The sequence below is a fragment of the Gymnodraco acuticeps genome, unplaced genomic scaffold, assembly GCF_902827175.1.
Source record: "Gymnodraco acuticeps unplaced genomic scaffold, fGymAcu1.1, whole genome shotgun sequence".
Classification (NCBI taxonomy): domain Eukaryota; kingdom Metazoa; phylum Chordata; class Actinopteri; order Perciformes; family Bathydraconidae; genus Gymnodraco; species Gymnodraco acuticeps.
In genome coordinates this window covers 1-119,594 of record NW_022991339.1, presented here as the reverse complement: position 1 = coordinate 119,594, position 119,594 = coordinate 1, and the positions used below count along the sequence as shown (strand labels likewise).

Sequence of the window (119,594 nt, the reverse complement as noted above, 5' to 3'; positions counted from 1 at the left end):
TCAAAGATGTAATCGACTGTGATCATTATTTCTTCTGACTTCAAGTATAAAGTATATAATAGTATAACTTTAAATGAGCTGTTGATTAAGTGATGGAATAAAGACATGAGCACAAGCTCTGTGATAAAACTGAATATGAAATATTTCATCTTTGATATCCTACAGGGAAGTTTATGGTCAAAACACTTCTGTTAGAATTATTGTTATTATTTTTACTTTAGGAAACAGTTGAAATCAACATCTGTGTGTTCGTCAGGAAACACATGGAAAACTAGCTGACCTGCGGAGGAGGGAGGATAGAGGCGAAGGATGAAAAAGAGGCGAAGTGGGAGAGAAAGAGAGCAGGAGGAACAGAAATGAGAGGAGACAGAGGGACACAACTATCCACCACACCAAACCACAACAACACACAAACATAGACACACATCACAGCACACACACACACACATCACAACATATGCACAAAAACATACAAACACACATACACACCACCACATACGCACACCACACGCCACACACATATGCACACCACACACAACATTACAACACACACATACGCAAACACACAAAACACACACATATGACACACAACACATTACACACACACACACAGACACACACACGAACACACACACACGCACACACACACACACACCCGTACAAAAGACACACGCAGCACACACACAGGCACACACAACATAACAACACCACACGCACACCAAACACACACGCACACACACCACCACACACACACTCACACACACACGCACAACAGACCAACACAAAGGAGCACACACGAGAGATCACGCAACAGACACACACCCACGCACATTCACACACTCACACACACATACCCACACACACATATACACACATACACACACCAATATATACACTCACATACACACACACACTCACCTACACAACACACACACACACACACACACCCACACACACCCATACATACACACACACATACACCCGCACACACACACACATACACATACACACATACACACACCTCCTGTGATTTAAACTGTGTGTGAGATGGTTATGTACATTTACTTACATGACATTTCCTTTGGCGAATGAGTTTATCTTAAATAAATCAAACGTCACCTCCTCCCAGTTAAACGATCAACTCCTCGCTGAGAAGAAGAGGGAAGAGGAAGCTAGGAAACATCTTTTCTTTTCACACAAACATATATTTGTATTTTTATGCAAGACATTGAACGACTGAAACTGGACTTGAGTTCCACTGTGAGGAAGAAAAGCATGTATTGTTCCTGTGACAGAAAATATGATGCAGACCAGGAACTAGTTTGAATCCGGACCAGGATGTTCTGTTCATTCAAATCAAGTTAAAATGTCTTCATCTCTCTTTACATCTCAGGCTGAGAAGAAGCTCCAGGAGGAGAAGAGAGGAAGAGAGGAAGCTGAGAAAGAACTGAAGGATCTAAAGGAAGAGGTGGAGAGCAAGGTAAGTGTTTCTGAGACTATCAAGACCACAACATGCCACGCACACACATACACACACACACACACACACACACACACACACACACACACACACACACACACACACACACACACACACACACACAAACACAGGGATTGAGTATGTGTGTATATTGTATCCCTGTCAGGCGCAAGCTGTTAGATATGAGGAGCAGCAGCAGGGCGTCAGCTCGGAGAATCAGACCTCAGACTCAGGATTTAATATTGATGTCGACCAACGCTGCAAATATATCTGGCTCAGAAACAAATCCACTAAGGTAATGTTGTTTGTGTGGAAAAACTCATGCATGAGTGTTTAATGAGTGTGAATAATGTAACTTATCCATATCTGAAATGAGCTGTTCAAACCATCAAGATGACGAGATGCCTAGAATCCACTTGTTTTCATGTCATCTATAATCATCAAACACATTCATTTATTAGTTTCTCTATCTCCCATTATTAAACTTCCTGCAGTACAAAAAGCTGGGAGACTGGGTGTTAAATCTGCAGGTTAACGACAACGAACCCAGCATGTACACATTTCATCAATCTTTGAAACTTGAGGGTGGAAGAGATGTCACTGTGAGTCTTTCTAGTTTTCTCACTTTATGTTGCATTTTTCCTTTTCAAATGTTTTTCATTCAGAACTGAATTATATGTTAAAATATAAGAATATAAAAAATGCATTATTATTATTTTAATTATTTCGTGATTCAATGATTCTGCTTGTAATTCTGTGATTTTGTATTTTACAGATGTGGGTTCAAGGTCAAGATCAAAATCGTTCTAACACTGACCTGGTGTGGTTTGATCTGAAGCCCTGGAGCTCTGGAGACAGACTGAAGTTCACCCTCTACAGCAAAACTGGGGAGAAGCAATATGTACTCTGTATGACATCCACCTAAACATAATAATGAACCTCCTTTGTTCTGCTCTGTTGATCTTTCTCCACTTTTATTAGAAGTTTCAAATAAACTCTCAATTTCAAAAACACAAAAAGCAGGACTTTAAGGAAGTACCTCACATTGAGATGAGATGAGTCCTGAGAGAAAGTTCCCATTATAAACATTATGAACAGGAACAGCACGACTTCCTGCTCAAACACAGGTTGTTGTGACGCTCAGTGAAGACGAGGAGATCAACCATTTACAGACACACTTTTATTATTCTGATATTCAACAGTTTAAAACATGTTTTGTGGTAAACAGAGCTCCCTTTGGTTGATGGCCACTGCTTTTATATTTGACTGAAAATCTACTCTTTTCGTAAAAAATAATAATTTAGAAATCTCAGAAATGGAAATGTTTGAAATTGTGTTTTATATTGATCGGTTCAGAAGCTGATGTGCAGCTTTGATAATATTCGCTTTGGGAAATACCAACTTCCATGTCTGTTTTTAATACATGTCACATGGGGTGCTACTTACAATTTATAAAAAATAAATAATTTTGTATTTGTATTAAATAAACAGTAAAGATAAGTCTGTTGCTTTTTAACACATGTCTGCAGTTATGTTAGCAGCTCTGTGAGGCTGCAGCTCTCCTTTGAGCTTTGAATAAGGGAGGAGTACAGAGCGCTGGTGGGTGATTTTGAGGCTTCAAGCGGGGCACTAAGTCCCTCTGCATAACACACACACCTGGCAGGAAGTAGATCTCTGCACTTCGATAGATAATCGTAACTCAGAAACATACAAACAAAGAAACGTCTGTCATTAAAGTGATTCACATGATTTCTCAGTTTCTGGGCTCTAGATTTGAGTTATCTCTTCTTTGAGCTCTCTCTTAACGTCTTTGTCGTTTAATTAGATAATCTCATACATCTTATTTATATATCTCCCCTCTGAGAGTCAGCCAGCTCTCTGGTGATTCTCCACCTTCAGAGATGCTGCACTTGTAGAGTCCTTCATCAGATTTAGAAACTCTTTGGATGGTGATGTTTCCTGTGGAGCTGCTCCTGATGAGGCGGCCATCTTTATAGAAGCACAGGACTCTCCAGGATCACAGAGCCAGCAGAACAACATGGGGATCAAACGTTTAGTCTCATCTGGGGTTATTTATAATAAAGATTAGGAGATGATTTAGACCGAGGGAAGAAATGTCATCCTGAAAATACAGTGAATGTAAAATATGGCATCATCACATACTGAATGAACATATCAGAAATAAACAGAACTACATGATCAATACATCAGAAATTAGATAGTAACATAGAGAAGTGTATCGTCTGAATAGAGATTGATATTGTTTAAAATTCCCTGATTTGATCATTTAATGCTAAATAACATATACAAATAAAACATGTATAATACAAGATATAATGCCAATATTTCTCACACGATGCACGGACAGCTTTTTCCTATCACCATGAGCATGTGAATCTTTAGTAGTTGTTAACCACCATAGTTTCTCGTAGAGCTCTTCTGAGTATGAGCACCCAGCAGAACGATCACTGGATATACAAGTAAAGAAAACTGTAAATCAGCCTCTATGTGTTGATATAAAAGAATAAGTGAAAGTTGAAAGAAAGCTGAGCCTCACGCAGTCGGCTGCAGAGCGCTCTGACCTCCATGATGTCTTCCTGCTGTCTGAGCGTCTCACTGAGAGACACAGAAACATAGGGACGGGTGGCGCAGTGGTCTGTGCATCCGATCATCAGATCAAGGGGGAGTGCTGGGGAACTCCAGTTCGAAACCCGCTCCTGCCACCACTGTGTCAGGCCGTTGTGTCCTTGGGCAAGACACTTCACCCGGATTTGCTCCTGTGGGTAATGTCCACAGTACATGTATAATACCAATGTGTACTTGTAAAAGCGCCTCGATGACCTCGAGGCGTGAAGATGGACGGTGTGGCGCAGTGCGCTGTGCAATGATCATCAGATCAAGGGGTGAAACCCGCCGCTGCTGCGTCTGTAAAGCCGGTGTGTCCTTGGGCAAGACACTTCACCTGAACTTGCTCCTGTGGGTATTGTCCACAGTATCTGACCATTGCATGTATCATATATGTGTAATGTGTGTATATGTAAAGTGCTTTGAGTCATTGATAAAGCGCTATAATAAATGTAAGGAATTATTATTATTATAATGTGAGTGAGAACTTCCTCTTCCTGTGCAGAGTGCTTCTGAGGCTGGGGTCAGACTCTCTGTGGTTTCAGAGCTCTAGATGAAACCGTTAACAGTGAACACGTGGCTGAGAACATCAAGACAAACACATGACTCACTTTGTGCATGAACTTATGGTCATGTTGAAACAGGCCGACCCAAGTTAGAAGCACACTTCTCTCATGTGTGTATTCTTGCTCTAGCATTCAGATCCACCTTCTTTGTTGAAGCTCAAACAGCAGCTGGTCAGCTTCCTGCATTGGGTCAGTCTAAGGCTGAGACTCTTCAGATCTCTGTTTGTGAATGACGATGAAGCCTCATCACTCCTCATTCAGTTGTGGGCACATTTCATTGAATGCATCTCTGTGATGCTGCTGACTCAGACGTTGATGATCACATCACGACTTGACTTGTTCACATGATATTCGCTCCTCCCCAAAGACCTTTTTCCTGACCCAGAGCCGTCGTGAGTCTTCCTCCTCTGCCTCTGTGATGTCTCGATGGCTCTCCTCCTCTTCATGTCTGAGATGCTCTGCTTTGTAAAGTGACGTCAGAGGGCGTACACTTTGCCTTCCAGGTCTGCTTGTGACAGTTTTGACCATCTCTTGGTAATTTGTACTCTTTCAAACCTCATGTTCCCCAGGCCATTCTGCCTCGTGGTACTGCATATTTTAAAGACCGCATCATAACAGTGTTTAATTCTGTGTCAGTAGTTGTATGTATTTAAAATGTATGTTTCCGTCATAATGCTTTTTGTCTGTTCTACACATCAAGACGTAAAGTGGTCTTTCTCACATGAGAGTTTTGGCCTCAGCCTCTAATATTAACCCCACCACTGACACGTATTTCCTTCCATGACACGCGTCTGAGCTACAAGGCGTTTCATTAGTGAGCCACACAGGAAGAGACCACCCCTCTTCTTCTTTTATATTTCAGTGTGAGGTTCACTCAGTCAGCAGCCAGACGCCATGGAGGCCACAGCGCTCTGCATCACACTGTGTGAGTACTGAGTCCTCATCTGCTGTTTTTCACATACAAGATGTTCATAGATCATATTAGCTGATGGAACATATGTAGTTAGATGTGTGTCAATATTATTTGTGAGAACAGATCACTAACCCGTGTGTAAATGTAAAAAAAGTCTACGCGTGTCACTGCCATTTTGGGACGATGACGGGGTTTCAAGCATTTTTAGATGCAGTCTGAAAAATAATTGCTGCTTGACGTGCATTTTATAAATTCTTTACACATTTCCATTCATATTTTTGTGATTTTACAAATCCTTTTGGGAATTTGTGGATGTTTTTTTACATTTACACACGGGTTGTTGATCCGTCCAAAGACATAATTGAGAGACAAATCTACCTCCATATAAATAAATACAAATGATTAACATTTTAAGATTGTTTTTCAAGTATTATCTATCAAAGATACATGTAAACAATAAAGTCAAGGTAATAACATCTAATATAAGAACTCTGTGTGATGTTTGTCTCTGTTGTCTCTGCAGGGATGACGGTGTTTCTGCAGCTCTGTGAACAGAAAGTTGGTAAGAAGCTTGTTTACCAAAAATAAAGCAAAAAAAAATCATAACTTTATTTAAAGTGGTATATATTAATCTCAACAACACGTTTATTTCTCAGTTTCAGATGCAGATGTTTGGATCGAACCATCCAGACTTCAGGTCTTTGAATACGAGCCTTTCTCTTTAAGATGTGTGGGCTTCGATGGTTTGACCGATGTGAACATTTCACGGCGGAACAAAGCAGGAAAGAAAACTTGTGACGGCTCAATATGGGGTTCATTGAATGAGACTACTTGCACCATTACATCTCCTTATAAAGAGGACAGTGGAGATTACTGGTGTGAGGCTAGAGGGAAGAAAAGCACCTATGTGAACGTCATTGTCACCGGTATGTTGACATTAACTCAGCAACAATCTCTTTCTGTGTGTATGTATGAAATATTAAACAAGAAGACAAGTTCCCTGTATGTGGAAAACAACTTAGCAATAAACGTGATTCTATACAATGTTTGTTAGAAGAACAAAAAAAGTGCAATGATGCCAAGGTTAAACTATATATTATATAATAAACATACATTTTTTAGCAAAAAAAATGTTTCTATCTCAATATTGTAAATAGAGAACAGAATTAAAGGTGGGGTAGGTAATTTTGGAGAAACCAGCTCGAGTGCGCTAGAATTTGAAAATACACAGCCGGAAAAAATCTGCCACTTCCTTACAGAGCCCCTCCTCCAACACACACGAACGCGATCATGACCAATGAGGGCACGAGATACTTAACTGTTTGAATTCTGATTAATTCATCAATGTGTTATTTTCAATAATTGTTGGCATGTTACAACCAGACTACAGTCACAGTATCTTCACAATGCCTTCGTCTAAATTAACAATTGTTTTATTGTAAATAACTCATACTACAAAACTGAGCCTCTCTGAAGAACCAGCACCTTACCGTGGTAGAGAGGTTTGTGTGCCCTGATGAACCTGGGGGCTGTGTTGTCTGGAACCTTGTGTTCCTGGTAGGGTCTCCCATGGCAAATTGGTCTCAGGCAAGGGGCCAGACTAAGATTGGTTCAAAAGACCTCATGAAAGAAAAACTAAGAAGTGAGGATACCCGGCCCGGAGGAAGCCCGGGGTCCCCTTCTGGAGCCAGGCCCAGAAGGAGGACTCGTCGGCGAGCGTCTGGTGGCCGGGCTTGCCACGGAGCCCGGCCGGGCCCAGCCCGAAAAGGCAACGTGGGCAACACCTCCGCTTCTCCGTCCCGCGGGCCCACCACCTACGGGAAACATCGATGGGGTCGGGTGCGCTGCCAGAAGGGTGGCAGTGAAAGCGGAGGGTCTCGACGGACCAGACCCGGGCGACAGAAGCTGGCTTTGGGGACGTGGAACGTCACCTCTCTGGGGGGGAAGGAGCCGGAGCTTGTGCGGGAGGTGGAGCGTTACCAGTTGGATCTGGTTGGGCTCACCTCTACGCACAGCGTCGGCTCTGGAACCTTACTTCTGGATAGGGGTTGGACTCTATTCTTCTCCGGAGTTGCTCAAGGTGTGAGGCGCCGGGCGGGTGTGGGGATACTCACAAGTCCCCGGTTAGGTGCTTCGTTGTTGGAGTTTACCCCAGTGGACGAGAGGGTCGCCTCCCTACGCCTGCGGGTTATGGGGGGGAAAACTCTGACTGTTGTGTGTGCTTATGCACCCAACAGCAGTTCAGAGTATACGGCCTTCTTGGAGACCCTGGAAAGAGTCCTGTATGGGGCTCCTGAAGGGGACTCTTTAATCTTGCTGGGAGACTTCAACGCACATGTGGGCAATGATGGAGACACTTGGAGGGGCGTGATTGGGAGGAACGGCCCCCCTGATCTGAACCGGAGTGGTGGTTTGTTACTGGACTTCTGTGCTAGTCATGGATTGGCCATAACAAACACCATGTTCGAACATAAGGATGCTCATAAGTGTACGTGGTACCAGAGCACCCTAGGCAGAAGGTCCATGATCGATTTCGTTATCGTATCATCGGACCTGAGGCCGTATGTTTTGGACACTCGGGTAAAGAGAGGGGCGGAGTTATCAACTGATCACCATCTGGTGGTGAGTTGGGTCGAGTGGCGGGGGAAGCCTCTGGATAGACCTGGTAAGCCCAAACGTGTAGTTCGGGTGAACTGGGAACGTCTGGAGGAGGCCCAAGTTCAGGAGGCCTTCAACTCACACCTCCGGCGGAGCTTTTCGGGCATTCCTGTGGAGGTTGGGGACATTGAACCAGAGTGGTCGGTGTTCAAAGCCTCTATTGCCGAAGCCGCGGCGGGGAGCTGTGGTCTCAAGGTCCTAGGTGCCTCAAGGGGCGGTAACCCTCGAACCTCCTGGTGGACACCGGTGGTCAGGGAAGCCGTCCGACTGAAGAAGGAGGCCTTCAGGGATTTGTTATCCCGGGGGACTCCCGAGGCAGTTGCAAGGTACCGACAGGCCCGAAGGGCAGCAGCCTCATCCGTGGCCGAGGCAAAGCAGCGGGTGTGGGAGAAGTTCGGAGAAGACATGGAGAAGGACTTTCGGGCGGCACCAAAGTTGTTCTGGAAAACTGTCCGACACCTCAGGAGGGGGAAGCAGGGAACCATCCAAGCTGTGTACAGTAAGGATGGGACGTTGTTGACCTCAACTGATGGAGTGTTAGGGCGTTGGAAGGAACACTTTGAGGAACTCCTGAACCCGACAACTCCGCCCTCTATGTTAGAGGCAGAGCTGGAGTATGACGGGGGATCGACACCAATCTCCCGGGGGGAGGTCACTGAGGTCGTCAAACAACTCCACAGTGGCAAAGCCCCGGGGGTGGATGAGATCCGCCCGGAAATGCTGAAGGCTCTGGGTGTTGAGGGACTGTCATGGTTGACACGTCTCATCAACGTTGCGTGGAAGTCGGAAACAGTGCCGAAGGAGTGGCAGACTGGGGTGGTGGTCCCCCTTTTTAAAAAGGGGGATCAGAGGGTGTGTGCCAATTACAGAGGCATCACACTACTCAGCCTCCCCGGGAAAGTTTACTCTAAGGTACTCGAAAGGAGGGTCAGGCCGATTGTCGAACCTCAGATTGAGGAGGAACAATGCGGATTCCGTCCTGGTCGTGGAACGACGGATCAGCTTTTTACTCTCGCAAGGATCCTGGAGGGGGCCTGGGAGTACGCTTATCCGGTCTACATGTGTTTTGTGGACTTGGAGAAGGCGTATGACCGAGTTCCCAGGGAGTTACTGTGGGAGGTGCTGCGGGAGTATGGGGTGAGGGGGGTCTCTACTCAGGGCCATCCAATCTCTGTACTCCCAAAGCGAGAGCTGTGTCCGGGTCCTCGGCAGTAAGTCGGACCCATTTCCGGTGAGGGTTGGCCTCCGTCAGGGCTGCGCTTTGTCACCAATCCTGTTTGTAATATACATGGATCGGATTTCGAGGCGTAGTCATGGGGGAGGGGGTCTGCAGTTCGGTGGACTAAGGATTGCACCACTGCTTTTTGCAGATGATGTGGTTCTAATGGCTTCATCGGTCTGCGACCTTCAGCACTCACTGGATCGGTTCGCAACCGAGTGTGAAGCGGCTGGGATGAGGATCAGCACCTCCAAATCTGAGGCCATGGTTCTCAGCAGGAAACCGATGGACTGTCCACTTCAAGTAGGGAATGAGTCCTTACCCCAAGTGAAGGAGTTCAAGTATCTCGGGGTCTTGTTCTCGAGTGAGGGAACAATGGAGCGTGAGATGGGCCGGAGAATCGGAGCAGCGGGAGCGGTACTGCAGTCGCTTTACCGCACCGTTGTGACGAAAAGGGAGCTGAGCCAGAAGGCAAAGCTCTCTGTCTACCGGGCCATTTTCGTTCCTACCCTCACCTATGGTCATGAAGGATGGGTCATGACCGAAAGAACGAGATCGCGTATACAAGCGGCCGAGATGGGTTTTCTCCGCAGGGTGGCTGGTGTCTCCCTTAGGGATAAGGTGAGAAGTTCGGTCATCAGGGAGGGACTCGGAGTTGAGCCGCTCCTCCTTCGCGTCGAAAGGAGCCAGTTGAGGTGGTTCGGGCACCTAGTTAGGATGCCACCTGGGCGCCTCCCTAGGGAGGTGTTCCAGGCACGTCCAGCTGGGAAGAGACCAAGGGGTAGACCTAGGACCAGGTGGAGGGATTATATCTCTTCGCTGGCCTGGGAGCGCCTTGGGATCCCCCAGTCAGAGCTGGTTGATGTCGCCAGGGAAAAGAAAGTTTGGGGCTCTCTGCTGGAACTGCTACCCCCGCGACCCGACCACGGATAAGCGGAAGAAGATGGATGGATGGATGGACAAAACTGAACGTTTGATCCCGTTGTTTTTCAGCTGGCTCTGTGATCCTGGAGAGTCCTGTGCTTCCTGTGATGGAGGGAGAATCTGTGACTCTGAGCTGCAGGAACAAGATGACCACTTCCTCCATCCTGTCAGCTGACTTCTATAAAGATGGCCGCCTCATCAGGCGCAGCTCTACAGGAAACATCACCATCCACAGGGTTTCTAAATCTGATGAAGGACTCTACAAGTGCAGCATCTCTGAAGGTGGAGAATCACCAGAGAGCCGGCTGGCTGTCAGAGGTGAGATATTGCATTGTAGTTTACATTTGGAGAATATATGTGGAGTTTTTTATTATAGTTTATTCACGTTGTGTTGTGTTTGCAGCTGTTCCCTCCTCGGATCACTCCCTTCTCGTCCTCCTCGTCTCAAGGACTGTGTTCACCGTAGTGATGGTGGCTCTGCTGCTGCTGCTGCTGCTGCTGGTGGGACTGCTGCATTGTGGGAAACTCAGGGTCACACAGAAATAACTCATGTAAAAAGATCAGAGATAGTTTGGTCATCAACACAATGAACACCACGAGCCGAGGACATGATCACTTCTTCAGCGTTTTTTGATCTCTTCTTTTGCTCAGGTTGAATGTGAGGTAACTTCTCTGTGTCTCATGATGGTACGAGCAGCAGCTTTTAGACTTTCTCACACTCAAGACAAAGTTAAAAACCACAGAGGTACTGACTGACACATGCATTTATTTTAAAAGGCGAGCTGAGTGTTTGTTGTTCTGAGTTTTATTTTAGCCTCCAGATACTTTCAGCTTCTCAGACACAACCCACAGAACATGTTTTTATTTAAATGTATGTGTATATGTAGAAGAGGCTTTTAAGAGGCTTTGTAGAAACAGAACAATGTATTTGGTTTTATAGGGTAACTGAAGTTGTAAAAAAAACTCACAAATCAAATTACAAATACTAGATTTGTATTTAATATATTGTTGATTTAATTGACAGGATAAAAAACATATTTGGAAGTGGGAATTTCCCAAAGAAAATGTCAAAGCTGTACATGAGCATCCAAACCTTTCAAAGTAAAATACCATTTTAAATTGTTTATATCTTCATAGCAGAAAATAGAGTGGCATATTATATTTGTACAGTATACAATGGCAACAATACACAATTCATAAGGTCTGTAATGATCGTATATACATTTCAAATCCAGTAAACTCAAAACCTTTCATTCTGTTAATTTCCATATTATCGCCTTTCATAATAATGTTTTTGACTGAAGAAAAGTGTATTTTTATAACAATATATAAAATAAAGATATGTTCACCACATTTTAAGGAAAACATGTTTTGAATGGTTATTATTATTGTCTCCATTTTCACACCAATTAATTAGGGGGTGGATAAAATAGCACAGTCCAAGTATCAGGTCCCTGTGTAAAGGAATCATTGAGATATGCCCGTGTCCCTGTACCAACATTACAGGGTCCTGAAAAAGCTAAATATTTGACATTGTCCAATTCTCTCAATGTTCACACTAATAAATCATAGGGTGGCCTACACAGCACTGTACAAGTATCTGCTCCCTGTGTCAAGGCATTGTTGATATATGATCCTGTACATTTAAGATACCTGAGAGCCTGCACCTATTTCTGCACAAAATGATGTCTGTGAAGTGGACCAGTCATACCCCTGCATCAGCTTCATTGTGGGGGCATGACTTGTACACTTCACGGTCCTCATTTTGTGCAGAAAGGTATTTGAAGTGTACAGTAAACTGCTCTTCTCTCCTTTTTCGTCCTCACAAGAGTGGCCGGCCGGCCCTCCCACCCTGGTCACAAACTGTTCACCCCCCTCCCCTCTGGCAGGAGGCTGCGCTCCATCAGGACCAAAACCTCTCTCCATCAGGACCAACACCTCTCTCCATCAGGACCAGAACCTCTCTCCATCAGGACCAGAACCTCTCTCCATCAGGACCAGAACCTCTCCATCAGGACCAAAACCTCTCTCCATCAGGACCAACACTTCTCTCCATCAGGACCAGAACCTCTCTCTATCAGGACCAGAACCTCTCTCCATCAGGAACAACACCTCTCTCCATCAGGACCAGAACCTCTCCATCAGGACCAGAACCTCTCCATCAGGACCTATCTGTGTTATTTAATACAAATGTGTCTGTATGCACCATGAGACAAAGTAAAATTCCTCGTACATGTGAACCTACTTGGTAATAAACCTGATTCTGATAAACCCCGCTGTCTGAATCATAGGCCTGTTGAATGGTGCAGTTCAGTGTTGATGAAGCAATATTATAACAACCCTGAATGAACTCATTGCTGTTCCCAAACCCCCTCAGAACAGAGCCAAGACCCTCGTAGAGAAAAGAGAAGGTATTCAAAGAGCTGCAGTCTCTCTGTGACGATGAGCAAAGCTGCGTCTGAGGACAGAGAGAATAAAACATCTGATATATAAAGAATACCAAAAAGGATAATTGCTCTATTTTAACACAATGCACGGACACACTGGTATTTCCATTAACATGAGCATGTGAATCTTTAGTAGTTTCTACCCACAAGAGCCTTTCTGAATATATGCACCCAACAGTATGATCACACACGTCACTAGATTTGCAGATAAAGACAACGTTTTATTAGCAAAAAGTATTTGTGAAAAATGTAAAAGTGAATAGTGTATAATCTGAGACTCACGCAGTCGGCTGCAGAGCGCTGTGACCTCCATGATGTCTTCCTGCTGTCTGAGCGTCTCACTGAGAGACACAGAAATATAATGTGAGTGAGAACTTCTTCTTCCTGTGCCGAGTGCTTCTGAGGCTGGGGTCAGACTCTCTGTGGTTTCAGCTCAGAGCTCTGGATGAATCCTTCAGATAACATGAGTACATAATAAGTATAATGTAAATAAAGATAGTATATTCCACTGTCTTTAAAGACCAAATCATGTTTTTCTGATTCTTTTTTTTTGTTATCAGGAGGCATCAAAATTACACTCGTGTGGTAACGAAACACTTCCATCCAGCAGTCAAGGACATTGTTGTTATTTAGCTGATAATTTTATCCACAGCTACTTATAATAAGAGCATTACATCACGAGGAAACAAACTCAAAACAAGAAGATTCATTCAAGTGGGTACCATCCTTAAACCAGACACACAAACTGAACCTCCTGCTGGTGGGTTTCTGCATCACAAGCAGGAGGGCCATGCACACAGCCTCATCAGAGTTTAATATGTGACAGTACATCACATTTTATTGGCATTTTCTGCCACTTTTACTTAAAACGCTTTATTATATGTGCACTCAACCATGAAGATTCAAACCCAAAAAAGCAAGAATCCTGCAGGTGCATTGGCTTGTAATACGCCAAATCAGCTGATACGGCAAAGGCTTTAAATTATTCTAACTTTCTAGTTTCTGGTGCTTCATACAGAAGACAAACTTTTTTTTTGGTCAAGGTGTGAAATCATAACTAGCCCTTCTGACAAATCCTGCTATCTTTTTTTGTGCTTCATCTCAATGAATTTATTGTTCAGTCTTTGCCAGTCACACACCTACACACCCCACAAACACACACACACACACACACCAGTAGAAAGTCTGACAGATGTTATACAAACTGAAAGCTGTGGCTCAGTGGATAGTGTGCTGGACTTCGAATCAGGGGATAGCAAGTTTGAGTCCCACTGCAGTCAGCATGTCGTTGTGTCCCTGGGACACTTCACCCCAAATTGCTCCTGTGGGGATTGTCCACAGTACTGAATGTATGTCGCTTTGAATAAAAGCGTCTAACTAATGACATGTAATGTAATGAAAGTCCCGCCCCCTGCAGTTAAAGATCAGACATGTCATCTGTCTTAATAGAGAACTGTCTTTCAACCGTTGCCACAATAAAACAATTCAAAGGTCCATCGCAACTGATTTTATTGCCATGTATTAATTTATAACCTGTAACCAAGACACTGAATCCAAAGTTTAGATGTTCATGAACCCAGACACTCAAAGTGAAACTCAGATAACAATTCAGTGGATAGATTTCAGCTAAACTTGAATATTCTACACAACTTTTGTAGAAAATGCCTCTTGCTGCTGGAGAAACATTTGCACACACAAAAAATAGTAAGCATAACATTGACCGTAAAGAAGTTTGGTGAAGAAAAATGAATTAGGCGTTACTCTATTTGCTTCATAATCTGCATGAGGCTGTCAATGATTTACTGACTTGTCCTCGCAGTCAGAGACGGTGAGACGAAACATTCAACAGGTATGTGTTCTTCAATGTGTTAACATTTAATACATAAGATAAAATAGATTCAAAACCTTTTTCATGAAAAGTCTGAATATTGAGTTTTGGTGAACCACAATTTTAGATTAGATCAGATAAGAAAATGTATTTCATGCGTTTGTGTCCGAGTGAAAACTGTGTACAGACTTGGTGATAGTCATAACACTGAACTGGGTTTTGTGTGCAGAGTCTTTAGTCTACTAGTGTAACTAAATTATCATTATATGTCTTAAATAGAGGAAATAATATAATGAAATAAGGTATGTAAATTATAAGTAGAGCAAAGAAGATGGTGATAAAGTATTTTTTCCATTTATTGGAGCCTCAAGTACAAATAATGCCCAAAGGTAAAATTCAGTTTATAACTCAGACCTTTGGATTGACCACTTTTTGTCCAGCCTTTTTAAAACGTGTTACCGAAAGAATTGTTTTAAAACATGTTGTCCTGGAAGTTCAGTCTGCTTTCACTGTTTTCTGTTCATTTGCAGTTCTCCATGATGATGTTAAACACAGACGGAAAGCCCCTTAAAACTCATCTGGGAACTCTCAGTGTTTTGGTTTTCCTTCTTCTCCTAACGAACTACTGTAGAGGTAAGTAACAAATACAATCTTCAAAAGTCACACTTAGAGCTTTGGGAAGACGTTTATATTTTTGCATATTTAGGCAAACATTCAGTAAAGACCTTTAAGCATGTTGTCGTGCAAGTGGTACCCCAATAGATGCTGTTACTGTAAAACGCTAAATAACTAACAATTACAGAAAACAGTCCATCAATGTCGTGATTGTTTTTCTTTGCAAACTGGTACTATAAAGCATTTTGACATTATGGGAATAGAGGCTCGGTACAATATCGACAAGCTTTTCAGAGTCACACTTACAGCATTGGGAAGACGCAGGGGCGGACCTAGACAAATATTCATGGGGTGGCAGGAGAATTTCAGGGGTGGCATCCCCTGGCAGAAGTATATGCTGATTTAATCGCAGTCATATCAATCAATGTTAACTTGGAAAGCAACAATATTAATATTTAACTCAATAACATTAGATGACATTATTGTGGCACATCAGTAAAGCCTTACATATAAATATATAAGATGGCACACATCATTTAATTAATTTTAACTGAACAATAACTGAATGAGTTTGTTTCACTCTAAGACCAGCAGGGGTACCAAATCTATGCAGACTGCTGCAATAAGTACATTAATTAACCGTCTCATCGATGCTTGTCTGAATGAATATGATAATATTAACAATCATATTATTCCTATCAGCTGTCAATTACTGTTATGATTCACATATTCAGTGTTATTATTAAATAAACTATATTTTTTGGAGGAGATAACGATGAATGTTCCTCAAGATGCTTGCTCACCCTCCTTCAAATTTGAAAGACAAGTAATTACTATCATAAATCAAAAGAATAAAAAAAACAGTTCAGCGCCCCACAACTTCATTGCAAACAGTTACAACCTTGACTTTACATCAGAAAGAACAAACATTAAAGAAGTGACTAACTGCATCAGTTAGGGTTAAAAAACGTGTATTCAGCTCAAACATATACATCGCTGCAGTTATTATCCAGTGGAAAGCCCTTACCTATTGGCCTAGTTAAATCAAAGTGGTTACTTTCTTTTGGCTGGGCAGTGTAGTTTTACACACTGTTACGTCCCCAGCTCGCTTACGGTAAAAGGGAAGCAACACGAAACCAGGTGTTCTTGGTAAGAGGTTGATTTTAATAATAAACTCAAAATAAAGATGATATAACCAAAAATGCAGGCTCTTAAAACCAGCTATCTGTTCACAAATAACGCTACACAAAACAAAGGCCACAGATTATCACAGTCATAGCGCACTATGGGCACTTAAGGCTAAAATAGTGAGGCGTCTCGCACAAGTTCGACGCCGTCACAAATCACAGAATACACACTTAAGCACACACCCTAACTAACCACTGTAGCAGAACTAGCACAGAGCTACACAGAGAACATAAGGAGAGCACCGAGAGCCGTCTGACACAGATTCAGACCTCTCCTGTCTAACTGAGATGCACACACTCTTGTAAGAGTCCCCGGAAGGTGTGGGCAGGGATTGGTGAGTCGGGCCCGACCTGCTCCAATCCAGATCTTCGGTCACGCCTACCGGAGGAGGGACAGGAAACTGGCATCCAATGGCGTCCGGACAACGGCACATCTCATATACATATAACATACACAGCTGAAAACAATCCCAGACAGGTTAACGAGCAGACAGCAGCAGCAGCAGCAGCCGTGACACCCCCCCCCCCTTAAGACACAAACTCACAGTTTTGTTAACCATGCCTACTACTACTAAACTACTACTAAACCTACCTAATAATTCTGAAGGACTAAAAGACTTGAAGGAAATCTCTACGCACAATACACATAACGACCAGGGTCGTAACCCACACTGTCTTATTTGACTTTCTCAGGACTTGAAACTGTTTTTGGGGGCAGAACCCCACAAAGAAGAAACATATTATACACACGTAAGGTCATCATCTTAACAGTTTATTATTCTCATCGACTCATCCGTGAGCAGAGCATCAAGCTGGCATGCCTATAACAGCTGAATGTGGCGATTACCATTTTGATCAGCAAAACGCCTCACAAACTTATTAAGATCTAAAAGCTATGGTGCGTTTTGATTCAATGCTGAGTACAGCCTGAAGAACATATCGAGGATTAAAAAACTAATGTCACAACAGGACTTAGAAAAACTTGTCCATGCTTTTATCTTCAGTAGACTCACTCGACTACTGCAATAGTGTATTCACAGGGCTGACAAAACAATCCATCAGAAAGCTGCAGCTGATCCAGAACGCTGCTGCACGTGTCCTCACTAACACTAAAAGAGTGGATCACATCAGTCCGGTTCTGAAATCTTTACATTGGCTTCCAGTCGGCCAAATAATTGATTTTAAAGTACTATTGCTAGTTTTTAAATCATTACAGGACCAAAGTATATTGTTGAACTCCTACATAATTACGAGCCATCAAGGTGCCTCAGGTCTTCTGGGACGGATCTGCTATCGGTTCCGAGAGTAACAACAAAACATGGAGAGGCAGCATTTAGCTATTATGCCCGACAATCTGGAACAAACTACCCAAAGCATGCACGTCCGCAGAAACGCTTACTATTTTTAAATCGAGACTAAAAACATATCTCTGGCTTCTTTTAATTGAGCTGCTCATATTCAAACTACAGTATGCCTTTTAAACATATATTGTATACCTGTGGTGTTTATTTTTATTATTTTATTATCTTTGCTTTGTAATGCCTGTAAAATGCCGTTATATGTGTTTTTACAGTATGTATTCCTAAAAAGTCTTTAAATTTGTTTTGTAAAGCACTTTGAATTGTCGCATACAGAAAAGTGCTATATAAATAGACTTGCCTTGCAGCCAAACTTGACAGGCTCTTCTCTGTCATTGTAGACCGCAAATACCTCATTCCTTCCGTCTTCTTGGGTCCGAATGCTTCTCGTTTTGCGCTGTCCCCCCGTTCAAATGAAATCGCCGCCAATCATATTTCCAGGCTCGCGCCAGGGCCGGGGGAGGGGTTAAAAGGCGCGTCTTGTGCTGCACTTGCACTCGGACATTAGAGACTTTCTCTCATAAATGTCCGATGAGCCACAACTTTTCTTTCAAAACAAAGCTGCCAACTGGGGTGGCAGCTGGGGTGGCAAGGCATTTTTCTGAGGTGGCAGCTGCCGTTTATATTTGGCATAATCAGGCAAAAATTCAGTAATGACCTTCAAGTGTATTGTCATGCAAGTGGTACCCATAGACTGGTGGTACCCCAATATATGTTGCTACTGGAAAACACAAAATATCTGTAACAATTAGAGAAAACAGTCCATCAATGTTGTGATTGTTTTTCTTTGCAAACTGGTACAAAAAGCATTTTGACATGACATTATGGGAATTGAGACTCGGTTCAATATTGAAAAGCTTTTCAGAGATAAAGAAAAACATTGCTAATCCTTTAGCCGTAATTTAGCCGTGAGGCTAACGTTAGCTTACAACCCATGACTAAGCTGTGCACAGGAGCTAAACCATTAGCAACATTTGTTTGAAACCTTTTTTTCTTGAGCTATTTTTTGTGTTGCTTTTGTAAGCAGCTGTTGCCAATGGGAATATGGAGAACGGCCTTTAAAAACCTACGATTAGCCAAAGTCTACCGCCACGGGTTACGTTATATAATATACTTCCTTTGAATTTCCAGGTCAGTCTCAGCTGATTGGCTCATCTCAGCCAATAGTAGCAAACCTTGGTGATGACATCATTTTGCCGTGTTATCTGGAGCCGGCAGTAAATGCTGCTGGTTTGACGTTGGAGTGGACGAGGCCCGACATGGACCCCAGATTCGTCCATGTGATGCGTTCTGGTCGCGAAATGGTGGATAAAAAACACCAATTATTCAAGGGAAGAACCTCAATGTTCACCGATGAGCTGAAGAACGGAAACATTTCCATGAAACTCTCCAATGTTAATTTCTCAGATCGGGGGAAATACAGATGTTTCATTCCAGAACTGGGCAGGCAAGCTTTTGTTCAACTTGTTTTTGGTAAGTGCGTTATGTAGGCCTACGTATGTGTTCATGGTGCATGTTTAGATAAGTCCCTACTTTTACCTCTAGGAAAGGATTATAGTTATAGCATCTCTGTGTTTCAAGAGACTCTGAATATGTAATACTCTAGTCTATTTTGTTTGCCTTTAAGGAGTTTCCTGCTTAGCGTACTGCATGTTCTAGTGAGATGTCAAATCGGAATCAGAATGAGAAGCAGGTTTATTACCAGGTAGGTTTACACGTACGAGGAATTTGACTTGATGTCGTGGTGCATAAAAACAAGAATTAAAAACACAGGAAGAGAACTATAAAAAAAAATTGAAAATATATAGTACAATATAACAGTATTTACATTGCAATGGAATGAAATAGAGGAATAACATATGGAATACAAATCAGCTGTAATACAAAATAATGTTGTACATTTGTGTGTGTATTAATGTGATGCATAGAGTCTGTGATGTGGCTGAGGTAAAGTGTCAGTGGGGGGGCCTTGTTTAAGAGGCCGGTAGCGGAGGGGAAGAAACTGTTCAGGTGGCGAGAGGTTCGGGTCCTGATGGAGCGCAGCCTCCTGCCAGAGGGGAGGGGGGTGAACAGTTTGTGTCCAGGGTGGGAGGGGTCGGCCACTATCTTCCCTGCCCACCTCAGGGTCCTGGAGGCATGCAGGACGTGGAGGGATGGCAGATTGCAGCCGATCACCTTCTCTGCAGAGCGGATGACACGCTGCAGCCTAACCCTTATCCTTGGCTGTGGCTGCAGCAGCTTACATGTGGATCTGGATAGAAATTGAGGCTGTACATTGCTCAAGGATTACAACAATAACGTATGTTTCTGTGCCATCTCCTCACCGGCTATCAGATATCAAATACTTCCTCTTTTTCCTGCTTTGTTTTCAGCATCCGGCTCTTCCTCTCCGCCTGTCGTCAGTTTATCAGGGCTGGACGGTCAGAGCGGAGGAGTGGTGCTGCAGTGTGAGTCTGCAGGCTGGTATCCGGAGCCTGAGGTGTTGTGGCTGGACGCTGAGGGAAAGCTCCTCTCTGCTGGACCTCCAGAGACAGTCAGAGGTCCTTATGAACTCTATACTGTCAGCAGCAGAGTGACTGTGGAGAAGAGACCCAGCAACAGCTTCACCTGCAGAGTCCAGCACCACAACACCACCCGCACCACACAGACGCAAATCCATTTTCCAGGTAGAAAAACTGTTCATTTAACATGTTTTATTCTCCAATATCTGAGGCCTATTTTATACATAAATGCTGTGATGCCCTGTGTTTTATCATTTCAGATGATTTCTTTAAGCTCCAGTCCAGGTCTTCTTCCATCATTATTGGTCTGGCCGTCAGTTTGGCTGTTTGCATTCTGTTACTGGCTGTTTCTTTCTTCTTTCTGTGGAGAGAACACATATTCAGTAAGTCACTTACAGTCGGGTGATTTGATTCAGTTTGGTTAATTAAAGAGTCCCTATTATGCTGAGTGCTGTATGTTCTGTAGGCTTGTGTGCATGTACACGGTCTGCAAAGGCTACAATATCCAACAGAGCCTGAACAGTTTGATGTGCTTCGATCCCTTCCTAAAGTTCCTCTAATTCTCTTTTAACACATCTCAACACACGTTTAATTTCACACAGAGACGAAGAGAAAGCGTTCGGATGAAGATCAGTTTCTCAATGAAGGAGAAAGAGTACAGCTGATGAAACCTGACGCTGTGCAGATGGAGGCTTTGAAGGGAAACGTCGGAAAGAAGAGCAAAAAGGTTAGTAGAGAAACAACAACATGAAAAGTAAAGTCTGAGCAAGAAGCACAGAAGACTTTCACATCAAGATACAGGATCTGCCATAAATGCATGAAAACAGGTGTCATTGTGTGGCACCTTAAGAAATGATCACTAAAGAAACGTGACTGTTCCTCTCATAGAAAAATCAATCTGAGCAGCAGCTGCTTGAGGAGCAGAGGAGGAGGAAGGATGCTGAGAAGGAAGTCCAGACTCTGGAAGAGCAGCTGCAGAACAAGAAGAAAGAGGTTCATCTCCACTTCAATAATGAAACACATTGATTCCTGTTTGAAGTCTCTTTCAATGTCCTCCTTAGTGCAGACAAGGTCAAACCTGCAGTGCAGGTCCGAGTGGAGACCAACTCCAGACTGTCCTACTTTTAGACTGTGAATAAATGATGTTAATCTTCCTGCTGTTCTTTCAGGTTGAATCTAAACAGTCTGAGCTGCAGGATCTCCATGCAGAGAAACAGAGGAGCGAGAAGGAGCTGCAGAGCCTGAAGGGAGATCTGTGGAACAAGAACAGAGAGGTTCACGTCTCCATCTTTGATATTCTGTATTTATTGTTAAACAGAAAAGCATTTGAGGAAACCCCAAAACAAGTCATCAGGAGCAGTGACACAGCATGCCACGCTTAGGTTTAGGCTTACAAAGTGAATTGTAGTGCACTATGTTTACTTCAATACATGTTCTTCCATTCAGTAACATTGAGCATAACAGATCCACCTAACTGTATGAGCATCTATAATGATCACATGCTGTGATGTAGTGCTCACGTGTCTCTTCATGTGTCTCCTCTACCAGCTGGGGAGAATTCAGAGGAGCCTAAACAGCGTTTCCAGATATGATCAGGTGAGTGGAAATGATGTTAGTGCATCACGGCTGTGGATCCTCAGATCAGGGGCGCTGGGGAACCGGTTCAATCCGCCCTGACCCCCACTGCAGTCAACATGCCGCTGTATCCTTGGGCAAGGCACTTCACCCTAAATCACTCCTGTGGGAATTGTCCACAGTATTGATGTGTTACATGTCTGATATATGTCATATGTAATGTCAGCGCTTTGAGCATTTGGAAAAGCGCTGAATAAATGTAATGAATTATTATTATTGTATAAGATAACCTAAAATAATAATTGACTTCCTGTTGTGTCAACATAACAATGTAAACACAACAGGAAGTCAATTATCTTAATATCAATGTACATCACTAATAGGTTGTAAAGAGATAATCAGACTGGATTGTTTAACACATAAAACTGTGCAACACTTTAAAGATTGAACAGTATGTTGAGTCACTTTTCTCTAAAAAATACAGACTTCGGAAAGAGAAGAAGAACAGAAGAAGAAGGCTGAAGCTGAACAGGAAGTGGACACACTGGAGAAGGAGCTGGAGAGCAGACAGAAGGAAACAGACACCAACATCACAGAGGTTACTGTTTGAATATGTTACTAAAGTATAGTTTTCAGTTGATCTTCTCTGTATGTACAGTTTATATGGATTGGTGCAGAAAGTAAACGATGTATTTACATTTAGATTCTAGACGTGTTTGGGGCAGAGTATAATAAATGTTCACGTCACCCAAGAGTTTTTTTCCTTAAGGCATGCTGGAAGTTTAGGTATCTGAGTCATTATCAAGATACAAATGAACTTCTGTTTCCTTTTTATTTTTACCTAAAGGAAACATAACTAAGTTCAATAGAAAAGGTCCTAGTATAAAAGCTTGCTTGACTCCATGACTAACTCTTTAATCAGAAATCAGGGTTCAGTCCTGCAGTGTAAACTAGACATTAGTTTAGTTTCCATAACAGATGCAGATGAGTCACTTTAGCCCTGATATACATACGAACAAAGGTTTATGATAAAACATGTCTCTCAGTTATCCTCTCAGTGTGAAGTGAAGGAAGCTGAAGTCCAGCAGCTGCAGGAGGAGGTTCAGAGGATGGAGACCAGCCTGCAGACCCTGATGGAGTCCATCAACACGGAGGTTAGACTTCCTGCATGAACCTTGCTGTTTATATGAAGTCTGATTCTAGTTCAAAGGAGCCACATACACTTGTAGATGTGTTGAGCATCCTGGGTCACTTGAGTGTTCAATCAGAAATCCTGTTGCTGAATGTGATTATGGTTTCAACGCTTCATTGTTTCTATACATGAAGTTTCACAGATATGTGCCCTTGATTCAAAAACATTTCAAAGCAGATTTTACGAGTTTATAAATCCAGGTTTGGTCACCTCCATGTTTACAGTCTTCTCCTCGGTCATTTGATGTCCAATGAGAGGAGTCTTTACAAACACACGGACCTAATCATAGAAGCACTTCTCCACAGAGCTTCCAGTGGAACTGATGATGTGAAATGAGAGTTTTAGTTGTTGAGATAATAACATGTAAAAACCCATGAACACGTCTGTCTTCATCTCTCCTTCTCTCCAGCTGGAAAGAAGCCGAGCTGCTGAAGCCAGTTCTTCCTCCTCTTCACGGGTCAGTGGGTTCAGATCAATACGATCAATACTCTCTTCTGGTTTACTGACCTAAATAAAGCTTCCTTTATAATCTCTGGCTGCAGAAGAGCTGGAGGAAACCTGTGAACATGAACTTACTGAGAGTCATTTGGTCAAACGTGATATTTCATCTCCTCTGTCTCGTCTTTTAGTTTAAACAGAAGAGATCTTCCAGAAATGAGTCTCAGGAGGATCAGAAGAGGAGGGAGGAAGCTGAGACAGAAGTTTCCATCCTGAAGGAGAAGCTGCAGAATGAGTCCAGAGAGGTTTGTGTTTGATATCTCCAATCAAAGTCATTCAGAGACAGCGTATGATATCCAGTGAAGCTACTCATGTCTTAGATCAAATCCTTTCACCTCATTACATTGCATTTAGCTGACGCTTTTATCCAAAGCGACTTACAATAAGTGCGTTCGACCAACAAAATACAACTTGAAGAAAACAGAATCATATAAGTACATCAGGCTTCATAGAGCAAAAACATTTCAAGTGCTACTCAACTGGCTTTAGATAAGCCAGTCCTTTATTAGTATAAAAGTGCTTCGTTAATAGTTCTATCGCTCGAAGTGGAGTCGAAAGAGATGAGTTTTCAGTTTGCGCCGGAAGATGTGTAAGCTATCTGCTGTCCTGATGTCAATGGGGAGCTCATTCCACCATCTTGGAGCCAGGATAGCAAACCCACGTGTTTCTGCTGATGGGAACTTGGGTCCCCCTCGCAGCGAGGGCGCAGCGAGGGGGACCCTGACAGTCAGCCAGCTCTCTGGAGATTCTCCACCTTCAGAGATGCTGCACTTGTAGAGTCCTTCATCAGATTTAGAAACCCTGCAGATGTTCATGTTTCCTGTGGAGCTGCTCCTGATGAGGCGGCCATCTTTATAGAAGTCAGCTGAGAGGATGGAGGAAGTGGTCGTCTTGTTTCTGCAGCTCAGAGTCACAGATTCTCCCTCCATCACAGGAAGCACAGGACTCTCCAGAATCACAGAGCCACCTGAACAACATGGGGATCAAATGTTTAGTCTTATCTGGGGTTATTTATAATAAAGAATAGGAGATGATTTAGACAGAGGGAAGAAATGTCATCCTGAAAATACAGTGAATGTAAAATGTGGCATCATACACGTACTGAATGAACATATCAGAAATAAACAGAACTACATGATCAATACATCAGAAATTAGATAGTAACATAGAGAAGTAGAGATTGATATTGTTTAATATTCCCTGAGTTGATCATTTAATTGTCACAAGTTAGACACTTTTATTATTGTTTGTTTGGTGGCTCATCTAAACTCTCCTGTCATTTCAGATCCCGCCTTCCTCCAGGCCCTTGTAATCAGCTCACTTCCCTCACCTGGTCTCCCCAGCCCTTCCCCTCACCTGTTACTCGTTCCCTCATCACTCCACAGTATTTATACCACCTCACTATCACTTGTCCTTTGCCAGATTGTCTTGTCGTTTTCGCCAAGCTCTCCAGTGAGTGTTGTGCTCTAGCCTAGATGTTTGTCCTGCCCGGTTTTTGATCCCTGCCTGCCTGTTTACGGATCTCGATTTCCTGCCTGCTCCCTGTCTGGTTTTGGTTGCCTGTCTGACGGATTTCCTGGTTTTGACCCTGCCTGTCCCTGACCTGAATAAACTGAACATTGCTATACACTGGTTGTATCTGAGTCGTGCTATTGGGTTCTGATCTGTACCTGTGATCTTGACATTAATTGATAAATTCAGTTTTTATTTTCCTAAAAATGTTCAGATACAAAATAGTTTCATCTTTGAAAACTGGGTTCTGATCCCAACATATTTATTGAGGCATTGCACTTCCTGCATATTTATGACACACTTGGTCAGAATCGATGTATAAGTGGTCTTCACATAGGAGTTTATTTTGGTGTATTATAGTACATGCATAAACACATTAAAAAATTTAAAAAAAAAGTAAAATAACTACATATAAAAATAAAACATGTATAATACAACATATATAATATGATGAACATACCGGTGACCTTGACGTTGACAGAGTTGCTCTTCTCTCCTTTCTCATCCTCACACCAGTAAACCCCGCTGTCTGAATCATAGGCTGATTTATGGTGCAGTTCAGTGTTGATGAAGCAATATTATAACAACTCTGAATGAACTCATTGTTGTTCCTAAACCCCCTCAGAGCAGAGCCAAGACCCTCGCAGAGAAAATAGAAGGGTGTGTATTCAAAGAGCTGCAGTCTCTCTGTGACCATTTGCAAAGCAGTGTCTGAGAAACAGACATTTAAACGGTTATTTTTATTTTGAAATTCAGTTCCTGACGGATGCCAAAAAAGCCCGAGATTATGGAATCAAACCAATAAATAAAAACAAGGATAATGGTGTGTTATTGGTGAGTAAATAACAGTGTGTTATTTAGAAAAAAATAACAAATTAGAAGGAAAAAAAGATTTAAAGAAATACAGATTTCAGTATCCTGAGGCTCTGACCCATTTATTTTCCTCACAGACGACAAATAAAGTCAGACATTATACGATTTTAAATAAAAACAATCATCGTGGCTCGATATTGAGTAAGAACATGTTTTTATTAACCCCACAGCTTCCGGTCTTCCACGACCCGTCCGGACATAAAGATGCAGGCACGAAACATCCTACCAATAGAAATACATTGCTTTTCAAATCGTTCTGTGTGACACGAAAAAAAGGGGAAAATCGTGTTGGTGAACACGAATCGATAGATTAAATGTCGTGACTATAACAAGAAATGCCGTGAGACTGGGTTGGAGTATGAGCACCATACAGAATGAATACACAGGTCACTAGGTATGCAAATAAAGATACTTTTAAGTCAATGCATTGAATATAAAATAATAAGGTTAAAGGAAAGCTGAGCCTCACGCAGTCGGCTGCAGAGCGCTGTGACCTCCATGATGTCTTCCTGCTGTCTGAGCGTCTCACTGAGACGCAGAAACATAATGTGAGTGAGAACTTCCTCTTCCTGTGCAGAGTGCTTCTGAGGGTGTCATATTGTCATACTGATATTCTGTACAAACTGTGAAGTCCACTGAGACAAATGTAACATTTGTGATATTGGGCTATATAAATAAACATTGACTGATTGATTGACAAAGAAAAAAAACATTTTTCTATCTCAATATTGTATGTGAACGTCATGATGTTGACATTAACATATTATTTCTATACAATGTTTATTAGAAGAACAAAAAAAGTGCAATGATGCCACATATCCTTTTTTAGCAAACATTTTTCTTTTTATCTCAATATTGTAAATAAAGAACAGAATTCATCAAGAAAGTGCAATAACAGCAAACAGCGTGCACAAAGCTGAGCATAGTCAAAGCAAAGCCTACTATTGGATTAAAGTAATACAATTGCAGACAAATATGTTTTTAAAATCTAAACCACATTTTTTTTCTCCTGTCTCTGATGTGATTTCAATAGTTTTCTACAAATATTATATAAATGACACACTCAACATTCAATGCTGCAACGATATCAGGAAAAGTTTCATATGATGAACCTCTACCCCTACACCCTACCCCTCCGTGATGGAGCGAACTCCGTGGAGTGACACACGAGGCTCCTCCTGTCAGATGGAGGGAGTAAACACAGCAGCAAGCTTTGGGACGGCCTCCCCTCTCTCCGGCAGAAACAGGAAATGCCGTAACTGTGTGTAACAATGGTTTCAAATCAGCATCTCTTTGACACAAAATAAAATGAATAACTCAAATAAAACTCCAAACATCTTTCATTGTGTTTCAAAGCTCTTTTAGTTTTAAACCTGATGTTTATAAGCTTCTTAGTTTTTGCAACAGTCTGTAAATATACACAACTTTATAATAAAATGCACACATTTACCTTTTTCTAGACTAAACACAGGTATGAGGTTAAAACATATGAGGTTATCATGAGGTTGTTAACATCGCAGTTTATCAGTGGATGTTTGCTGGAACTACTTGTAAACAGATTGTTTCCTGACGGACACACACCAGGGGCGGCGCCAGGGGGGAGCTAGGGGGTGCTGAAGCACCCCCCAGGATTGCCAAAGCACCCCCTAAGCACCCCCAAGAAATATGTGTTTTTGTTTTTTTTTCGAAAATTATTATTATTATTTTTATTAAATTAAATTAGAAATATTATTGATTACATCAATGCATATGTGAAACAAACACATTTTTGACCAAAAACATAAAGCCAACACAGGTGATATGATTAGGCAAATGGTCAGCACCCATTCGATTTTTGACCTACCCATAGGCTAAATTACTTTGTGACACTTGATTGACTTCCTGTTAGCTAGAGCGCCAAAGGATTTGCGAACAGCAAAGTGAAAAATTGATCGTTTTTTAGTCCTTAAACGACCACGTGTGGACACTCAATCAAAACCAACTGAAAGCGAGAGGGATTCTGCACATAATAGGCCTCGTGAGTACAAGTAGCTTACTTCTGGGTCTCTGTGTTTCATTCAAGCCCTGCTCTGTGTGTGTGTGTGTGTGTGTGTGTGTGTGTGTGTGTGTGTGTGTGTGTGTGTGTGTGTGTGTGTGTGTGTGTGTGTGTGTGTGTGTGTGTGTGTGTGGCACGAGCCATTTTGTGTGCGTGCGTGCGCGAGCGAGCGAGCGAGAGAGCTCGCCTCGCGCACCAGTGGGTATCTACCGGAGATCGTTGTGGTTAGCATCTGGTGCTAGCTAGCCAAGCTAATGGATATAAGGAGCTTTTTCAACAACAAGGTGGAGGGAGAACTCTCTCCTGTCAGACGGAGAGTCTCAGGTAACCTCAACTCAGGTGAAGTAAAGGACTCTCTCAGTGTTTAGATAGTTAACTTTAGTCTAGTTATCTCAGTGGGTCTCAAACGGTTTGTTTTAAAAGGGGAGTGATTTGTAAAATATCTATAAAGAAATAGAAAATCTGTTGACAGTTCTGTTTCGTATGGGTGTTGAGATGTATCCATAGATCTCTTAATGTTGCTCTCAAAGTGCACCAGATTGATGCTTTTAACTTAAATATGTAACAAAAAATCTTCCCGGGGGAGCTAGCCCCCGGACCCCCCTAGAGGAGGTGAGGACCCTCCTAGAGGAGGTGAGGTCCGCTCCCCACTTGTAAAAATAGCACTTTACCCCTGCCTATATGCCGTGAGCTGATTATCGAGCCTTCATTGTAACAGTCGCGGGTGCACTGTGTGTGTGTGTGTGTGTGTGTGTGTGTGTGTGTGTGTGTGTGTGTGTGTGTGTGTGTGTGTGTGTGTGTGTGTGTGTGTGTGTGTGTGTGTGTGTGTGTGTGTGTGTGTGTGTGTGTGTGTGTGTGTGTGTGTGTGTGTGTGTGTGTGTGTGTGTGTGTGTGTGTGTGTGTGTGTGTGTGTGTGCGTGCGTGGGGAGTGTTGCAGTAGAAAATTCAACTGTAGCGCTGGTGCATTAATGGGAAACCCTAAATGTTTGAGCACCCTCTATGAAACGTCAAGCTACCCCACAGCACCCCCTAGAGAAAATCTCTGGCGCCGCCACTGACACACACAGCGTGACTCCGGTCAGGTAGAGACAGGGGCCGTTTCTCAATCTCGAGCATACTGGCTTCCAAGCCAATATTTCAAGGATGCTACGTCATCGAGTGCCGCCGAAGGACTGTTTCAATCTCCAGCATACTTGGAATTCCACCGAGGCCGCGTCCTTGGTTTGGGGGTAATTTCGAGGCTGCACATGGGTAGACTTTGCGTCCTTAAAATCCCCACAATGCTTTGCGCACGGACCAATTTCCCCAAATCTGTGGCGGAAAATGTAAGGCGGGGCCTCTCATATGACGCACACCTGCACACTTACTAGCCTGTTCCACTCTTCGTTTTCCGAATGCCAGGAAGGATTCTTGCCTCCCTTCTGAAGGAAGTGACTCGGGCCGTTTCTCAATCGCGAGGATGCTGGCTTGGTAGTCGCGTACTTCCAAGTCACTTCCTTCAGAAACGAAGCAAGTATACTTCCAAGCCACGGCTTCAGAAAACGAAGAAGAATGGAACAGGCTAACAAGTGTGCCACTCTCTCTAACGGTTTCAACATAAACTGTACCGAAAATAAATACCTCACGATGTCTATCTAATTATGAACTTGCTTTACTTTCACGGAACACATTTTTGGTGATAACAAACAAATGTAACAAAGTAACATATTTACCAACACATGTTCTACGCCACTACATACATTTAAATGTGTGCTGCGTCGGTTCAGCCATTCTCCGCCACAGATTTGGGGAAATTGTTATTTTTATTATGAAATTCAGTTCCTGACGGACGCCAAAAAAGCCCGAGATTATGGAATTAAACCAATAAATAAAAGCAAGGATAATTGTGTGTTATTGGTGAGTAAATAACAGTGTGTTATTTTGAAAAGAATATCGAATTAGAAGGAAAAAAATATTTAAAAATACAGATTTCCGTATCCTGAGGCTCTGAGCCCCATTTATTTTCCTCACAGACGGCAACAAAAGTCCGAAATTATACGATTTCAAATAAAAGCAATAACTGTGGCTTGATATTGAGTAAGAACATGTTTTTATGAACCACACAGCTTCCGGTCTTCCTCGACCCGACCGGAGAAAAAGACGTGCTGCAGGCAGTAGAAATACATTGCTTTTAAAATCGTGCTGTGCAACACGAAAAAAAGGGGCAAATCGTGTTGGTGAACACGAATCAATAGATTAAAAATCGTGTTGGTGAACACGAAATGCTGTGAGACTGGGTTGGCTCTCAGGCAGGATCCAGTTGTTGTAAAGCTTCCATCAGTCGGAGTCTCTATCAGCTGTCATTAATATATATATGTGACATATTAGAATACAACCCGTTCCTCTCAGGAGAAGAAGAGACGAGAAGAGCTTTAGAACAATGCCACCTCTTCATCCGGGTCCTTATCTGCTAATAGCTGCTTCATGCTAGGTGGCTAATGTTCGTCGGTGAACATCAACAAACTGAAGAACAACGAGGAGCAGACACACCGGGTAATACTGAGTACGTTTACTGTAACACTGAATAGTTTAATACTGATAATACTGTGTACTTTAAAACGGATAAAACTGAGTACTTTTACTATAAAACTACGTACTTGTACTACTGATAATTCTTAGCACTTTTACTATAATACCGATAATCAGGGAATAATTTGCCCTGCATGTCGTCCTTCGCCCTCTGGCACAGATGCTCAGCCTTGGACAGCTGCTATCTCCCTCAAGGAGGGGGCTGCCATTTGTTGTTGTTACCAGTTTATGACGGGGCAACTCTCAGTCAGAGATAGTTTATTGTTGTGGGACACCTGGAACACATCCTTCTCGGGGTTTTCATGACCCCGAGGTGTAATATCCTCTAAGCCATAAACAACAACTGCAATTAATTCAGTGTCCCCAGCTGTTAAGTCTATCTATTGAAGAATGTTGATTACCCTCAGCCAACTAGTTAAAACCTCCTACCAGAAGAAGGCTTCTTCAGAATTGATTTGGTGTACTTTGAAACGAATGCTGTATTTCAGAGGTGGGAGAAGTACTCAGATATTGTAAGTGAGTAAAAGTATCATCAAGTATCATGCTACTTTCACTATATATAGTGAAAGTAGCAAGAGTAAAAGTGCAGATTGGTCCATTTCAGAATAACATATATGACGTGTTTTATAATGATTGATCATTAAAGTCTTCTCAAAGCTGGTAAAGGTGCAGCTAGTTTGAATGACTTTGTATACTGCAGGGTAGCTTGTGGATTTACTCCAGGTGGAACTAAAGTCTGATTTAACACTTGATTAGATTTCACATCATTCATCCACATCTGAGAAGTAACTAAAGGTATTAAATACATGTAGTGGAGTAAAAGTACACAATTTACCTCTGAACTGGAGTGGAGTAGAAGTACTAGAGCATAAAATGTATACTGAAGTAAAGTACAAGTACCTCTATAGTTGTACTTAAGTACAGTACTTGAGTAAATGCACTTCCCACCTCTGCTGCTAAGCTACTTCTTAGCTGTAGATTGGTTTTGTGTTGACTGTAGTGTTAATACTTATTTCAGAGACCCAGCAGGAGAAGGAGCACTGAGAGCAGCATGGAGGAGAACAAAGAGACCCCCAGAACTCAGGTCAGTGTTCACCTCATCACAATATATTACTGTTATCCCTTACACTGGGGGACATTTGGGTTATTTAAAGACTTTAAACCTGTACTTTTGTTTAATGAGAAAACAACCTTGAACATTGTGGGTTTTATTTGACAGACTCTTATATTTAGATATGGTTTCAGGTGTATATCAGTATGTAGTGTCTCTACTTTAAAGAGTCCTCTCCTGCTGATGTTCAGGTGTATATCAGTATGTAGTGTCTCTACTTTAAAGAGTCCTCTCCTGCTGATGTTCAGGTGTATATCAGTTTGTAGTGTCTCTACTTTAAAGAGTCCTCTCCTGCTGATGTTCAGGTGTATATTAGTATGTAGTGTCTCTACTTTAAAGAGTCCTCTCCTGCTGATGTTCAGGTGTATATCAGTATGTAGTGTCTCTACTTTAAAGAGTACTCTCCTGCTGATGTTCAGGTGTATATCAGTATGTAGTGTCTCTACTTTAAAGAGTCCTCTCCTGCTGATGTTCAGGTGTATATCAGTATTTAGTGTCTCTACTGTGACATGTCTCCATGCTTTAATGTTCAAAAAGCTCTTTATTTTGCTCATACTTCCTCTGATTCAGCACCTATTTTCACCTTCTGTCTGAAACCAGAGCCTTAGTCAACATTTTGAGAAAAAAATTGAAAGGCTGAATTCAGATTTTAAAAAATCTGAGAAAGTAAAAATTATACTTCAGAAAAATTCATATTCTTATTAGAGTTTTGAAAATATCAATATTGAATAAAGGTCGTAATTCTGAAACATGTAAATATAAACAAGATTTAAAAATGTTACAATAATCAAATTCAGAAAAAGTCTGAATTCTTAGAAAAAAGTCAGAAGAAATTTGGTAACACTTTATATTAAGGCACACAAATTAACCATCAACTAGTTGTTCATTAACATGCATATTAGCAGTGTATTGGCTCGTTATTAGTCATTATAAAACACTTATTAATGCCTTGTTCTACATGACCATTTTCTACAAGTAATAAGCCATTAGTTGAGAGTTTTTCCTCAATAACCCTCTAATTAGTGCTTATTTATTGCAAGTAAGGAAGAGTTTTGGTCCTAATATGCTCTGCTCAATATGGGCCTAATAAGACAGTAGTACCACAAGAATAGTAGTTCTACCATAATAACACTTATTAACAAGGCATGAAACTATAAGTGTTAATTGTGTCTAAATAATTCAAAATTAGGTATTTATATCTAAGAATATGTGTTGGGGTATTGACAGTTCAGCTACCAATAGCATGGTGATATTGACCTGCATGTTTCATATTTGCACATTTATATATTTGTAACATTTGTACTGAAGGTTAGACAGGAAACCGGGTACAGGAAGTAGGAAAAATTGAACTGAATAGCATTATAAGTGTTTTATAATGACTAATAAAGAGCCAATATTCTGCTAATATGCATGTTCATTAACAACTAGTTGATGGTTAATTTGTGTACATTAATATAAAGTGTTACCAAAATGTGTTATGGGGAAAAAGTAAAAATCATGAGAAAAGTAAGTATTATGAAAAAATATACAATATTACGAAAAAAGTCAAAAGAATTAGTCCGAATTCCGAAAATAATCAATTACTTCTGCAAAATGTGAAAAATCAGATAAAAAAAATCTGAGGAAAATGTGGAGAAAAGTCCAATTTAAATTAAATTCAGAAATAAATTCAAAAATAAAAAATGATTGAGAAAGTCAAAATTCAGAAACAAGGTCATATTTCTTATTTGAAATAAAATAAAACATAATCAATTTGATTAAGTATAATTTGGTCATATGAAATTAAATAGACTTGTTTTATTTTTGTAGATCTCTGCACGATGGTCTCTCACTGACTCTTTGTCTCTCGCTGTATATTTTAGGAACGGAGAAGAAGAAAGCAAACCGAACCTCACATTTGTGACCAGTGTAACAAATCCTTCTCAAGATCTAATACTTTAAAGATTCATCAGCGCATTCACACTGGAGAGAAACCGTACAGCTGTGACCAGTGTGGGAAAACCTTTGCTCAGAAAGCTCACCTTTCATCTCATCAACGTATTCATACTGGAGAGAAACCGTACAGCTGTGACCAGTGTGGGAAAATGTTCCATACTCCAGGTGAATATAAGGCTCATTATCGTATTCACACTGGCGAGAAACCGTACAGCTGTGACCAGTGTGGGAAAACCTTTGCTCGGAAAAGTCACCTTTCATCTCATCAGCGCATTCATACTGGAGAGAAACCATACAGCTGTGACTTGTGTGGGAATACGTTTTCTCAACAATATAACCTTCAAACCCACCATCGAATCCACACTGGAGATAAACCATTCAGCTGTGACCAGTGTGACAAGTCATTCACTACATCAAGTCATTTTAAGAGCCATCATCGTATTCACACAGGAGAGAAACCATACCGATGTGAAGAGTGTGGGAAAACGTTTACTTTATCAGGTAATCTCACAATCCATCATCGTATTCACACAGGAGAGAAACCATACTGGTGTGAAGAGTGTGGGAAAACGTTTACTTTATCAGGTAATCTCACACTCCATCATCGTGTTCACACAGGAGTGAAACCATTCAGCTGTGACCAGTGTGACAAGTCATTCACTACATCAAGTCATTTTAAGAGCCATCAGCGTATTCACACAGGAGAGAAACCATACCGGTGTGAAGAGTGTGGGAAAACGTTTACTCAATCAGGTAATCTCACAATCCATCATCGTATTCACAGAGGAGATAAACCATACTAGTGTGAAGAGTGTGGAAAAACTTTCACTACATCAAATGAACTCACAATCCATCATCGTGTTCACACAGGAGAGAAACCATACTGGTGTGAACAATGTGGGAAAACCTTTACTCAGAATAGTTCCCTTAGATCCCACCAGCGCACTCGACATTGATCCTTTTTTGAGTCAAGCTAGCATTCCCCCTGTTTTTTCCAAATGTAAAGCTGACCAACAGTGACTTAACGTTCTAATAAACATGTTTTTTATGGACTACATTCAGACCTCCCAAAACCCTGCTGTCCTCACACACTTAGCTCTATATGTGGGTGCTCTGGTTAATAAAAACGTTTTTTTGGTTTAGATAACGCAGCCTTTGGACATTTTTCTGTGTGACGTTCACTGAATTGTTTTTATTCCACGTTTTGGTTAATTTGAAAGGTTTGAGTTGCTTTTTGGTATTTTTTTTGGATTTACAAATTATATTCAAAACACTAAGACACGTTAGGTATGAGAAGTGACAAGATACATTTGTGACATTCTTGTTTTGTTGGAACAAACCTTGTTCTAGTGAAACTCTGATATAATATTATCTCATGTTCATTATTTGACTTCATTGTGACGGCCGTTAGTTTTCTGTGAAGAGTGTGGGAACACATTCATTAGATCAGATAAACTCAAAACACATCATGCTATTCACACGGGAAAGAACCCATACTGGTGTGCAGAGTGTTGGAAAACCTTTTCTAGAGGAAGTAATCCACGAGTGCTCACATTGCAGCTCTGAGAGCCAAGCTAGCAGTTTCCTCCTCCTGATGTCCTGAGAGCTGTAATGTTATATTTTAAGAGTCTTTCTAAATAGAAATCTGACCAACAGTTATTACTTTTCTAACCAGCATTCACACTATGCCAACACAAGGCCACAGAGATGCTGCTTCTCCTGATTTAATTCATGTTTGTAATAGTTACTGATCTATAAAGAAATGTTCTACTAAGCTGTGTTTCAACCATGGTTTTCTTATAGCCTTGTTATGCTTCAGTTCAATGTTATTGTTTTTCCTTTTTTTACATATTCAATGTCCCGGGTTAAACAGAGCCTCGTTAAGCTGCATTGAAGGGATTTTGTTTTACTGTTAATTAATCTGCTGAGTAGTTTCTCTAATAATATATTAAAGACCCAGTCACCACCATTGGAGGAAGAAGGACCCCAGATCATAATGGATTCTCTTAAAGTTGGAAGCCATCAGGACAATCCATGTTACAAAACCTTCTTCCACCGTTCAATAGGGGTGTTGAAAATAATCGTTTCTACGATGCATTGCGATGCGGACGTGGACGATTCGGTCTCGATGCAGTGACGGAAGATAATCGGTTATAGCGTAGTAACGTTGCTTCCTGATTTTCCGGCCACGGCTTTACTATAACGTTTTTTTTTCTGTCACTTTAATATCAAATCGGTCGGTGACGCAGAGATCAGGGAACATACGTGACAGCGGCACAGCAACACCAAACACGGAGCAGTCTGCTTTATCCACCAACACAACACCACCAGTCCAGACCAACAGCAGAAGGACCCGCTCTGAATCACTCCGTGTCGCTGCGGCTCAGAGACACAGGGATTTATGTTTTTCAAAAATAATCGCGTTACAATCATGTCAGGTTTTTGGTGGATTTAATTAAGTCTTGGATTGCAGAGTATGAATGTCCTCTAGCAATTTTCAGACGATATATACGTGTGTAAAGTTTGTTAAGGCAGGAGGAAAAAAGCTTCCGCGATCACCGTATCCTCTGTTCCTCCAAACCCCGCCCCCTCCCTGAAAATAATGAGTGACAGGCTGATAGTGACCTGATAGAAACTTTATTATTCACTTAATCACTGAGATATAATGAAGCTAATTTAATCTCATACAGTCATGGGATTAATGTAACAGTAAAACAGAGAATGTAAGTGTGCACCCACATGCAGTATTTTAGTTGTTATATGCTATTGTAAATACTCCTGTTGTCTGCTGTGTTCAGACTCAAGTCCTGTGTGTGATGCCACATTCAGGACATTCAGTGTCCTTTTTTTAACAGAAGACCGTTGCTAGAAGCTGCAGCTAGACTGCAGAAGCATTATTTTTTTGTTTTTGAGGATGGAACAACTTCATACACAGATATAGGGAGGCTAGACCTATACAATTCATTTATTTTGGTTTATAAATTAATGTTAAGACATTTATGTTATTCATTTCTGAAGCACTTTCTAAATAATAAAAAGAGAGTTCATATGTATTTACTGCATGATGAAAAATAAGCCATGTGCAGTAATATAGAAAATTGAGGATGCAACGCATTGGTATGAATCGGGATGCATCGGGATATCGAATTGAATCGAATCGTTGACAGGATAATCGTAATCGAATCGTGAGACCAGTGAAGATGCACAGCCCTACCGTTCAATGTCGCATTTTATATGCTACCTTGCAAAGTCCAGACGGGCAAGTTGGGAAAGACGTGGCATTCGAATACTTTTTTTTGTTCTATAAGCCCTTCTCTCCCTGTTGCCGTCTTATCAGAATATGAATCAGGTTTATTACCAGGTAGGTTGACACATACGAGGAATTTGACTTGGTTTCTTGGTGCATACATTTAAAGTAAAACAGAAATTAAAAACACTTTTGCCATCAGGAGATCATGACAGTTTGAATGCCGGACATGAATGCCAGATTTCTGCGCATATATTGATTTTTTAAGGGTATGGTCTTATACTTTTAATCAGCAGTTTTCCATATATTGCCTACTACTACATGTGTTTCATTTTGCAGCAGTTTTTACTATCATTGTATTTAAGTAGCCTAGTTTTTGTTCTTCCTATGAATGTGGCAGATGTCACTTAATTCTTCTAAGAGTAACTATGTTTTTGTCCTTATTTTAAATTCTCTATTTTCACATTTATATTATTTTCTCATGACTGCATTATTTTTACCTTCTGCTTTAATATCTGACGCTGTGCACATGTAACTTCTTTTGAATTTGTTCATTAAATGTTTCAACATAGAGATGCTTTGACTCATAATTCTAAAAAATAGTTTTTTTGGATTTTCAATAGAATAAATAAAGTTAATTCTCATCAGGGCTGCAAACTGTTTTACTTTTCATAATTGTAGAATCACACACTTTACTTTTACTATTCAAGTTTATTTAACAGTTTAAACATGTTTTGAGGTGAACAAACCTGACTTTATTTTGCTGCCACTGCTTTTATATTTTACTAAACTACTCTTTTATAATGCTAAATAATCTGTGACTCTGAGCTGCAGAAACAAGACAAAGACTTACTCCATCCTCTCAAATGATTTCTATAAAGATGGCCGATACATCAGTCACAGATTCTCCCTCCATCACAGGAAGCACAGGACTCTCCAGGATCACAGAGCCACCTGAAAAACACCGGGATCAAATGTTTAGTCTTATCTGGGGTTATTTATAATAAAGAATAGGAGTAGATTTAGACAGAAGGAAGAAATGTCATCCTAAAAATACAGTGAATGTAAAATGTGGTGACATCAAACACATACTGAATGAACATATCAGAAATAAGCAGAACTACATGATCAATACATCAGAAATTAGATAGTAACATAGAGTAGTGTATCATCTGAATAGAGATTGATATTGTTTAATATTCCCTGATTTGATCATTTAATTGACAAATTCAGTTTTTTTTCCCCTAAAATGTTCAGATACAAAATTGTTTCATCTTTGAAAACTGTGTTCAGCGTTAATGATCAGATCACGACTTGACTTGTTCAGAAGACATTTGCTCCTCCCCATACACCTTTTATCCATTAAATGCTGAGACGGAACCTGTCCATTACTTTTTCCATCTTCAACACCAGCGACCGTAACCTTCCAGGCTTAAACCTTATGTTTCCCAGACAATCAGTTCCTATTCCTTGCAGGAATCACATGCTTCCATGCACTGAGATGGTGGTGACAGTCAGCCCATCCATGAAGGCCCTGATTGGTGGTTGGAGTATCCCTGACTTGGACGAGGGTCCTCAGTCAAGAGGGACGTTGCTCACCACTGGCCTCTCTGATGTGCTTCTTTAGGGACTCCTGTTGGATCTTGTGGATCTTTGCGGCTCTTTTGCTCGGGCTTGGTTCTGCTCCAAACCTTTCCTCATATAGATTGACAACGATTGTTGTCTACTATCAAAGTCTGTCTTAGCAGTTGCTACTAGCACCTCGTCAAGGTCCTCGTCAAAACTCATGCCAGACTGTGGTCTTGCAGGCCTGTGGCCAATGAACTCCAACACTGTACAGGAGTCTGTTGTGTGGAACTTCAAGGGGTTCTGGTCCTGGTTCTTCCTGTGTCTCACCAGGTAAGATCCCTGTGTTGTGCCCCTTCCTCTCCTTCAAACACTTCTTCTGGATCTGGTTGAACCTTTAGGCCTCAGCTGTTCTTGCAGACCTTGTTCTTGCATCTGCATGTCATACTCAGGACGGATGTTCGTTGCCTTTAGTCGTTAGCCTTTGGTCTGTCAGGTTGGGGTGCTCACCCACCCTTAAGCATCCTTGGGGGTATTTTCTATCAGTTGATCTGTAGCTTGGTTGGTTTCCTCCTCTCAGAGGATGTGGTTTGGGGTTCCAACACGTCCTGCCATGATGCAGTCTTTCCAAGATGTCCTCTGTCTGTCCAATCACACAATAAAAGAAAGCCTGGCAGATTTGATCAAACCAGAGATATCCTGCCCCCTGCAGTAAAAGATCAGGCCTCTCATCTTCATCATTGAACATTTGCTTTTCAACTGAACACATTGTATTGCAATGTATTATTTTATAACCTGGCAAGTGAGCGCAAAGTCCAGATGTTTATGAACGGAGACGCTCAAAGTGTAAGTCGGAAACAATATGGTGAATACAGATGAACTAACATTTAATCTATTATACTACTTTTGCAAGACATGTCTCTTGCTGAGACAGTTGCACTGACAGTTGCAAAAAAGAATATCAAAATATTGGGTTCTAAGAACTTTGATTTAAGAAATGATTTGGATGGTCATTTGCCTGATACTGCAAGAGCTTGTTAATGATTTACAGACGTTGTTAATGATTTACAGACTTGAGGCTGTTAATGATTTACAGACGTTGAGACGGAGACAAGCAACACCCAACAGGTACGTGGTCATAGTCTAACATTTAAAACACAAGATTAAAAAGATTATTAAACTTGTTTTGAAAGTGGGTCTGCATTATGAGTTACGGTCAACCAAAACTTTAGAGAAGAACAGATAACAAAATGTGTTTTGTGTCAGAGTGAAAACGTTGTGCAGATTCAAACTGCATTTCAACTGTACGTTGATTATAATTGCATTGATTTATAATGTATACAGTATTAGCATTGTTGAATATAATAGTCTATAGGACCTATAGACTCATATTTACAGATAGACTGTTAGTCTAACAATAAACCGAACAGGTGTAGTCTTTTTGATTTGTGTGTAATTATTGGTAGAGCACAGAAGATGGCAGCAAAGTTTTCTTTTCATTTATTGGAGCTTCCAGCACTAGTACTGTTCAAACGATTATAACTCATGCCTTTAGTTTGACTACTCTCTTTTTCCCTGGAAGTTAACACAGCTTTTATCTGTTTTCTGTTCATTTCCAGCGCTCCATGAATACCACCGAAGCAGACTCTGAAAAATGTGATTTGGAAAACCCTTTTAGTTTCTCTCCTTTTACTGTTCATGTTGTTCATGAAGCCTTAACCAAGTTAGATCCTAAGAAACCGGCTGGCCCGGACAACGTAGAACCTTTCTTTTTAAAGATAGCTGCAGATTGTATTGCTCCACCTCTTACTACTTTTTAATCTCTCCCTCAGCTCAAACACAATTCCAAAAATATGGAAGTCAGCTTTTGTCCTGCCTTTACTAAAAGGTGGGGAGGCTACTTTATTAAATAATTATAGGCCCATCTCTAAATGGTCAGTTCTTGCTATGGTTCTTGAACGCCTAGTGAGTGAACAGGTAAAGGTGTTTTTATGTAACAATGACATCCTGTGTAAACATCAGTCAGGCTTCAGAAAGCAACACAGCACCATCACTGCCACAATGAAAGTGGTGAATGATATTGCAGATATCTTAGACAAAAAGTTGTGCATCTCTGTTTATTGATCTTTCCAAAGCGTTCAATACCGTTGATCATCATATCTTAAAGCAGAGGCTAGCCAGTATTGGCATATCCAGCCATGCAGTGGGTGGTTTGTGAACTACCTCTCTGAAAGGTCCCAATGTGTTCACTTTGATGGGCTGTCCTCTGAGTGGTTAAACATTACTCATGGTGTTCCTCAAGGTTCTGTTTTAGGTCCACTTTTATTCTCCATCTACATCAACAAGTGGATGGAGCAACTTCATTTGTTTGCGGACGATACCGTGATGTACTGTGCAGGTCCCTCCATTGAGGAGGCTGTTTTTAAATTGCAGGTTGTTTTTAATATTATAGAGACGCAGCTCGCGGAGTTTAAGATTATTTTAAATGTTGATAAACTAAAGTAATGCTTTTTTCAAAAGCCAAAAAGACACCGGAGACCACTTTGGATATTGTTAGTACGCAAGGACCTGTCAAGGAGAGACTCTGAGGCATGAACTCAATTGCACGACTCAGATAGTGTTCTCAAAAAATAAAGACTTTACTGGAATTTAGCACAGTAATCAAAACAAGGAAAACAAATATACTCTTTCGAGGAAAACTAGCAAGTGATCAATGAGGTAGATCCGTGGGAAGTCCGTGAGGTAATCAGTAACGTGGGTCATAGTAAGACACCGAACTGACAATGAACAGGAGGAAGCTACCACAATATATACACAGGTAAAGGGGACACAGGTGGAAACAATCAGGGCGGGGAAAACAATCAAGGACGCAGGAGACAGAAGGGGGCGGGGAGCGTGGAGGCCTGAAATGAGAGGAATGATTAATTAAGGGAATAAACATAAAGCACAGGGCAAAGGGACATGACCAAACTAACATAAAGAATACACTTTCACTATTAGTTTCCTAGACATGACAGTACCCCCCCCCCTTCTAGGGACGGCTCCTGACGGCCCAGGCTCCTCTGAGTTGAGGCGGTCAAAATCCTCAATGAGGCTTTTATCTATGACGAAGCGGGAAGGAATCCATATCCGCTCCTCAGGACCATAACCCTTCCAGTCAACCAGTAGCTGTCGCCCTCTACCCCTTTTCCGACTAGCCAATATCTTCTTGACGGTGTAAACCGGACCTCCATCAATCATCCGGGGGGGCGGGGGGGGGTTTGGCGGTGGGAACCATAGCGCTCTCCTTCAAGGGTTTTAGTTTCCCTACATGGAAGGTGGGATGTACCTTCATGGACCTGGGAAGCCGTAGTCTCACTGAAACCGGGTTGATGACCTTGGTGACGGGAAAAGGACCCACAAACCGGGGAGCCAATTTACGGGAGAGTACGTGGAGGGGAAGGTCTCGTGTAGAAAGCCAGACTTTTTGGCCTGGCTGGTATACAGGAGCTGGTCGGCGTTTTCGGTCTGCTGCTCTTTTCACCAGTTGTGAATTCCTGCAGAGGATCTTCCTAGCCGCAGCCCACACGCGCCGACAACGCCTGACCAGCGCGTGGGCAGACGGGACCGTGACCTCCCTCTCCGTGGCTGGGAACAGTGGCGGCTGGTAGCCATAAACACAGTGAAATGGGGACAGGCCCGTGGCAGAAGTAGGGAGGATGTTGTGCGCATACTCAACCCAGGTGAGGTGCTCGCTCCAGGAGGATGGATTCTGGGACACCAAGCAGCGCAAACAGGTCTCCAGTTCTTGATTTAGGCGCTCTGTCTGGCTGTTAGACTCCGGATGGTATCCTGACGAGAGACTGACCGTGGCACCGATGAGGCGGCAGAACTCCTTCCAGAAGCGTGACACAAACTGGGGGCCCCGGTCAGAGACAATATCCTTTGGGAAACCATGAAGCCGAAACACATTATGCATCATGACCTCAGCCGTTTCCTTCGCTGAGGGCATCTTGGGCAAAGCAATGAAATGTGTCATTTTAGAAAAACGGTCCACTACCGTAAGAACTGTGGTTTTACCTCTAGAGAGGGGCAGGCCAGTGACGAAGTCCATGGAGATCTCTGACCAGGGTCTGTTGGGAATAGGGAGTGGTTGTAATAGTCCTATTCGCGCCCCGGAAGAGGTCTTGTTTCGAGCGCAGACAGGGCACGCCTCCACATACTCCTTCACCTCCTTCTCCATGGATGTCCACCAGAAACGTTGTTTTATGATGAACATAGTTCTCTTGACTCCAGGGTGACAGGTGAGCAGCGAAGTGTGAGCCCAGTGGATCACCTGTGGTCGCTCGGCCTCCTGAACGAAAAGCCGGTTAGGCGGGCAACCCCTTGGTGCAGGAGCTCCAGCATTGGCTCGTATTACCTCCTTCTCTACTGACCAAGTCAGCGCTCCTACCACCCGGTTTAATGGGATGATGGGTTCCGGCTCCTTGACTGCAGGCACAGGGTCAAACAGACGGGACAGAGCGTCAGGCTTGACATTCTGAGACCCCGGCCTGAAGGAAAGAACAAAGTCAAAACGGTTGAAAAACAAGGTCCACCTAGCCTGGCGGGAGTTCAGTCTTTTGGCCTTTCTTATATATTCCAAGTTTTTGTGATCGGTCCAAACCACGAAAGGATGCTCGGCTCCCTCCAACCAATGCCTCCACTCTTCCAGTGCCAGCTTCACGGCCAGCAACTCACGGTTTCCCAAGTCGTAATTTCTCTCTGCTGGGGAGAGCTTCCTGGACAGGAAAGCGCAGGGGTGAAGTTTGTTGTCCTTCTGTAGTCGCTGGGAGAGGACCGCTCCCACCCCTTCGTTGGAGGCATCCACTTCTACCACAAACTGACGAGTGGTGTCCGGCAAGGTGAGTATGGGAGCAGAGGTGAACATTCCTTTAAGCCGAGAAAAATCCTCCTCAGCCTGAGGAGACCACAAAAAAGGCACTTGAGGGGACGTGAGGACATGAAGAGGGGCTGCAATAGCACTGAACCTCCGCACAAAACGTCTGTAAAAATTTGCAAAGCCTAAAAACTGCTGCACTTTCTTACGAGAGTCAGGGGTAGGCCAACAAGCTACTGCGCTAACCTTCTCTGGGTCCATCCTAACCTGACCTGGCGAAATGATGAAGCCCAAGAAAGTGACTGTCTCTGCATGGAATTCACATTTTTCTGCTTTGACAAACAACCTATTCTTGAGCAGCTCTTGTAGAACCTGACGGACATGTTGTTTATGGGTGTCAAGGTCAGGGGAGTAGATCAGAATGTCGTCCAGATATACAAAAACGAAACGGTTCAGAAACTCCCTCAACACGTCGTTGATCATAGCCTGGAACACAGCAGGAGCGTTTGATAATCCAAATGGCATTACACGGTATTCATAGTGGCCTGAAGGGGTGTTGAAACCCGTCTTCCATTCATCACCCTCCCTGATCCTGACTAAATGATAAGCATTACGCAGGTCTAACTTGGTGAAAACCTTGGCTCCCTGAAGCTGCTCGAAGGCTGACGAGATGAGAGGAAGGGGGTACCGGTTTTTAACCGTAATGTCATTGAGATGCGAGTAGTCAATACAGGGCCTAAGAGACCCATCCTTTTTCCCAACAAAAAAAAAACCCCGCTCCTGCTGGTGGTGAGGAAGGGCGAATAAGGCCTGTTTTGAGGGAGGCATCAATATAGTCCTTCATGGCCTCTTTCTCAGGTCCTGAAATAGCATATAGTCGACCCTTAGGAATTGTAGACCCAGCAATCAGGTCGATAGCACAGTCATAGGGGCGGTGAGGCGGAAGAGTCAGAGCCTTGGATTTACTGAATACTTCACTTAAATCGTGGTAGCAGGAAGGGACTGAAAGAACATCAGGAAAATATATTTCTGGGATAGTTCCCTGCCTAACCCTCCCAGTGTTACCTCTTCTGTCAATCTCCGCTACCTGCTTAACACAGTGATCTCTGCAATTCTTTCCCCACCCCTCCACCCTCCCAGATTGCCAATCAATGTGAGGGTTATGAAGTTTCAACCAGGGAAACCCCAAAATGAGTGGATGTTGGGCTGAATTAAACAAGTGAAATGACATTGTCTCGTGATGGTTATCATCACATCTTATTTCTAAAGGCTCTGTTTGGTGAGTCACTTTAAACAACAGCCGCCCATCGAGAGCACTCGCTTCATGAGGCTGGGGTAGAGGTTTAGTTTTTATGTCCAATTTTTTAACTAAACCCCAATCCATCAGACTTTCGTCTGCCCCTGAGTCAATGAGTGCACCATGAGTAACCACATTGTCTCTGATTTTTACTTGGATGCGGGTCAGGGTGCGAGGAGGAAAGTCAGAAGAAGAGATCCGGCTCACCAACGTACTCCTCTTTATTGGTGAGCCTCCTCTTTTACCAGACAAGCCGCTTGTGGATGCTGCCCGCAGTAGAAGCACAGACCCTCCCTTAATCGACGCTGACGTTCTGCCATCGAAAGCTTGGCGCGGCCCAACTGCATTGGCTCCTCCACGGAGCCAGGGGGCGCTGTTGTCCGGAACGCCGGTGAGGGGTGACGGGGCCTCCAAGAAGAAGTAGTATCCAGCGGCGAGCGTCTCCTCTGGGGAGGTGGATCAACCGCATCCTTGGATTTATTCCTTCTCCTCTCCGTCAAACGATTGTCTATCCATATTGCCATGGATATGACAGAGTCCAAGTCAGCGGGCAGATCGAGAGGCGCCAGCTGGTCTTGTAGGGAATCCGAGAGACCGCTGACGAAAGCGTCAAACAATGCAGCGGAGTTCCAGCCGCTATCGGCTGCCATAGTCCGGAACTCGATGGCGTAGTCAGCCACACTCCGCTGATGTTGTTTCAGCTTAATCAGAGCCCGAGCTGCTTCCCTGCCCGGCGTGGTTTGATTGAAGATCTTTCTCATAGTGTCTATGAAGTTTTCCAGAGACCCGCAGATGGGGGAGCCTCGGGACCACTCTGCCGTAGCCCACGCTGCTGCTCGGCCGGAGAGATGGGAGATCATGAAAGCCACTTTGGAATTGTCCGTGGGAAAAGCAGCCGGTTGGTGGTGATAGTGTAACTCACACTGCACAATGAACGTCCGGCAGCCCTCCGAGTCTCCGGAGTATTTTTCGGGTGGAGCCAGACGCATGGAAGTACTGTGCGGCTCAGTAGACCGGTTGGGATCGGAACCGGTCGCCGCCGGAACCGGGGGAGTCGTGGGAGGAGAAGCAGCCTGCAGGTGAGTGAGCACACGCTGGACCTCAGCTGCCAGCAGATTCACCTGGGTTGTCACCGATGATTGTAGTTCCCCGTGGCTGTTGGATAGGTGCTGCACTCCGAGCTGTATGGCGGCCATCTGCTCTTCTTGTTGCCCAATACGTTGGCCCTGAAAGCGGATGGCGTTCTTTAGCTGGTCTGAGTCGGCTGAGTTCATTTTAATGGTCAGTTCGTACTGTCAAGGAGAGACTCTGAGGCATGAACTCAATTGCACGACTCAGATAGTGTTCTCAAAAAATAAAGACTTTACTGGAATTTAGCACAGTAATCAAAACAAGGAAAACAAATACACTCTTTCGAGGAAAACTAGCAAGTGATCAATGAGGTAGATCCGTGGGAAGTCCGTGAGGTAATCAGTAACGTGGGTCATAGTAAGACACCGAACTGACAATGAACAGGAGGAAGCTACCACAATATATACACAGGTAAAGGGGACACAGGTGGAAACAATCAGGGCGGGGAAAACAATCAAGGACGCAGGAGACAGAAGGGGGCGGGGAGCGTGGAGGCCTGAAATGAGAGGAATGATTAATTAAGGGAATAAACATAAAGCACAGGGCAAAGGGACATGACCAAACTAACATAAAGAATACACTTTCACTATTAGTTTCCTAGACATGACAGGACCTGAGTACCTGAAGTGGTTGCATGTTATAATTACCTTGGTATCTGGCTTGATGATTGTCTCTCTTTTAAACTTCATGTCAATAACCTGCTTAAAAAGCTGAGGGTTAGACTAGGTTGCTTTTTCAGGAACAAGTCCTGTTTCTCGCTTGAGGCCAGGAAGAGGCTCTGTGACCTTTTGACCTGTGCTGGACTATGGGGATCTGATCTATATGAATGCACCTGCCCATTACCTAATCAAGTTAGATGCCGCGTACCACAGTGCACTGAGATTTGTGACTAACTGTAAAGTATTAACTCATCACTACCCTGTATGCCAAGGCAGGTCTGCCTTCACTAACTGTACGGAGGCTCAGTCACGGGTACATTTTCATCTACAAAGCCATGTTGGATAAACTACCATCTTACATCTGCTCTCTGATCTCTCTGCGAATTGAAAGTAGCTATTATATTAATTTGACATGTCTTAGTTTCCAATATTAAGGTCCATTTTTACATAAATGCTGTGATGTTCTGTGTTTTATCATTTCAGATGATTTCTTTAAGCTCCAGTCCAGTTCTTCTCCGTCATTATTGGTCTGGCCGTCAGTTTGGCTGTTTGCATTCTGTTACTGCTGGCTGTTACTTTCTTCTTTCTGTGGAGAGAACACATATTCAGTAAGTCACTAACAGTCGGGTGATTTGATTCAGTTTGTTTAAAGGGGCCCTATTATGCTGAGTGCTGTATGTTCTGTAGGTTTGTGTGCATGTTAATGGTCTGCAAAGGCTACAATATCTCCCAACAACTCCCCCCCCCCCCCCCCCCCCCCTGAAACGCCTCCATTGGACTCCTTTGTTTTGAACATGGTGACATCACTATGTACCACTCATGCTTCTATTGGCTAGCACTAGGGGCGGGACATCTCTAAGCTGTTGACCAATCACCCAACTGTTCAGCTACATTTAGCCTGAACAGTTTTATGTGCTCCGATCCCTTCCTAAAGTTCCTCTAATTCTCTTTCAACACATCTAAACACACGTTTAATTTCACACAGAGACGAAGAGAAAGCGTTCGGATGAAGATCAGTTTCTCAATGAAGGAGAAAGAGGACAGCTGATGAAACCTGACGCTGTGCAGATGGAGGCTTTGAAGGGAAACGTCAGAAAGAAGAGGAAAAAGGTAAGTAGAGAAACAACAACATGAAAAGTGAAGTCTTAGCAAGAAGCACAGAAGACTTTCACATCAAGATACAGGATCTGCCAGAAATGCATGAAAACAGGTGTCATTGTGTGGCACCTTAAGAAATTACCACTAAAGAAACGTGACTGTTCCTCTCATAGAAAAATCCATCTGAGCAGCAGCTGCTTGAGGAGCAGAGGAGGAGGAAGGATGCTGGGAAGGAAGTCCAGACTCTGGAAGAGCAGCTGCAGAACAAGAAGAAAGAGGTTCATCTCCACTTCAATAATGAAACACATTGATTCCTGTTTGAAGTCTCTTTCAATGTCCTCCTTAGTGCAGACAAGGTCAAACCTGCAGTGCAGGTCCAAGTGGAGACCAACTCCAGACTGTCCTACTTTTAGACTGTGAATAAATGATGTTAATCTTCCTGCTGTTCTTTCAGGTTGAATCTAAACAGTCTGAGCTGCAGGATCTCCATGCAGAGAAACAGAGGAACGAGAAGGAGCTGCAGAGCCTGAAGGGAGATCTGTGGAACAAGAACAGAGAGGTTCACGTCTCCATCTTTGAACTTTATTTTTCATGTGAATAGAGAGATAGACATTGGGTTCATTGACCCCTCTCATGTGATCGTCTGTAAACCTGCAGACAGTCAGGAAGCTGTTTGAGGAACTCAATCATCACCATGTTTAGGACCCACTGCACTGAAGCTACTTTGTTTGTACTCAGTGTAACTGTGGCTTTACATGTTATCATTATCACTGCTGTAGTGTTTCATGTGGTACTCATCTGTCTCTACATCTCCTTCCCCCAGCTGGAGAGAGCTCAAACAGCCCTCGACTATGATTCCAAATATATTCCGGTAAATTGGCCTGAGATTGATATAATATGCACTATATAAAATATACAGTATAAATGTTGTTAATGTACAACATACATTACAACCACAACATAAAGGAAATCCATTACTGTAATAAGTCTGTTTAAAAGGCTGATATGTTGTGAAATGATCAGTAGAAATGAATATAAATAAGACAATTAAATACCCATTTTTTCAACCACCTGAAATAAAGTTACGCTAGAAAATGTTTCATTGAAAAGCTGCATTTATGTAATTTAGAGATATATATTAAACATTAGGGGTGGGGGAAATAATCGATACAGCATAGTATCGCTATACTTTGCGTGGCGATATTGTATCGATACATGGATACCAAGTATTGATATTTTATGATATAAACTGTAGCAGATCCTTCCGAAAGATGGTCGTACACTTGACTGATGATTTGTAATTTATTGAAAACTCCAAAACCAACGTAAGAGCTACAGAAAGACACAAAACAACAAATACCTCTAAGCTTCATCCATGTGAGCATTACTTTAGAATACCATTTAAGTGAACATAGTTAGCGAAGTTATAATACAGTATAAACGAATTAAGACAAACCATATATTACAGTTAACACTAACCGTGTGCCTCTTGCTAATACTTAATTGTAAACTTTATCTTTTGATTTCACTGTATTTAAATGTTGATATCTCCGTTAATATCTGTACTTTATCTCCGTTCTTTTTCTCAGTCAAGTTTTTGCTTTGGGAACAGTAACTTCCTGCTGATAGCGCAAAGTCACCTTCAAGATAAAAGCATGTCTAAATAAAACAGGAAGTTACGTTAAGACATGTTGCAATGAAAGTAACAAAAACAATGCCATCTCCTTTTCAGGTTCAAAGAACACACATTGGGTTATTTACATAAACTATTCATATTGCAAATACATTTTTTAACCAGGAAGGGAAGACGGACATGATTTGCTATATCGCAATATACTATTGTATCGTGGCATAAGTATCGCGATAGTATCGTATCGTGGGGAGCCTGGTGATTCCCACCCCTATTATATATAATATATGCTTAAATATATGCTGGAGGCCCAACAGGAGAAAACAGACACCAAAACCAAAGAGGTTTCTTCTAGAATAGTTTAGTGAACTCTGGGCTGAAGTCCTGAGTGTAAACTGTAACTAATCGACCAGCCTGAAGGAGCTGAGGAGGAAGTGGAGGTTTGAGCATCATGGTTACTCTGGGGGAGAAGAATTAATAAAGGAGGGAGAATAAGATAATAGAGATAGCTAAGAAGAGGAGGCAGAGTGAGAGAGAGCTCGAGGAAGAGAGGAGGCAAAGAGAGAGATACGGAGAGAGAGAGAGCTTTGATCTCTCTAGCATAGCTATCTCTCTCTTCTCTAACCTCTCTGCTCTCTCTCTCTCTCTCTCTCTCTCTCTCTCTCTCTCTCTCTCTCTCTCTCTCTCTCTCTCTCTCTCTCTCTCTCTCTCTCTCTCTCTCTCTCTCTGGACTGACGAGCTACACCCACAGCTGCTAGCCACCGCGGCTGTTTACTTTTGTGTCCACTAATAAAGGATCGTTATATTTCCTCATCTCGCCTGCCAACTTTTTGTTACAGCGCAAGAGCCTGGTTGTAACATATGGGGCGGAGTATGTTGTGTAGCGGAGAGGAACTTAACACACAGCTAGCGGGTGTGGCAGCGGGCCATGATGGAGCGCACAACTGATTGTTTGGGAGTAGCCATGAAGAGGGTAAGTGTTGTAGCTCGGGAGCACGCTGAGGCTGCAGGTGTTTACGGTAGTAAGTGCGTGAATACCTGCCGTAATTAGCACCTGAAGACTAGGGGGAGTTTAGCTAGTTTCTGTGAGGCAGTTAGACGGACGGGCGGGCCGCGGTGACGTGTAGGCTGTGTATTTAGCGTGAGCGTGCCACGCAGTGTTGTCATGATGGAGAGTGTAGCGAGGGGAGGGGGGGGCGCCAGGCCTCAGATGATTTGAGGCCAAATATCACAATTACAATTACAACATTTTTTATTACATATAATTGTAACGCAATACATGATTGTCATAATTGATTAATTCATTTGAATACAAATTCAAGTTAGTAGCTATTAAAGGCATACAAATATTGATTGATTGAAAAGTTTATTAACAGCTTGTATATTGGGTACAGTACAGTACAGCTCAAAACATACAATTGTTAAGGGGATGCAGACCAGAGAAAGACTTTCGTCTTGTTTACATCAGGGTCCCCCATTTCCAATTCATCATGAAGAAAAAGACAGAAATGTAATTCCTTCTTTATTATAAATGTTTCTTCTGCCCGTAAAGTGTCCAAACCAGGCTTTTCTGGATAAGCGCATTTTTAAAACATAGTCATTGTCCATGCCGGTTTCAGTTGAATTATTTGTCACAGTTGCTCCGATCAGATCGGTCCAGGCCCGGCTCCAGGATGAAATGACTGAGGGGGCTGTTAAAAAATCCGAGGGGGCAATTCTTTTTTCACAACAATGAAAAATACTGGCAATGTAATGAATTGACACACCAAGCTTTTTTCCTTCTCACTGCTCTACAATCTCTTTGCTTCTTTCTTTTTATTCCGGATTTACCCCTCTCGTTCTTTTCCTCTGATCTTTAATAATAGATAGTAGATAGTTGATAGATAGATGGCTGCACTTTGGTTAACAGACTAACATTGATTTCCTCAATTTATAAATTGACAGGCTCTGTAATTATACCATAACCTTTTCTCCTCTATCCCTTAACTCGTCTTCCTATACAGATTTACTTACCTCTAGTCAGGATTAAAGACACATTAATCTGGTTGATTTTTATTTTCAGGATTGGATGTTTAAATCACGGCCTAAAACCTGGCATTTCATAAGAAAGTGACTAATATATAAACCAAATGTAATATTGGATCAAATACTACACCAAATAGACAGACACAGATTAAAAAATAAAGTCCCCTGGTTTGTCTCTAGAGTCTAACTGCCATGAGAAATATCAGATCAGTGTTCCAAAATCCGTCACTAGATGTCGCTCATTGTACCAATACGGTTGATATAATACATAACATATTATTATTCTAGTAAAAGGGCTCGCTTTGGCAAAAACCTGATCCCTACAGGCAGCCCTAAATAATAACAAGTAACCATCGTGTGTGGTGCTTTTTGTTGATGTCATATTGTTTTCACCAGGGCCGGCCCTTGGTATAGGCAGTATAGGCGAATGCTAAGGGCGCATCAACCCGTTTCTGTTCAAGCTGTAGAACTATTCTCAACTGTAGTCGAAAAATCGTAAAAAATCACAAAGTCAGACCCCTTGATATTTGATATTTGTCATGTTGAGTCACATTCTCCAATCAACATGTTCCTGATCTCTGCCTCTCTGTATTTCAGTTAAAACGGCTGCTGGTGTCCAGACAGAAGTTTAAGGAGGAGGAGCAGAGGAGGGAGGAAGCTGAGAGGAACGTTCACATCCTGGAGGAGCAGCAGAGGAGGGAGGAAGCTGAGAGGAACGTTCACATCCTGGAGGAGAAGCTGCAGAAAAAGGTTTGTCATCTCCACTGAAAGTCCTTCACACACAGCATGAGGTCCTGCAGTGACTCATGTTCAGGATCAACTAGACGTTCAGCGCCCTTTAGAAGAGGCTCCTGCTGCTTCACATATCAGTCAGCTTCATTCAGACACAGTTTGCAGGAAGACGGAAGCACACAGTCAGTTTAAAGTGCTTCCTTGAATTTATTTTTCTTACCAAAACTATTTTTGAATGTTCTGAATTACACAGATGTTTTGCTGAGGCCAAAGTGATAAAACTAACCAACTCAAACTGTACTGAAATGCTACTGTGAAGCAGATCAATTATGTATTGTCCTGTGAGAGAAAATGTGATGCAGAGCAGGATATGCTTTCACCCAGACAAGGATATCATGTTAAATTAGTTCAAAAGTCAAATGTAAAAGTTCAAATGTCTGTATCTCTCTTTATCTTGCAGGTTCTGATGGTCCCAGAGAAGAAGACCAGCAGAGAGGACGCTGAGAAAGACCTGAAGCACACAGTTCCTCCCAGTGCTTCATCTCCTTCATATGGTGTCTCCAAGGGCAACCAGCAACCCCATGAGAAGAAGCGGAGGGGAAAGGAAGCTTGGGGATTTGCAAAGAAGGTGGACAACTTAATTCAAATCTTTACTTCATCTTCTCCAAAAGACATTGATTCTTCAAGAGGCTAAAGGGATCAAACTAACCTTGAGATAATCTGAGAATGAGAGAGAAGTGAAGGACCAATAAGATGCGTTGTTTATATTGTTGTTGTCACACACTTTAGTTGAATCTTCTTTACAAGTAGTTGATATTTGAGACCAAGACAACTCAAACTACATGAAAACACACTGAGACACCAAATGAGATGGATCTCAGCGTGTCACAGGGATCAAACAGCTGAGTTCAAAGATGATGGATGAATATTTTCTGTACCACTTTACAATAAGACTACCCTTATCAAGGGTTTACGAATAGTTTGTAATTTATTAATCAGGTTGTGAACACGTTATAAAAAATGAATTAGCTTTTATAAGACATGAGATAAACAGGGCAACTGTGACCAGTTGCTCGCCAAATAGTGAGCCCACATGTATCTGTACTGCTAAGCCTTATATTGGCTACCTAAGGCTTAGTCATCTTGCCAAATAGTGAGCCTGTGTTGATGTATGAAAACTATGTTAGAACTGGTTTATAAATGGTTCTTAAAGATTAATAAAGTGTTTACAACCTAATTCATAACCTAATTACAAACCCTTTATGAATCCTTTATAAGGGTAGTCCTATTGTAAAGTGGTGCCCTATGTTCTGTGTTGTCTCCCCCTTAGTTTCAGCTAGGAAGATGTGAAGAGTTTTATAATTCTCAATCTGTGGAACCACACCGCAGCCGTGCCGTGTTTAACCACGCCAGAACCCCTCGTACAGGATTCAATATTGAGGTCCGCCAACAGGGCATCTGTATCCGTCTGAAAAACAGTACGACTGAGGTAATGTTGTGTGGATGATCTCTGAGTGCTTTATGAGAGTGAATACTATCATTTAAACATCCTCCAAATGAGCCGTTGAATTCTTCTTCTTCTCAAACTCTCATAATGACCTGTTTAACCTTAAGAACCCCTTTTCTCTTGTTTTTGTGTAATTTGTTGTTGGTCTTTCTGTCTCTCATCCTCCCTCCCCTTATTTCACTTCATTCAGGACAAACTTCTGGGAGACGCGGAGTTACATCTGCAGGTTAACGACAACAAAACCTGCATGTACACATTTGATCGATCTTTCAAACTCAAGGCTGGAAGATTTGTCACTGTGAGTCTTTCTTGTTTTTTCACTTTGTGTTGTTGCATTTTCCCTGCATTCATTTATTTGATTTAATGATTCTGCTTGTAAGTCTGTGGTTTTGTATTTTACAGATGTGGGCAGCAGGTTATGGTCCCAATCGTTCTAACACTGAGCTGGAGTGGAAGGACCTGAAGCCCTGGAAGACCGGAGACAGACTGTGGTTCACCATCAATTCATTCTGGTTGTAACATAACCTCACATATTTAACTACCCTCCTTTCTGATGTCATTGTGCTTATCTTACCCTGCATCTATCAACAGGGGCAAATATACTTCTGCTCACTGTCTGCCTAGCAACACATAGCTGGAGTTGTATTTGAACTTGCCCCCGTTTTGTGAAGACGATGTGTGAAGGGACGGAGCAGATTTATCGGCAGATTAACAGCAAAAAGACATGAAAGAAAGTTACAACATTATAACATATCTGAACATTACTCACAGGAATAGAAAGACTCAGACGGCGTATATTGCCTACATATAATTCACTATTCAAGTCTATGTAGTTAAGATGTAAAAATGTGTTTTATTTTTGTATTTACATGATGCTCATGTACACTTTTGATATTTGCTTACGGCCATGTTAACTTTAAATATGTTTTTAATGTTCCGTGAGAGATAATGTTTAATTTGAAGGTGATATGTTTTAATTATATTTCTGCACCAACTGAGCCATCTGGTTCTGGGACGGGCTCCAAAAACACTTTGTTTTAGTTTCACTGAAGATGACGAAATGGGGTTTAGTATTCTCTCTTTCTCTCTCTCTGTATCACGGCTTTTGGTGTTATCATGTACTTTAGAATTTAAATCAATTCAAACGGATGATTTTTGATCTTATAAATGCAATTAATGTTTTTCAAGTCAATTGACTTTTAATTTATAAAAATACAATAAAACAAAATGAATTGATGTAATTTATTCCTGCATATAAATTACTACTAATTTTTCTAATATTAATTATAACAATATGGTATTCATCTAAACATATATTTAATTATTTGTATTATTACAAATATTCAACTTATTAAAACTTACTATATGTTGGTATAATATTTTATTTTTTCAAATCTTTACTCCACATTTTTAATTCTTATGTTTGAATACAAATCTTTATTTAATTGTTTTTATTTTTATTGTTCATTCTTTATTTAACTTACTTTATCCAAAACATTTTTATTAGGTTTTTTATTTAATTCAATTTCACGTATTTCAATATTGATAAATTCACACATTTGCTTTTAACCATTTCAGTTTAACTTGAACAGTTTTTCCCTCTGTTCACATATATATATATATATATATATATATATATATTTTAATATAACTGATTGAGCAACCAGTTCAAAAGGACTGAAACAATTCTTTCTCAGAACAATAAATAAGCAAATAATAAATACACAATGAAAAATAGAGTAAATAGGAAACGAAAAAACACTTGGTTAGTGGAGGAAATCCCAAATGACTCAATAATAAAATAAATCCGCCTTTTATTTCCTCTTTTCAGTTCACTTTTTGGCGAAATGACCAAGAAATGATTCACACATGTCGACCAGCTGATGAGATTACAATATGAGAAGAAACAAACCCTGATTTTAACGTATATTTAATAAATAAAGTGAACGTTGATGATGCTTCCAGAGTGTTAAAAGTTTATATTTGAAAGGTGACTAAGAGATTTATGGGTTATAATGATTTATCTAAGCTCTGTAATAATGCAGTCCATTAACAGTTGCACTTTTCACCACATATACAAACAAGTAAAAGATAACATGGATTAAATAACATTTTACTGAGCAAGGTTTTTAATACCTGTTCTTCCATTTATTTACAGATTAGCTTTGTAAGAATTTTATTTTTTGCTCAGTGAGTTATTAAAGTCTTCCAAAATAAATAAACAGAAACAATATTTTAAGTTTTTTTATTTTCGACTGATTTGGTTGTATAGTTAGTAAAACAAAATCATATATATATATATATATTTGTATATATAGAGGGAACTAGAGGTTGAATACAAACTCCTTCAAATTAAAAATATTAATATTTTCACATCATTTTGTTGTATTATATTGTTTTTGGCTGATTTGTGTTTGAATACCCTCAATCCCCCCAAAAATACATTTCCACTGATGTTCTAGTGCATGCTAGGTGTTAAAGAAATATAATTGTTAACACGAGAGGACATCAACCTGATTGTTAAATGTATCATAAATGTGAAGACTTGGGAAAGAGAACCTTGGCCGGTGCAAAGGTCCTGCCCTCTGAGGTCAGAGGGAGACTCTGGGGTATAAAGGAGGGCTTGATTCCACCTCAGCTCTCTGTGACGGCACCATCTGTTGTTTAGGCTCCAACAAAGGTAAGCATACTTTTATTTGTTATTACGTTTATTAAAATATGTATATATTATCTGCAAGATGCGTCTTAGATTAATTTATAAAGATGACACAGCCTAGATTGGAAGTAACCAGACCCTGAAGGGAGAGTTGAGGTAAACATAATAGAAATACAATATTAAAAGCTTTATTGAAAACATAAATATATATATATGTGAGGAGGAATATGAAAACATTAAATGTATAAAACAAGATAAACAAAGGAAAACATAATAAGCCAATATATGCTTTTAAATATATATATATTATAAATGTGTTTAATTTTATAACGTTTTAATTTAAGTTTATACAAATATGTATTGCTTTTACAATCTGGTGATAAATAGATGGGATGATCAGAGACAGCAGAGAGCACACACACACACACACACACACACTCACACACACACACACACACACACACACACACACACACACACACTCACAGGTAATACTGCAGCTGAAAGATCCTTCTGGTGTGTTTCTTAATAACTGTAAACGGTGTTTGTCTCGTCACTTTACAAGATGAGATACTGTACATTTACAGGATTTAATGATGTCTGCCTCCTTTAGTTTCTGTTTCCCTTCTTCAGAAAGCTGAACTCATGGATCCTCAGACAGTGAAGTGGAAATCCTGTGAGTATTTTTTTGTACCAATATTGTGTTTTTACTCTATTTTTAAATGACAAAATATCAGAGACGGACATCTTTGGAAATTCCCTAAAATAATGTCTGTTGAGAGTTTTTCATGCAGATGTTGCTGCGGTCACTTGTTCTGCTTTCGGAGTTCATAGTTTCAGTTATCATTCATCACCGCATGATGAAAAATAAGGATTTCACAGGAAGTATTTTACAGGTCACATGCTGTGTTAAAGGTCACATGTCATGCTTTTCCGGTTATTTCCCGTCCCCTTGTGTGTTATGAAGGTTTTTCTGCATGTAAACGGTCTGCAGAGTCAAAAACCCTCTCATACTTGCCAACCCTCCCGGTTTCATATTTCTCCCGATTTCTGACAAAATCAGATTTACACACGACTGTTTCCACTCGGACTTTATTACAGCTACACCATCGTTTGATTTCCATGGTAGCGCCTCTCTTTAGTAGCGTGCGCAACTAGATAGGGCAGGAGCTCCAACAAGCCGTGTAGGACAGAGAGTGAATACACAGACTATACAGAGATGCTGGATGAGGAACCAATGTGGTATTGGAACATTGAACAATATAAATCTATTCTAGTAGACCTCAACAATGGAACTATGATCAGTAGAAATGGCCATGATGTGGGACCTTTAAAATAAGTGAGAATATAAACCCACTAGGTTTAACTTCAAGTCATTAAAAAAAAAAGAATTAGGTTTTGTTTTGGATTTTTTGTCAAATGTTTTTTTCTTTTTATTGACTGTTTAAATAAATAACATGTATTCAGGCTTTTGCCATATTGTATCCCCCTTCCAAAAGGAAATCATCAGAATAATGATCAATAACAAGTATTTTTGTTAATTAAATCGACCTTCTTTCATTTTTTTGCAGTTTGTGTTAATTATTTTTGCCATATTTGCCTCTTATTTTTTATTGTAAATCACTTTGAAATTCCATGTTGCTAAAATAATCTTTATGAAATGTAATCGACTTTCTTTAATGTTTTTTTGTGCACTTTTTCTCAATATTTTTGCCATATTTTATAACCCTAAACAAAACTTTAAAAAATCTTAATTTGAATTGATACATCTGAGTCTTTTTTGTTTATTAAATTAGTGTTCTTTAATTATTTTTGCCATATTTTATACACCAGTTCTTTGTTTAATAAATCATTAAACAAATATAATAAATGTTTCTTTTGCACTAAATTCATATTTATTTGTTGTAAAGCACCAAGGGAAGCACAGTCACAATTTAAAATGTCCCTCTCTCCATTGACTCCCCTTCACCCCTGAATAATAATATCTGTGTTTCCAGGTGTCGTCCGGCTGCTGCTGCTCACTCTCTGTCTCAGAAACACATCATCAGCTGCTGGGAGTGTGGAGGAACATCTGGAGGAACATCTGGAGGATCATCTGGAGGATCATCTGGAGGAACATCTGGAGGAACATCTGGAGGATCATCTGGAGGAACATCTGGAGGATCATCTGGAGGATCATCTGGAGGAACATCTGGAGGAACATCTGAAGGAACATCTGGAGGAACATCTGAAGGACTGTCTGCAGGACAAAGACTACAAGGATCTCCTGAAGACGCTGCAGAGCGGCCTTCCTCACATCCACTCCTCCCATCACGTGGTCATTGTCGGGGCCGGGGCTGCAGGACTGACGGCTGCAAAGCTGCTGCAGGACGCCGGGCACAAGGTGCATGCTCTAAATACACTTTAGAAACTATTTATCATGATCTAAAGACTTTAAAATAGGAGTTAAGGAAAGAAAGAGCTTTATAAAACGATGTCTCATGATTTAAATGCTCTAAAATGAAATTCAAGTAGTGAAAGTTGCTTTATAAGACAAGGTGCACACTCCAAATACACTTTATATAGTATTTATCCTGATCTAAAGACTCTAAAATAGGATTTAAGAAATTAAGTTGCTTTACAAAACAAATAGTTATGATTGAAATGCTCTACAATTAAATTAAAGTAGTGAAAGTTGCTTTATAAAACCACTTCTCAACATCTAAAGGCTCTAGAATGAAATTAGAGTTGCTTTAAAAACAGTTTCTAATGATTCAAAGCCTTTATTGTCAGAGGCACAAGGAAAATCCCAAGTCTCTTTAAAGAAAATCAGGACCTTAATCATGTTTAAATGTGTTGTGCCAGGTAACCATAGTAGAGTCCAGTGGGCGTATTGGAGGCCGAGTGGAGACCTACAGGAGCGAGGAGGAGGGATGGTTCGCTGAGCTGGGAGCCATGAGGATCCCCAAATCTCACCTGTGAGTTCAGACAAGTTTGAAGAAATAAATCTTATTCGCCTTAAAGGTCTCCTATTAAGGCATATACCATGGGTCTCAGATCAACCCGGTATCATGGCAAGACGTGAACATGTGAGGATTTACCATGCTGGGAGACGTGAAGATGTCACGATTTCGTCCCTTCAAACATGACAGTTACACGGTATTGTTAACCCATGTTAACCAGTGGAGAAATAACCGGAGATGCCAAGCAAATGCTCCCCGACGGTCGGTTGTTATTGTCAATATTAATATAATAATGACTTATTTTGTAATAGTCACACTCGATTACGCCGATTTTCTTGTTAGGCTACATTAATGTATTAAATCGATGTAAATCCATGCGTGTGGATGTGGAATTAACGGACGTGACGTTGTGCGATTGCGTTGCCAGGCAACAGCTTTGATTCATGTTAATTTACAAACTCTTCAACTAGAACCGTAGTTATATTTAAAAACATGTTAGAAGGCCTCACAAAATACTTGAATGTACATTAAAATGTAAATGTGAATGAATGTGTGTATAACAAAATACATCCGTCACTAACCTGTTAAGCACTGAGCCTGTTTTTCTGGTCTCAGGCTCGAAAATGACATTCCCAGAACAAATGACCATATCTTCCCTTCTAAAAGGGTTACATGAAAAATATTTTTTCTCAAAGCAAGGTTACACCTTGAGTTGAGATGTAGAAGTGTCAGAATCAATATAGATGTTTTTATTTTAAAGTAAATTCAGATTGAACACAGTAAAAATGATTGTGTCCGTCCAAACACCCTTGAATGATGGGATGGTAGACTAAAAGCTTTAGGAATCCAAACTACAACATATAATAAGTACCATGTATCAATATTGATGCAAAACATGTGACATTTGACCTTTTTAGAGAGATTTAGCCAAAATAAACCACTTCTGGTGTCATTTGGGTGGATTTTCCATATCTCTGGCCCCCCTTGGTCAATTTTGATGATTGACATCTCTTTTTAACCGCTAGAGCCAATGGAATCGAGGGAAACTCCCACATACACACACACATTGCCAAATAAGGAGTGAGAGTGACGCATAGCCAAAACCGGAAGCTGCGATAACTCTGGTGACTACCATTAGCAGCTAACTTTTACTCTCCGATTTTTACATAAAAATGGAATTATGGATTATAAATATTTTTTTCAAAGTGACAGACACATTCAATTAACCTATGGATTAACCCTCAGCCGCGTTTTTTTTCGTTTTAATGCCATTGAACACGACTTTTGATCAGAATAACAGCTAAGGTGAGACGATGTCCCTTTTTTGCTCCGTAATGACGTGTTGTGATGTCTGTGTTTGCTTCCCCTGTTGCGAGTTCTGATCGCTCAGTGATGATACTAATAATAATTATAATACATTTCAATAACAGGCTTTAACCACTGGGTGTCCCTTTCTATCAGCTGTGCACCGTTATGGTGTAAATACAGCCTATCTACCGATTGGATCAAATATAAAAGTCAGCCGAATTAGTGTTGATACTGCAAGGAGACGTATTGTGTGAAAAGAAATGTAAGATGTTGTTTAATTGCTGATATATTTATAATCCACGTCACGTTTTCAGTTCTTCCTGTTTGTCTTCTCATCAGGGCTCTATAAATAGAGAACTACGGCAGATATGTAATATTTAATGCAGCCGAACTGTGTATTACAATGCCGTTATGTGATGACTTGCAAAGAGAAAAGCAAGCACACTCGGAATAAAGTATTTTATTTTTAACCCTTAGATGCACGATTGACTGGACCCTATACTCTTCCATAAGTGGGTCTAAAAGGACCCGTATTAGAATAATGTGTCTTTATGCAATTTTTGTCATTTTGGTTAAGAAAAATCACTTCTTTAGTATATATTTAGTATTATGTTTTGGTTCACATTAGAAATATTTTATATTTAATTGTTCACAATTTATAATTTTAGAAATGTTCTTTACATTTTGAAAAAATACTTTTTGAACATATTGATGCAAAGATCTCCCCTATTCTGAGACCCTCACCGTATTCCAGTCCCTTTTCAAAACTCATCTCTTCTCCTCTTGTCTACTCATAGCCCCCCCCCCCCCCCCATCAATACATGCCAGTTGATCAAGTTTGATAGTCCTATAGCCCCAGGCCCCCACCCTAACCTTCCCTTATATTGTAAAGCGATTTTGAGTCCTTGAAAAGCCCTATACAAATATAATGTATTATTATTATTATTATTATTATTATTATTATTATTATTATTATACTGACAGGTGTCAGATCTTGTAAAATAATCTTCCTGAGAGGTGTCACTTGCGATGTAGTCTGTGTGGTCTACAGTGAATGTATTCCTGACAGCAACAGGTGATAATAATCAAAGGTTCCCAGAGGATTCCATAGAAAATGCATGCGGGTCATTTTTGATCCACTAATGGAAGCTTGGGGTAGAAATACAAAACTACAATTTCTTAAAATGTAAATTTAAAATGTGAATGGCATGATATCCAAAACATGTTTTTTGAGGAATAGCTGGAATATGAAATGATAAAAAAATGTAATTTCAAAGATACTTCAAGAAAACCACCTCACCGGGTCCAAAAAGACACACTTATGCATCTAAGGGTTAAAACATTTTTTTTCGGATTTCACATCGCATAAACACCATATCCCAACATGCATTGCGGCTAAACCATCGAATCACCGAGCTGATGATCTTGCCTACGTCTGTTTCCGGTATTGTTTATGACGGCTGTATTTAGTTATACACACAGTCCTTCACATTTAAATTTAAATTTACATTAAAGTATTTTGTGAGGCCTTCTACATTTAAAAAAATATATAACTACGGTTCTAGTTGAAGAGTTTGTAAATTAACATGAACCGAAGCTGTTGCCTGGCAACGCAATCGCACAACGTCACGTCCGTTAATTCCACATCCACACGCATGGATTAACATTTAATACATTAATGTAGCCTTTGTTTCTGCTCAAAGAGGTGTCGACCAGCTGGGGCAACAAGAACATCGGCGTAATCGAGTGTGACTATTACAAAATAAATCATTATTATATTAATATTGACAATAACAACCGACCGTCGGGGAGCGTTTGCTTGGCATTTCCGGGTATTTCTCCACTGGTTAACATGGGTTAACAATACCGTGTAACTGTCATGTTTGAAGGGACGAAATCGTGACATCTTCACGTCTCCCAGCATGGTAAATCCTCACATGTTCACGTCTTGCCGTGATACCGGGTTGTCTCAGATATATCAAAATGTCTCTGAAGTGTTTTTCTCAAAATACCAAACAGCAAAACACCCATTCTAGCCTCAAACCCCTCTTTCTCAGCTGTTACTAAAGTGCTGATTCTGGGTCTGTAGATTAAAAAAATCATAACCACATCAAGGGTTATTTCTGAAACAGTCTGGAGCTCAAACTCTTTCTCTCTCTCAGGTTTACCACAAAGTGAGTTCCTTTTTATTTCCTGCTTCTTTACACATGCTCTCTCCAGTACAGGTTAGCTCTGAATGTTAGCGATGCTAATGTAAACACAGCTGCATATTACTTTCTAAATACGTCTCTCATTGTTTCTGACAATGTTTCTGATTGGTCCGTGGGGGTAAAGCCCGCCCACATTTTAGTAATGTGGTCATGACGCAGCAAATCTGGATCAGCTCCGTTGATCCCCCGTTTTTAGAGATGTGGGTACGGAGGAAAAGAGAGAGGGTTTTATTCTCTGACACTTTGTGAGTCTCCTGACACACCAGGGTCACACCGGGGTCACACCGGGGTCACACCGGGGATACACCGGGGACACACCGGGGACACACCGGGGTCACATAGTTATGTAGAAAAGACATGAAAAAGTGCATTTTAACTTTAAGTCTGAAAAATGTAAATACGTCTGTTGGCAGCATCGTCCTCTGGTTTGCTAAAGAACTGGGGGTGAAGCTGAATCCATTCATCATGGAGGACCTGAACACGTTCTACCTGGTGAACGGGCTGCTGAAGAAGACGTACGCTGTGAAGGCTGATCCAAACATCCTGAAGTATAAAGTGTGGAAGAGCGAGAGGGGGAAGTCTGCAGACCAGCTGCTGCAGAGAGCTCTGCAGAAGGTACATTGCACATAAACACAATACATTGGAATAATAATACTAATTGTAATAAGATTATATATAAAAGTAAAAAAATATAAAATAATGATAATAATAATAATAACAAATTCATTAATTTACCCAATATCACAAAAGAGAATATTCAATATTGAATCATTGCTACACAGATTTTCTATGAAGGTTTGTTATCTATTATTACTTGGTATTTGTCCTCACCCACAATATGCAGATACATAACAAATAACAGCTGAGATGTTAATAATATTCCCTCCAGGTGAAAGATGAAGTGAAGGCACATGGCTGCAAAGCTGCGCTCCAGAAGTACGACCACTACTCTGTGAAGGTGAATGTAATTTTAAATCGTACATTTTTGTATTTTATGTACTTCCAACGCACGTTTTACAAGAGTAGAACACTTCATTTTTGTTTAGCTGAAAGACAGAATATTTAAAGATAATGACTATAATGGAGAAACCCTCCCTGTGTTGTTTCCCAGGAGTATCTGAAGAAAGAAGGTGGCGTGAGTCCGGAGGCGATTAGGATGATCGGAGACTTACTGAACGAACAGAGCCTGATGCACCTCGCTCTGACCGAGATGATCTACATCGAGAGCGACGTCAGCGACAACACCACGTAACATTTTACTGTTTCACTTTTTCCTGAATTCATTTTCGGGCTTGAGCAATAAGTCTTTAATGAGGCAGTTAACCGTTCTACTGTTCCCTCCTCTCGAAGACAAGCTTACAAAATGTTCACATTTCTTCCTACGACATACAATACGTCAGTAAATACCCAACTGTTGAATTTGTGCTAACAGTGCTAACAAGTGTCTAAATGAGACGACTTAACGGCATCACGCACAATATTAGCCGCCTTTAGCTTAGCGGTGGTGACGTGAAGTCATGTGACCGTGCTGTAGTTCCTTTATAGCCCAATATTAGCCGCCTTTAGCTTAGCGGTGGTGACGTGAAGTCATGTGACCGTGCTGTAGTTCCTTTATAGCCCAACATTAGCTACCTTTAGCTTAGCGGTGGTGACGTGAAGTCATGTGACCATGCTGTAGTTCCTTTATAGCCTAACGTTAGCTTTTTTACTTCAAAGATCATAAAGTGGTGTTAATATGTGGAGATTTAAATGTAATCAACAGGTGTTTTATTGCCTATCCAACAGCACACATATACCTGGAGAAATCCAGAGGTCACCAAACACATATTACCTACATTTGTGGCTGATACAAGGAGACTAAAAATGTTTTCTCTTACAGGTACTATGAGGTGACGGGCGGGTCTGATCTGCTGACCGAAGCTTTCCACACTGTCCTCCACGTCCCCATCCTCCTCAACTCTAAGGTCAAACGTATCCGCCAATCAGATCGAGGGGTCATCGTGTCCTATCAGACCGATCGAGAACTTCCTCTTACTGACCTTCATGCCGACGTTGTCCTGGTGACCACCACGGCCAAAGCTGCCCTTTTCATGGACTTTGATCCGCCTCTGTCCATTAAAAAGATGGAAGTCCTGAGGGCCGTCCACTACGAAAGCTCCACTAAGATCATTCTCACTTTTAGAAAGAACTTCTGGTTGGAGGACGGCATCCGAGGCGGGAAGAGCATCACCGACGGTCCTTCTCGGTTTATCTACTACCCGAGTCACAGTTTCCCGAACAATAAGACCATCGGGGTTCTCCTGGCTTCCTACACCTGGTCCGACGACTCCCTCCTCTTCCTGGGAGCGAGCGACGAAGACCTCAAGGTCTGTAAAGTGCCCCGATAAACAGTCCTGTTTGTCATCTTGCAATATACTTATTTATACAAATAGTTATCACCGCAATAAACTGTATTTGATTTTGTCTTACTTTACATTATTTAATTTCATCCAAGTTGAAATAGAATGTAGTTGCAAAAAAATATCGAAAAAAACATGATAAAAACAGTTTATCTCTAAACTATTGAAAAATAATGAAAAATATTTCGGAAAAAAGTATAGTTTGTAAAAAACATAATGATATAATTCAGAAAAAAGTATAAAGTCAATGAATTACATTGTCTTTGGAAAAAAGTCACAATATGAATAAAGTATATTGTCAGCGTAATAAAAAAATAGTTAAATCGTATATAATTTACATTATTTTAATTTCATATTCTGTTCTTGTACATGTCATATTCTGTTGACATGTATAGAGACTTCTTGCACTACTTTTTATTTTGTATTTTTGTATTTTATTATAAATGTTGCATTGTTGGAGGAGCTCAGGTCAGAAGAATTTCATTGTCATTTCTACACTGTAGCTTTGAGCATATGATGATAAAACCTTTGAATCTTTGAAAAAGGAGCTGGCGCTGAGAGACTTGGAGCGGATCCACGGGAAGAAAGTGTGGTCTCTTTGCACCGGGGTGGTGGTGAAGAAGTGGAGCACCGACCCTCACAGCCTGGGCGCCTTTGCTCTCTTCACTCCCTACCAGCATGCAGACTACTACTCCAAGGAGCTTTTCAAAAGTGAAGGCAGGGTGCACTTTGCCGGCGAACACACCGCCTTCCCTCACGCCTGGATCGAGACGGCCATGAAGTCCGCGATCAGGGCGGCTATGCACATTAACGAAGAGGCAGCGAGAACTCAACAGCATGACGAGTTGTAGCTTCTTACATCCTGCAAATACTAGAGATCACTTTAGTTTTAAAGCCGTGATGCAATAAGCAGAAAAACCAAAAGTATAGTAGAAGTACTCAGATCTTGTACTTGAGTAAAAGTAGAAGTACTCAGATCTTGTACTTGAGTAAAAGTAGAAGTACCAGAGTGTCGGAATATTCTGTTACAGTAAAAGTCCTGCCTTCAAAATGTTACTCAAGTAAAAGTAGAAAAGTATTATCATCAAAATATAGTTGAAGTAGCGACAGTAAAAGTAGTCGTTGTGCAGATTGGTCCATTTCAGAATAATATATATGATATGTTTTATAATGATTGATCATGAAAGTGTTCTCAAAGCTGGTGAAGGTGCAGCTAGTTTGAAGGACTTTGTATACTGCAGGGTAGCTTGTGAATTAAAAAATAAATTGTACTTAGGTACAGTACTTTGTTACTTAGTACACCACTAATAACTAATTATATCCTTTAATTCAACAGTCATTTTAACAGTTTGAAATACAGGTACAATCATAAGATAATATGGAGATATTATAGAGGACATTTGCAAATTGAAAAGAGTTTGTATATTATGCAGTAACAAGCTGAAAACATGTAACAAATCAAAAAACCTTAAAATAAATCTGAATCTAACAAAATGATCCCAAAGCATAAATTATATGTGTCTTCACTCTTAACATCAGTAAAAAGATATAATAAATATGGTGCAGGAATGTCATATTTCTATGTTTGAACCTGAAAGCTGGTTTCCTGTACAAAAACCCAATGGGATTTCTCAATATGATTTTTGATTATTAAAGAAATTACAAACAAACGTTTATGATTCTTGGTTTAGTTCAGCAGGATAATCTCCACATATTAACACCGCCTCTTGATTTCTGAAGTGAAAAGCTGTGACCGTGCTGTAGTTCCTTTACAGCCTAACGTTATCTTTATTTCTGTTTGTTATTTGTTGTGTAACATTTCATATAATCAATTAAATCATATATATATATTATGTTTTACACTCTGATTGCCCTTTACTTGTTTAAATTGTAGTAGTCCTATGTGTGTTTAACAGGGACATATGTTTGACCTTTCAGGAAGGGCAAAAGGTGGAATTGCAAATGGTTAAGAACTCAGGGGTTTAGTAGTTTAATGCCTAAATTAATTGATGGGTGGGACCAGTTGGATATTCTCTCCACATATAAGATAAGATAAGATCTTTAATTTGTCATTGTACAAGTACAACGAAATTACAATATGAACTCAAGGTGGCAACAACAAGACATATAAAAACAACAAGACGGTATAAAAACAAGAAATGGGACTTAAATAGACATGATAGGCAATATGTACATAAATAAATAATAAATTAAATTGCAAGATTCCTCTCATATTGCACGGAAGACATGATTATTGCACGGAAGACATGATAACTTAAATATTAGCAGCGTTAAGTGCACATATGGCCCTGGGAAAGAAACTAAACTTGAGTCTGTTTGTCCGGGAAGACATGGTAGCCTACACTGTAAAACAAATGTTTTTTAACAGGAATGTACTGTATTATTTTACAGACCTTTCTTGTTTTTCTATATTAAGTGTAAATACCATAAAAATACAGTAAATTACTTTTATTTAAAATAAATAAAGGTTTTATTCTGTAAATTGGTTTGATGAGAAATTATCGTTTTTGTACAGGATAATTCCATTGTTTAATTGTCTTGAATGTTAAATTACATTGAATTCTATGTAAAAACACATACAATACACATCATTTTACTGCATGTAAAATGAAGGCAACTTTCTTTTTTTTGTTGCAGTAAAACCTTAAATTTAATGTAACAAAATGTAAAAAAAACAAAAAATAACTGTATTCTGTACGGTTGTAGAATACAAATAAATCTTAATATAAAACATCTCTAAAATGTTAAATAAATGTATAAATCTTCACAAAAAATGTAACATATTGCAGAAATACCCAAAAATGATTTTGTGTAAATAAAGTAGTTTTCATAGTATACTAAAATAGTTAACTGTAAAAAAAAAGTGTCAAATTAAAAAAAACGTAAAATGTATGTAAAAAGCTACGGCACTTGAAATGGAATCCAGCCATACAACGGCAGACAAGACAAGCAGGATTGGAATGAGTCCACAACACTCCTGATTGGTTGATATTAACGTCATCGAAAAAACCTGCCAATGAGCACTGTCCGTGCCTTTCAATCCAATTTGAAACTTCCACTTCAGTTTGAGCGGCTCTCCTGCGGAGCTACTGTACAGCTGCCTGTATGTCTGCTCACGAGTTTATGGACTAACATCGGGATAGTTTTACATCTACACGTTAAATATGAGCATCGGGACGTCAACAGAGAACAGAAGACTTGAGATCTGGTGAGTCCTGCAACTCTAATGGAGTTAAACATGTATTTAGATAATCCTTAGTTTGTGAATGTTTAATTGTGTATTTAAGGTTACGTTTCTTCTTCTAGTTCAGTGAGTTTTTGAGTGATGAGACATATACTTTAAGGGAATCTGTGGAATCTCAGCTTTCATATGATACGTTTGTGCAGATAGCATTAAGTAGAAAAGATCGCTTTTGCCAGTTATGTGCTAAAGTAGCGTTAGCCCCGTTAGCTGTGCGCTAAGTGCTGATTTGCTTGGTGTTAGACTTGTGTTTCGTTTAGTTAAAAATGGTTAATATCGTCAGTTAGCTGAGTTTATTATCGTTAAGTGGGTAAGCATCATTAATAGGTTGTTATATTTGAGGAAGTCCTGAGATGCTGTTTCTTGCAATATGTCCCACCGGCGGGAAAATTGGGCTTTACAGGTTAACAAGGTGGCTGCTAACGTTAGCTTAAAGCTTATTGCATGGCTACCGCCACCCTCTCGTCTCCAACGCCGGACGATTACACATAAACAGAGCGGAAATGGTGGAAATCCAAACACCGTGACGACCTCCTAACCTATCAAGCTCTCCTCTCCTCTTTCTCTGCTTCGATCTCTCAGGCAAAAAGCACTTTCTTTCAAGATAAGATCCAATCTTCCTATTCCAATCCTAAAAAACTATTTTCCATCTTCTCCACCCTCTTGGACCCTCCAAAAGCTCCTCCCCCCTCCTCACTACTGTCAAGCGACTTTGTTACCCACTTTGAAAAAAAGGTTAATGATATTCGCTCTTCTTTTTCTGACTCACCTTTACTCACCGCTGGGTCACCAGACCTTCCTTCCACCAACACACTAACCTCCTTTTCCCCTCTCTCTCCAAGTGAGGTTCTTACCCTCATTACCTCTGCCCGCCCTACCACCTGTCCTCTGGACCCTATCCCTTCAAACCTCCTTCAGACTATCGCTCCTGATATTCTACCGTTTCTCACCCATTTCATCAACACTTCTCTAACTTCTGGTCACTTTCCAAACAGTCTCAAGGAGGCAAGAGTAAACCCTCTCCTAAAGAAACCCACTCTCAACCCGTCTGATGTTATAAACTACAGGCCTGTCTCTCTCCTCCCGTTCCTGTCTAAATCACTTGAACGCGCTGTCTTTAAACAACTCTCCTGTTATCTCAATCAGAACAACCTTCTGGATCCGCACCAGTCTGGTTTCAAGGCAGGTCACTCCACAGAAACTGCTCTCATTGCTGTCACGGAGGAACTGCACACTGCCAAAACTGCATCCCTCTCCTCTGTCATCATCCTGTTGGACCTGTCTGCTGCATTCGACACGGTGAATCATCAGATCCTCCTTCGCACTCTCCAAAAACTTGGAGTTTCAGGCTCTGCACTTTCCCTCCTCACCTCATACCTGAAAGACCGTACCTACAGGGTGACTTGGAGAGGGTCTGAGTCCGACCCTTGTCAATTAACTACGGGGGTCCCTCAGGGCTCTGTTCTTGGTCCCCTCCTCTTCTCCCTGTACACAAACTCGCTCGGATCAGTCATTAGCCCGCATGGTTTTTCTTACCACTGCTACGCTGACGACACCCAATTAATTCTGTCCTTTCCCCGCTCAGAGACCCAGGTCGTCGCACGCATCTCTGCTTGTCTAGCTGACATCTCTCAGTGGATGTCTGCTCACCACCTCAAGCTCAACCTTGACAAGACTGAGCTGCTCTTCCTCCCGGGAAAAGATTGTCCAACTCTTGACCTGACAATCAACATCGGCACCTCAGTTGTTTCCCCGACTCAGACTGCAAGGAATCTGGGTGTGACCCTAGATAACAACCTGTCCTTCACTGCAAACATCGCTGCTACAACCCGCTGCTGCAGATACACGCTTTACAACATCAGGAAGATACGTCCCCAGCTGACTCAGAAAGCGACTCAGGTTCTGGTCCAGGCTCTCGTCATCTCACGCCTAGACTACTGCAACTCCCTCCTGGCTGGTCTACCTGCATGTGCCATCCGACCTCTGCAGCTCATCCAGAATGCAGCGGCTCGTCTGGTCTTCAACCTTCCTAAATTTTCCCACACCACTCCGCTCCTCCGCTCCCTTCACTGGCTTCCGGTAACTGCTAGAATCCACTTCAAGACACTGGTACTTGCTTACCATGCTGCGAATGGATCTGGCCCTTCCTACATCCAGGACATGGTTAAACCGTACACCCCAGCGCGTGGACTACGCTCTGCATCAGCCAAACGACTCGTTGCGCCCTCGCTGCGAGGGGGATCCAAGTTCCCATCGGCGAAAACACGTGGGTTTGCTGTCCTGGCTCCAAGATGGTGGAATGAGCTCCCCATTGACATCAGGACGGCAGATAGCTTGCACATCTTCCGGCGCAAACTGAAAACTCATCTCTTTCGACTCCACTTCGAGCGTTAGAACGATTAACGAAGCACTTTTATACTAATAAAGGGCTGGCTTACCTAAAGCCAGTTGAGTAGCACTTGAAATGTTTGGCTCTATGAAACCTGATGTACTTATATGATTCTGTTTTCTTCAAGGTTGTGTCTTCCTGGTCGAATGTACTTATTGTAAGTCGCTTTGGATAAAAGCGTCAGCTAAATGTAATGTAATGTAAAAACATGCAGCAGGGTGTCACAGTGTTGTCGCCAATCTTATTGTAAAGTTTCACAGCTTTTTTACAGTGGAATCCAGTTTGTTAATGTTCAGTAGCCAACAGCTATCATAGCATAAACTGCTAACCACTAACGTTTGGCTAACTTGCTAGTTAGCTCTGCTCTATATATTACAAACTAACATGACTAGCTAATGTAACAGTCTGTGAACTAAAATAGTTGTTGTATTACTACATCATACATGCTTGGTCCAAATCTCTGCTAAAATTATTATTTTTAACAAAATTATCATTAAAGTATCTTCATTTTTTTGCATTTCTATCACACTTGGCATAAACTATTTTAGTTCATCAATTAGAACAGGAGAATTAAAATAATGATTTGTGGTAATCAAAAACAATGTATTTAAAGAAACACTCAGCCATGCATGAAATAACATAGGAAAATAATACGGGTAATGTTTTACTCATGTTGTGCCTTAGAAGTGTAGTGATACAAACATAAATTAAAATTAGACTTGGTGTTGATCAAAAACAGGTTAATTGAGGAATACCTGGAATCCTGGAAGTAATTTATTGCAAAGATATTTACAATTAAAACTAATTCGGGTCACTTTTGAAGCATGTTGGTTGTATGTTGTGTAACAAAGGGTTACCATGACAGCTGTGATGTTCACTCTTTTGACAGAGCACCAGTGGACAGTGAAGACTATGGAAGAGAAGATGTGATGGCTTTGTGTGGAAAGCTGCTGACGCCAGCCTGTGTCCCTCTCATCAGTCTCTCCAGGCAGCACCCAGCTATTCTTCCATCTTGCAGATGAAAATACTTTGATATGTGAGTAATAACTAACTTGTGTCTAACATAATATTACATGTCAGTGTTTCCCCTAGGTTTACTGCTGATATATTCTTTAAATCCTCTGGAGCAGAGAGAGGAGCTGTGTATTATTGTTATTGATTAATGCATCAGTGTTTCTTAGGGTCAAAAACACTAAACTCAACTTAAAATGAAAGCGTTTAGTTTATTTAATAAAAGAGCTCATGTTCAATGTGAAAAGTGACCGTAGATATAGATGAGTTGCAATTTGGTGCTATATATATATTTAAAAAAAAAAATTATAATAAAAAAAAAATGTATAATAAAATCTTTTTAAACACCTTGAATTTCAGGGGGGGGCGCGGAGCTCGTTGGCGGGGCGCAGCTCCCCTCCAAGACAATGCTAGGGGAAGTAATGAATGTGGTTTAGTAAAGTATTTAAAAATACCCCACATTGTAAATGTACAGGACAATCAGACCTTGTTCAACAAAGATCATCAGACAATTGTTTTGTCTTTGAGGTACAGCCGCAGCAGAGAGTCTGAGTTTGAAGAAAACCCTACAATTTGATTTACTGTTGTTTAATCAATCAATATTTACTGGTCTTGAATTTCCTCACTGGATTACAAAATGCTCTAATCTTATTGTTCAGGGACATTATGCAGATGTAATCACCTGAAGATGAAAATATAGATTCAGCGATATGTACCATTTTAAGGAAATAGACTGTTAGTGGTATTGACCGAAGCTCCGCAGCTGTAGCTAGGCGCTGCTAATGAAAACTCAAGTGCTCAATTGGTTGGTTTTTCTTTTTTATTAAGAATTGACCAAGCATATCTTCCTCTTCGAAATCCCAGTTGTACTTTGCACTAATTAGAGGGTTATTGAGGAAAAACTCTCAACTAATGGCTTACTACTTGTAGAATATGGTCATGCAGAATAAGGCATTAATAAGTGTTTTATAATGACGAATAAAGAGCCAATATACTGCTAATATGCATGTTAATTAACAACTAGTTGATGTTTAATTTGTGTACCTTAATATAAAGTGTTAACAAATGGGGAAAAAGTCAAAATCATGAGAAAAGTAAGTATTATGAAAAAATATACAATATCACGAAAAAGGTCAAAAGAATTAGTCCGAATTCCTAAAATAATCAATTACTTCTGCAAAATCAGATTTAAAAAATCTGAGGAAAATGTGGAGAAAAGTCCAATTTAAATTAAATTCAGAAATAAATTCAAAAATAAAAAAATATTGAGAAAGTCACAATTCAGAAACAAGGTCACATTTCTTATTTGGAATAAAAGAAAACATAATCAAATTTGATTAAGTATGATTTGGTCATATGAAATGAAATAGACTTGTTTTATTTTTGTAGATCTCTGCACGATGGTCTCACACTGACTCTTTGTCTCTCGCTGTATATTTTAGGAACGGAGAAGAAGAAAGCAAACCGAACCTCACATCTGTGACCAGTGTAACAAATCCTAAAGATTCATCAGCGCATTCACACTGGAGAGAAACCGTACAGCTGTGACCAGTGTGGGAAAACCTTTGCTCAGAAAGCTCACCTTTCATCTCATCAACGTATTCATACTGGAGAGAAACCACACAGCTGTGAAGAGTGTGGGAAAATGTTTCATACTCCAGGTGAACTTAAGGCTCATTATCGTATTCACACTGGAGAGAAACCATACAGCTGTGAGCAATGTGGGAAAACCTTTGCTCAGAAACGCAGCCATTAATCTCATCAGCGCATTCATACAGGAGAGAAACCCTACAGCTGTGAAGAGTGTGGGCAAACGTTCACTACATCAATTAAACTCACAATCCATCATCATATTCACACTGAAGAGAAACCATACAGCTGTGAAGAGTATGGGAAAATGTGCAATACATCAGGTGATCTCCAAAAACATTGTGTATTCACACTGGAGAGAAATCTCACATCTGTGACCAGTGTAACAAATCGTTCTCAACATCTAATACTTTAAAGATTCATCAGCGCATTCACACTGGAGAGAAACCGTACAGCTGTGACCAGTGTGGGAAAACCTTTGCTCGGAAAGGTCACCTTTCATCTCATCAGCGCATTCATACTGGAGAGAAACCATACAGCTGTGACTTGTGTGGGAATACGTTTTCTCAACAATATCACCTTCAAACCCACTAACGAATCCACACTGGAGAAAAACCATTCAGCTGTGACCAGTGTGACAAGTCATTGATTACATCAAGTCATTTTAAGAGCCATCATCGTATTCACACAGGAGAGAAACCATACCTGTGTGAAGAGTGTGGGAAAACGTTTAATCTATCAGGTAATCTCACAATCCATCGTATTCACACAGGAGAGAAACCATACCTGTGTGAAGAGTGTGGGAAAACGTTTAATCTATCAGGTAATCTCACAATCCATCATCGTATTCACACAGGAGAGAAACCATACTGGTGTGAAGAGTGTGGGAAAACATTCACTTCATCAAATGAACTCACAATCCATCATCGTGTTCACACATGAGAGAAACCATTCAGCTGTAACCAGTGTGACAAGTCATTCACTACATCAAGTCATTTTAAGAGCCATCATCGTATTCACACAGGAGATAAACCATACCAGTGTGAAGAGTGTGGGAAAACGTTTACCCAATCAGGTAATCTCACAATCCATCATCGTATTCACAGAGGAGAGAAACCATACTGGTGTGAAGTTTCTCTAATCATATATTAAAGACCCAGTCACCACCATTGAAGGAAGAAGGACCCCAGATCATAATGGATTCTCCTAAAGTTGGAAGCCATCAGGACAATCCATGTTGCAAAACCTTCTTCCACCGTTCAATGTCCCATTTGATATGCTACCTTGCAAAGTCCAGACGGGCAAGTTGGGAAAGACGTGGCATTTGAATACTTTTTTTTGTTCTATAAGCCCTTCTCTCCCTGTTGCCGTCTTATCAGAATCTTAATCAGGTTTATTACCAGGTAGGTTGACACATACGAGGAATTTGACTTGGTGTCATGGTGCATACATTTAAAATAAAACAGAAATTAAAAACACAGATAGAGAACTATTTTGGTTATTGGGCTGCAGTCAGCATCCGTGACGGCCTTAATTTGGGGTAGGGTTAGACTGTGTCTTTACGGAAAGCCCATAGGATCATTTCTTGCAGTGGACATTTTTTTGGGGTCTTGAATTTTATGTCCTGTAACCTTCAGGATATTTTAAGAAATGTAAAATGACCGGCTTCCTCAAAATCAGAAACAGGTTTGTTGCCAGGTAGGTTCGTACATACTAGGAATTTGACTTGATGTCATGGTGCATACATAAAATAATTCCTGTGTCCAACCTCGGCAGCGATGGCAGGTTTATCAACAATCGTGCCACGTTCAAAGACAGAAAGCCTTTTTGCCATCAGGAGGTCATGACAGTTTGAATGCCGGACATGAATGCCAGATTTCTGCGCATATATTGATTTTTTAAGGGTATGGTCTTATACTTTTTATCAGCAGTTTTCCATATATTGCCTACTACATGTTACTTGTTAGATGCTTTTATCCAAAGTGATTTACACACTCAATACTGTGGGCAATCCCCACAGGAACAATTTGGGGTTAGTGTCTTGCCCAGGGACACAACGACATGCTGACTGCAGCGGGGTTTGAACCTGTGACCCTCTGATCCGAACACCTACGGACAACCCACTACGCCACACGCCTCCCTACTACTACATGTGTTTCATTTTGCAGCAGTTTTTACTATCATTGTATTTAAGTAGCCTAGTTTTTGTTCTTCCTATGAATGTGGCAGATGTCACTTAATTCTTCTAAGAGTAACTATGTTTTTGTCCTTATTTTAAATTCTCTATTTTCACATTTATATTATTTTCTCATGACTGCATTATTTTTACCTTCTGCTTTAATATCTGACGCTGTGCACATGTAACTTATTTTGCATTTGTTCATTAAATGTTTCAACATAGAGATGCTTTGACTCATAATTCTTAATCATGAATCAATGTTTTTTTGGATTTTCAATAGAATAAATAAAGTTAATTCTCATCAGGGCTGCAAACTGTTTTACTTTTCATAATTGTAGAATCACACACTTTACTTTTACTATTCAAGTTTATTTAACAGTTTAAACATGTTTTGAGGTGAACAAACCTGACTTTATTTTGCTGCCACTGCTTTTATATTTTACTAAACTACTCTTTTATAATGCTAAATAATCTGTGACTCTGAGCTGCAGAAACAAGACAAAGACTTCCTCCATCCTCTCAGCTGATTTCTATAAAGATGGCCGATACATCAGGAGCAGCCATCAGTCACAGATTCTCCCTCCATCACAGGAAGCACAGGACTCTCCAGGATCACAGAGCTACCTGAAAAACACTGGGATCAAATGTTTAGTCTTATCTGGGGTTATTTATAATAAAGAATAGGAGTAGATTTAGACAGAAGGAAGAAATGTCATCCTGAAAATACAGTGAATGTAAAATGTGGTGGCATCATGCACATACTGAATGAACATATCAGAAATAAACAGAACTACATGATCAATACATCAGAAATTAAATAGTAACATAGAGTAGTGTATCGTCTGAATAGAGATTGATATTGTTTAATATTCCCTGATTTGATCATTTAATTGATAAATTCAGTTTTTTTTTTCCTAAAATGTTCAGATACAAAATTGTTTCATCTTTGAAAACTGTGTTCAGCGTTAATGATCAGATCACGACTTGACTTGTTCAGAAGACATTTGCTCCTCCCCATAAACCTTTTTCAGACCCAGAGCCGTCTTGATTCTTTCTCTGCTGCCTCTGTGATGTTCTTGGTGGCTCTCCTCCTCTTCATTCCAGTCATGCCCAGTGCACAAGAGCTTTGTAGAGTGATTGCCCCACAGTCCATGTACAACACAACCTTTCTGGCCCGAGTGACATTGAATTCCTCCACCAGGGACTTTAGGTGCAGCTGGTGCTTCAGCATCCTTGGGGGCAGGGGTGCACATAACTTTTTTGCCCTGGTTCTCAAAGGAGCACCTGGAGATGTTGCTTGGTGCTCATCCTTAAAATGAAATAAACCGTAACTTTTGAGGGGGTCTTGACTTTATTTGCCAGACACACGGCACTGAACACACATGCAGAGGTGAACACAGAACACACATGCAGAGGTGAACACAGAACACACATGCAGAGGTGAACACAAGACAATATTAGCACGACCAGTAATCCTACAAACTGTCATCACTACCCTCCTGACTGTTCTCCTCACTGTCTTCCTCTCTGTCAGACATGGTAGCTGATGATGTAGGCCTACTTCTTCCTCTCTGGTTGAGTCTGCGATTAGCTGCTTGCATCCACAAGTCAACAGCTGGGTTTGGGTCGAAAGTCTCTGTTGTCATCTTAGACATGTAATCAAATAACTATGTGAACGTAACCAGTAACCTACCATAGCAAATAACAAATTAATGTAACTTATTTTATTTGTGTTGTTCATTCATATCTTATTTTACCTTAACATTTATTTATTTATGCATTTTTTTTATCTCTCCAGTTTTAAAGGATATTTTTGGTTACTGTCCTATAGTATACATTGGAATGATTTCAAACCTGTTTATCCCAATAATTATAAAGGAGTGCCTTGGAAATATGTGTTTACATAAATTGTGATCAAAACGTTTGAGACCCACTGAGATAACTTAGACTAAAGTGAACTATCTAAACACTCAGAGTCCTTTACCTCACTGAGCTGTAGTAATCAGCCTCTCAGTCTGACTGGAGAGGACTCTCCCTCCACATCATTGTAGAAACATCTTCTTCTTATATCTGTTAGAGCAGCAAGCACCAGATTCTAATAACAACAGCGCCGGAACTGGTGCACCCTCCCTCGCTCACTCGCATTTTGGCTGTGAGCTGCGGGTGCCAGATCAGCCAACATCCCCCATTTTCATCACTTACAGCGCCCATCGTACAGGGCGAATGAAAAGTGTAACCGCGGTGAAAAGGGTGTTACATTTACTTAATTATGAATGTTGTTACATCAAGGCCAAAAATTAGGATGAGCCCCAACGGTCAAAAATGTTTTTTTCCCTCCCAGAGCTGCCAGCGCAGCGCCTCCACAGATCTGGCACCCTAGGCGAACATCTATAACGCCAGTGCAACGGGCTGAGTTCATATGCAACTCGCAAATATCTTTCTCTCTCTCCTCTCTTCTCTCTTCTCCCTTCTCTCTCTCCCTTCTCTCTCTCCCTCTCTCCTCTCTCTCTCTCTCTCAATGTTGGTCCGCAAATGCGCCTTTTTTCAAATGACCCGGTGCTCTTTTTTTGGCGGAGGTGCGCATGCGCACTTGCGCACCAGTTATGTGCAGCCCTGCTTGGGGGTATTTTCTATCAGTTGATCTGTAGCTTGGTTGGTTTCCTCCTCTCAGAGGATGTGGTTTGGGGTTCCAACACGTCCTGCCATGATGCAGTCTTTCCAAGATGTCCTCTGTCTGTCCAATCACACAATAAAAGAAAGCCTGGCAGATTTGATCAAACCAGAGATATCCTGCCCCCTGCAGTAAAAGATCAGGCCTCTCATCTTCATCATTGAACATTTGCTTTTCAACTGAACATATTTTATTATTTTTTAACCTGGCAAGTGAGCGCAAAGTCCAGATGTTTATGAACGGAGACGCTCAAAGTGTAAGTCGGAAACAATATGGTGAATACAGATGAACTAACATTTAATCTATTATACTGCTTTTGCAAGACATGTCTCTTGCTGAGACAGTTGCACTGACAGTTGCAAAAAAGAATATCAAAATATTGGGTTCTAAGAACTTTGATTTAAGAAATGAATTGGGTGGTCATTTGCCTGATACTGCAAGAGCTTGTTAATGATTTACAGACGTTGTTAATGATTTACAGACTTGAGCCTGTTAATGATTTACAGACGTTGAGACGGAGACAAGCAACACCCAACAGGTATGTGGTCATCGTCTAACATTTAAAACACAAGATTAAAAAGATTGTTAAACTTGTTTTGAAAGTGGGTCTGCATTATGAGTTACGGTCAACCAAAACTTTAGAGAAGAACAGATAACAAAATGTGTTTTGTGTCAGAGTGAAAACGTTGTGCAGATTCAAACTGCATTTCAACTGTACGTTGATTATAATTGCATTGATTTATAATGTATACAGTATTAACATTGTTGAATATAATAGTCTATAGGACCTATAGACCCATATTTACAGATAGACTGTTAGTCTTAACAATAAACCGAACAGGTGTAGTCTTTTTGATTTGTGTGTAATTATTGGTAGAGCACAGAAGATGGCAGCAAAGTTTTCTTTTCATTTATTGGAGCTTCCAGCACTAGTACTGTTCAAACGATTATAACTCATGCCTTTAGTTTGACTACTCTCTTTTTCCCTGGAAGTTAACACAGCTTTTATCTGTTTTCTGTTCATTTCCAGCGCTCCATGAACACCACCGAAGCAGACTCTGAAAAATGTGATTTGGAAAACCCTTTTAGTTTCTCTCCTTTTACTGTTAATGTTGTTCATGAAGCCTTAACCAAGTTAGATCCGAAGAAACCGGCTGGCCCGGACAACGTAGAACCTTTCTTTTTAAAGATAGCTGCAGATTGTATTGCTCCACCTCTTACTACTTGTAACCTCTCCCTCAGCACTAACACAACTCCAAAAATATGGAAGTCAGCTTTTGTCCTGCCTTTACTAAAAGGTGGGGAAGCCACTTTATTAAATAATTATAGGCCCATCTCTAAATTGTCAGTTCTTGTTATGGTTCTTGAACGCCTAGTGAGTGAGCAGGTAAAGGTGTTTTTATGTAACAATGACATCCTGTGTAAACATCAGTCAGGCTTCAGAAAGCAACACAGCACCATCACTGCCACAATGAAAGTAGTGAATGATATTGCAGATATCTTAGACAAAAAGTTGTGCATCTCTATTTATTGATCTTTCCAAAGCGTTCGATACCGTTGATCATCATATCTTGAAGCAGAGGCTAGCCAGTATTGGCATGTCCAGCCATGCAGTGGGTGGTTTGTGAACTACCTCTCTGAAAGGTCCCAATGTGTTCACTTTGATGGGCTGTCTTCTGAGTGGTTAAACATGGCTAATGGTGTTCCTCAAGGTTCTGTTTTAGGTCCACTTTTATTCTCCATCTACATCAACAGCTTAGGTCAACAAGTGGATGGAGCAACTTCATTTTTTTGCGGACGATACCGTGATGTACTGTGCAGGTCCCTCCATTGAGGAGGCTGTTGTTAAATTGCAGGTTGTTTTTAATATTATAGAGACGCAGCTCGCGGAGCTTAAGCTTATTTTAAATGTTGATAAAACTAAAGTAATGCTTTTTTCAAAAGCCAAAAAGACACCGGAGACCACTTTGGATATTGTTAGTACGCAAGGACCTGAGTACCTGAAGTGGTTGCATGTTATAATTACCTTGGTATCTGGCTTGATGATTGCTTTTCTTTTAAACTTCATGTCAATAACCTGCTTAAAAAGCTGAGGGTTAGGCTAGGTTTCGTTTTCAGGAACAAGTCCTGTTTCTCGCTTGAGGCCAGGAAGAGGCTCTGTGACCTTTTTACCTGTGCTGGACTATGGGGATCTGATCTATATGAATGCACCTGCCCATTACCTAATCAAGTTAGATGCCGCGTACCACAGTGCACTGAGATTTGTGACTAACTGTAAAGTATTAACTCATCACTGTACCCTGTATGCCAGGGCAGGTCTGCCTTCACTAACTGTACGGAGGCTCAGTCACGGGTACATTTTCATCTACAAAGCCATGTTGGATAAACTACCATCTTACATCTGCTCTCTGATCTCTCTGAGAATTGAAAGTAGCTATTATATTAATTTGACATATCCAATATCTAAGGTCCATTTTTACATAAATGCTGTGATGTTCTGTGTTTTATCATTTCAGATGATTTCTTTAAGCTCCAGTCCAGTTCTTCTCCGTCATTATTGGTCTGGCCGTCAGTTTGGCTGTTTGCATTCTGTTACTGCTGGCTGTTTCTTTCTTCTTTCTGTGGAGAGAACACATATTCAGTAAGTCACTAACAGTCGGGCGATTTGATTCAGTTTGTTTAAAGGGGCCCTATTATGCTGAGTGCTGTATGTTCTGTAGGTTTGTGTGCATGTTAATGGTCTGCAAAGGCTACAATATCTCCCAACAACTCCCCCCCCCCCCCCCCCCCGCCTGAAACGCCTCCATTGGATTCCTTTGTTTTGAACATGGTAACATCACTATGTACCACTCGCGCTTCTAGTGGCTAGCACTAGGGGCGGGACATCTCTAAGCTGTTGACCAATCACCCAACTGTTCAGTTACATTTAGCCTGAACAGTTTTATGTGCTCCGATCCCTTCCTAAAGTTCCTCTAATTCTCTTTCAACACATCTAAACACACGTTTAATTTCACACAGAGACGAAGAGAAAGCGTTCGGATGAAGATCAGTTTCTCAATGAAGGAGAAAGAGGACAGCTGATGAAACCTGACGCTGTGCAGATGGAGGCTTTGAAGGGAAACGTAGGAAAGAAGAGGAAAAAGGTAAGTAGAGAAACAACAACATGAAAAGTGAAGTCTTAGCAAGAAGCACAGAAGACTTTCACATCAAGATACAGGATCTGCCATAAATGCATGAAAACAGGTGTCATTGTGTGGCACCTTCAGAAATGATCACTAAAGAAACGTGACTGTTCCTCTCATAGAAAAATCAATCTGAGCAGCAGCTGCTTGAGGAGCAGAGGAGGAGGAAGGATGCTGAGAAGGAAGTCCAGACTCTGGAAGAGCAGCTGCAGAACAAGAAGAAAGAGGTTCATCTCCACTTCAATAATGAAACACATTGATTCCTGTTTGAAGTCTCTTTCAATGTCCTCCTTAGTGCAGACAAGGTCAAACCTGCAGTGCAGGTCCAAGTGGAGCCCAACTCCAGACAGTCCTACTTTTAGACTGTGAATAAATGATGTTAATCTTCCTGCTGTTCTTTCAGGTTGAATCTAAACAGTCTGAGCTGCAGGATCTCCATGCAGAGAAACAGAGGAACGAGAAGGAGCTGCAGAGCCTGAAGGGAGATCTGTGGAACAAGAACAGAGAGGTTCACGTCTCCATCTTTGAACTTTATTTTTCATGTGAATAGAGAGATAGACATTGGGTTCATTGACCCCTCTCATGTGATCGTCTGTAAACCTGCAGACAGTCAGGAAGCTGTTTGAGGAACTCAATCATCACCATGTTTAGGACCCACTGCACTGAAGCTACTTTGTTTGTACTCAGTGTAACTGTGGCTTTACATGTTATCATTATCACTGCTGTAGTGTTTCATGTGGTACTCATCTGTCTCTACATCTCCTTCCCCCAGCTGGAGAGAGCTCAAACAGCCCTCGACTATGATTCCAAATATATTCCGGTAAATTGGCCTGAGATTGATATAATATGCACTATATAAAATATACAGTATAAATGTTGTTAATGTACAACATACATTACAACCACAACATAAAGGAAATCCATTACTGTAATAAGTCTGTTTAAAAGGCTGATATGTTGTGAAATGATCAGTAGAAATGAATATAAATAAGACAATTAAATACCCATTTTTTCAACCACCTGAAATAAAGTTACGCTAGAAAATGTTTCATTGAAAAGCTGCATTTATGTAATTTAGAGATATATATTAAACATTAGGGGTGGGGGAAATAATCGATACAGCATAGTATCGCTATACTTTGCATGGCGATATTGTATCGATACATGGATACCAAGTATTGATATTTTATGATATAAACTGTAGCAGATCCTTCCGAAAGATGGTCGTACACTTGACTGATGATTTGTAATTTATTGAAAACTCCAAAAACCAACGTAAGAGCTACAGAAAGACACAAAACAACAAATACCTCTAAGCTTCATCCATGTGAGCATTACTTTAGAATACCATTTAAGTGAACATAGTTAGCGAAGTTATAATACAGTATATAAACGAATTAAGACAAACCATATATTACAGTTAACACTAACCGTGTGCCTCTTGCTAATACTTAATTGTAAACTTTATCTTTTGATTTCACTGTATTTAAATGTTGATATCTCCGTTAATATCTGTACTTTATCTCCGTTCTTTTTCTCAGTCAAGTTTTTGCTTTGGGAACAGTAACTTCCTGCTGATAGCGCAAAGTCACCTTCAAGATAAAAGCATGTCTAAATAAAACAGGAAGTTACGTTAAGACATGTTGCAATGAAAGTAACAAAAACAATGCCATCTCCTTTTCAGGTTCAAAGAACACACATTGGGTTATTTACATAAACTATTCATATTGCAAATACATTTTTTAACCAGGAAGGGAAGACGGACATGATTTGCTATATCGCAATATACTATCGTATCGTGGCATAAGTATCGCGATAGTATCGTATCGTGGGGAGCCTGGTGATTCCCACCCCTATTATATATAATATTAATGTAATGTAATATATAATATATGCTTAAATATATGCTGGAGGCCCAACAGGAGAAAACAGACACCAAAACCAAAGAGGTTTCTGCTAGAATAGTTTAGTGAACTCTGGGCTGAAGTCCTGAGTGTAAACTGTAACTAATCGACCAGCCTGCAGAGCCTGAGGGAGGCAGTGGAGGTTTTGAGCATCCTGGTTACCTCTGGGGATAATCATTAATACATTCTCTCTCTCTCTCTCTCTCTCTCTCTCTCTCTCTCTCTCTCTCTCTCTCTCTCTCTCTCTCTCTTCTCTCTCTCTCCTCTCTCTCTCTCTCTCTCTCTCTCTCTCTCTCTCTCTCTCTCTCGCTCTCGGCATCACGTCTCTCGCTCGCTCTCTCTCTCTCTTCTCATCTCTCTCGATCTCTCTCTGTCTCTCTCATCTCTCTCCTCTCTCTCTCTCTCTCTCTCTCCTCTCTCTCTCCTTCTCCTCTCTCTCTCTCCTTCTCTCTCTCTCTCTCTCCTCTCTCTCTCTGGACTGACGAGCTGCACCCACAAGCTGACTAGCCACCGCGGCTGTTTACTTTTGTGTCCACTAATAAAGGATCGTTATATTTCCTCATCTCGCCTGCCAACTTTTTGTTACAGCGCAAGAGCCTGGTTGTAACATATGGGGCGGAGTATGTTGTGTAGCGGAGAGGAACTTAACACACAGCTAGCGGGTGTGGCAGCGGGCCATGATGGAGCGCACAACTGATTGTTTGGGAGTAGCCATGAAGAGGGTAAGTGTTGTAGCTCGGGAGCACGCTGAGGCTGCAGGTGTTTACGGTAGTAAGTGCGTGAATACCCGCCGTAATTAGCACCTGAAGACTAGGGGGAGTTTAGCTAGTTTCTGTGAGGCAGTTAGACGGACGGGCGGGCCGCGGTGACGTGTAGGCTGTGTATTTAGCGTGAGCGTGCCACGCAGTGTTGTCATGATGGAGAGTGTAGCGAATATATCACAATTACAATTACAACATTTTTTATTACATATAATTGTAACGCAATACATGATTGTCATAATTGATTAATTCATTTGAATACAAATTCAAGTTAGTAGCTATTAAAGGCATACAAATATTGATTGATTGAAAAGTTTATTAACAGCTTGTATATTGGGTACAGTACAGTACAGCTCAAAACATACAATTGTTAAGGGGATGCAGACCAGAGAAAGACTTTCGTCTTGTTTACATCAGGGTCCCCCATTTCCAATTCATCATGAAGAAAAAGACAGAAATGTAATTCCTTCTTTATTATAAATGTTTCTTCTGCCCGTAAAGTGTCCAAACCAGGCTTTTCTGGATAAGCGCATTTTTAAAACATAGTCATTGTCCATGCCGGTTTCAGTTGGATTATTTGTCACAGTTGCTCCGATCAGATCGGTCCAGGCCCGGCTCCAGGATGAAATGACTGAGGGGGCTGTTAAAAAATCCGAGGGGGCAATTCTTTTTTCACAACAATGAAAAATACTGGCAATGTAATGAATTGACACACCAAGCTTTTTTCCTTCTCACTGCTCTACAATCTCTTTGCTTCTTTCTTTTTATTCCGGATTTACCCCTCTCGTTCTTTTCCTCTGATCTTTAATAATAGATAGTAGATAGTTGATAGATAGATGGCTGCACTTTGGTTAACAGACTAACATTGATTTCCTCAATTTATAAATTGACAGGCTCTGTAATTATACCATAACCTTTTCTCCTCTATCCCTTAACTCGTCTTCCTATACAGATTTACTTACCTCTAGTCAGGATTAAAGACACATTAATCTGGTTGATTTTTATTTTCAGGATTGGATGTTTAAATCACGGCCTAAAACCTGGCATTTAATAAGAAAGTGACTAATATATAAACCAAATGTAATATTGGATCAAATACTACACCAAATAGACAGACACAGATTAAAAAATAAAGTCCCCTGGTTTGTCTCTAGAGTCTAACTGCCATGAGAAATATCAGATCAGTGTTCCAAAATCCGTCACTAGATGTCGCTCATTGTACCAATACGGTTGATATAATACATAACATATTATTATTCTAGTAAAAGGGCTCGCTTTGGCAAAAACCTGATCCCTACAGGCAGCCCTAAATAATAACAAGTAACCATCATGTGTGGTGCTTTTTGTTGATGTCATATTGTTTTCACCAGGGCCGGCCCTTGGTATAGGCAGTATAGGCGAATGCTAAGGGCACATCAACCCGTTTCTGTTCAAGCTGTAGAACTATTCTCAACTGTAGTCGAAAAATCGTAAAAAATCACAAAGTCAGACCCCTTGATATTTGTCATGTTGAGTCACATTCTCCAATCAACATGTTCCTGATCTCTGCCTCTCTGTATTTCAGTTAAAACGGCTGCTGGTGTCCAGACAGAAGTTTAAGGAGGAGGAGCAGAGGAGGGAGGAAGCTGAGAGGAAAGTTCACATCCTGGAGGAGCAGCAGAGGAGGGAGGAAGCTGAGAGGAACGTTCACATCCTGGAGGAGAAGCTGCAGAAAAAGGTTTGTCATCTCCACTGAAAGTCCTTCACACACAGCATGAGGTCCTGCAGTGACTCATGTTCAGGATCAACTAGACGTTCAGCGCCCTTTAGAAGAGGCTCCTGCTGCTTCACATATCAGTCAGCTTCATTCAAACACAGTTTGCAGGAAGACGGAAGCACACAGTCAGTTTAAAGTGCTTCCTTGAATTTATTTTTCTTACCAAAACTATTTTTGAATGTTCTGAATTACACAGATGTTTTGCTGAGGCCAAAGTGATAAAACTAACCAACTCAAACTGTACTGAAATGCTACTGTGAAGCAGATCAATTATGTATTGTCCTGTGAGAGAAAATGTGATGCAGAGCAGGATATGCTTTCACCCAGACAAGGATATCATGTTAAATTAGTTCAAAAGTCAAATGTAAAAGTTCAAATGTCTGTATCTCTCTTTATCTTGCAGGTTCTGATGGTCCCAGAGAAGAAGACCAGCAGAGAGGACGCTGAGAAAGACCTGAAGCACACAGTTCCTCCCAATGCTTCATCTCCTTCATATGGTGTCTCCAAGGGCAACCAGCAACCCCATGAGAAGAAGCGGAGGGGAAAGGAAGCTTGGGGATTTGCAAAGAAGGTGGACAACTTAATTCAAATCTTTACTTCATCTTCTCCAAAAGACATTGATTCTTCAAGAGGCTAAAGGGATCAAACTAACCTTGAGATAATCTGAGAATGAGAGAGAAGTGAAGGACCAATAAGATGCGTTGTTTATATTGTTGTTGTCACACACTTTAGTTGAATCTTCTTTACAAGTAGTTGATATTTGAGACCAAGACAACTCAAACTACATGAAAACACACTGAGACACCAAATGAGATGGATCTCAGCGTGTCACAGGGATCAAACAGCTGAGTTCAAAGATGATGGATGAATATTTTCTGTACCACTTTACAATAAGACTACCCTTATCAAGGGTTTACGAATAGTTTGTAATTTATTAATCAGGTTGTGAACACGTTATAAAAAATGAATTAGCTTTTATAAGACATGAGATAAACAGGGCAACTGTGACCAGTTGCTCGCCAAATAGTGAGCCCACATGTATCTGTACTGCTAAGCCTTATATTGGCTACCTAAGGCTTAGTCATCTTGCCAAATAGTGAGCCTGTGTTGATGTATGAAAACTATGTTAGAACTGGTTTATAAATGGTTCTTAAAGATTAATAAAGTGTTTACAACCTAATTCATAACCTAATTACAAACCCTTTATGAATCCTTTATAAGGGTAGTCCTATTGTAAAGTGGTGCCCTATGTTCTGTGTTGTCTCCCCCTTAGTTTCAGCTAGGAAGATGTGAAGAGTTTTATAATTCTCAATCTGTGGAACCACACCGCAGCCGTGCCGTGTTTAACCACGCCAGAACCCCTCGTACAGGATTCAATATTGAGGTCCGCCAACAGGGCATCTGTATCCGTCTGAAAAACAGTACGACTGAGGTAATGTTGTGTGGATGATCTCTGAGTGCTTTATGAGAGTGAATACTATCATTTAAACATCCTCCAAATGAGCCGTTGAATTCTTCTTCTTCTCAAACTCTCATAATGACCTGTTTAACCTTAAGAACCCCTTTTCTCTTGTTTTTGTGTAATTTGTTGTTGGTCTTTCTGTCTCTCATCCTCCCTCCCCTTATTTCACTTCATTCAGGACAAACTTCTGGGAGACGCGGAGTTACATCTGCAGGTTAATGACAACAAAACCTGCATGTACACATTTGATCGATCTTTCAAACTCAAGGCTGGAAGATTTGTCACTGTGAGTCTTTCTTGTTTTTTCACTTTGTGTTGTTGCATTTTCCCTGCATTCATTTATTTGATTTAATGATTCTGCTTGTAAGTCTGTGGTTTTGTATTTTACAGATGTGGGCAGCAGGTTATGGTCCCAATCGTTCTAACACTGAGCTGGAGTGGAAGGACCTGAAGCCCTGGAAGACCGGAGACAGACTGTGGTTCACCATCAATTCATTCTGGTTGTAACATAACCTGACATATTTAACTACCCTCCTTTCTGATGTCATTGTGCTTATCTTACCCTGCATCTATCAACAGGGGCAAATATACTTCTGCTCACTGTCTGCCTAGCAACACATAGCTGGAGTTGTATTTGAATTTGCCCCCGTTTTGTGAAGACGATGTGTGAAGGGACGGAGCAGATTTATCGGCAGATTAACAGCAAAAAGACATGAAAGAAAGTTACAACATTATAACATATCTGAACATTACTCACAGGAACAGAAAGACTCAGACGGCGTATATTGCCTACATATAATTCACTATTCAAGTCTATGTAGTTAAGATGTAAAAATGTGTTTTATTTTTGTATTTACATGATGCTCATGTACACTTTTGATATTTGCTTACGGCCATGTTAACTTTAAATATGTTTTTAATGTTCCGTGAGAGATAATGTTTAATTTGAAGGTGATATGTTTTAATTATATTTCTGCACCAACTGAGCCATCTGGTTCTGGGACGGGCTCCAAAAACACTTTGTTTTAGTTTCACTGAAGATGACGAAATGGGGTTTAGTATTCTCTCTTTCTCTCTCTCTGTATCACGGCTTTTGGTGTTATCATGTACTTTAGAATTTAAATAAATTCAAACGGATGATTTTTGATCTTATAAATGCAATTAATGTTTTTCAAGTCAATTGACTTTTAATTTATAAAAATACAATAAAACAAAATGAATTGATGTAATTTATTCCTGCATATAAATTACTACTACTATTTCTAATATTAATTATAACAATATGGTATTCATCTAAACATATATTTAATTATTTGTATTATTACAAATATTCAACTTATTAAAACTTACTATATGTTGGTATAATATTTTATTTTTTCAAATCTTTACTCCACATTTTTAATTCTTATGTTTGAATACAAATCTTTATTTAATTGTTTTTATTTTTATTGTTCATTCTTTATTTAACTTACTTTATCCAAAACATTTTTATTAGGTTTTTTATTTAATTCAATTTCACGTATTTCAATATTGATAAATTCACACATTTGCTTTTAACCATTTCAGTTTAACTTGAACAGTTTTTCCCTCTGTTCACATATATATATATATATATATATATATATATATATTTTAATATAACTGATTGAGCAACCAGTTCAAAAGGACTGAAACAATTCTTTCTCAGAACAATAAATAAGCAAATAATAAATACACAATGAAAAATAAATAGGAAATAGGAAACGAAAAAACACTTGGTTAGTGGAGGAAATCCCAAATGACTCAATAATAAAATAAATCCGCCTTTTATTTCCTCTTTTAAGTTCACTTTTTGGCGAGATGACCAAGAAATGATTCACACATGTCGACCAGCTGATGAGATTACAATATGAGAAGAAACAAACCCTGATTTTAACGTATATTTAATAAATAAAGTGAACGTTGATGATGCTTCCAGAGTGTTAAAAGTTTATATTTGAAAGGTGACTAAGAGATTTATGGGTTATAATGATTTATCTAAGCTCTGTAATAATGCAGTCCATTAACAGTTGCACTTTTCACCACATATACAAACAAGTAAAAGATAACATGGATTAAATAACATTTTACTGAGCAAGGTTTTTAATACCTGTTCTTCCATTTATTTACAGATTAGCTTTGTAAGAATTTTATTTTTTGCTCAGTGAGTTATTAAAGTCTTCCAAAATAAATAAACAGAAACAATATTTTAAGTTTTTTTATTTTCGACTGATTTGGTTGTATAGTTAGTAAAACAAAATCATATATATATATATATATATATTTGTATATATAGAGGGAACTAGAGGTTGAATACAAACTCCTTCAAATTAAAAATATTAATATTTTCACATCATTTTGTTGTATTATATTGTTTTTGGCTGATTTGTGTTTGAATACCCTCAATCCCCCCAAAAATACATTTCCACTGATGTTCTAGTGCATGCTAGGTGTTAAAGGAATATAATTGTTAACACGAGAGGACATCAACCTGATTGTTAAATGAATCATAAATGTGAAGACTTGGGAAAGAGAACCTTGGCCGGTGCAAAGGTCCTGCCCTCTGAGGTCAGAGGGAGACTCTGGGGTATAAAGGAGGGCTTGATTCCACCTCAGCTCTCTGTGACGGCACCATCTGTTGTTTAGGCTCCAACAAAGGTAAGCATACTTTTATTTGTTATTAAGTTTATTAAAATATTGATATATTATCTGCAAGATGCGTCTTAGATTAATTTATAAAGATGACACAGCCTAGATTGGAAGTAACCAGACCCTGAAGGGAGAGTTGAGGTAAACATAATAGAAATACAATATTAAAAGCTTTATTGAAAACATAAATATATATATATATATGTTTATATATATATGTGAGGAGGAATATGAAAACATTAAATGTATCAAACAAGATAAACAAAGGAAAACATAATAAGCCAATATATGCTTTTAAATATATATATATTATAAATGTGTTTAATTTTATAACGTTTTAATTTAAGTTTATACAAATATGTATTGCTTTTACAATCTGGTGATAAATAGATGGGATGATCAGAGACAGCAGAGAGCACACACACACACACACACACACACACACCCACACACACACACACACACACACACACACACACACACACACACTCACAGGTAATACTGCGGCTGAAAGATCCTTCCGGTGTGTTTCTTAATAACTGTAAACGGTGTTTGTCTCGTCACTTTACAAGATGAGATACTACAAAATATCAGAGACAGACATCTTTGGAAATTCCCTAAAATAATGTCTGTTGAGAGTTTTTCATGCAGATGTTGCTGCGGTCACTTGTTCTGCTTTCGGAGTTCATGGTTTCAGTTATCATTCATCACCGCATGATGACAAATAAGGATTTCACAGGAAGTATTTTACAGGTCACATGCTGTGTTAAAGGTCACATGTCATGCTTTTCCGGTTATTTCCCGTCCCCTTGTGTGTTATGAAGGTTTTTCTGCATGTAAACGGTCTGCAGAGTCAAAAACCCTCTCATACTTGCCAACCCTCCCGGTTTCATATTTCTCCCGCATTTCTCCCGATTTCTGACAAAATCAGATTTACACACGACTGTTTCCACTCGGACTTTATTACAGCTACACCATCGTTTGATTTCCATGGTAGCACCTCTCTTTAGTAGCGCGTGCAACTAGATAGGGCAGGAGCTCCAACAAGCCGTGTAGGACAGAGAGTGAATACACAGACTATACAGAGATGCTGGATGAGGAACCAATGTGGTATTGGAACATTGAACAATATAAATCTATTCTAGTAGACCTCAACAATGGAACTATGATCAGTAGAAATGGCCATGATGTGGGACCTTTAAAATAAGTGAGAATATAAACCCACTAGGTTTAACTTCAAGTCATTAAAAAAAAAAGAATTAGGTTTTGTTTGGATTTTTTGTAAAATGTTTTAATGTTTTTTTCTTTTTATTGACTGTTTAAATAAATAACATGTATTCAGGCTTTTGCCATATTGTATCCCCCTTCCAAAAGGAAATCATCAGAATAATGATTAATAACAAGTATTTTTGTTAATTAAATCGACCTTCTTTCATTTTTTTGCAGTTTGTGTTAATTATTTTTGCCATATTTTTTAATCTCTTATTTTTTATTGTAAATCACTTTGAAATTCCATGTTGCTAAAATAATCTTTATGAAATGTAATCGACTTTCTTTAATGTTTTTTTGTGCACTTTTTCTCAATATTTTTGCCATATTTTATAACCCTAAACAAAACTTTAAAAAATCTTAATTTGAATTGATACATCTGAGTCTTTTTTGTTTATTAAATTAGTGTTCTTTAATTATTTTTGCCATATTTTATACACCAGTTCTTTGTTTAATAAATCATTAAACAAATATAATAAATGTTTCTTTTGCACTAAATTCATATGTATTTGTTGTAAAGCACCAAGGGAAGCACAGTCACAATTTAAAATGTCCCTCTCTCCATTGACTCCCCTTCACCCCTGAATAATAATATCTGTGTTTCCAGGTGTCGTCCGGCTGCTGCTGCTCACTCTCTGTCTCAGAAACACATCATCAGCTGCTGGGAGTGTGGAGGAACATCTGGAGGAACATCTGGAGGATCATCTGGAGGAACATCTGGAGGAACATCTGGAGGAACATCTGGAGGAACATCTGAAGGAACATCTGGAGGAACATCTGGAGGAACATCTGAAGGACTGTCTGCAGGAGCAGGACAAAGACTACAAGAATCTCCTGAAGACGCTGCAGAGCGGCCTTCCTCACATCCACTCCTCCCATCACGTGGTCATTGTCGGGCCGGGGCTGCAGGACTGACGGCTGCAAAGCTGCTGCAGGACGCCGGGCACAAGGTGCATGCTCTAAATACACTTCATACACTATTTATCATGATTTTATAACGTTTTAATTTAAGTTTATACAAATATGCATTGCTTTTACAATCTGGTGATAAATAGATGGGATGATCAGAGACAGCAGAGAGCACACACACACACACACACACACACACACACACACACACACACACACACACACACACACACACACACACACACACACACACATACACACACACACAAAGATCCTTCTGGTGTGTTTCTTAACTGTAAACGGTGTTTGTCTCGTCACTTTACAAGATGAGATACTGTACATTTACAGGATGTAATGATGTCTGCCTCCTTTAGTTCCTGTTTCCCTTCTTCAGAAAGCTGAACTCATGGATCCTCAGACAGTGAAGTGGAAATCCTGTGAGTATTTTCTTGCAGCAATATTGTGTTTTTATCAGAGACAGACATCTTTTAAAATGGTGTCTGATAAAATAATGTCTGTTGAGAGTTTTTCATGCAGATGTTGCTGCGGTCACTTGTTCTGCTTCCTGAGTTCATGGTTTCAGTTATCATTCATCACCGCATGATGACAAATAAGGATTTCACAGGAAGTACTTTACAGGTCACATGCTGTGTTAAAGGTCACATGCTGTGTTAAAGGAAGTGAGAATATAAACCCACTAGGTTTAACTGCAAGTCATTACAAATGTAGACTTGACTTTGTATTGACTGTTAAAATAAATAACATGTATTCAGGCTTTTGCCTTATTTTATCCACATTAAAAAAGGTAATTAATAACAAGTATTTTTGTTAATTATATCGACTTTCTTTAATTTGCTTTGCTCTTTTATTATTTTGCCATATTTCATAACCTTTAAGAAACTTTAAAAATAATCATTTGAACTGATAAATCTGAGTCTTTTTTGTTTATTAAATTAGTGTTCTTTAATTGCTTTTTTCCATATTTGATACACCTGTTCTTTGTTTAATAAATACAAATTGTAATGTTTCTTTTGCACTAAATTCTTATTTATTTGTAAGCACTAGGGGTGGGAATCACCAGGCTCCCCACGATACGAGACTATTGCGATACTTAAGCCACAATACGATAGTATTGCGATTCTCTGATATGCTAAGTATTGAGATACGATATATTGCGATATAGCAAATCACATGGCTCATATCCATGTCAGTCTTCCCTTCCTGGTTAAAACATGTATTTGCAATATGAATAGTTTATGTAAATAACCCAATGTGTGTTCTTTGAACCTGAAAAGGAGATGGCATTGTTTGTGTTACTTTCATTGCAATTGTATACATGTCTTAACGTAACTTCCCGTTTTATATACGACCGTCTTTCGGAGGGATATGCTACAGTTTATAGAAGAAAAAATATATATATATACGAAGATAAAAGTTTATATAATAAAATATTGATACTTGGTATCCGTGTATAGATACAATATTGCGACACAAGATATCGCGATACTATGTTGTATTGATTATTTCCCCCACTCCTATGAAGCACTAAGGGAAGCACAGAGGCTCAAATTAAATGTCCCTCTCTTCATTAACTATTATGATAGATAAACATACACTGTAAAAAGAGTCCGTGAAATTAACAGGGAAAAGCTGTAAAATCACGACATCAAAAAACTGTAAACAGAGAAACAATGAAGCAGTGTTTAATTTACAGTAATATTTCGTAAAGTACTGAACCAAACAAAACTGTTAAATTCACATTAAGAATTATGTTAAAACAATGATATTTCATTGTATAATTTACAGATTACTGTGGTTTGAACACAGAAAAACTGTAATACATAAAACAATACAATACAGTTAAAATGACAACATGACAGTGTTAAAATCATGTTTTTTTATGTTTTCATTCTTGATTATACTATAATATACTTACTTCTTATTTCTATTTGTTTAATACATATGTTTATTTTGAAATTGGAAATAACCCAGTACTGAGATATTCTTGGAAATTAAATGAGAATCCATAAAACAGCTGGCGTTTGGATTCTGGGGCCGCCCGGCTATTTGGAGTGGAATGCAGCCCACGGCAGACAGCCCAAACAGTAATCGAACGCGCCACTACGTGTGGACGGGCCGTTACGTTCTTGTATTTAAAAAAAAATTGGGAGCCTCTCGGCGGAAGTGACGCAAGCGGTCAACGAACGCAGCCTCCGAAGGAAACGGCCGCTGAACTGAGACACGCCTACTGAGCAGTAGAGTTTGTTTCTGTTATTTCATACATACAGTCGGCGTCGCGTCACAGTTGGGGGCGGGGCATTTCGAGGGGGAAAACAATCATTTCCCCCTCGCCCAGAGCACTGTAAGCGCGCGGATTTTAAATATTAAACAAACATGTCATACATTGATTCATTGCAGCCCATTTTCCAGGGATAGATACCTTAACATGTTGTATTTAATAGGATCGGATTCTTGTCCATATCTTATTAAAGAGTGGACGAATGATCCGACTGAATGGCCTGAAGTTTCATTCCCTGATATCTTCTGCTACCTGGTTGAATCACCCGGTAAGAGGCCAAATCACGTTAACTGATTAATTAAACCTCACATAATGTATATGTCTAACAAGGAAATTAGCACGTTTTAGTGAATTTGTTCATCACACAATGGTTGTTATTGCACAATAGCCATCATGAGCTGCATATACATATTGGTTATTGACGACTCGGTACGTTATCACGCAGGGATTTACACACACACGCCTAAAGAACTATCGGTCCCTGGAGGCACACAACTGTTTTACAAGTGGCTTTGTTGGAGTTGTGCTCCATCATAAACTACCTTCATCGGATACCTACCTGTTTCGATGTGATGTAAAGCCATCCTGGAGGGTGACAGAGAAGCCGCAAAGGCTGGCTTCCGCATCTGCCAAACTATGCCATACCTGGGGGTTTCATGTGATGGCTATGTTTCCTGTGACTGCTGTGGTGAGGGTGTTATAGAGGCTAAGTGTCCTTACAGGTGGGGGCAAGACACCTCTACTGGGTATCAACAGTGGCTTGAGGACAAAAGAGGACATCTGGAAAGTCTGACAAGCTTAAAGAGAAGTCATGCATATTTCACTCAGGTATTTCAATATTTCACCTGCATATACCTGCACACCTCTAATAAGTCTGGAGCATTTTGTGCAATTATCCAAGATAATTATCCACAGATGGCATACTGTCTATAATGTACATATTAGTGTTATGATGATTGCATTGCATATGATTGCATTTGACAGGTCCAAATGCAGATGTTTATTACCAAACGGATGTATGCAGACTTCATCACTTGGACTCCTCAGACCTGCCTGATATTCAGAGTACAAAGAGATGAGGACTTCATCAGTGGTGCCATTAATGTGATGCAAACATTTTGGTCACAACACATACTACACAAACTTCGGGAGCTGAAAGATGCACAGGTAGGTGGTTGAATTTCCTATCAGTGTAAAAATGGCAACAAATAAGTCACTGTGACAGAGTTACATATTTATTTATACCAATTCATTTTGAAGCATATTATAGCTATTGTATTTAGTATCAACATAGACTACTAGACTATATGTACAAAATCAAATATCACAAAGCCTATACATTTATTTACAACATGAAAACATACATAGGCTACAAATAGAATGAATAATGGGCTGGACAATATTGTCTATACTTGTGACTTTGATACTAATCAGATAATAATTGTTGATATTGTTGATCAAATTGTTCTTGTGTTATTTACAAAGGGGGTGTACTCATTTATGATAAGCACTGTATATGTTTCTGCTAAGTAGGCAGAACACAGTCCAGTCGAAAGCAGCACAGGGAGTGACCCATCAGGCAACACAAGTGGCAGCAGAACATCAGGCATCAGAGGCAGAGCGTCAGGCAACAGAGGCAGAGCGTCAGGCATCAGAGGCAGAGCGTCAGGCAACAGAGGCAGAGCATCAGGCATCAGAGGCAGAGCGTCAGGCAACAGAGGCAGAGCGTCAGGCATCAGAGGCAGAGCGTCAGAGGCAGAGCGTCAGGCATCAGAGGCAGAGCGTCAGGCATCAGAGGGCAGAGCGTCAGGCATCAGAGGCAGAGCGTCAGAGGCAGAGCGTCAGGCAACAGAGGCAGAGCGTCAGGCATCAGAGGCAGAGCGTCAGGCATCAGAGGCAGAGCGTCAGAGGCAGAGCGTCAGGCATCAGAGGCAGAGCATCAGGCATCAGAGGCAGAGCGTCAGGCAACAGAGGCAGAGCGTCAGAGGCAGAGCGTCAGGAAACAGAGGCAGAGCGTCAGGCATCAGAGGCAGAGCGTCAGGCAACAGAGGCAGAGCGTCAGAGGCAGAGCGTCAGGCAACAGAGGCAGAGCGTCAGGCATCAGAGGCAGAGCGTCAGAGGCAGAGCGTCAGGAAACAGAGGCAGAGCGTCAGGCATCAGAGGCAGAGCGTCAGGCATCAGAGGCAGAGCGTCAGGCATCAGAGGCAGAGCGTCAGGCATCAGAGGCAGAGCGTCAGAGGCAGAGCGTCAGGAAACAGAGGCAGAGCGTCAGGCATCAGAGGCAGAGCGTCAGGCATCAGAGGCAGAGCGTCAGGCAACAGAGGCAGAGCGTCAGGCATCAGAGGCAGAGCGTCAGGCAACAGAGGCAGAGCGTCAGGCATCAGAGGCAGAGCGTCAGGCATCAGAGGCAGAGCGACTCAGGCATCAGAGGCAGAGCGTCAGGCATCAGAGGCAGAGCGTCAGGCATCAGAGGCAGAGCGTCAGAGGCAGAGCGTCAGGCAACAGAGGCAGAGCGCCAGGCATCAGAGGCAGGGCGTCAGGCATCAGAGGCAGAGCGTCAGGCATCAGAGGCAGAGCGTCAGGCATCAGAGGCAGAGCGTCAGGCATCAGAGGCAGAGCGTCAGGCATCAGAGGCAGAGCGTCAGGCATCAGAGGCAGAGCGACAGGCATCAGAGGCAGAACATCAGGCATCAGAGGCAGAGCGTCAGGCATCAGAGGCAGAGCGTCAGGCATCAGAGGCAGAGCGTCAGGCATCAGAGGCAGAGCGTCAGAGGCAGAGCGTCAGGCAACAGAGGCAGAGCGTCAGGCATCAGAGGCAGGGCGTCAGGCATCAGAGGCAGAGCGTCAGGCATCAGAGGCAGAGCGTCAGGCATCAGAGGCAGAGCGTCAGGCATCAGAGGCAGAGCGTCAGGCATCAGAGGCAGAGCGTCAGGCATCAGAGGCAGGGCGTCAGGCATCAGAGGCAGGGCGTCAGGCATCAGAGGCAGAGCGTCAGGCATCAGAGGCAGGGCGTCAGGCATCAGAGGCAGAGCGACAGGCATCAGAGGCAGGGTGACAGGCATCAGAGGCAGGGCGACAGGCATCAGAGGCAGGGTGACAGGCATCAGAGGCAGGGTGACAGGCATCAGAGGCAGGGCGACAGGCATCAGAGGCAGGGTGACAGGCATCAGAGGCAGGGTGACAGGCATCAGAGGCAGGGTGACAGGCATCAGAGGCAGGGTGACAGGCATCAGAGGCAGGGTGACAGGCATCAGAGGCAGGGCGACAGGCATCAGAGGCAGGGTGACAGGCATCAGAGGCAGAGCGTCAGGCATCAGAGGCAGAGCGACAGAGGCAGAGCGTCAGGCATCAGAGGGAGGGCGACAGGCATCAGAGGCAGAGCGTCAGGCATCAGAGGCAGAGCGTCAGAGGCAGAGCGTCAGGCATCAGAGGCAGAGCGACAGGCATCAGAGGCAGGGTGACAGGCATCAGAGGCAGAGCGTCAGGCATCAGAGGCAGAGCGTCAGCATCAGAGGCAGAGCGTCAGGCATCAGAGGCAGAGCGTCAGGCATCAGAGGCAGGGCGACAGGCATCAGAGGCAGGGCGACAGGCATCAGAGGCAGAGCGTCAGAGGCAGAGCATCAGGCATCAGAGGCAGAGCGTCAGGCAACAGAGGCAGAGCGTCAGAAATCAGAGGCAGAGCGTCAGGCATCAGAGGCAGAGCGTCAGGCGTCAGAGGCAGAGCGTCAGGCGTCAGAGGCAGAGCGTCAGGCATCAGAGGCAGGGTGACAGGCATCAGAGGCAGGGCGACAGGCATCAGAGGCAGAGCGTCAGGCATCAGAGGCAGGGTGACAGGCATCAGAGGCAGAGCGTCAGAGGCAGAGCGTCAGGCATCAGAGGCAGAGCGTCAGGCATCAGAGGCAGAGCGTCAGGCATCAGAGGCAGGGCGACAGGCATCAGAGGCAGAGCGTCAGGCATCAGAGGCAGAGCGTCAGGCATCAGAGGCAGAGCGTCAGGCATCAGAGGCAGGGCGACAGGCATCAGAGGCAGAGCGTCAGGCATCAGAGGCAGAGCGTCAGGCATCAGAGGCAGAGCGTTCAGGCATCAGAGGCAGAGCGACAGGGCATCAGAGGCAGAGCGTCAGGCATCAGAGGCAGAGCGTCAGGCATCAGAGGCAGAGCGTCAGGCATCAGAGGCAGGGCGACAGGCATCAGAGGCAGGGCGACAGGCATCAGAGGCAGGGTGACAGGCATCAGAGGCAGGGTGACAGGCATCAGAGGCAGAGCGACAGGCATCAGAGGCAGGGTGACAGGCATCAGAGGCAGAGCGTCAGGCATCAGAGGCAGAGCGTCAGGCGTCAGAGGCAGGGCGACAGGCATCAGAGGCAGGGACAGGCATCAGAGGCAGGGTGACAGGCATCAGAGGCAGCGGTGACAGGCATCAGAGGCAGGGCGACAGGCATCAGAGGCAGGGTGACAGGCATCAGAGGCAGGGTGACAGGCATCAGAGGCAGGGCGACAGGCATCAGAGGCAGAGCGTCAGGCATCAGAGGCAGGGTGACAGGCATCAGAGGCAGGGTGACAGGCATCAGAGGCAGGGTGACAGGCATCAGAGGCAGAGCGTCAGGCATCAGAGGCAGAGCGTCAGGCATCAGAGGCAGAGCGTCAGGGTGACAGGCATCAGAGGCAGAGCGTCAGGCATCAGAGGGAGGGTGACAGGCATCAGAGGCAGAGCGTCAGGCATCAGAGGCAGAGCGTCAGGCATTAGAGGCAGAGCGTCAGGGTGACAGGCATCAGAGGCAGAGCGTCAGGCATCAGAGGGAGGGTGACAGGCATCAGAGGCAGGGCGACAGGTATCAGAGGCAGGGTGACAGGGTGTGCAGCAGCAGAGCAGCACTGAGATCAGTTCAGGGACCTGTGGAAAGACAAACAGGTGGTTTTGATTAGAAAGATCCATTATGTCTCAACTGAAACCTGTTAAATGGCACAATTGGAACAATAATGACTTCTTTGTTGTATAAAAAAGTTGCATAAAATATTGTTCTCTGATGCTCATTATTAAATGACTGCACATTGATTTTGTTCTTACTCTCAGATTCTGTAACGGTTGTACATGACACTGCCAGACAGGTTCATTAGTGCTGCACAGACATGCACAATCCTATCCATCATGGCCTCTTCTCTCTTCTGTCTCTCATCCTGCAGTCTCTTCACCAGGCGCAGAGGAAGTGGGCCATCCAGAATGTGGTACCGGCTCTTCAGGGCCCCAATGACTCTCTCTGCAGACCACAGATCGCAACATCTTCGGCTGACAGTTGTTTTCGGCCCCTCGTGAAAGACGGTGTGATGAGCTGTGCACCCAGAACAGCAAAGTCATCCTTCAAAGTGAAGCCCCTGTCGGCTAAAATCTGAAATAAACATCACAAATACTTAAAAACACTACTTTACTTCAACAGCAACTCAAAAATGGTAACTATGGGTAAATAATAAATTCACAAATAAGACTTAAATTAGAAACAAAAAAACAGTTCAATTGTTACCTGATCTCCTGCATGGTGGAACTTCTGAGATAAGAAGTCTGAGTTCCTTACAATATGCACATCTGAAGCCCTCCCTGCCCAGCCTTTGGAGATATATGTGATTGAGCCAGATGGGTGACATGCAATGAAATACTTCACTGTAGTCCAGTTTTTGTATTTTCAGTAGGTGATAGCTCTGTGAGAAGAGACAGTCGTTAGTAATACTTATCTATAAATTGTGTACATATACACAGACAGCCAGGTAAGTATTACAAAAACCTGACACTTTATGCATGCTATCAAAAAGAAAAATATCTCACCTTGTTTTCAGCTTCTTTGAGTGTTCAATTCTGATCTCAAAGCAGTCGATAATTGCAGTCACTCTAGGGTACTGGAAGAGAACCTCTGCTGGTACTGTGCTTCTGATACACTCTCTATCAGGCCATTTAATCAAAAAAGAAATGTTGGCGTACATCAAATCCAACCATCGGGAGAATACATCCAGGAAAGTGCTATGTGCCAGGTCAAATATTCCACACATCATATCGGTTGAGGGGTTCTGCCGCAGTTTCACCAGAGTAATAAAGAGCTGGTCTTGTGTTGACATCTTGGATGTTTTCTGTGACTTAACAAACTGTACCAGGTACTGATGAAGAGTGTCAAATACTGTCCATGACAGGCCTGTCATGACTTTACATTTAGTGTCATTTTCTCTCTGTTTACCGACATTTTCAACGTCTCCAATTCTCTGATGGCTTCAGCTCGCTCCTTCATGGCCTCATCTCTTTCTCTTCTTAAATTATCCAATTCTTCATAAAGTTGTTTTCTCTCTAACTCCTGAAGAGGTATGGGAGCTTCTGATGTTGGGGCTTCTGGTGCTGGGCCCTCTGATGTTGGGGATTCTGGTTGGGCAGACTGAACACCCTCACGCTTCCTCCTTCTCTCCAGCCTCTGAAGTACTGACCTGGGAGACTTTGTCTTTTTATGTGGGAACAGCGAGGGTGTGTAGTCTGGGTGGGCTATGTCCTCGTTTTTTAAGCCTAGGGCAAGACAGTTCACAAACGAAATGAGAAGGGGATAGAAGGGGGTGAAATACATTTTAACTGCAGAAAGCTCGGAAGCTACCACCAATGTTGTTAGCAGAGCTGTGTTTTTGTATACTCAAGCAAGGTAGCCTGCATAACGTAGTAGTTAGTTAACTTCTCTTAAAACTAGTAATTGAACATTCATGTTAACTACGAAACAATTTAACACTGTTATTGTGTGAATAACGTTGTCATACCTGTAATGAAGTGCTGACTACAGACGTACACATGTTTGGATTTTGGATCCCACAGGTGGCCAAACTCACCCTCCCGACGGATCGCTTGAAGCCACCGGGTTCTTCTCCTGGGCTCTGTGCTCCCGTTGGGCAAAATATAACATTTTAGATTTGGATTTTTAAGCTTGTTAGTTGTACAAAAGGGCACACTGCAGCTCCTGGGCATTGTGGAAGCCGGTTTGTTTTCCCCCTCGGCGCGAACCGGATGTGACGTTTTGTGGGCGTTCCCTCGCTTGCCGACTGTATCTATTGGACTATTTAATTATCGCGGGAGCAGCCACTTTTTAGCAGGTTAACGGCTCGGTGCGCGGGAAAGTCTATCTCAAGTCTGCCTGCCACGGACCACGAGCTGTGTGCACATGAGCGGAGGATCACATCTGTTGCACTGGTAAGCTAACCGTTTATTTTCTTCAAACTTCAATTATAACACGGTGTGTTGTCAGGACAATACTAGCTTCGGTTTGTGATTTATTGCATTTTGCAGTCATAGTTATAACGTCTACTGGCAGAGTTAATTTAAATAGTCTAGTAACGTTATTGAAGTATCATGCTAAAAACTGATCTCTTTATTTTCGTTTTAATTCAAACTGTTGTGACGCAGGGGGTTTGAAGCTACATCTGAGCAGGTTCAAATTTAACGGGCAGTCGTGTTAGCGTGCTAAAAATGATTACTGTTTTTGCAGGTTAACGGTTACGGCTCGGTGTGCGGCCAAGTCTGTCTCAAGTCTGCCTGCCACGGAGCTGTGTGCACATGAGCGGAGGATCACATCTGTAGCACTGGTAAACTAACCGTTTATTTTCTTCAAACTTCAATTATAACACGGTGATTTGATTTTTGATTGAGTGCATTTTGCAGCAAAACGCTACAGACGAGGGGTTATGTTCTGCATTGCATAGGAACCCCAGTGTTTTTCAAATGTGTTGGCGCGAACTGCAAGCAAACAACGGTGTGTTGCCAGGACAATACTAGCTTCTGTTTGTGATTGAGTGTATTTTGCAGTCATAGTTATAACGTCTACTGAGCAGGGGGTTTGAAGCTACATCTGAGCGGGTTCAAACTTAACGGGCATTCGTGTTAACGTCAACACCGTCAACGCCAGCCTAAGGCTCACCTGTGCAATAATCATGCTGTCTAATCAGCATCTTGATATGCCACACCTGTGAGGTGGGATGGATTATCTCGGCAAAGGAGAAGTGCTCACTTTCACAGATGTTTTCAGATTTGTGAACAATATTTGAGATAAATGGTTATTTTGTGTTTATAGAAAATGTTTTAGATCTTTGAGTTCATCTCATGAAAAATGGGAGCAAAAACAAAAGTGTTGCATTTGTGTTCTGTGTAAGTCCACAGCAGTGCAGTGCATTGCTTAGCTGTCTGCTGGTTCTCCTCTCTGTTTCTCCAAACTGTAGCTCCTACAACCCCCCTTCAAACAATATAAACTACCCCCTAAAAGCAAGTCAAATTGACATTACATTTATCTCCCCTTAACCTGCAAATACACATACATACATTTTTGTATTGATGGTGAGCAATTTAACAGACCTTAAAAGATAATAACTAGGGCCGGGACTCGATTAAAAAAATTAATCTAATTAATTAGAGGCTTTGTAATTAATTAATCGAAATTAATCGCATTTTTAATCACATATAAATATTTGACCTGAGAACAGTGAGAAGCAATTTTTTTCACATGGATTTTAGTATACCATTAGGCGCATTCACACCGCAGTACTTTTCCCACAAAGGTTCATGAGAATTTAGTTCATGAGAACTCTTTGAACATTAGTGGATTAGGCAAATGAAGCCGCTGACGTCACTTCTTCTTCTTCTGCTTTGGGTTTACTGGCAGGCCGCAAACCACTTCACGGCGTATACTGCCGCCCAAAGTCCCCAGCCGGAAGTCCCCGGAGTTAGGGACTGGCTTCAGTAGAAGCTGCTGGGAGTCCCAGCAGCTTCTACTGAAGCCTTCCGAGTAAATTGCCAGAACGCCGACACCTCCTCATCTCCACCGCTCCCATGTTTTATTTTGTGTTGCCATAAGTTAGTCTCTCTGCGTTTCTGCGCTGGGCTAATGCTAATAATGCTAATGCGAGGATAATAAAATGGCGGCTTCACAAAACTTTTTTGGAGTTTTACGGGGCGTGGTCGCCCAGCCAATCAGACATATAGCTCTTTTCTCACAAGAGAGCCGTACGAAAGTCCCTGCTCTCTAGCAGCTCTCTGCTCTCTAGCAGGGACTTTCGTGGGGGTAAAAAGGTTCTCATGAACTAATTTTAGTACCAGCTCTTTTGGTGTGAACGCGATAAAAGAGGCTAACGTCCACGCTAGCTGCTATATGTTTTGCATTGAGGTGATACTTGAGGCTGGTGGTGCTGCGGTGATATGCGAATTCCTTTTTGCATAATTTGCACACAACCGTGCTCTTATCGACGCTTCCATCCGTCCGTTTTTTAAAACAACATTTCCCACTGTTGTTCACTGTGGTTTGTTGTTGTCTGAAGTCATGAACGTTAGTTGGTGCTCCAGTATAATCGGTACGCCTGAAACTCATCCAGTGAGAAACGTTCCGCGGTGCAAAAATAAGTGCGATTAAAATGCGTAAAATTTTTTAACGCGTTAATGTTTGTGTAATTAATTAATCTTAATTAACGCGTTAAAGTCCCGGCCCTAATAATAACATGTGTGCTAAATTGTTTTGTGAAATGTTTCAGGAAGACAAGTCTTGTTTTAATTGAGTTTGAATTGTGTTTTTCTTCTTTTTTAGGACGATCATGCTATTCTTCAAGGCGATTCATGCTGAGTGTGGATCGGAACATCGTACAGGACAACATCCCCTCCTTGGTTTCTGCCCTGATGTTTGGGAGCTATTATTGCTTCAACATGGCCTACCCGTCAGAGCTGGCATCCACCCTGGAGTTTGTCCAGAGGTATGTGTTTTTTGGGATTGGCTTTATCCAACAATTTCTTTTATTAAACTGCAACAAATCTAAAGCAGCTGCTTCAGTGAATTGGGGGTTAAGATAATTGTCATTTTCGCTTCAAAATAATAAGATTGATGTGAAGTTTTTTGTTGTTAGGCTATTTTATTATTAATTCTGTTGTTTGTTTGTATTTTTATTTTAAGGTGTTTTTTCTCCATCAAGAAGGAGAAGGGCACCAAAGTGGAGACGACACGCGCATCCCGTCTTCAGGTGAACCCGAGAGTCCTCACCTTGATACAGGAACTTTCGGATCATGAGTGGCGTGATGTCTGAATATGGACAGCAAGATCAATGGCATGTGGCGATGTGCCCAAGTTACAGTTTGATTGATTGTTTAAATCGTAGTTAAAATTTGAAGTGCCTTTTTTTTTATGTTCTTTTAACTAATTAAAAAAAATGCAATATGTAACTCTCAAAATGTCAAACTATTCTTTTAAGGTCATTGTAGCCACTCTTGCTGTTTGCTGTTACCAAGTGAAGTTGCTTAAACAATCTTCGGTTGGCTTATGTGGATGTAAAAGCTCAGGACATTACTGTTGAGTGTAAAAATGTTGACGTGTTTTATTTTCCACTTGGGTTTTTGCTTCTGAAGTGAAGGGGCTCTGCTGACCCTACCTCTTCTTCACCTACAGTATCTCACTTAGACACACACTCACATGTGTTTTGCAACTAGCTTCATCACGTACACACTTCCTTTAGCAATGAACATGTATTCAACTAAGACAATCCCTTATTTTGGCTAAGTTACAGCTCAGTCTGTGGCTGTGACAGTCGAGTATTATATTATACAGGTGCCCACTAGAGATGAGACGTATAAAGTACTAACATATTTGAAAACATTATTTCCCATAAATAATTTGATGCAATGTAAGTAACCTCTCAACTTTGTTCAGCTTGAATTTCCTGGACAATGTGAGCCGTTTATTGTGCAGCCTTAGTTTGTATGTTTTACCAATATGTATGTTGAGAAATGACAGATGGTTTTGATCACTGCTATTATATATATAATACATTCTTGGAAAGGCAAGTTCTTGTTGGAATTTGTTCAACTTTTAATACAGTGGCTCTTGAGGTTTATCTAGCTTTGCATTTTTTATTTTAAGTGCTTAATCTGTGTGCCCTGGATTACATTCTTCACATTTCTGGTAATAGTCAAATATATATATATATATATATATATATATATATATATATATATATATATATATATATATATATATATACGAAGGCAGTGTAGTTTAAATGAAATCTTTAAATCTGACTAATATATAGGAAAAACATTTTTTTTCCACTGAGCAATAATCCTTACAGGCGGTTTTATATATTTGAGATTGATATTCATAGAACAGTTTTTTCTGTATTTTAATTGTAATAAATACGTTTTACAGAACATTTAAATTGCAGTATTTCGATGTTGCTTTCACCGTAAAACACCGCATTACACTGATGCTTTTACAGTTAAACAGTGTTATTTGTTTGGTATGTTTCTGTACAATTGAATGGGATTCAATGTATAATATACAACAACTGCATGTAAATCTTACTGAAATAATCAGTTTAATAGCAACGTGATCATGCTAATTAAGCGGAAAAGGGCTGTTGAAATTACAGATTTAAAATGTAAATTACAACAGTTTTAAACTGTAAAATATACACGTTATTCTGTAAAGTTCACAGTTTACGGTATTTTTTACATCATTATTCTGGCAACAAAGCTGCCAGGTTTTCACCGTAAAAAAAAACCTCTCACTCTATAGAGAACAGAGATGCTGTGTGTCGTTGTGCAATCATTACCTGGAGGAGTCATATTCCAAGGAAAATGATACTGAATTATTGCTGAAACAGTCACCAAAGCCAAATGAGTCCTGGTATCATGTGTGTTTATGGGTGTGAGTGTTTTTATCAGTTCTGTGGAAGTCACACACCCTGACAGGGTGAAAGTTTCATTGGAAGAAGAAAGGACTGTGGTGCAAGAAGTAAAAAAGCAGGAATGTACAACACACAGACACACAGACACACACACACACACACTGCCCCCCCATGACCTTTGATCACATACAGTACCAGTAAAAAGTGTGGACACACCTTCTCATTTGAAAGTTTTGATTTATTTAGATAATTTTTTACATTGTAGATTAATACTGAAGACATCAAAACTATGAAAGAACATAATCTGGAATGATGTGGTAAACATAAAGGTGTTAAACAAACCGGTATATGATTTATATTTTTCAGAGTAGCCTGCAACCTTGGCTGCTGTGCTCTCAGTGTTTTTTCTCCCTGCTCCTGCCTGATGGCGTCAGCTGATAGAGGTGTTATGGTGCTTTCTCTTGTTATGCACAATGTTGATTCTTCTTTCAGAACTAGCTGAATACATGGGTAAAGGTTCTACTTGAGCCCAATTTGAATACCATGAAGAAAGTATTAAAGCCAGCTCAAGCTAAAGGTCAAATGTATTTAATTAATGTACTGTTATGACCGGCTCGTAGGCCACCACGGAAAGATAACCAAACGTACACGAGTTTTCAAAAACCACGGCACATTTATTGCGGCTGTTAAATACAATGCACAACATAGATGGACGAGGGGAGAGGATCGCCGTGTTACTCCTCATGCGGGCGGCTTGGAGAGAGTCAGGGGCCCTTGACTCCGGGCAGCTGGGCTTAATAGCACCTCGGCGCCGGCCAGGTGTCCGCGATCGCGCTGATTGGCCTCTTCAGCTCCACCCCACCGTAAGGCCTGTAACACACCTTGCACACTGGGGCCGTCACAGCCCCCCCCATAAAATCAGGGAACCCTGGTACCTACACCCAAACACCCCACAAAGAACATGGCGCCCACAACAACGAAGAAAAAGTCACTGACTAGTTCAGCTAACTATAACGAGTAAAATTCTTCCTTTTTTTCTTTCCGGCCATGCTCCGGAACCTGGAAGACACCCGACCTGGTAAACCGGTTCGCCAGCAAAATACGCAACACTCTCCTGAAGCGAATACCCCTGAGCACGACCTCTCACCTCACCACCATGACGAACACTCTCCCTTAGACCCTCCAGAGACGCATCAGGACGCTGTTCCTCCACCAGCTCAGCGTGAGAAACCGACCAGGGAATCTCGAGACACGTCACCCCATGCTGCGGTGAGGTCTCATCGATTTTAGCTGTGCTCCTCACCTCTGCCTGCCCACGTTTCATTCCCTGTGTCACAGCGCATGCCTTGTCAGGGTACTCAGCTTCGCTCTTGTCTGGCTTAATACTAACCAGGGGCACTGGCGCCATAATAGCAGGAGGTGCCCCATCAGCCCACACACGACTACCTGCAATGTCGTTACCCAGTATCATCGTGATCCCATTTATGGGCAGAGCGGGCCGCACGCCAACTGCTACTTCACCCTGGAACAGATCCGAACACAGCATCATTTTATGGAGAGGCACCCGAAGAACATTTAATCCGATTCCAAGTGTCGGAATGAACAACCCCATGTATGTGTCCTCTGAAAATGGTAAGGCAGATGCCAAAATAAACTAATCAAATGATCCCGTGTCTCGTAATATTTGTACCCGCACCTTCTCATCGTTCCCCACCAGAGAAACAAAACCTTCAGTCATGAAAGGCAAATAAGACTGTAGTTCTGGGCTAGACCCCTGTGGTTTCAACTCACCGTCTAAACACCCAGTCACCTGCTCAGCGACAGGTGCCACGAACATTGCTGGCCTGGGACTACCACTAGTCCCTTCCTGCGCAGCTTTAGCCCTAAATGCATTGCAGTCTTTTCTCCAGTGCCCTCGCTTATGACAGTAATGACACATCGTCAGGCTCACGTGCACCACGTACATACCCACTGTCCTGCCCAGCAGGTCTCACTGGACGACCAGACCACGCTCCCACACCCAAGGAATTTCCACCGTGACTGCCTTGTATGGCAGCACCTCCACCAACGTGTGTCAGAACATAGTCATCTGCTAACGCAGCAGCTTCAGCAGCCGTCCTGACTGCGTGCTCACTGATGTACACCGCAATGTGCTCCGGTACAGAATTTTTGAATTGCTCCAAAATAACGAGATCCCTCAACGCCCCGTGAGAATCAACGTCAGTTGCCGCACACCAGCGATCGAAATGGGTGGAAATATCCCGAGCAAACTCAATGTGAGATTTATCACCTCTCTTCCAATTCCTAAACCTCTGACGATATGCTTCAGGCACCAGCTCGTAAGTCCTGAGAACGGCAGATTTAACTAAATCATAACGCAAATAGTCACTGCCACTTAAAGACGTATAAGCCTCCTGAGCCCTCCCGGTTAACACACACTGTAACAATAACACGCGAGTGGCCTCAGACCACCCCCTTACACCTGCGAGACGTTCAAACATTGAAAAAAAAATGTCCGGATCCTTTTCATTAAACCTGGGAACCAACTTCAAATCATTCAAGTCATCCACTGACCTTCCTGGGGCCCCGCTTTGACTAGCTGAATAATCAGGAAACAGGACATCAGCCGCTACTTTGCCCTCTCTAATTCATTCCAGTTTCTCCCTCTGAAACTCCAACTTAGCCTGCTCAGTTTCCTGCCTCAATTTCTCCAAGGACACCACTCTTTCCAGCTCAATGCCCTGTCGCATCTTCTCCACGGCCAACTCATTTTCCGTCTCCAACTCTAAGCGTAATCTGAGTAACTCCTTCTGTTGCTCGAAACTCAAAACCACACTTTGACCCACCATTTCTTTTGTGCGCCCGGGGACAGGAGTATCAAACACTTTACTTTTCAACAAACAAGCCCTCAAATTCGCTTTCACCGACTCTTTCACTCTTTTATCGCCAACTTCAAACCCATAATACTGAGCTATGTTCACCAATTGATCCTTGGTGCACTGATCCAAGAATCCTTCAGAAGGTGCCGCCACAAACGCCCCAACAATATCCTCCATATTTACCCAATAATAGCTATTTACACAGGAAATGCAATTTATTCGCCACCTGTGCACACAGTAGGAATGAGCAGCCTCGCTAGCTGACTTCCTAACCACAAACTTACTAGGTAACTCCCCCCCTAGTCTTCATGAGGCGTAGCGGTGGGTACTTATGCACTTAAAGCCCGCTGGACCGAGAGAGGCGACCAGGTAACCGGCAACCCCCCTGAACCACGGAAGTGCTCCCGAGCAAGTTTAGGGAAAAGGGAAAGTGAAGCTCTAACCGTCGTACCTCAACACTATCAAAGCCCCCCCAGACGAAACCCAAAGGGGAAACGCCTTTTGAACCTACCAGGGGGAACACTCCTACAGGTATTGTACACACAAGCGAGACCACTACCTCCTATGTTTCAGCGAATATTTAAGAGAACAGATCACCGCTATCGGACAAAAACACATCTCATCAAATCCCACAAACCCGGGACCATACGCGTTCCAAAATAACGCATAGGCACCCGTAGAGGGCATACACAACACCCTATAAGGCCACATACGTCACTGTCCTCAGAGGGAATCCCCTCAAAAAAACCTCAGGCTACCAACTAGCCACGAACACAGGCTAATTTAGGTACAGCTAACGCCAAAACACCCCAACCAACTCGCGGTTCATACTCACGATAGACGAGCCCCCAGTTGTTATGACCGGCTCGTAGGCCACAACGGAAAGATAACCAAACGTACACGAGTTTTCAAAAACCACAGCACATTTATTGCGGCTATTAAATACAATGCACAACATATATGGACGAGGGGAGAGGATCGCCGTGTTACTCCTCATGCGGGCGGCTTGGAGAGAGTCAGGGGCCCTTGACTCCGGGCAGCTGGGCTTAATAGCACCTCGGCGCCGGCCAGGTGTCCGCGATCGCGCTGATTGGCCTCTTCAGCTCCACCCCACCGTAAGACCTGTAACACACCTTGCACACTGGGGCCGTCACAGTACATTTGTTTTGATTTATTTTAAATTCTCCAGTCGAGCTTCCTTCGAGTTCAGTCTAGGCAAGAAATAGTTTCTCATAACAGGTGCCTCCCATTCTCACTGCTGTCCCAACAAGTTTTAACCTAACACACACACACACACACCCACGCACACACTTTGGATAAGTATTCACCTTTATCCACATTGTAAATTGTTGCCTTCTTTAGTCAACTCTTTAGTAATTCAAGAGTCATTATTAATTAAATGTGGTACATAAGATAAAATAAATGAAATAACGTTGACTTGATCATTTGTTCACAACATTAGACCTGTCCTCTAATCTCTACTAGAATAAGATAAGTGTGCATGTGTGGGTGTGTTAACTCTCCTGTAATGTACCTAGTCTTGTTATCCTTTTCATTACAGAGCTGGGAGAATGGTGTATTGCTTGGATTCTGATCCGTGCAAGTCCAATTTTGACTGACTTTAGTTCTAATTGTAGAGGAAACTTCTGTGTAGCATGCAATGGAGTCACCGACTCAGGAAGGAGACACGGGAAGAGTCGGAGCTTTGATGTCAAACCACTGTGATTTATTTGGAGTTACGGCCGGAGGATTCACATCACAAATCCAAGAGTCAGAGGTTCTGACTTCACGGTAGAGTTGCCACGTCAATTCTGGAGAGCCTCTCTCTTGCCAGCCCATCTAACTGGTTTCGCAGAGAGTAAACAACATATTTGAGAAGATAGCCTAAACAGTGTGGGAACACTGAGCTACTTGCGTCGGACACTTATGACCTCGAAGATTTTACCTTGGAGTCCACAAATACAGAGAAGGAAGTGTCCCAGTGTACCCACAACACAGACCATCTGTATCCCAGTATTGACCGGTCACAGAATGGGAACAATAACATTATTGGCTAAGCCGCCTGTGTCCTTAAAGAAGGTAAACAGACATCAAGGTTTGTCCTGTATGTTACAAATTGGCGTCTTGTGATAATTATTTCCATAACACTAATGTTAATGGTAATTTGTCTTCAACCCATAAGTCATTCTTTAAATTAACTCTAAATGTCACCTGATGATGGATTAGTGTTCCACATTTTTCCCACTAATTTGTTATGAAGCTTAGCGCAAGTTCAATGAGGAAGACCAATACCCCCTGGTGTTACACGTCACTTCAATCTCCTCTTCCATTAAGTAATCAGGGGCGTTACTCCCCAGCTAGCCAATCTTCGCACCTGCTAACCCCTTTAAATCTGCTCTTCCCTCTCTGTCAGTTGTCATTTCAGGTGTCAACGCACAAGCAGCAGCAGGGCTTCGTTCCAGCTGAGGGCTTCGTTCCAGCTCCAGGCATTATTCATCAGCTCCGCAGTCTTGCGGATTAAGCTACAGGCGGCGTTCCCCAGTCGGCTAGCGGGTCCAGCCGGCCGCCCCGCAAACCCGGACGCGGGAGGAAAAGACAAGGAAATCGGGCTCCATGGAAGTTCCTCCGGCTTAATGGAAATGGACTACTTGACACAAACAACTGACGCATGCTTCAGTCTCTCGAGAAGGCATCACTGGCATCAGGGCCGCCTCATGCGGCTCTTCCGGCTTCACGCGGAACGGGTCCTCATCGCATGCGGAGTTTTACCCATTCTGGCTTCAACCACAACTCCTCCTGCAGGTAGGTAAGCTACATCCCATTGAAGCTACTTCCTCCTGCGCCTCACTTTAAACAGGCGTCAGGGTAGCGCTGGCAAGAGGCGGTTGCAACAAATTCACGAGATGTTTCGTTTTATTGTTATGACATTGGGTCATGCAGAGTGAGATCGCTACCCCTTTAGAGAGGGCGCGTGCATGTGTGCGTGTGCATGGTATGGTAGAGCGAGCGGGATACATGTTTTCAAGAATTAAACGAGGCAGCAGAAAAAGGAAGGTCTGTGATCTTGCGAATCTGTTTTGCGAAACAGAAGAGCTAAATAAATGCAACAACCTCCCAAGAAGAGCTCGCCTCTCTCCAGTCTTTCCGATAAAATGGGTTATTGAACCCGAAGCGTGTTGCTTCTGCCCTGGGAGACGACAAAGAGTCATCCCCCCCGTTTCCTCGACTACGGTCTGGGAGCCGACAGGAAGTTCAACACTATGCATTGCTACCTTTAGTTCAGGGTGAAGAAATATTCCGTTTCTCGGTGCACCAACGACTGGATCTGCGACAACAACATCTCCTCGGCAGTAGGGGTGCAACAACTAATCGACTTAATCGATCAAATCGATTACCAAATTAGTTACCAACTACTTCAGTCGTCGATTCATTGGTGATGTCATCACGTGTGTTTTACGCGCCGTTAAGCTCCAACGTTATTGGTCTTTTTATCGGTACCGGAGACATTTATAAAATATATGTCATGTATTATTGCTACAAAAACATTATATCGCAGTCTTAGTGTCGCCAACTCGTTTCTAATACGCAAAAGACAAACAAATGCGCCTATGATGTATTTCGATCAGACGAGATCTCTCTCCCCGGCCTGTGTGCGAGGGGGCGGGGCAGTTTACACACACGCAGCTGCTACATGCAGCGGAGCACACTGCGGAGGTGGCGGAGAGAACGCGCTCCGAGGTGTGGTTAAACTTTACCCGTCTCGATGTGGAGAATGCTCGTTGCCAAAAGTGCAATAAGAGTTTAGCATGTAAGGGCGATAACACGAGCAATTGTCTAAACATTTAGCAAAAGTACTCCACATTCAGACGGAGGAATGCACCGGGTTCGACTGTCTAGTAGCTCCATCCACGAGTAACGTGTCCACGTCAGGTGTTATGTATGCTAGCAGCAACACACGGAGTTAACTACATTATACAAACATGGGTTAATGATTAGAGGTAAGTTAACTGAGTTATTTATTTTGTTACATTTTCAGCTATTCTGTTTACAGTTCTGTCATCAGATTATTCAATACGATTTGTTAAAGGCTCAGGGCAATCTCGATGACAAAGGTCAATGTTCCCCCCTTTCTACACACGGAGATAATGTAATCTTAATAGTGTGCAGGCCAAGGCTGGCTCTTCAAAGCAGATATTAACGACGCGCTTTAAAGTTCCCATCATCGTTCAGCGGAACTCTTTCAGCCTTAAGCGGCAGTCAAGTAAGGAGAAACTACGTGTGCACCGGCATTCGGGTAAATAATATTAATAGCTGTCTCTCCCCAGTTCAAATCACCCACTGCTCAGAGAGATCTCCTCATGCGTTGCCTTTACGCCATCTAGCGTTCAAATACAACATTACTAACCTATAACTCCGCTCAACTGGGAAAAGAGAAGAAGAAAGAAGAAGAGAATCCTCCAGGAGCACAGCGTTCCTAATCATGAGGAACTATAGGCCCAGTCACACACCTGGAGTTCCTAGCCATCACATCAAGCTCATGGCATTAACGTTCCTCTAACCAAACTGTGTGCATCCACGTCTTCAACGACAATTGCTCTTCCTCACCGGGAAACCGTACTTTGCATGCGGATATTCTTCGGCACGTCATCATCTCCCATTTCCTGGACGTGGCATCCGCCGGCCTCACGACGACCGCGTTTTCCCCGACTTAAGGACGTGCACCGCACATCCTCCGTTTTGGGGGGGATATCTGCATGAGATCATCCGCCATAGCGGCACACTCAGATTTCCACTATTGCTACACATTTATTATCACACTCTCTGGATCTAACACTAGCGTCCCTCCATCATCCTCACTTCAGATGATAGAAGACAGTCTTAATCACTCAATCAGTTTATCAGCATCTATGACTCATCCTGGCGCACTTAACTGCTAATTAAACTAGATTATATCACGGGTCATGTCTCAGTATTTAACTAAGCGTATGTTTTCTGCATGCATCCTGCACTTCATTTATTCTCGGGTTTATGCTCACTTGGCTCGCGTCAATCCAGGTTATGATATTCATGCATCACTGTACTCCAGCTAACAGCTCGTGCTTATTTGTCTACATCTCCCTCCTCGCCCGGACATCGGCTCGTGCTGCCAATCCAAGATCTCTTCAGTTTACCTATGGTAAATATGCATAACTGGTGGTGGCGTCTTAATAGCATATCAGGGCTTTCGTTCAGCTAGGTGCAGCCACCTCTGCTGCCAATCAAGGCATTTCTCCCTCATCCCTGCAACTCGGACGGTGGTCCTCCTCCGCCTTCATATCCACATTCGCCCGGACATCAGCGTGTGCTGGCTATCCAAGGTCTCCAAAACACTAAAACATGGTAATTATGCCTATAACTGGTGGTGGTGGTTTCATAGCACGTCAGCATGTATACGTGTCACTGTGTCCATGTTTAACCCTGCACGTCAGGTTGTGACCTCCGGGTCCGTGTTCATGTTAACCCCGCACGTCAGGTTGTGACCTCCGGGTCCGTGTTCATGTTAACCCCGCACGTCAGGTTGTGACCTCCGGGTCCGTGTTCATGTTTAACCCCGCACGTCAGGTTGTGACCTCCGGGTCCGTGTTCATGTTTAACCCTGCACGTCAGGTTGTGACCTCCGGGTCCGTGTTCATGTTTAACCCTGCACGTCAGGTTGTGACCTCCGGGTCCGTGTTCATGTTTAACCCCGCACGTCAGGTTGTGACCTCCGTGTTCATGTTTAACCCTGCACGTCAGATTGTGACCTCCGGGTCCGTGTTCATGTTTAACCCTGCACGTCAGGTTGTGACCTCCGGGTCCGTGTTCATGTTAACCCTGCACGTCAGATTGTGACCTCCGGGTCCGTGTTCATGTTTAACCCCGCACGTCAGATTGTGACCTCCGGGTCCGTGTTCATGTTAACCCTGCACGTCAGATTGTGACCTCCGGGTCCGTGTTCATGTTTAACCCCGCACGTCAGGTTGTGACCTCCGGGTCCGTGTTCATGTTAACCCCGCACGTCAGGTTGTGACCTCCGGGTCCGTGTTCATGTTTAACCCCGCACGTCAGGTTGTGACCTCCGGGTCCGTGTTCATGTTTAACCCCGCACGTCAGGTTGTGACCTCCGGGTCCGTGTTCATGTTTAACCCCGCACGCCAGGTTGTGACCTCCGGGTCCGTGTTCATGTTTAACCCTGCACGTCAGGTTGTGACCTCCGGGTCCGTGTTCATGTTAACCCCGCACGTCAGGTTGTGACCTCCGGGTCCGTGTTCATGTTTAACCCCGCACGTCAGGTTGTGACCTCCGGGTCCGTGTTCATGTTTAACCCCGCACGTCAGGTTGTGACCTCCGGGTCCGTGTTCATGTTTAACCCTGCACGTCAGGTTGTGACCTCCGGGTTCATGTTTAACCCTGCACGTCAGGTTGTGACCTCCGGGTCCGTGTTCATGTAGAGAGGAATTCCTGCATCTTAGATCTTCCACAAATCCTCTCTCACCACTATTTCTTCTTCCAGGGAATATTCCCTTAACTAAACACCGGTTCAACTACTACTTAAAGCAAGTTCTCTCTAAATCCGGATTATCACCCCAATTATTCTCGGGGCATTCGTTCAGGATAGGCGCAGCTACATCTGCTGCTAATCAAGGAGTCTCATCCTCATCCCTGCAACAACTCAGACGGTGGTCCTCCTCTGCCTTCACATCTTACATCCGCCCGGACATCAGTGCCGTGCTGGCCATCCAAAGGTCCCTCAAACACTAAACGGTATTTATACATATAACTGGTGGTGGTCTTAGCAGGTCAGCACATTTACGTGTCACCGTGTTCATGTTTAAACACTTCATATCGTTGTGACCTTCGGGTCCGCATTGTGTTAAACCCTGTGCGTGCAGGTTACGGCCAGTGGGTCGGCGTCATGTTTAACCCTGCGGGCGCAGGTTGCGGCCAGCGGGTCAGCGTCATGTTTAACCCTGCGGGTGCAGGTTGCGGCCAGCGGGTCAGCGTCATGTTTAACCCTGCGCGTGCAGGTTGCGGCCAGCGGGTCAGCGTCATGTTTAACCCTGCGCGTGCAGGTTGCGGCCAGTGGGTCAGCGTTTGTCTAAATCCGCTATGCAGGCGCTAGCCATGGTTGGCGTTCACATTAACCCTGCAGTGATTCCGACATTCTCATCATGTCCCCGTGCTATCGAATTTCATCCACAGATCTCCTCAATCAGCCAGTAAGGTAAGAAATGCTTCACATCTCAGTACTTCTTACTTCTCTTCTCTTTGGGGGTTCATCGGAGCGGTTTTCCCCTCCCGAATGATCACCCTACAAACCGGGGCCTAATCTCCAAAGATCAGTTAATTCATTGTTGTAATCTGTCAATCATCATTTTTTATACCATGTGTCCCGGTAATAAACATGTATTTCATACATCACGTCTCTCCTGATTGAAATGAGGAAGACCAATACCCCCTGGTGTTACACGTCACTTCAATCTCCTCTTCCATTAAGTAATCAGGGGCGTTACTCCCCAGCTAGCCAATCATCGCACCTGCTAACCCCTTTAAATCTGCTCTTCCCTCTCTGTCAGTTGTCATTTCAGGTGTCAACGCACAACCCTCCTCCACCCCTTCGCCTCCTGTCTCCTAATTCAGGGCCAAGCTAATCCTTCTTCCTTCAGACCAGACCGAACCACTTATCACCACCACCAGTGTCTAGACCCCGGGGGGGTTCATCGGAGCGGTTTTCCCCTCCCGAATGATCATCCTACAAACCGGGGCCTAATCTCCAAACATCAGTTAATTCATTGTTGTAATCTGTCAATCATCATTTCTTATACCATGTGTCCCGGTAATAAACATGTATTTCATACATCACGTCTCTCCTGATTGAATTACAATTAGGCCAAAGGTAAAGAGAGACATTGATGACCTTGTGTCCCTTTGTTAGTACGTGGTTCCATTTTGTCTATGGCCTTGGACGGCTTCACTAACAGTCACCCAGTTCTGCCCTGCTACAGTCCGGCTGAGTGCAGTCACAGAGATGCTAAAGGCTGCTCTACATGACATTAATGGTCTGGTCTGAATGGACACCATTTCCTGCTCCCAGAGAGAATGACGCTCCTCAAACTGCCACTCCTCCAAAGACTCAGGAGGCACACAAACATTACAGCCGTTGATACTGTCTCACGTGGGTCTGCTCCCCTCCACTGAGCCATGAACTGAAAGCATGACATCTGCTTTAAAAACTTGGAAGCCTCCCTTTCACACCAGCACCAACCTTGACTTTTAAGAAACATATTATATAGCTATCAAGGTGTTTGACAGAAAGCCAAATTAATACCACCACTGTACCATCCTTGAAAAACACAATTTCTTGAGTTTTGACAATTTTAAGTCTTTTAAAAGTATGTGTTTTATTTATAAATGTTTAAATGGACTGCCCCCCCTCCCCCCCTTAGGGGAATTCATCCACAGAAAACACACTGGACGCTGCACTAGGTCAGAAACCAGTGGAGACGGTGAAGTCCACCGCAGACAGACCACTTTTGGACAAAATGTCCTCTCCGTTAAAGGCAGCTCATTCTGGAATAGCCTCCCAACTGAGATACGGGATTGTCCCACTCTCAATAGCTTCAAAGGTCAACTCAGAGAATGGTTGAGAAACAAACAGACGTGTAATCACCGCTAAATGCACTTTAACACAGGGGCATCTCCTCTCGCACTTTATGTAGCTCTTTTATCTTATCTTGCACTTTATATGTCGTAGCTGCTATATTGTACTGCCATGTGGTTAATGTTTGTATATGCTGCTCATGCTCTTTCTGCATATCATGTATTTATTTTTGCTATGTATATAAATATCATATTCTTGTATGTTGTATGTGAGGGGTCTGCGGATGGAAATGAGCTTAAAGCTCAAATCCGGCTCATTTACGCTTGTAAGCATTGTTTTGTTTTAAAGTGTTCATCGATGTGCACTGTCCCGGTTCAAATAAAACCTGGGGTAAGTCAGATGAGACTAACGGCTTCTTTAGGGCATTATCGTTCAGATACATGACTCTCGTTACCACAGAGTGGGTTGTTTTTTTAAGGCTATTCTGATCCACATGTGTACCTAAGATGGCATTTCCTCCTGCTCCTTTGTTCAGATTGACATTGATTTAGTTGAAGCCATCTGATTGGAGCATTTGCAAATGAATCACAATTGTAGTTAATTTAATAAATCTGACTTTTCAGCTGAGCTAGAATATAATCTTGACAAATTCAACCATCAGGAGTTACATTTTGAAAACAACAATGACATCTAAAACAAGTTCAAATAAAATGTATACTGCACAGAGTTCTGAAAATTATTGATTACAATGTTTGTGAAATACAAAAAAGGTATTACAGCAAGAAAATAAGACCTTGTTGAACACTTACGTGTCTGCTGACAGTGAATGATAGGCAGTAAGAAGTCAACTGGTCTGCTGAAGTCTGTTGCACTGACCACAGGTCAGCTGCATATATATATAGAGCGGTGGTTCTCAAATGGGGGTACTTGGACCCCTAGGGGTACATGAGATTACTTCAGGGGGTACATGAGATGTATTTTATGTTAATGAAAAAAACAACTTAAGTAATACATTGAAAAAAACTACTAATAGTAGATTAACGTGAAACGTAACGTAAAAATGAGAAAAATAAACGGTGTGTTCTCTCTCTCTCTCTCCTCTCTCTCTCTCTCTCTCTCTCTCTCTCTCTCTCTCTCTCTCTCTCTCTCTCTCTCTCTCTCTCTCTCTCTCTCTCTCTCTCTCTCTCTCTCTCTCTCATGCAGCTTGCTGAACCTGTAATAATGGCGCTTTTCCACTGCAGTGCGTAGCATGGTTTAAACTTGAGCCCAATGTGAATACCATGAAGAAATAATTAAAGCCAGCTCAAGCTAAATGTCAAATGTATTTAATTAATGTACATTTGTTTTGATTTATTTTTTCTGACTGTTCCATGTGTTGTTTTTATCTGTTGTGATTTATTGTGATGTAATGTGTTTTTATGTGTTTAAATTACATGTACAGCACTTTGGCTCGACCAAAATCGTTTAAATGTGCTCTACAAATAAAACTTGATTTGATTTAATCGCGTAAAAATAATTAGTGGCGTTAATTTTTTTTTGCGTTAACGCGTTATTAACTTGACAGCCCTAATATAAACACATTTCACATTCATATACTTACAACCCATGCCTCTCCACCAAGTTAGAGATGCAAACTTTGACAAGTTTGAGGCTGGTCTTCTCTGTAAGAATGCCATTAGTTTGCAGTTCATCAAATACTTCTGGAATGTTCTTCTTAAGTAGATCAGTTAGGCCATTCAGAAGAACTGGTTCTTGTGTAGGCTGAACAAAACAATAAGAGCAAGCACAGCACAAAGTAAAGTTCTGGCCTGTGTAATATTTTTGAAACACAATTTAACAAGCATGGTACATGTATACCTGAGTTTGACAGACTTCTCTTAGGACAGGCTGAAGATCCGGTGCTTCAGAAAAGTGCACTTGGAATCTGTCAAAGTTACTGATGTTCTCACTTCTATCAATATATATAAACTCTTGGAAGTCTGTGTTGTATTTTAAAATCCTATCAAGGACAAATTCAAATGCACCTGTTACTTCCAGGAGATGGTTTGTGCTTTGGACACTGTAGATTTTTCTTTTAATTTCCTTTCCATTTTTTAATTAAATTGCTAGGACTTTAACAGATTCCTGCAGCTCATTCCCGCTTTCTGTAATTATAAGAAAAAGACAAATTCATCCTGATGTTGACTAATCATATTATGCCAGATTAAATTAAATCATCTATCATTTTCTA

At 41.6% G+C, this 119,594-nt stretch overlaps 9 protein-coding genes, 2 long non-coding RNA genes and 1 pseudogene across 24 annotated transcripts in view; 11 read left to right on the top strand and 1 right to left on the bottom strand.

Moving 5' to 3' along the window:
- Positions 1-2,834, top strand: part of LOC117562646 (butyrophilin-like protein 1) — a 16,454-nt gene extending 13,620 nt beyond the window's left edge. The window contains exons 15-18 of the mRNA XM_034240472.1: positions 1,394-1,480; positions 1,647-1,775; positions 1,975-2,082; positions 2,256-2,834. Coding sequence (XP_034096363.1) covers positions 1,394-1,480; positions 1,647-1,775; positions 1,975-2,082; positions 2,256-2,405 — 474 coding nt within the window. The 3' untranslated portion in view covers positions 2,406-2,834. The remainder of the gene's footprint in view (positions 1-1,393; positions 1,481-1,646; positions 1,776-1,974; positions 2,083-2,255) is intronic.
- Positions 2,835-5,565: 2,731 nt separating this feature from the next.
- On the top strand, positions 5,566-10,931 carry LOC117562645 (high affinity immunoglobulin gamma Fc receptor I-like). Its single transcript, XM_034240471.1, has 6 exons — positions 5,566-5,596; positions 6,108-6,146; positions 6,247-6,510; positions 10,455-10,703; positions 10,749-10,770; positions 10,835-10,931. The coding sequence occupies exons 1-6, from the start codon at positions 5,566-5,568 to the stop codon at positions 10,929-10,931; spliced, it is 702 nt and encodes a 233-aa protein (XP_034096362.1).
- Positions 10,932-15,195: 4,264 nt separating this feature from the next.
- LOC117562637 (butyrophilin subfamily 2 member A1-like) lies at positions 15,196-25,205 on the top strand. 3 transcript variants are annotated; one of them, XM_034240454.1, is made up of 13 exons: positions 15,196-15,293; positions 18,952-19,293; positions 20,193-20,486; positions 20,582-20,704; positions 20,924-21,048; positions 21,210-21,314; positions 21,491-21,595; positions 21,870-21,917; positions 22,381-22,494; positions 22,955-23,050; positions 23,498-23,545; positions 23,718-23,831; positions 24,872-25,205. In XM_034240454.1, the coding sequence occupies exons 1-13, from the start codon at positions 15,197-15,199 to the stop codon at positions 24,896-24,898; spliced, it is 1,638 nt and encodes a 545-aa protein (XP_034096345.1). In that variant the 5' UTR covers position 15,196; the 3' UTR covers positions 24,899-25,205. The 3 variants fall into 3 exon arrangements, with proteins under 3 accessions (XP_034096345.1, XP_034096344.1, XP_034096346.1); XM_034240453.1 differs by having other exon boundaries at positions 22,943-23,050; XM_034240455.1 differs by lacking the exon at positions 15,196-15,293 and having other exon boundaries at positions 18,949-19,293; positions 22,943-23,050.
- A 6,291-nt stretch (positions 25,206-31,496) lies between these two features.
- LOC117562639 (zinc finger protein 502-like) lies at positions 31,497-35,660 on the top strand. The gene is made up of 2 exons (XM_034240457.1): positions 31,497-31,658; positions 33,548-35,660. The coding sequence occupies exons 1-2, from the start codon at positions 31,626-31,628 to the stop codon at positions 34,421-34,423; spliced, it is 909 nt and encodes a 302-aa protein (XP_034096348.1). The 5' UTR covers positions 31,497-31,625; the 3' UTR covers positions 34,424-35,660.
- On the top strand, positions 34,910-82,216 carry LOC117562644 (annotated as a pseudogene).
- LOC117562642 (kinesin-II 85 kDa subunit-like) lies at positions 45,061-48,574 on the top strand. Its single transcript, XM_034240469.1, has 6 exons — positions 45,061-45,667; positions 46,862-46,986; positions 47,364-47,488; positions 47,650-47,754; positions 47,931-48,035; positions 48,300-48,574. The coding sequence occupies exons 3-6, from the start codon at positions 47,426-47,428 to the stop codon at positions 48,384-48,386; spliced, it is 360 nt and encodes a 119-aa protein (XP_034096360.1). The 5' UTR covers positions 45,061-45,667; positions 46,862-46,986; positions 47,364-47,425; the 3' UTR covers positions 48,387-48,574.
- Positions 49,839-54,565, top strand: LOC117562641 (prelamin-A/C-like). Of its 3 annotated transcripts, XM_034240467.1 has the most exons (7): positions 49,839-50,079; positions 51,729-51,806; positions 51,855-51,881; positions 52,324-52,491; positions 53,194-53,352; positions 53,561-53,668; positions 53,773-54,563. In XM_034240467.1, exons 1-7 carry the CDS (start codon positions 50,035-50,037, stop codon positions 53,887-53,889), a joined length of 702 nt encoding a protein of 233 aa, XP_034096358.1. In that variant the 5' UTR covers positions 49,839-50,034; the 3' UTR covers positions 53,890-54,563. The 3 variants fall into 3 exon arrangements, with proteins under 3 accessions (XP_034096358.1, XP_034096357.1, XP_034096359.1); XM_034240466.1 differs by having other exon boundaries at positions 51,729-51,881; positions 53,773-54,564; XM_034240468.1 differs by lacking the exon at positions 53,194-53,352 and having other exon boundaries at positions 51,729-51,881; positions 53,773-54,565.
- Positions 55,969-65,888, top strand: LOC117562636 (L-amino-acid oxidase-like). Of its 2 annotated transcripts, XM_034240451.1 has the most exons (9): positions 55,969-56,050; positions 56,640-56,702; positions 58,024-58,409; positions 58,871-58,983; positions 62,900-63,101; positions 63,376-63,444; positions 63,598-63,734; positions 64,366-64,852; positions 65,431-65,888. In XM_034240451.1, the coding sequence occupies exons 2-9, from the start codon at positions 56,672-56,674 to the stop codon at positions 65,734-65,736; spliced, it is 1,731 nt and encodes a 576-aa protein (XP_034096342.1). In that variant the 5' UTR covers positions 55,969-56,050; positions 56,640-56,671; the 3' UTR covers positions 65,737-65,888. The 2 variants fall into 2 exon arrangements, with proteins under 2 accessions (XP_034096342.1, XP_034096343.1); XM_034240452.1 differs by lacking the exon at positions 56,640-56,702 and having other exon boundaries at positions 55,994-56,050.
- Positions 82,217-83,591: 1,375 nt separating the features above from the next.
- Positions 83,592-88,992, top strand: LOC117562640 (prelamin-A/C-like). Of its 7 annotated transcripts, none has more exons than XM_034240460.1 (8): positions 83,592-83,795; positions 85,399-85,437; positions 85,486-85,551; positions 85,994-86,161; positions 86,864-87,022; positions 87,231-87,338; positions 87,443-87,552; positions 88,876-88,992. In XM_034240460.1, exons 1-8 carry the CDS (start codon positions 83,751-83,753, stop codon positions 88,904-88,906), a joined length of 726 nt encoding a protein of 241 aa, XP_034096351.1. In that variant the 5' UTR covers positions 83,592-83,750; the 3' UTR covers positions 88,907-88,992. The 7 variants fall into 7 exon arrangements, with proteins under 7 accessions (XP_034096351.1, XP_034096354.1, XP_034096353.1 ...); XM_034240463.1 differs by having other exon boundaries at positions 85,399-85,448; positions 85,497-85,551; XM_034240462.1 differs by having other exon boundaries at positions 85,399-85,476; positions 85,525-85,551.
- Positions 88,993-89,665: 673 nt separating this feature from the next.
- On the top strand, positions 89,666-92,337 carry LOC117562643. The gene is made up of 3 exons (XR_004571602.1): positions 89,666-89,728; positions 91,596-91,938; positions 92,272-92,337. It is a non-coding gene; the product is annotated as an uncharacterized LOC117562643 (long non-coding RNA).
- A 2,878-nt stretch (positions 92,338-95,215) lies between these two features.
- Positions 95,216-99,611, top strand: LOC117562635. The gene is made up of 2 exons (XR_004571600.1): positions 95,216-95,363; positions 99,380-99,611. It is a non-coding gene; the product is annotated as an uncharacterized LOC117562635 (long non-coding RNA).
- On the bottom strand, positions 98,969-101,251 carry LOC117562634 (THAP domain-containing protein 7-like). Of its 3 annotated transcripts, XR_004571598.1 has the most exons (5): positions 100,976-101,251; positions 100,014-100,733; positions 99,715-99,797; positions 99,264-99,582; positions 98,969-99,089 (listed from the first exon to the last, which is right to left on the bottom strand). XR_004571598.1 is itself a non-coding variant. In XM_034240450.1 (2 exons), exons 1-2 carry the CDS (start codon positions 101,178-101,180, stop codon positions 100,378-100,380), a joined length of 561 nt encoding a protein of 186 aa, XP_034096341.1. In that variant the 5' UTR covers positions 101,181-101,251; the 3' UTR covers positions 99,961-100,377. The 3 variants fall into 3 exon arrangements, 1 of the variants encoding a protein (XP_034096341.1); XR_004571599.1 differs by lacking the exons at positions 98,969-99,089; positions 99,264-99,582; positions 99,715-99,797 and adding an exon at positions 99,820-99,889; XM_034240450.1 differs by lacking the exons at positions 98,969-99,089; positions 99,264-99,582; positions 99,715-99,797 and having other exon boundaries at positions 99,961-100,733.
- Positions 101,252-119,594: the final 18,343 nt, after the last annotated feature.

Excerpts from the sequence above, each read along its gene's own strand:
- LOC117562645 (XM_034240471.1), top strand. The coding sequence starts at position 5,566 with ATGGAGGCCACAGCGCTCTGCATCACACTGT. Across the intron at positions 6,147-6,246 it reads GCTCTGTGAACAGAAAGTTG|ATGCAGATGTTTGGATCGAA; the intron begins GTAAGAAGCTTG and ends TCTCAGTTTCAG. Across the intron at positions 6,511-10,454 it reads TGTGAACGTCATTGTCACCG|CTGGCTCTGTGATCCTGGAG; the intron begins GTATGTTGACAT and ends GTTGTTTTTCAG.
- LOC117562637 (XM_034240453.1), top strand. The coding sequence starts at position 15,197 with ATGATGATGTTAAACACAGACGGAAAGCCCCTTAAAACTCATCTGGGA. Across the intron at positions 22,495-22,942 it reads CAGACACCAACATCACAGAG|TTATCCTCTCAGTGTGAAGT; the intron begins GTTACTGTTTGA and ends CATGTCTCTCAG. Across the intron at positions 23,051-23,497 it reads TGGAGTCCATCAACACGGAG|CTGGAAAGAAGCCGAGCTGC; the intron begins GTTAGACTTCCT and ends CCTTCTCTCCAG.
- LOC117562639 (XM_034240457.1), top strand. The coding sequence starts at position 31,626 with ATGGAGGAGAACAAAGAGACCCCCAGAACTCAG. Across the intron at positions 31,659-33,547 it reads AAGAGACCCCCAGAACTCAG|GAACGGAGAAGAAGAAAGCA; the intron begins GTCAGTGTTCAC and ends TGTATATTTTAG.
- LOC117562642 (XM_034240469.1), top strand. The coding sequence starts at position 47,426 with ATGAAACCTGACGCTGTGCAGATGGAGGCTTTGAAGGGAAACGTCAGA. Across the intron at positions 47,755-47,930 it reads TGCAGAACAAGAAGAAAGAG|GTTGAATCTAAACAGTCTGA; the intron begins GTTCATCTCCAC and ends CTGTTCTTTCAG. Across the intron at positions 48,036-48,299 it reads TGTGGAACAAGAACAGAGAG|CTGGAGAGAGCTCAAACAGC; the intron begins GTTCACGTCTCC and ends TCCTTCCCCCAG.
- LOC117562641 (XM_034240466.1), top strand. The coding sequence starts at position 50,035 with ATGATGGAGCGCACAACTGATTGTTTGGGAGTAGCCATGAAGAGG. Across the intron at positions 52,492-53,193 it reads CTTGGGGATTTGCAAAGAAG|TTTCAGCTAGGAAGATGTGA; the intron begins GTGGACAACTTA and ends TCTCCCCCTTAG. Across the intron at positions 53,669-53,772 it reads AGGCTGGAAGATTTGTCACT|ATGTGGGCAGCAGGTTATGG; the intron begins GTGAGTCTTTCT and ends TGTATTTTACAG.
- LOC117562636 (XM_034240451.1), top strand. The coding sequence starts at position 56,672 with ATGGATCCTCAGACAGTGAAGTGGAAATCCT. Across the intron at positions 63,445-63,597 it reads ACGACCACTACTCTGTGAAG|GAGTATCTGAAGAAAGAAGG; the intron begins GTGAATGTAATT and ends GTTGTTTCCCAG. Across the intron at positions 64,853-65,430 it reads CGAGCGACGAAGACCTCAAG|GAGCTGGCGCTGAGAGACTT; the intron begins GTCTGTAAAGTG and ends TCTTTGAAAAAG.
- LOC117562640 (XM_034240458.1), top strand. The coding sequence starts at position 83,751 with ATGATGGAGCGCACAACTGATTGTTTGGGAGTAGCCATGAAGAGG. Across the intron at positions 85,552-85,993 it reads AGGAGAAGCTGCAGAAAAAG|GTTCTGATGGTCCCAGAGAA; the intron begins GTTTGTCATCTC and ends TTTATCTTGCAG. Across the intron at positions 87,553-88,875 it reads TTCACCATCAATTCATTCTG|TTCACTTTTTGGCGAGATGA; the intron begins GTTGTAACATAA and ends TCCTCTTTTAAG.
- LOC117562634 (XM_034240450.1), bottom strand. The coding sequence starts at position 101,180 with ATGCCCAGGAGCTGCAGTGTGCCCTTTTGTACAACTAACAAGCTTAAA. Across the intron at positions 100,734-100,975 it reads TAGTCAGCACTTCATTACAG|GCTTAAAAAACGAGGACATA; the intron begins GTATGACAACGT and ends GTCTTGCCCTAG.